This window comes from Girardinichthys multiradiatus, chromosome Y (genome assembly GCF_021462225.1).
Source record: "Girardinichthys multiradiatus isolate DD_20200921_A chromosome Y, DD_fGirMul_XY1, whole genome shotgun sequence".
Lineage (NCBI taxonomy): Eukaryota > Metazoa > Chordata > Actinopteri > Cyprinodontiformes > Goodeidae > Girardinichthys > Girardinichthys multiradiatus.
Window position 1 is genome coordinate 11,564,236 of NC_061818.1, and position 144,179 is coordinate 11,708,414.

The window sequence follows — 144,179 nt, forward strand, 5'->3', positions numbered from 1 at the left end:
CCTGAATGATCGACATTCTCTCTGATTAACTCTGGAGGCAACTTCCACTGGTAAAAAAAAAAAAGAAAACAAAAGGAAATCCTAATTTTGAGGCTCCATCTTTCCCTTCCCTCTCTGTGTAAAATGGTCTTTTTCATCAGAAGGACATGATGGGATCTGCTGTTATGCAGGTGAAGGGCTTTTACTTCTCTGCTTGTGTTTGTTGAAGGTGAAATAATAAATTCAACAAATTGTAAAAATGTTTGTGATTCCAGACTTGCTTCATGGTAAGTTTTATTTTAGTTAAAGAGCCTTGCAATGTTCACAGCCCATGAATTTTGTTATGTTGGAACCACTAACTTCAATGCTTTGAGACATTATACACAAAGAAAGAATAAAGTAACACATAATTGTAAAGTGGAAGGAAAAGTATACATAGTATTAAAAATGTTACGGCAAAACATATGTGCAATAGTATTCACACCCTGAATGTTATCAAGTCTTGCCAGGGATTCCCAGTTGGAATTAGGTCTGGACTTTGACTGTACCATTTTAACACATAAATCCCCATTCCACTGTAGCACTCGCTGCATACTTAGGGTCATTAATCTGCAGCAACGTAAAATCCACCCAGGTCTTAAGTCTTTTGCAACCTCTTACTGTTTTTCCTTTGGGGTTTTAATTCATTTCCCGTTAAATCTGACCAGTTTCCCTGTACCTGCTGAAGAAAAGTATCCCAACAACATGATGCCGCCACCGCCATGTTTCAGCCTGAGAATGTCTTTTTAAGATGATGCAGAGTGTGCCACATGTAGAATTGTGCATGTATGTTAAATTTTAAATTTGGTGATCAGAGTGCCACATGTTTTCTGTGTCTCCTACATGGCTTGTGACAAACTGCCTTGTTAAGGCTTCTTCTCAACATTTGCTTTTTTCTTGACACTCTTCCTTGAAGGTGAGATTTGTACAGTGACGGACAAATAGGTGCATTGTTGACAGAATCCCCCACCTGAGCTGTAGATTTTTGCAGCTACTCCGGAGTTACCATTGGCCAGTTATCATGCTATAGTGTATGTATAGTATATTAAATAAAATCACTACAAAATACATTGAATTTTGTGGTTTTAATGAAACAAAATGGGAAAAAGCTTAAGCTTATACTTTTGCCAAGACGTGTAAATCAGGTTTAAGCCTTCAGCTGACATGGTTAAAGTTATTACAAATAGTTTGTTATGAATAACATCAAATCCTAACAATGATGATGTGACAAGGTTAATTGTTTAAACTTGCGCGTTTGCATGTGTGTGTGCGTGTGTGTGTGTGTACACTGTGGCCCACAGTGTGCATAGCGGCTCACTGACAGCAACTTCTCAGTGACTGGCTCCGTATCCATCCTAATCCAATCCCATGGGATTTCCAGCAGTTGAATTTCCCCCAGCAAGGGGACTGGCAGCTTCAGCAGGATCTGTGCTTCCCAAATCTCCACCAAACCTTGCTTTATCCGCTGAGGGATTACACAGCTCAGCTCCCCGGGCAGCGGTAAGAGCAGAGGTATAGTGTACTTCCAGAAGTAGGAATGGCAGTGGGAGTAGCAGTGAGATGGGAGGGTTGGGAGGTGGTGTTGCTGTTCCATTGTTGCATACAGTATCTTGCAGAAAGTTTCATACAAATTTTTCTCCACATAGACAAACTTCATTTGTTGAGGTTATATGTTATAGACCAAACACAAAGTAATATAACATTCCAGTATAATGTCATTTAAATTTGAAAGAATAAAAATCTCAAAAGTTTGGCTTGCATTTGTATTTGGCCCCCTCTGACACCTCTAAGTAAAATCCAGTGCACCTGACTGCCTTCAGGGCTCATATACACTCACCAGCCACTTTATTAGGTACACCTTGCTAGTGCTGGGCTCGACCCCCTTTTGCCTTCAAAACTGCTTTAATCCTTCATGGTATAAATTCAACAAGGAAACATTCCTCAGAGAGTTTGGTCCATATTGACATGATAGCATCACACAGATGCTGCAGATTTTTTGGCTGCACATCCATGATGCGAATCTCCCGTTCCTTCACATCCCAAAGGTGCTCTATTGGACTGAGATCTGGTGACTGTGGAGGCCATTTGAGTACAATGAACTCATTGTGATGTTCAAGAAACCAGTGTGAGATAGATGATTTGTGCTTTATGACATGCTGCATTATCCTGCTGGAAGTAACTATCAGAAGATGGGTCCACTGTGGTCATACAGTGAGGACATGGTCAGCAACAATACTCAGGTAGGCTGTGGCGTTGACATGATGCTAGATTGGTACTAAGAGGCCCAAAGTTTGCCAAGAAAATATCCCCCACATCATTACACCACCACCACCAGCCTGAACCGTTGATACAAGGCAGGATGTATCCATGCTTTCATGTTGTTGATGCCAAATTCTGACCCTACCATCCGAAATCGAGACTCATCAAACCAGGCAATGTTTTTCCAATCTTCTATTGTCCAATTTTGGTGAGCCTGTGTGGATTGTAGCCTCAGTTTCCTGTTCTTAGCTGACAGGAGTGGAACCCGGTGTGGTCTTCTGCTGCTGTAGCCCATCCGCCTCAAGGTTTGACGTGTTGTGCATTCAGAGATGTTCTTCTGCACACCTTGGTTGTAACGAATGGTTATTTGAGTTACTGTTGCCTTTCTATCAGCTCAAACCAGTCTGGCCATTCTCTTCTGACCTCTGGCATCAACAAGTCATTTGCGCCCACAGAACTGCTGCTCACTGGATATCTTCACTTTTTGGACCATTCTCTGTAAACCCAGAGATGGTACTGCGTGAAAATCCCAGTAGATCAGCAGTTTCTGAAATACTCAGACCAGCCCGTCTGGCACCAACAACCATGCTACGTTCAAAGTAAATCACCTTTCTTCCTGTTGGAAGATTTGTCCTTAAATTATCATTGCTTAGTTTGAAAGGTTCTTTATCCTTATGATTTACCATTAAAAGACATTTTCATTTATTTAGTTTGGTGAACTTTGATAGAAGTGGTTTGAATACTTTTCGTATTTGTCTTTGAAGTACTTTTATGAAGTATTAACAGAATTGTCATCTTGTCTTAGCGTTGCATTTTGGTGGTTGTTATGCAGACTGAGCAGGAACTTGTGTGTGGAGGAGTTTGGGAAGCAGTCTGTTCGCACCCCAGCCAATCTCTGTGTCCTTGAAAGCCAGATGTGGACGTGTGTTCTGTATCAGTATCTGGACAGAACCAGTTTTAATCAGTAGGACTTGTATTTGTGAAACTGTGTGTAGGCACACCCAGGATGTTGTAACATGAATGTTTTTTCTTTCTTTAATAAAAGCCTGTGACACAGGGCAGCTCCTTGAGAGAATGAACTGTCTCTCCCTGGCTGCCAAAGATAACTTTGACTCACTTGTGTCTTCATTCATACTTTCTCTGAGTTTATCAGTGTGTCTAACTCTAACATTTCCCCATTCTGATGCTCGGTTTGAACTACAGCAGATCGTCTTGACCATGTCTACATGCCTAAATACATTGAGTTGCTACCATGTGATTGGATGATTAGAAATTTGTGTTAACGAGCAGTTGGACAGGTGTACCTAATAAAGTGGCTGGTGCGTGTAATTTGCAAATAAATGGAAAATTGAGTGTTATTCAATCTCCAGCTGTTCTGTGAAGACCTCAGAGGTTTGTCAGAGAACATTAGTAAATGAACAGCATCTTGAAGACAGAAGAACACTGCAGACGGGTTGGAGAGAAACTTGAACAATTTAAAGCAGGGTTCGGTTATAACACAATATCCCAAACTTTGAACATCTCAAAGGGCTCTGCTCTATCCATCATCTAAAAATAGAGTATGGCACAGCCTAAACTGACCAGCTGGGCGAGGAGAGAATTAATCAGAGAAACTGAGCTCTGAACTCTTAAGGAGCTGCAAACATCCACAGCTCAGGTGGGAGAATTTGTTTTATGGGCAACTATTAGACATGCACACCACAAATTTTGCCTTTATGAAAGAGTGGTAGGAAGAAAGCCCTTATTGGAAGAAACCAGAGTATGTCCTGCTTACAATGTGCCTCAAGCCACATAGTGAACCTGTGGAAGAGGGTGCTCTGGTCAAATTAGACACACTGAACCTTTTGGCCTCCATGCATACTGCTATTTCTGGAGGAAAACTGAACACACTGTGCCCACAATGAAGAATAATTGTGGTGGCATGCTATAAGGAAGCTTTTCTTTAGCAGGGACAGGGAAGCTGATCAGAGTTAATGGGAAGATGCATGGAGCTAAATACAGGAGAATCCTGGAAGATCCTCCTGTGATGAGCTGCAGAAGACTCATGGCTGGAGTGAAGGTTCACCTTCCAGCCGAACAATGACCCTACACATGCAGCCACAAGCACAATTGTCTCTCAGGGGAACAAGAAGCAAATTTATACCAAACCTTTCAGATTTTTATTCACAACAAAAACATTTATCATTTTCCTTACTCGTTACAGTTATGAACTCCCACTAAAATGCATTGCAGTTAATGGTTCTAATATTTAAATTGTGTGAAAAGTTTTGTAGGGCACTGTAAAGGTCCAGTAAAGCTGATAAGGTTTCCACATTATGGGACTGCACCCCCATACATTTCAGTTTTATTATTTGGCCCAGAGTATCAGGATGTAAGATTTTGCTAGGATGACACAGAAGGCACATTTGCTTTGTAAGGACTGGGTGAAAACACACACACTAATCCACAGCCTAAATCTGACCATCTTTACCTCTGCAGCTTATACAGCTTTAATATTACATAATACTACTGCAAGGTGCCTGTCAGTCACTCAAGGATTTTTTTATTATGCTCACAGTGCAGGCAAGCCATTGGAAGAAGATATTTAATGTGGCTCCTGTTGTTGGTTACAAGTTCTGAGGTCACTTTTCTGTCCCCCTGATTTGAGATGAGATGAGCACAGTGGTGTCTTGGTACCTAAAGTCATGACGGACAGTTGGAAAAACCCAGGCAGGACAGCTGAGTTGTAAATCCTGCTTCTGTCCTGTCGCATGGCTGTTTTTGCTCTTTCCTTCTCTAATTTCTTCTCTCTGTCTTGCCTCTGTCTTACCCCTCTTTTGCAGTCTGCTCAGATCCCCGTGGTATGAGCACATTTCTCATTCCATCTCCTTTTTCTCCCTCGCCCGAGCTCCCTCAAGACTGCTGCTTTATCAAACAGACTCTCCCTATCTTTTCATTTGTCACTCTCCGTACTGTGATACCCACTGTAAATCTGTCTGTCTTATATTTTTTATTTATTCCCTCTCATATGCCGCTCTTCAACATACACACTGAGCTGGCTTTGCATACGTTAGCGCACTGCTCTACAGAAATCTGTGTACTTTTGCCAACATATTCACTTTAGTGCAGAATATGGTATATCTCATCTCCATGTTCCATACTCCCTTCTTTGTTCACCATGCGCCTGCACCCTGAACTCCCTCTAAACCCCCCCCCCTCCCCCCCCCCCCCCAAGCCTCCCTTTCCCTCTCCCTCCATCCCTCTCAGACCCAGGGTGGCTATATTTAGCGGCAGGTTAACTGCTCCTGTCAAAGGTCTGATTTGTATTCTCTGCATGCGAGTCTGACTCGGGCCTCGCAGTGACACAAACAAAAGACCCTAGTTTGAATATGCACTGAACCTACTGGCTTAGCAATCAAAGCCCTCTCTCTGCCCCACTGCCAGAGGCGCCACCTGCTAGGGAAAGGGAGGGTGTGTGTGTAAAGAGTAGGAGGAGGAGGTGGGTTTGGTTGCACCGTGGCAGTGGTGGTCACAGGGACGGAAAGTCAGGCTCCAAATTCACATATTCATACAGGGAGTAGGACCCCCCTGATTCAGTGGGCTGTACCTGTAGCTGTTAAAGTAGTGTTTGTGTTTCTTAGGGTTCAAAACGGATTTAAAAGGAATTCAAATATAAAGTAATACTTACTTACTGCGATTGACTGGCGATCTGTCCAGGGTGTACCCTGCCTCTCGCCCATAGACTGCTGGAGATAGGCACCAGCTCCCCCGCGACCCACTATGGAATAAGCGGTAGAAAATGACTGACTGACTGACTTCTTTTAAAGTGAAAAGATAGATGAAACCTGATTACGAAAATCCAGAGTGAAATTTAGTATTAATCAAACAAGACCTGCTAACTAGTTATTAACTAAAGCAAAAAACAGCCTCAAAAACATAAAATTACTTTCAGTAAAAGAATAATCATCACACTAATTTTCAAAAGGGGAATATTTCTATGACTTGGAAATAAATGGAATTGTTCATATTTTTATTATCTGAATGTATTAAAGCCTCATACTAAAAAAAGATTTATTGACAAAACTTTTCTTTCTCAATACTCAATTTTAAACTGAAAGGAAAAAATTTTGAAAGAGGAAATTTTAAGTGTTTAGGAACACTTCACAAGCACCAGCAGCACTTCAGCAGAGCAAAAAAAAGGTCCTTACTATGGTCCTTTTCATGGACCCAGCTGGGCCTCTGCAACAGTCGGTTTGAAACAGCGCCCACGCTCCATCGTCCTTTATGTCTCACATGCTGCTCCCTTTCATTACACATCTTTCAAAATAAAACCGCTATTTTAAATAATGCTCTAATTATCAACACCAAGAAAATTACAGCACATCTTATGTTTTACTTTGCAGCCTGGTACCAATAAACCCACAGCCCTGAATCAGTTTGGGACCCATTGGTTGGGGACCACTGCCCTAGATAAATTGCAAAGCTTAAGCTGAAGGAGTCTTTACAGTAGAATAAGTGAAAAATTCACACAAAATTGGCAAAACATCCGGTGATAACAAATAGAACTTTTCACTTCAGTTGAAACTGGGCGATCACTCCCCCTCCTGGTTTGGATAGCAATGGTTCTGTCTGACCAGCCGTCAGTGGATGATGGACAATTCATTCTCTTTTTCAGGATATCCAAATTAGGAAAATATAATTTTTCATGTAAAAGGAACTTTAACATATATTAATTGGCAACTGTCAAGGTTGTAGACTTTATGTTCCTAACTGTGCCACCTCAATAGTTAGGAATTTACTTTGACCAGACTGGTAAACTTTTGAGGCTGTTTTGGGGTGATAAAAGACAGTTAAAGTAGGTCAGACTTCAGATCTGAGAAATCCTGGCATTGCCACAAGCAAGCTGAATGTGCCATGTCTGAGCAGAACACAGAATAATAACAGGCCTGTTCCTTCCTCTTTTAACTACTAGAATAAGGGATGGCAGAAACCAGGGCCAGGATAGGAAAATGTAGAAGAAGCCTCAGAACAGGAAGTAAGTTGAGAATAGAAATCTGCCCCAAGCCTTAAGTGACATGGGAGATTAAAGTCAACGGCAAAATACATTAAACCCCACTGTATATGTCAGGACACATGGGGAGCTCATGGAGTCAAGTTTGCAGAGAAGTGCAATGCACTCCTGCTGCTTTCCCTGCACTCCTGCTACTTGGTCTCATCTGGACTGGCAGCAGGCAGTGGGTGAGAGATTCATTTACTCTGACCAGAAGCTTTGAGCATGACATATCCCACATACTAAAGCATGGGCAGAGTCAGTTAAGCTATGCCCTTCCTAATTAGTGTTACCCTTACTGGCAATAATTTCAATTCTCGCATTGGACATTAAAATGGTGATTTAGGAAAACAAATCACTAAAACTGATTCTAATTTTAGGTAGAGTGCGGTTAACCAAGAACACTGCAAAAATATATATTTTTTTGCAGCTTTTACTGTTGTTGGAATAATTTTCATTTTTATTGAAGTGGTATTGCCTCCATCTCCCAGGGCAGTAATTGTTTTCCTGGTAACCAAGTCCGTGAAGGAGGAGCTTCTATTCTCGGTGCTCACATGTAATTTTAACACATTTCAAGCCAATGTGTTGTTAACAGGTGATGATCCTTCCTTGTTTATACAGGGGTTGGACAATGAAAGTGAACCACCTGTCATTTTAGTGTGGGAGGTTTCATGGCTAAATTGGACCAGCCTGGTAGGCAGTCTTCATTGATTGCACATTGCACCAGTAAGAGCAGAGTGTGAAGGTTCAATTAGCAGGGTAAGAGCACAGTTTTGCTCAAAATATTGAAATGCACACAACATTATGGGTGACACACCAGAGTTCAAAAGAGGACAAATTGTTGGTGCACGTCTTGCTGGCGCATCTGTTACCAAGACAGCAAGTCTTTGTGATATATCAAGAGCCACAGTATCCAGGGTAATGTCAGCATACCACCAAGAAGGACGAACTACATCCAACAAGATTAACTGTGGACGCAAGAGGAAGCTGTCTGAAAGGGATGTTCGGGTGCTAACCCGGATTGTATCCAAAAAACATAAAACCACGGCTGCCCAAATCACGGCAGAATTAAATGTGCACCTCAACTCTCCTGTTTCCACCAGAACTGTCCGTCGGGAGCTCCACAGGGTCAATATACACGGCCGGGCTGCTATAGCCAAACCTTTGGTCACTCATGCCAATGCCAAACGTCGGTTTCAATGGTGCAAGGAGCACAAATCTTGGGCTGTGGACAATGTGAAACATGTATTGTTCTCTGATGAGTCCACCTTTAGTGTTTTCCCCACATCCGGGAGAGTTACGGTGTGGAGAAGCCCCAAAGAAGCGTACCACCCAGACTGTTGCATGCCCAGAGTGAAGCATGGGGGTGGATCAGTGATGGTTTGGGCTGCCATATCATGGCATTCCCTTGGCCCAATACTTGTGCTAGTTGGGCGCGTCACTGCCAAGGACTACCGAACCATTCTTGAGGACCATGTGCATCCAATGGTTCAAACATTGTATCCTGAAGGCGGTGCCGTGTATCAGGATGACAAGAGTCTATTTAAAAGTGGCCACTCTTCAAAATGACAAAGAGGATCTCGGTGAGTCAAGAAATGTCAATGGTCAATTATCAAATTTTGGCCATATCTACAGCTTGAACAATAAAAGGTTTAAAAGGTTAAAATGTTTAAAAAGCTGTAATTATAACAAACAAGCTTGGATAGGGTCAATATTTATCTACGTTCACGCACAGTGGGCCAGATGGGAAAGAAACTAAAAACACCTCCGAAGATCACTGTTTAAGAACTGCAGCAGGGAGCTCCAATAAGAAGGCTCCATAAATACCATCAGACACATCATCTTGTGATTTGGAGCTACAGTATGTTGGAGAAAAGACTTTTCTGTCTTCAGTACAAACATAAACACATATAGTTTAGTAAACTCTGCTGATACTTCAACCAGAACTGCGTGCTTTGGTCAGCTGAGACTAAAATTACGTTATTTGGGAACAAACAGTCTTGGGGGGTTTGGCATAAAACAAAAGATGAGTATGTGGAACAGTACCCCTGTATAAAGTATGGTGGAGGATCTGTGATGTTGTGAGCCTGTTTCTTGCTCAAAGGTCCTGGGAATAAGTGTATGATTTAATGAACTCTTTGAAGAACTGGACTAAGATTTTAAATAATAAGCTGGAGGACTGGAGGCCAGTAAGCTAAAAATGGATCGTCATTTGGGTCTTTCAGCAGAATAATGATTTAAAACATATTGTCAAATCACTACTGAAATGAATTACATGACAAAAAATCAACCTTCTTACATGACCATCCCAGTCTCCAGACCTAGATCCTACTGAAAGCTGTGGGCTGAGCTGAAGAGTAGAGTGAAGACCCAGTTATCACCAGAGAAGACTAGGTGCTGTCCTGTTAGCAGAAAGAGGCTCTATAGGAGTGCCACTATTTGTTCCATCAATGAATTTATAAAACAAATATAAGTGTTTTACATTACATATTTTTCCCAGCTGTACTCAAATTGAAAGTTTAAATTGTCCCATACATTTTCAGTGGGAGATTATTTTAGCGCTATAAAAAAATATTTTTTAAGGCTTTCTGAGTGCCAACAAGTGTGGAGGGTTCTGTACATTTTGGTATTAGAACTGGCAATTAAAAGAGATGGGCTAAGTAGGAAACTGAGTTTGATTTATTCTAATCCAGTTTCCTTAGGTAGCTAGCTGAAGTAGCCAACAGCTAAGTAGCACCTAAAATCGAATTGACACATTACCAAGTTGTGTGTTTTTGGGTTTTGGTTAGTCTTCTTTAGACTATCTACATTTTAGAGCATTCACCAACGTCTGCAGGAGCTTTGTGTGTTACTTTTCAGATTGTGGTTTGCATTTTACTTTATTTGTGCCGAACGTTTGACTGAGAAGCGACAGTTTAGCAGGTAAAGCAATAAGTGAAGTGAATACTGTGTCCCCACAGTGCTTGTGATATCACCATGAATTCTCACAATGAAGAAAAAAACTGTTTTTTTCACACACAAAAAACTACCAAAAATCAGAGTGACCTTTTAAATGTTTGACCTTTAGATATGAAACCATAACATGGAAAAATCACTCGTATCCCCTTTTGCTGACTTTTTTCTTAAAACACTTGAATACTTACTATTTACTTATATTACTCACTATATCAAAGTCAAACATTTATTGCCACTTTGTTGGTATTTTTGTCCAAATATGGACAGTCCAGACATTTAAAGTATGCTGAGGCTGGTATCTATCAACATGACCAGAGACTAAAAACCAAAGATGTGACAAGTAAACACTTCTCATAACGTGTCTAAATTGTCCACCCAGTCTGAATGACGCCTAGCTTTCAGACAAGTGGAAATGTGGCCTGAAAAACATGACAGACACAGAAATGTAATGAATACATTTCCCGGTCAGTAGAAACGTATTTGAATCTAATTTCAAACGAGCCGTGGTAACACTTTATATTTTGTTCACTGTAAATACCTTTGAAAATGAATGAATATTACATCAAGTAATTCCTTTTCCTGCAAATAGTGAAAGAGCTTTTAAAAACACAGTATGACATTTTCTTTAGGGTAGATGTAGGAATAAATTATAGTCCAAGTATATTCAAATTACTTTACTGTGACTATTTTAAGATTACATTGTTAGGAAGGAGTTGAGGAAAAAATGAATGAGAAGGTAATCATCACTGTGATTTAACGTTGGGCATAATTTCTTCCTCAACATTTTTTTTTTACATTATGCTACATCACGTCTGGAAACATCTTAGGAAAATGACATTGCCAACGACTTTGAAAGTTTCATGTTGAAAGAAAATACGTGTCTCTCTGGAGCTTTTGCTGCAAAATTGTTACGTAATTTATCAAACATTACAAATATATAAACACAGAGAACATGTTATGTAGTGTTTTGTAGAGTGCAGCTTACCACGATCTTTTCCATAATTCCTTTTACTTCCCATCACAAATTTTAATATCTGATAAATTGTAAGCACAGATGTTCAGAGCAAAGAAGACAAATGGTTTTGAAAAGATTAACTGATGAAAAAAAGCAGTTAACACCAAATTGTCCCTGTCTAAAAATAATGCATATTGCCTACTTGTTAAGTCATTAATTTGTTGTAATTAACTGTGATTTCTTTGCCACATCAAAGCCTGATTACTGCTAGATCTGTGGGATCAAAAAATCATTTAAATAGAACCTGTCTGACAACAGGAAGTAGGCTACAAGTTCTCAAATAGCAACATATCCACCAAGATTACTCCAAGAGAACATCAGTGACTGATCCGGGTTACAAAAGAATGGAACAACATCTCATGTTGACCAAAAATAACATACTCCTGCTGGAATTTCCCAAACATCTTGATAATCCCCAAGACTTTAGGATTTTTGTTTAATGTTCAAAACACACTGGAGATCAAATTATGTATCCTGCAGTGTCAGAGGTCTAGAGAAGTTAGGCAATGTATATTTCCACCCCACTGAAACACAAGCAACTAAAACAATAGTGTGACGGGGAGCGGGGGGTGGGTTAAAGATGAAATCAAAGTTCAGATGTTTGGTATTCAAAATTTGAAAAAGAAAACATCTGCATAAACACCGCATACTAACTATGAAGGACAGTGAAGGATAGATGATTATTGAGGCTCGTTTTGCATCTACCAGAGCTCGGAGGTATATTGGTACATGTTATGAGCATAAATCTTTACCAAGGGTACACTTTCTTTTTAACTTGGCTGGTCAGTCTAAACATGACGTAAATTAGATTATGTCCACATTTTGCAGATATTAGTTTAGGTGTTAATCTCTTAATTTTGTTTGGGCTGCATTCTTGTGCTGTGTCCTGTTATTTTTACTCCACACTGTATATGACAACTTCTGTAAATGTTTTTATAGCCTTAAAACAAATTTGTTAATAATAATAGGTATTTTATTATTGCATTGCCATGACGGGCAATATGATGCCAATGCATTTAGGCAGTTTTTTCAATAACTAATGAGGTTGCTGATGTCAGATTAAATATTTTGTTAGATTGTAACATCATACTTTAAATTGATGACAATCAACACAAGTGAAAAAACCCGAGGAAGCTTATGGTTGTGGACATTTTACCTCCATGTACAACATTTTACAGATGTTTCTGCACAACAGGAGATTCACAAGTTGAACCATGGAATCTTTTTCCCACCCACAATCTTTTCTGTCTGCCTTTATCAGTCCGTCTGCCTGTCTAGAATGGCCAAAATGCACCGCAGAGGCAACAGCCGTAAACATTAACCGCTTTTCCCATTTGCAGCTGTCTTGAGCAGACTGGGAGGTGTTTGCAGCTTTATGGATATTGACTCCTTAGCTCTTTGATCCTGGCTGTCCACCTTCAGACCTGAGCCTCGCGGCTGCCTACAAAGCTGCTGACAGCTTCAGACAAGCAACGCTGACGTAAAAGTGTGGTATGTGTATTGTTCAGGCCTGGTCGGACAATAAGCAGGTCTGTCAGTCAGTCAGTCAGGTGGGCTGAAAGGCCTTTGTTCACAGATGGACCAAGCACACAGCGGCATTTGAAGCATAATTAAACACAATTAGATGATGCTACTTGCATTTCATTCATCCTGGTAAGTTGGAATGAGCAAGTATGACAGCTGCAGTCTCAGAGTGCCACGCTTTGTCATGTCTTGACTGTGCTTACACTTATCAGCCTGGCCGCCTCTCAATAGCTCACTCAAGAAAAATGTCTTCATTGTTTTATGAGCTCGCATTGTGCCCATGTGTTGATGTGTGTGTGTGGAAAAGGTCCTGCGCCCGTCATTGGTCAGATTTACTACAGCAGAAGCAGTGTGGCTTTGGCAGACAGGCAAGGATTATACATGCTGGGAAAAGATGTGAGGTAGCTCAGCCTGGCTCAGTCCCTCCAGTACGGGTGTTATTTGTGAGAACGTGTATGTGTGTGTGAGTGTGTGTTTCAGGTCAGCACCTCGCCCACAGCCCCACTGATGATGTCCATGCTTGATGATGTCATGGTATCGATCAACAGGGCGTCTGCTGTGGGATTTGGTGTCAGTGTCTGTAGAGACAGACGGAGAGCAGGAGAGAGAATGAGGTTAGCGTTAGATTGTGAGCAAAGTGGAAGAAGGAAAGGTTCAGGAATAAAAGATATTTTAAATGTCATTATTTTAAATGTCATTATTAAGTCAAGTAAAATTGAGAAAGAAAAAGCACCTCTTTATCTATTGAAAGTTGGTTTTAGAAAAAAGGCTGAGAGTCTATATAGAATCAGGAGTAAAAAAAAGAAGAAATCACCCCTGGCTGTGGATTTACTATGTTCCTCTGTATACATTACCTCAGTGTGCCTTAACGCTTCTTCTACTTACACTCTTTTCACTTTCTAACATGGAGCTAGCCAAGGTGTATATGACACTCGGTCTCGGACCAACACACGGATCATAAAGGATCCTAAATGAGGAAATCAAGCACTGTCTTTTTCCAACTAGACCACAAATCACTTTTAATGAAATGAGCGAACATGTTGAAGGAGATGATTGGCACAAAGCATTTGAACTGATAATGTCTTTACATGAGCTAAAAGATGTTTGCTAACTGCAGAGCAGAATGCCGTTATTGGCACAGTACATGCTCTGGAATTATGGCAAAACTTAATAAAATTATAGCATTTTACAATTTACAGGTCCTTCTCAAAATATTAGCATATTGTGATAAAGTTCATTATTTTCCATAATGTCATGATGAAAATTTAACATTCATATATTTTAGATTCATTGCACACTAACTGAAATATTTCAGGTCTTTTATTGTCTTAATACGGATGATTTTGGCATACAGCTCATGAAAACCCAAAATTCCTATCTCACAAAATTAGCATATCATTAAAAGGGTCTCTAAACGAGCTATGAACCTAATCATCTGAATCAACGAGTTAACTCTAAATACCTGCAAAAGATTCCTGAGGCCTTTAAAACTCCCAGCCTGGTTCATCACTCAAAACCCCAATCATGGGTAAGACTGCCGACCCTGACTGCTGTCCAGAAGGCCACTATTGACACCCTCAAGCAAGAGGGTAAGACACAGAAAGACATTTCTGAACGAATAGGCTGTTCCCAGAGTGCTGTATCAAGGCACCTCAGTGGGAAGTCTGTGGGAAGGAAAAAGTGTGGCAGAAAACGCTGCACAACGAGAAGAGGTGACCGGACCCTGAGGAAGATTGTGGAGAAGGGCCGATTCCAGACCTTGGGGGACCTGCGGAAGCAGTGGACTGAGTCTGGAGTAGAAACATCCAGAGCCACCGTGCACAGGCGTGTGCAGGAAATGGGCTACAGGTGCCGCATTCCCCAGGTCAAGACACTTTTGAACCAGAAACAGCGGCAGAAGCGCCTGACCTGGGCTACAGAGAAGCAGCACTGGACTGTTGCTCAGTGGTCCAAAGTACTTTTTTCGGATGAAAGCAAATTCTGCATGTCATTCGGAAATCATGGTGCCAGAGTCTGGAGGAAGACTGGAGAGAAGGAAATGCCAAAATGCCAGAAGTCCAGTGTCAAGTACCCACAGTCAGTGATGGTCTGGGGCGCCGTGTCAGCTGCTGGTGTTGGTCCACTGTGTTTTATCAAGGGCAGGGTCAATGCAGCTAGCTATCAGGAGATTTTGGAGCACTTTATGCTTCCGTCTGCTGAAAAGCTTTATGGAGATGAAGATTTCATTTTTCAGCATGACCTGGCACCTGCTCACAGTGCCAAAACCACTGGTAAATGGTTTACTGACCATGGTATCACTGTGCTCAATTGGCCTCCTGACCTGAACCCCATAGAGAATCTGTGGGATATTGTGAAGAGAACGTTGAGAGACTCAAGACCCAACACTCTGGATGAGCTAAAGGCCGCTATCGAAGCATCCTGGGCCTCCATAAGACCTCAGCAGTGCCACAGGCTGATTGCCTCCATGCCACGCCACATTGAAGCAGTCATTTCTGCCAAAGGATTCCCGACCAAGTATTGAGTGCATAATTGTACAGGATTATTGGAAGGTTGACGTTTTTGTATTAAAAACACTTTTCTTTTATTGGTTGGATGAAATATGCAAATTTTGTGAGATAGGAATTTTGGGTTTTCATGAGCTGTATGCCACAATCATCCGTATTAAGACAATAAAAGACCTGAAATATTTCAGTTAGTGTGCAATGAATCTAAAATATATGAATGTTAAATTTTAATCATGACATTATGGAAAATAATGAACTTTATCACAATATGCTAATTACTATAAGCCCCGTATCTTGGCCTTATAGTTATTTTCCTCATTTGATGCAAGTTAGGGTTTGAGGAATCTGTGGCACAGGCTACAGGGCTGCACAAAAAACTCTGCATCATTTTTGTATCATTCATCCTTTATCCTCGGCCTCCTTAAGATCGGGTTGAAGAAGGAAACCCAAGCTCTTCTACCAAAACATCTAAAGTTGCAACTTAACGCTTTTTGAAATGTCTGTGTGATTTCTAAATGAACAGAGACCGCTTGGAGGTTTGAAATCAATCAGCTGCTGGTATGCCTCTGAGGAGCCAAGCTGTGTATAGTCACAGCCAAGTAACCTTTGACTTATGTAAATATTAGATAGCTTTGTGGCTCACGGGTTTGATGTAGCCATAAGAGAGAGCTGGTTGACAACTTTAAGTCAAAACCTGGGATGATGCTTCATTTTATGGGCATCATTATTTGCTATTACCACACAATAGATGGGTTCCAGTGAAGTGAACTGAGACAGAACACGTCACTGGATTTTAGCCAAGGGTAGTTTCTTCAATAGCAGTGGTGCCTGAAAACAGAACAAAACTGATAAAGTGTTGATGTGTTGAGCCTTTTAGGATGTCCAAAACACATATGATGTCTTACACTCTATTTCAACAATTATGAATTCCACTCAAGATTACCTTTAGACATGGCTAGGTTAATGAGTGATTTATGAATATCCAAAAGCAGCCTAGAGAAGGCTGGGTTTATAGCAAATGCAATGGGAATTCTGGCATAAGGATCTCAAGGCATCTTTAGGCCCGACGGGATATACAGTATTCACTGGTCTGGTCATGGGCATATGCAAGGAAAAACAATTAAAAAGTACTCACCTGGGTGATTTACTAATCTATAGACAGATCAGCAAATCAAGATATTTGTCTTCTTGGTCAGCTCTATCTTCACCATAACACACAGGAGCAGCACCTGATTTATTGTAAGTTGAGTCCTGATTTACATTAAATATATATATATATTAAAAAAAAAGATCTTCACAGAGGGCAAAGTGTGCCAGAGTCAAATTCCTTGTTTGTCTGTACAAACTTGGCAGCAAAGCTGTTTCTGATTCTGATTTGATGTCAGGGGCTTTGAGAGAATTATAAACACTCTCAAAAGGCCACACCTAACCGGTAGAGGTTCAAACCACACAAAAGCTCTTGCGAGGTTAAAGAGTTACCTGATTGCAGCTGCTCCTGTTTGACTCAAGCTCAAACACTCTTGATTCTTCAGATTGATTGCATTACTAACCATCTCAGAGAATATTGCTAATGTTAAAGAAACCAGAGATGCACTTTAAAAACTAAAACCCAAGGGAAGAAAAAAGACAACTTTATAGTCTTAAAGAGTGAGGAAAATGCTGCATGGTTTTCAGTATGTTTTACCAATAATAAAAACGTTTGATGTACATTTCTATTCAGACTCTTCCAGTCTGTACTTTTTAGAGCCACTTCTAGTTAAAGCTGCCAGTCTTTGGGTATATGCCTTTGCCAGCTTCAGTATAACTAGAGAAGGACATTTTTTGCTTGTTCTTCTATAGCCCAAACTCAGTAAGATAGAGTGCTTAGGTGTGTTGTCCTGCTGGAAAACGGACCTCCGCCTAAGTCTCAGGTCCTTTTTAGCCTCTAACAGGTTTTCCCTGTATTTAGCTCCAGCAATTTTCCCATCAACCAACTTAACCATCACTGTTGAAGAACCATCTCCCCACAGCATGATGCAGCCTCCGTTTTTACAGTGAGGATGGTGTGTTCATGGTGAAGTGCAGTCTTTTCTTTTCAACAACACTCCATTTTGTTTTTCAGCAAGCAAAATTTTAGTCTCGTCTAACTAGATTACCTTCTACATGTTTGTTGTGTCCTGTCCTGTCTAGTGGCAAACTGCAAATTAAACTTCTTGTGGCTTTCTTTCAACAGTTATTTTCTTCTTGCCTGACTTACATACGGGACAGATTTGTAGTGCACGACTAATACTTGTCCTGTTGACAAATTCTCTCACCTGAGTTGTGGAACTCTGCAGGTACTCCAGAGTAACCATAGAACAGATTTTGTGACTGATGAGCTCCTTGCAATCCCTACCAGTTTAGGTAGACAGCAGTTGTGACCCTCTTTATATTTTCAACTTTATCCCTGACCTGTCATGTTTGTTCCTTGGTGTCCATAATACTGCATGTTCACTAATGTTCTTTAAGCAACCTCTGAGAGCTGGATTTATATTAAAGCTAAAGTATGTACAGGTGGACTCTATTTACAAATGAGGGCACTGCAACTGGTTGCACTGACCAGCATTTTTTGTTAATCCCACTTTCTCTTACTACACATTTAATGGTCACCGTTTAAGCCTCACTTTTGTTTGCATTCTATTTGTTCTTGTATGTTATGCAGGTAGCTTACAATCATCAGTTAGAGATCCTCTTGTTTGGGCTAAAAATGTATGTTGACATGCAGGAACAGCTGTGGATGTGAACAAGGTGAGAATAAAACATTAAACTGGCAGACCTTCAGGAAAACAACATAATAAATAGGAAAAAAAAATAGCAGTCACACAAGAAACTTGGGGATTACAGTTGTTAATATAAGCTTTATGGGCAGGGAAGGAAGCAGCCCTCGGTGACTTACAGTGGAGTGAATCAAGCCGTGTTGCCATCCAGTAAACACGGGGGACGTGTATGGAGGCAGATTACAATCCTCAACCCCAGCTCCAGCCATCGTTTAAACCTACTTCAGCATCTCATGAGGTGTGGTCGAAATGTTGCCAAGCATGTGATCACATTAAGAGGGACAGTATATAGCATCATCATGCTGCTGATAATTACTTTAATGAACGTCCCCTGGGTGAGAGAGACATTTTATAAAGAGTCATGAGATATATGTGGACTCTCTTTTATAGGTTTGCGTCTTCTGGGTGGTGCCTTGGTGTAGTGCGGCATGTCCATCAAGCTGACAGTGTGAGCATGTATTGTTTTAGCCTCCTTTGTTACAGTTAAGCTGCAACCGCTGCAGACTACGCTCTGAGCTGTGCAGAGGAAGAATACGAGAGAAACGATAGTCCCCCCCTCCTCCTCTATCTCTCTCACTATCCACTTCCTGGAACTTGCCAATGCAATTGGATTTAGTGTTTGTGTGTGCCTGGCTTCTCTCAGAGCTCCCTGGCACTTTGCTCCTCTCTTTAAGGCCCTCCTTGGCTCGTCTCTGCATCCTAATAGCGCGATAATGCAGCCAGTGTGGCCCACAGCTACAACACGTACGTAACAGTGCAACAACAATAAAACACCCAGCTTCTGACTACATATTGACTGTCTGCATATTTGTGTGATTCTTGGGTTTTCTTATAGTTTGTGTTTAGATAAGAGACCAGACGAGTTAGAAGGGTGGTAGGGGTGTGTGTCGTGGGAGGGTGGTGGGGGGGACTTTTCATTGTTTACCATTATTGATTGAGCTCCCTTCATCTATCTTTCTTTCTCTGCTGCATCTGTGGTTGTTCATGTCTATTCCTGCTCTTATCCATCCATCCCCTCACTCTAGACCTTCCTTTACACCTCACCCTCTGCACACTTATCGCTGCAACCATTTGCACCCTCTGCATCTGCTCCACGTTCAGCCGGGGGAGCAGGGAGCTGGCCGAGTAATGGCCGGACAAACGGCCTAATAACATTACAGCTGCCATGAGAGCAGGGAGGGGTCAGAAAGGGTGAAGCACGGGGGAATAGGGGAGTGGGAGGCATACGTATGAACTGCAAGCTGTTTGTGGGGGTTTAGAGGAGTAGAGTGGGTGGGTTGTGGGAGAAGCAGGGGGGCGGGGCAGGTGCATCACTAATGGCTTTTTAAAAAGGTTACAGCATGTTGCTCCCTCTTCATAATGGGGCCCTGGCTGTGCTGGAAATGCAATTTCCGGGAAAGATAATGCAAGGAGTGAAAGACTGGTATTGTGTATGTGGAGGGAGATGGGGGGGGATGGGTGTTCTGTGTGTACCTAGTGCTTATGTTCAAGCAAAAGAGAAAAAGAAGAAAGAGAAAGAAATATGGAGTGGGGAAATACACAGAGGAGGAAAAAAAATGGAAAAGAAGGAGGAGTGGAAAACCATGCAGGGTGGCTGACAGAATGAGTGGAGGAGAAAGGTGCAGACGTGGAGAGGCTATCAGCCTGGTGTGTGAGCACATCAATACTTAATGAAGACATTATCTGTGGCCGCTGCAACCGTGTATCTAAACAAACATTATCTGTCAACCTTTCAGCATCCTGCACGCTTGGTTAAAGCCAAGTATAGTAATTAACCTCTGCTCACAGCTGGATATGAGTCTCAACTTTGCCTGATTGAATCCTCCTGAGTTTTCAGAGGGCATCAGTAATGGCAAGTGATGTTCAGGATTGGGGGGTTAGGGTTCTTGTTCGTGTCCAGCGCTGTAGTAATGCTTTCAATTTATTTCACACCTTCTGCACAGAACATAAAATCAATACCTCACAGTTTTGTCTAATTTCATTGTGGGAGCCCATATTTCTGCCTTCATACTTAGCTGACAGCTGGTGTCTGCAAGAGTCTACAATACAAATCCTTTGAACATTTTCTAATGTTACAATCACAGCAGTGTGTGTATCTTATTCTGATTTTATGTGACAAATTATGCACAAAGCTGAGCATGATTGCTATTTAAAAAGGAAAATGATACTTGGTTTTCAATATTGCTTACAAATAAAAATTTAAATAGTGTGTTGTGTATTTGTGATCCCTTTATTTTGATACCCCTAAATAAAATCCAGTGCAACCATTTGCATTCAGAAGTTGCCTAATTAGTAGATAGATAAAGAAATATAAATCCAGCTTTTTGGGAAGGCCTCATAGATTTGCTAGAGAACACAAGGGAACAAACAGCATCATGAAGACTGAGGAACACAGCAGACAGGTCAGGAGAAAGGTTTTAAATCAGCTTCATGATGCTATATCTCAAGCTTTGAACATCTCACAGAGCACTGCTTGACCAATCACATAAAAATGGAAACAGTATGTCACAACTGCAAACCTAAAAAAATATGGCCGTCCACCTGAATCTTTGTATCACCTTTATATCTCAGAACTAAGTTTTATATTATTATTGGCCAAAAATATTAGGGCTTACTTTGAATGGCCTATAGAACCACATGTGGCGAGTCACAAGCCCTCTGACCTAAATTGAAAGACAAGATAAAGCCAAGAAGCCAAGAAACTCTGGAGGAGATGCAGAGATCCACAGCTGAGGTAGGAGAATTTTTTGATAAGACATCAAATCTCTGGTGATGAGGTCACCGAGGAGCTTTTTAATCACCTCGGTGACCTCATCACCAGAGATTGAAGAGCCTGCCCCAAGGTCCCCAGGCTCTGTTTCCTCAGTGGAAGACGTGCCGGTGGGATTGAAGAGGTCTTTGAAGTAGTTTGCCCACTGACACACAAGGTCCCGAGTTGAGGTCAACAGCACACCCTCCCCACTGTAAACAGTGTTGGTGGTGTACTGCTTCCCCCCCTGAGATGCCATATGGCAGACCAGAATCGCCTCAAAGCCGTACAGAAGTCATTTTCCCTGGCCTTTCCGAACACAATTTTTGCCTCAGCAACCACCCGAGCCTGCTTGCTGCTTGGACTGCTGGTACCCATCAGCTGCTTCCGGACTCCCACAGGCCAAAAATACCTGATAGAACTCCTTTTTCAGCCTGACAGCATCCCTCACCACCGGTGTCCACCAGTGGGTTCGAGGATTGCTGCTGCGACAGGCACCAACAACCTTGCGACCACAACTCCGGTAAGCCGCCTCGGCAATGGAGGCGTGGAACATGGCCCACTCAGACTCAATTTCCCCCACCTCTCCCAGAACGTGTTTGAAGCTCTCCTGGAGGTGGGACTTGAAGCTCTGCCTCACGGGAGACTCTGCTAGGCATTCCCAGCAGACCCTCAAGATCCATTTGGGTCTGCCAGGTCTGACCGGCATCCTCCCCCACCATCGGAGCCAGCTCACCACCAGATAGTGGTCAGTGGAAAGCTCTGCTCCCCCCTTTACCCGAGTGTCCAAGACATGAGGCCACAGATCAGATGAAATGACAACAAAGTCGATCATTGAACTGCGGCCTAGGGTGTCCTGGTGCCAAGAGCACATATGGACACCCTTATGCTTGAACATGGTGTTAGTTATGGACAATCCATGATGAGCACAGAAGTCCAATAACAAAACACCACTCGGGTACAGAACGGGAGGGCCATTCCTCCCAACCACACCCCTTCAGGTCTCACTGTCATTGCCAATGTGAGCGTTGAAATCCCTCAGCAGAACAAGGAGTCCCCCTGAGGGGCGCTCTCCAACACCCTCTCCAAGGACTCCCAAAAGGGTGGGTAGTCTGAACTGCTGTTTGGTGCATAAGCACAAACAACAGTCCCCCCACCCGTAGGCGGAGGGAGGCTACCCTCGTGTTCACCAAGGTAAACCTGTTTGCCTTGTGTCACCCTACCAGGGGCATAAAGCCCCTGACACCATAGCTCCAATCTTGAAAACACATTTTATGTGTTCTACATTAAAACCTTCTGAGTTTCACTCTAGGCTTCCTTTGGTTCCACAATACTGGCTTGATTTTTGAAAGCTATTTGTGTGCTGACATCATTTGATTGGTAATTCTCGCATAGTCAAAAATACCTTATAGAGAGCATATCTTTTGCAGGTTTATCATAGAGCTATTTTGTGAAAAAGTCTCCAGAATATCCATTACCTCTGGTGGCAGAATCAGTCTTGGTAAAAACACAACTTTTGAAAAAGAAATTCTTAGTTCAGACAAAAATTCAACTTCTTGGCCTAACACTGAAAATTACTCTGGGCACATTTCCATAGGGAAACATGGTGGTTAAGGCATTGTACTGTGGGGATGCTTTTGTTAAAGGAAAGTTGGTCAGAGTTGATGAGGAGATGGATGGAGCTAAATATGGGATTGTGGAAGAAAGCCTATTAGAGGCCAAAAAAGACTTTAGACTGGAGGACAGCAGGACAACGGGCCTAAACATCCAGCCAAAGCCATAACAGATTTGTTTAGATCAAAGCATATTCATGTGTTAGAATGGGCCAGTTAATGTCTAGACCTAAATCCAGCTGAGAATCTGTGGCCAAACTTGATATCCAGAGATGCTCTCCATCCATTTTGACTCAGTTTGAGATGCTTTGCTAAGAACTAGGGCCAGAAACTTCAGTCTTCAGAAGTGCAAAGTTTTTTTATGCAGCAAATAAATCCACCATTTAGCCAATTTATTTTACTTTAAAATTAGGCACTACATTGTGTCCGTCTGTCACACTGTAATGCATAATGAAATGCATTACAGTGTATTGTTGAAATGTGAAAAGATTTAAGGGGTCTGAATACTTTTGCAAGACACCATATATGCAGAGCCTCAGTGTCTCTTTCATTATGAAAGGAAACACAGAACAGCAATAGATGCAAAGGCAAAGAGCAGAGAAATACAATTTTTCTGCATCTGCTTTGTAGCATACAATGCATTGTATACCAATTCAATACCAGCATCTTTCTCACACACACACACGCACACACACAAATATGCTTCCCTTCCTCTGCCTGTTTCACCATGACTCATCTGGCCTGCCTCTCCGCCTTTATTCCACTTAACCAAGATGATGACGTGCAACTTCCCCAGTGGAGTACCTCAGCTGACTCCATCTCACATTTGACCCATCGAGGGAAAGGTCAAAGGTCATTTGTATGTGTTACCAACCATACAAATGGATGGCAACACAGGGCAGAACTGGACCTGAGATCAGAACGGGAATGCCTCATCGTTTGGGGCCATTGTCTGGGGTTTCTCAGAGACAAATGCAAAATGGAAAGGAAAGACAAGGAGCTGACATAGGAATAAGCACATATATCATGGTAAAGATAATGTAAGATTTAAAGTGAATCGACCACAAAGGAAATCAATATGCTCCTGAAATAATTATTGTAAAAGAGATGCAATTGTAGTCCATTCCTAGTATGGCGCACAGGAGGCACAGCTATTAAATAATGAAAATCATTCCGTAGTTCAATTTTAATGAAGAAAATGACATTTCAGTTCATTTCCCCTTCATCATATGAGTATTAGAAACAACTTGTAGAGGCACACTCAGACCTCTCACTGAAGCAATTTTAAAATGAAAAATGCCTTGCAGTGCTTTAATCCCTCTCTCCATATTCACCTGATTCAGATTCAGAACAACGCAGCTTCATTCCTTTTCCATAAAAAGAAGTCACTGCTGAGGGTGAAGTGCTTTAATGCCTGTTCCTGGAGTTTAGAAGGAACTATCTGACATTATGACCCAACTAACTGAAGACGTACACTGCTTTAACTAGAAGCGGACCAGAGTGCAAATATTTGTACATGGAGATTAAGGGATGTAAAATCTTACAAAAAAAATAACTAAAGGCAGAAATCTCTTCATTTATTGGCCAGATTGTCTTTGTAATTTTAGGTGACAGTAATGGAAAATTTTCAGCTCGTTAAACTTTTTGCAAGCAACGTGTCCTTGGCTGCAGACAAAGCAGATGTCTCATTTCCTGGTAGCTTAGCTCTCAGAAAAACGCAGCTGAATCTGGCTGCAACAAAATGGCAGCATACAATGCCTGGCAAAACTATTTACAACCAATGAATTTTCCCACTTTTTTTCATGACAGAACCACAAACAATGTATAAGGATTTCATGTGACAGACCAAGACAAATTGGTGCATGGTTGTGAAGTGGAAGGAAAATGATGCATGGTTTTCAACATCCATTATCTAGACCCGCTTGTCCCTGCAGGGTCACAGGAAGCTGGTGTCTATCTCCAGCAATCAGAGGACGAGAGGCGGGGTACACCCTGGACTTGTCGCCGGTCCATCACAGTACATCAGAGAGACACACAGGACAAAAAAGCATGCGCACACACGCACACACACACACACACACACACACACACACACACACACACACACTTGTTTTGCTATATGTAGTGAGGACCATCTGTTGACTCCCATTGACTTCCATTGATTTTCAGTAATTTTCAACCCTTTCTATGCCCTAACCCTGACAATAACCCTAAATCTAACCATTACCAGTTCATGCCTAACCCTAACCTTAACCTAAACTCAATTCACATCTTAGTCCTAAACCTAACCGTTAGCAAAATAGGTCGTGAGGACCAGCAAAATGTCCTCACTTTGGTACAAACGGTCCTCAATTTGATGGTGAAATCGGAAAAATGGTTCTCACTGCGATGCCAAAACAGGAACACACAAACACACACATACGCACACACACACACACACACACACACACACACACACACACACACACACACACACACACACACACACACATACACACACACACACACACACACTCTTGTTTTGCTATATGTATTGAGGACCATGTGTTGACTGCCAATGACTTCCATTGATTTTCAACCATTTCTATGCCCTAACCCTGACAACAACCCTAAACCTAACCATTACCAGTGCATGTCTAACCCTAACCTTAACCTAAACTCAATTCACACCTTAGTCCTAAACCTAACCGTTAGCAAAATAGGTCGTGAGGACCAGCAAAATGTCCTCACTTTGGTAGAAATGGTCCTTAATTTAATGGTGATATCGGAAAATTGCTTCTCACTGTCATGCCAAAACAGGAACACACGCACACACACAAACCTAAGAGCAATTTAGAGACTAATTAACTAACAGTCATGTTTGTGGACCTTGGGAGGAAGCTGGAGTACCCGGAGAGAACCCAAACAATTGTGTCACAATTCAGGGGGAAAATGTGCAAACTCCATGCAGAAAGATCCCAGGCCAGGATCTGAGCCTAGGACCTTGTTGTTCCAAGACAACCTGTGCAAGCCCCTGGTTTTCAACATTTTTACAAATAAAAACCTCAAAAGTGTGCCGTTTAAGTTTTTGTCAATCAAAGGTCAGATCCACATTTTGCTGCATTAAAAGCTGCAAGTCTTTTGCAATAAGTCTTGACCAGCTTTGTACATCTAGAGAGTAAATTTTCTCCTTTGTAAAGTAACTCAAGCTCAGTCAGATGTTATGAAGAGCAATAAATCTTGCCACAGATTCTCAACTGGATTTAGGTTTGGACAAAAATTGTCCTGTATTTAGTTTTATCATTCTTCCCATCAACTATGACCAGCTTCCTTAACCCAGCTAAATAAAAGCATCCCCACTGCATGATGCTTCCACTGTGGCGTTTCACAGTGGGGATGTGGTCAAACATTTTCTTGTATTTATTTAGTTATTTTATTTAAGTTTTATCTTACCACATAACATGTTTTAGAATCAGTTCTTATATTATAAAAATCGATCTGCACATCAAATAGTGCTTCAGTATTAATAGCACATTAAGCATGATGTTTCGGGCACACAGCCGAACAGTCGTTCCTCCGACTAACATTTCCTTTAATTCCCTTACATCCAGATGGTTGGCTGGGGCAAGGTTCACCACTTTGTGAACAATTGTGTGAGCAAATAGTCCAACAGTTCAAGAACATGTTTCTCATCATACAATTGCAAGGAATTTAGGGATTTTATCATCTACAGTCCATAATATCATCAAAAGATTCAGAGAATCTGGAGAAATCTCTGCGTGCACGGCCGGGCAATGCTTGTGACCTTCGACCCCTCAGGAGGCTCTGCATTAAAAGCCAACATCATTCTGTAACAGATATTACCACATGGACTCAGGAACCCTTCAGAAAACCATTGTCAGTTAACAAAGTTCATCTCTACATCTACAAGTGCAAGTTAAAACTCTGCCATGCGAAGTGAAGGCACCATTAATGCTAAAAGGTACATACAGGTTTTGGAGCAACATCTGCTGCCATCCAAGCGATTTCTTTGTCAGGAACGTCTCTGCTTATTTCAGCAAGATGATGCCAAGCCACAGCAACTGAAGTTGTTCATCAAGCAAGAATGGGAAAGAGCTACACCTATAAAGCTTCAACAATAAGTGTCCTCAGTTTCCAAATGCTTATTGAATGTTAAAAGGAAAGGTGATGTAACACAATAGTAAATGTTCCTGTCACAGCTTTGTTAGAACATGTTGCAAGTATCAAATTCCACGAGTGAATATTTGCCAAAAAACAAAGTTGATCAGTTTGAAAACTAAATATCTTGTCTTTGTAGTGGATTCAACTGCCTATAGGTTTAACAGCATATGCAAATCATTGAATTGCTTTTTTTATTTATGTTTTACACAACGCCCCAACTTCATTGGTTTGGGGTTATACTGGATTCACTGGATCCTATTAAGGGACATCAGAGTAAAAGTATGCTAATTACAAATTCACATTTGTCCAATTTTTATTTCTAAAATCAGTTGAAAACAATTGTACAGGAAAAATGCTTGGAAGTAAAATCAATTTGGAAAAACCAGGAGAAACAGTCCAAATGTTTTGTTTGTGATGCATGTATCATTTCCTTTCCACTTCACAATTATGCACCACTCTGTTGTCTTGCCTCACAAAATCCCAATAAAATTAATTGAATGTGTTAGTTATAAAGTTCAGTGTGATGGTCAAACGTATCATATTTACCCTTAAACATCTAAGAGCTTTGTGTTTGACAATAAAGCATACGGAAATCCCACATACAGATTCGACTGGAATGCAGAGACGAGGAAGAAGGTAGTATTAAAATCCCCAGGATCTCACAAAGGGGGTAGTGGTGCCCACACTAGTGGGACACAGATTTTGTTTAAAAAAGCAAAGCGTAGAAAGATGTTGCAGGTGGGATTTCAGCCAGAAAACGGTGTCATCTTTTGAACTGCTCTGACTGGAATGTTTGCTTCTTGTTCAAATTCAATCAGAAAGAGTTTTTTTCAGGTACTGCAGGTGCATCACACATGAATGTTGGAGAAGTGAGCTGGCTGCAATTAGAAAGCTGTACTGTAAGCAATTTCATATATCTTTGTCGTTTCATGGACATGAATTCCTAAAATCTGTCAAAAAGGTACTTGCTGTGCAAATCAGGCATGGAGCAGGTTTTTAAGCCACTAATCTGTGGCATTAAGAGGAGGAATCTTCTTCTTATTAATTAGCATACACTGGTGCAGATCTCATCAGCCACTGTCTAATTGTTTCTTTCCCGTCATGTCTCAGCTTGATAACGTATAAAGAGACGCTGGAAAATGCCTCTGCCTACTCCGTCATCATGCATGGAGGTGTACATGATGTGCAACGACATCTTGTGGATTCCTCCTGCAAATGCATTATAAGGCGTCACAGTGAACTGTGTTAATTCATCCTAACAGGAATGCACTGTGGTGACCAGATGGAGATGAGAATTAAAGCTGGTAAAGATGTACAAGTATTGCCAGTATATTAGAATCTAATACATCTTTATATTGTGTCATGTCTGTTAAAGAAGATTAGATGGAAGAAGCATTTTATACCTGATGATGAAAGACTCACTGTTATATACAAAAGGACTGGTTTCTTTATACACACTAAGAATTACAGCTAAGAACTTGAAAGTTGATCCCTTTTAGATTTTCCTTACCCGGATACAGTTCATATCTCACTGTTCAGTTTTATAGGATGATTTATACAGCTAAGAGCTTGAGAGAACAGATAGAAAAGCATATTTTAGACCATAACCCTCAAGAATTCATTGTCAAACTTAAGAATCTGTGCTATTAACAGATATATATATATATATGTATATATAACATATATTTATATTATATTGTAGATATGTTTATACTGTTTAATTTGTATTGTATTGCACCGACTACGCCAAAACAAATTCCTTGTATGTCTAAAAACGTACTTGGCAATAAAGCTTTTCTGATTCTAATTATATATAAATATATATATATATATATATATACATACAGGGGTTGGACAATGAAACTGAAATACCTGGTTTTAGTCCACAATAATTTATAGGTATGGTGTAGGGCCTCCTTTTGCGGCCAATACAGCATCAATTCGTCTTGGGAATGACATATACAAGTCCTGCACAGTGGTCAGAGGGATTTTAAGCCATTCTTCTTGCAGGATAGTGGCCAGGTCACTATGTGATACTGGTGGAGGAAAACGTTTCCTGACTCGCTCCTCCAAAACACCCCAAAGTGGCTCAATAATATTTAGATCTGGTGACTGTGCAGGCCATGGAGATGTTCAACTTCACTTTCATGTTCATCAAACCAATTTTTCACCAGTCTTGCTGTGTGTATTGGTGCATTGTCATCCTGATACACGGCACCCCCTTCAGGACACAATGTTTGAACCATTGGATGCACATGGTCCTCAAGAATGGTTCGGTAGTCCTTGGCAGTGACGCGCCCATCTAGCACAAGTATTGGGCCAAGGGAATGCCATGATATGGCAGCCCAAACCATCACTGATCCACCCCCATGCTTCACTCTGGGCATGCAACAGTCTGGGTGGTACGCTTCTTTGGGGCATCTCCACACCATAACTCTCCTGGATGTGGGGAAAACAGTAAAGGTGGACTCATCAGAGAACAATACATGTTTCACATTGTCCACAGCCCAAGATTTGTGCTCCTTGTACCATTGAAACCGACGTTTGGCATTGGCATGAGTGACCACAGGTTTGGCTATAGCAGCCCGACCGTGTATATTGACCCTGTGGAGCTCCTGACGGACAGTTCTGGTGGAGTTGAGGTGCACATTTAATTCTGCCGTGATTTGGGCAGCCGTGGTTTTATGTTTTTTGGATACAATCCGGGTTAGCACCCGAACATCCCTTTCAGACAGCTTCCTCTTGGGTCCACAGTTAATCCTGTTGGATGTGGTTCATCCTTCTTAGTGGTATGCTGACATTACCCTGGATACCGTGGCTCTTGATACATTACAAAGACTTGCTGTCTTGGTAACAGATGCGCCAGCAAGACGTGCACCAACAATTTGTCCTCTTTTGAACTCTGGTATGTCACCCATAATGTTGTGTGCATTTCAATATTTTGAGCAAAACTGTGCTCTTACCCTGCTAATTGAACCTTCACACTCTGCTCTTACTGGTGCAATGTGCAATCAATGAAGATTGGCTACCAGGCTGGTCCAATTTAGCCATGAAACCTCCCACACTAAAATGACTGGTGTTTCAGTTTCATTGTCCAACCCATGTACAGGTCCTTCTCAAAAAATTAGCATATTGTGATAAAGTTCATTATTTTCCATAATGTCATGATGAAAATTTAACATTCATATATTTTAGATTCATTGCACACTAACTGAAATATTTCAGGTCTTTTATTGTCTTAATACGGATGATTTTGGCACACAGCTCATGAAAACCCAAAATTCCTATCTCACAAAATTAGCATATTATTAAAAGGGTCTCTAAACGAGCTATGAACCTAATCATCTGAATCAACGAGTTAACTCTAAACACCTGCAAAAGATTCCTGAGGCCTTTAAAACTCCCAGCCTGGTTTATCACTCAAAACCCCAATCATGGGTAAGACTGCCGACCTGACTGCTGTCCAGAAGGCCACTATTGACACCCTCAAGCAAGAGGGTAAGACACAGAAAGAAATTTCTGAACGAATAGGCTGTTCCCAGAGTGCTGTATCAAGGCACCTCAGTGGGAAGTCTGTGGGAAGGAAAAAGTGTGGCAGAAAACGCTGCACAACGAGAAGAGGTGACCGGACCCTGAGGAAGATTGTGGAGAAGGGCCGATTCCAGACCTTGGGGGACCTGCGGAAGCAGTGGACTGAGTCTGGAGTAGAAACATCCAGAGCCACCGTGCACAGGCGTGTGCAGGAAATGGGCTACAGGTGCTGCATTCCCCAGACCTGGGCTACAGAGAAGCAGCACTGGACTGTTGCTCAGTGGTCCAAAGTACTTTTTTCGAATGAAAGCAAATTCTGCATGTCATTCGGAAATCAATGTGCCAGAGTCTGGAGGAAGACTGGGGAGAAGGAAATGCCAAAATGCCAGAAGTCCAGTGTCAAGTACCCAGAGTCAGTGATGGTCTGGGGTGCCGTGTCAGCTGCTGGTGTTGGTCCATTGTGTTTTATCAAGGGCAGGGTCAATGCAGCTAGCTATCAGGAGATTTTGGAGCACTTCATGCTTCCATCTGCTGAAAAGCTTTATGGAGATGAAGATTTCGTTTTTCAGCACGACCTGGCACCTGCTCACAGTGCCAAAACCACTGGTAAATGGTTTACTGACCATGGTATCACTGTGCTCAATTGGCCTGCCAACTCTCCTGACCTGAACCCCATAGAGAATCTGTGGGATATTGTGAAGAGAACGTTGAGAGACTCAAGACCCAACACTCTGGATGAGCTAAAGGCCGCTATCGAAGCATCCTGGGCCTCCATAAGACCTCAGCAGTGCCACAGGCTGATTGCCTCCATGCCACGCCACATTGAAGCAGTCATTTCTGCCAAAGGATTCTCGACCAAGTATTGAGTGCATAACTGTACATGATTATTTGAAGGTTGACGTTTTTTGTATTAAAAACACTTTTCTTTTATTGGTCGGATGAAATATGCTAATTTTGTGAGATAGGAATTTTGGGTTTTCATGAGCTGTATGCCAAAATCATCCGTATTAAGACAATAAAAGACCTGGAATATTTCAGTTAGTGTGCAATGAATCTAAAATATATGAATGTTAAATTTTCATCATTACATTATAGAAAATAATTAACTTTATCACAATATGCTAATTTTTTGAGAAGGACCTGTATATATATATATATGTAGTCAGTCAGTCATTCATTTTCTACCGCTTATTCCATAGTGGGTCGCGGGGGAGCTGGTGCCTATCTCCAGCAGTCTATGGGCGAGAGGCAGGGTATATATATATATATATATCTGGTGCACTTACTTTGACCCAATTATCCAAATGACTGCTAATCCATCTAAATGACTGAAGAGTCAGTTCCATTCAGAGTTTTAAGTAAAGCAGAAGGCATGTTCCTTTCATGGTATTACAGTGCTGTGAAAGACTCACAGCACTGTGAGTTTCTCCACTTTTGCTTTTATTTCACACTTAAATGTTTCCGATCATCAAAAAAATTTTAATATCACACGAATACAAACTGAGTAAATGCAAAACACAGTCTTCAAACCATGATTCCAGTTATGAAGGGAAAAACCCTATCCTAATCCTCCTGTGTGAAGTAACCTGTGAAAGTAATTTCTCCCTAAACCTGATAACTGGTTGCCTTACCATCAGCAGCTGTCATCAAGCATTGGGAATAACTACCAATGGTTCCATTCTTATTTGGAGATTTGTTTTAATTAAGCTAAATTGGAATGTTTTTTTAGCATGACGCCTCTGTTTGAGTTAATACCACAGCATCTCATTGCATCACAATGTATCATGGGACATTCTCCCACAGAATGAACTGTTAGAGACCAGACTGTATGGTTCCATCAGCTACGGCAAGTCATGCTGAAACACTATGACTGCTGCATTAAAATAACTTTTTAGCTTTCAAAAAGTTCCACTTTTTCCCTTCAGTGCAGAATATTTTCTATAACGTCTTGATTAGTAATGGGAAAAGTGAGATGGGTCTTTAGATCTTTTTTACACTGCAAACATTTTCACCTTGGAACCCTCCCATGGTGCCATTGTTGCCCAGTCTTTTTCTTCCTGTTAAATCATGAACTCTGACCTTAACTGACACAAGTGAGGCCTGCAGTGCTTTAGATCTTTTGTGACCTTCTTGTGAGCTGTTGATGTGGAGTAATTTTTGATGTTGGAGCAATTTCTGTAGACCAGCCCCTTATGACAAAGTTTACTACTGTTTCCTCCATCTATGGATAATGGGTCTCACTGTGGATTGCTGGAGTCCCAAAGCATTACAAATTATTGGCGTTCTAACCTTTCCAAAGTTATAGATATAAAAAGCTTAATTTTTCATCTGATCTTGAATTTCTTTACAATGGATCATCATGTGCTGCTTTTTCAGATCATTTAGCCTACTTCATGTTGTTTAAAAAGCTTTTTTTTTCTAAGTGTTTGAAGAAATTAAAAAAAAACATCCTTCAAGCAGATAGAAGTATTATACTAGCTGTTGATGAAGTTTCTGCTAACAGCATATCCCTGTTTCATTGACTACTCAACCAATAGTCATGAATCTCTCTCTGAAGGTTTTTAAACCACTGATCAAAAACATTTAAATGTGACAATAAAGGAAAACGAGAAGAAATCCGTAACAGAGCAAATACGTTTTCAGCAACATTGGTGTCTCTCCTCATTATAAGGCAGTGAATGCAGATATAATGATCCACACCATACCGAAGACCTGTGTGGAGAGACAGACAGCCAAGTCCATGAATCACAAAACAAACTCTGCACACTGGCTCAGGAGGTGTTTCTTATTGCAATATCCATTTATTGTTCTCTTCACACAAATCATTACAAAACAGAGGGTTCGCAGCAACAGGATCAAAGGAAACATGGTCGTCCCTCAGAGCTGCAGATCTTAAGTAGACGGGCGCTTTTTGTTCACATATCAGTCATCCTCTGCATGTTTGTTCTTTGATTTCTAACAAGTTTGGCAAAGAATTTACAGGGAAGCAAAGCTGCGCAGCTCACAGCTGAATAAAAGAAAAATCTGCATCTTCACGCGGGGCGTTTGACTTCTGGGGTTCATTTGTTTGAACCTCTTTAGTGGTGCTGACGCAGTGCTCACACAGTGAACACTAATAGGGACTGAGTGCATCTGAAGATCTACTGAGATGCTGCACATAAGAGCAGCTTACATGTGGAACTAGAACGTCAGAACATAACCATCTAAAAGGCTATTACACGTCTCCGTGAAGATTATTTTAAGGCATTTCTGCTTCAGCGGGGCATGGCACAGGATAAATTAGAAAACAAATATTATGGAGCAAAATGTGGTACATCTGACCAAACTTCACACCTGGACTTAAAGGATTATTTTTTCATTTCAGCTCAGACAGACAGGTCAATATGAGAAGAGTGACAGAGTCTGGAAAGTTTGTCTTATCCATTGAAATACTTGCATCAAAAACTGAAAAGGGAGAAAACTGAATTAGAAATTGTTTGTGTCTTATGAACTCAAGCTTCAACGAGCATTCTGAATACCATCATCTGGCAAACGTTTCCAAAAATAATGCACATTTAGTTTCTGACAGAGCAAATCCTAAAGCTGCAGCTTAATGAAGAACAGTTTTACATGTGTGAAGTTGGCCCTTCATGGTTCACAGCTTGACACCTATGGAAAAGTTGAAGGGATGAAATATGAACATGTGTTAAATTAGTTTTCATCAAGGAGAACTTAAAGTCCAGTTAAAGTAAACAGTTGATAGGAACCTAAAAAAAACAAAGTTTCCTTCATTGGATAAAACTAAGAACACCCCATGATTCACTCGCTTGTGAAACCACCTTAGGCAGGAAAAACTCGATCTATGTGTTTTTGGACTTCATCAGTCTTCACATTTGACCAGAATATATTTTGTCATACAGAGGACTTTGTGGTCCATTCAATCACTGCAATGTTCCCAGGTCCTGCAGCTGCAAAACAAGCCCAAGTAATCACCCTTTAATTAATGTGCTTGACAGTTAGTTGTGCTCATATGCTGTGTTTGGTTTTCACCACAGATAGTCAGTCTTGACTATATCTTCATGCTTTTCACTACTAACCCGGGAGTCACACAGATTCTTTTGCAGGTCCTGATGCTGCTTGTGCATCAAGAGACACCTCAGGTGCTGGTCTTCTACTATACATCGTTTGAACTTCTAAATGTCACATAAATGACTTGTTACATAAGATGGACATAGAAATAGGCTGGTGACCAAAATCAGGTAAATTTCTGCTTGATCGGTCTTGACCCTTGGTTCAAAAACCCCAGAATCTGATCTATTTTCAATCAATGAAACAAATAAAAGTGTTACTAGGTCATGCTAACAACAACTCTCTTCAGTGCAGACCTTGTTACTGAGGTATGAAGCCTTAAATTTACCTATCTTTAGTACCACTGAGGTGTTCAAATGTAAGGCCAGAAAAAGTTCAAGAAACTGTATTCTTTATGACACGTCCACATGTCAGTGGCAAGCAAGAGCAAAGGAAACAGGAAGGCCATACAAGGTACAGGAAAGTTTCTCTGTTTTCTTCCTCAAGGGTCATATAGCAGGCTGAATTTGGACACATAGGCCGCTGTTTGGAAATGTCATAGTTCATGCATGGGTCTACATTTTGTAGGGGAATACACAAATGGCAGCTACATCCACTGTCAGAAGTTTTTAATTTTCTTAAATGTTTTCCACTTGTGAAAAAAGGCGTACTTAGGTTGTCCCAGGACTGTATAACAGTATGATCACACAGAAACTGACAGGAGACTCTTCCATTGGTTGGCTACAGCTAGATACAGAGATTTTAAGTATTTCTCAACTTGTTTGGTGTTGATTCAAGAAATTCGGCAACATTAGACTCCATGTCCTGCATCAACATAAAAGTTATACGATTTTGCCAAGTTTCAATATTAAGTGAAATTTGTAAAAAATTTGTACAAAATGTCTATTTACAGTATCATACAAAGATACAGGGTTGTGACATGGAGATAAAGGAACAAAAGAATTGTAACACCTAAGGTTGCTGCATTTAGTTGTACATTTGTGTGCTTTAAAATACAGTGGCTTGCAAAAGTATTCATACCCCTTGAACCTTTGCCTATTTTTTATCAATGTTATCAAAGTTACAACCTCAAACCTCAATGTATGTTATTGGGATTTTATGTCATACACAAAAACTAAGTAGAGCATAATCGAGAAGTGAAAGGAAAATTACACTTGGTTTTTAACATTTGTCAAATAAAAATCTTAAATTTGCGGCCGTAAGGTCTGCGGAGCCAGTCGCTGCGGCAATCCCCGAATCCGGTGGTGGACACCGGCAGTAAGGGACGCTGTCAAGCTGAAGAAGGAGTCCTATCGGCTGTGGTTGGCTTGTGGGACTCCTGACGCGTCTGAAGGGTACAGTGAGGCCAAGCGTGCCGCGGCCCGGGCTGTGGCAGAGGCAAAAACCCGGGCCTCGGAGGAGTTCGGTGAGGCCATGGAGAAGGTCTACCTGTTGGCCTCAAAGCAATTTTGGCAAACCGTCCGGCGCCTCAGGAGAGGGAAGCAGTGCGTCACCAACACTGTCAACAGTGGGGATGGGAGGCTGCAGACCTTGACTGGGGATATTATCGTGCAGTGGAAGGAGTACTTTGAGGATCTCCTCATTCCTGCCATCACGCATTCCCTGGTGGAAACAGAGGCTGGGGACTCGGGGCTGGACTCTTTCATCACCCAGGCTGAAGTCACAGAGGTGGTTAAAAAGCTCCACGGTGGCAAGGCTTCGGGGGTGGATGAGATCCACCCTGAGTACCTCAAGTCTCTGGATGTTGTGGGGCTGTCATGGTTGACACACCTCTTCAACATTGCGTGGCGGTTGGGGACAGTGCCTCTGGACTGGCAGACTGGGGTGGTGGTCCCCCTACATAAGAAGGGTGACTGGAGGGTGTGTTCCAACTACAGGGGGATCACACTCCTCAGCCTCCCTGGTAAGGCCTACGCCAGGGTATTGGAGAGGAGTCCGGCCGATAGTCGAACCTCAGCTTCAGGAGGAGCAGTGTGGTTTTCGTCCCGGCCGTGGAACACTGGACCAGCTCTATACCGTCTACAGGGTACTCGAGGATTCATGGAAGTTTGCCCACATGTGTTTTGTGGACCTGGAGAAGGCATTCGACTGTGTCCCTGTGGGGGGTGCTCGAGGAGTATGGAATCAGGGGCCCTTTATCAGGGGCCATGCGGTCTCTGTACAAGCGGAGCAGGAGTTTGGTCTGCATTGGCGGCACTAAGTCGGACTTGTTCCCGGTGCATGTTGGACTCTGGCAGGGCTGCTCTTTGTCACCGGTCCTGTTCATAACTTTTATGGACAGGATTTCTAGGCGCAGCCAAAGGCCGGAGGAGGTCTGGTTTGGGGACCAGTGGATTTCGTCTCTTCTTTTTGCAGATGATGCGGTCCTGTTGGCCACATCTAGCCAAGATCTACAGCATCCGCTGGGGCGGTTCGCAGCTGAGTGTGAAGCGGCTGGGATGAAGATCAGCTCCTCCAAGTCCAAGGCTATGGTTCTTGACCGGAAAAGGGTGGCTTGTCCTCTTCATTTTGGAGGGGAGTTCCTGCCTTAAGTGGAGGAGTTGAAGTATCTCGGGGTCTTGTTCACGAGTGAGGGAAGAATGGAGCAGGAGACTGACAGACGGATCAGTGCGGCTGCCGCAGTAATGGGGGCGCTATGCCGGTCCGTTGTGGTGAAGAGAGAGCTGAGCCAAAAAGCGAAGCTCTCGATTTACCGGTCGGTCTACGTTCCTACCCTCACCTATGGCCATGAACTTTGGGTCATGACCGAAAGAACGAGATCCCGGATACAAGCGGCTGAAATGAGCTTCCTCTGTAGGGTGGCCGGGCACTCCCTTTGAGATAGGCTTGGAGTGGAGCCACTGCTCTACTCAGAGCCCCTCCCGGTGCCTGAGCCTACTCAACTGGCTCGGGCATCTATATCGGATGCCTCCTGGATGTCTTCTTCGGGAGGTGTTCCAGGCACGTCTCACTGGGAGGAGGCCCAGGGGACGGCCCAGGAGATGCTGGAGGGACTATGTCTCTCGGCTGGCCTGGGAACTCCTTGGGCTCCCCCAGGAGGAGCTGGAGTTGGAGGGACGTCTAGGCGTCTCTGCTGAGTCTGCTGCCCCCGTGACCGATTCCTGCATAAAAGTGGAAGACGACGAGTACGAGTACAAAATCTTAAAAGTGGGGATTGCATTTGTATTCAGCACCCCTATGTCAATACTTTCAATAAATCATATTTCACTGCAGTTGATGCCACAGGTCTTCTGCAGTATGGTCTACCAGCTTTAAAATATCACCATGCCATTTTTACACTTGAATATGCTTTGATCTAAATTATTCCCAAATATCAAGTCCTTTGCAAAAACAATGACCACAACATGATGCTACCATCACCTGGATTCACAGACGGAATGATGTGTTAATGTGTGATTGAGGGATATGCATGGTAAGTTTTGGATATGGGCCAGAAAGATACATTTTGGTCTCATCTGCCCAGAGCACCTTCTTCTACATGTATGCAGTTTTCCCCACATGGCCTATGGCTTTCTTCAATAATTCATTTCTTCTAGCTAATCTTCCAAAAAGAGATAATGTGCAGTATAACAGCTCTCACGTTGACAAATTCTCCCAACTGAGCTATAGACCTCTGCCACTCCTCCAGAACTACCATGGGCTTCTTGGCTGTTTCTCAGATTAATGCTCTCCTTGCCTGGCCTATTGGATGGCTATGTCTTAGTAGGTTTGCAGTTGTAGCCACACTCTTTCCAGTGTTGAATTAATGACCTTAAAAGATCTGTTAAGTAAAGCAAGTGGGCTGAATTTACGGTATTCACTGTTATTTTGGCATTAAATTGGTCATACCGAATTGTATTTATCAGTGTCAGATTGAGGGGGCTACAAATGCAGTTTTCCCATTTTATTTGTAGAAAGTGATGATGATTTTCCTTCCACTTATGGAGTTACACACTACTGTGTGTTGGCCTATCATAAACAATCCTAATTAAATATAATTAAGTTTCAGGTTGTAATGCGATAAAAGTAAAAAGGTTTAAGTAGTATGACAGTGTACATCGATGTACATTTGATTCCTACAAACAAGTGTTGTCTGTCTTCGTGTGTGTGTTTATGCATGGGCCATCCAGCAGGGGGAAACATTTTACAGCACAATGATGGCACGGTATCTCGGAGGGGAGCTAAATGGAGATGAAGTGTGGGTGAAGGGGCTAACGCTGGAGTGAAGAGATTGTGTAAATCAAATCCAGCAAAACTGTCTCACCATATGTAGCGCTTATTGCATCTATGCTTTATATACAAATCAGTGAGGATGAATTCTTTAAATCAGAATAGTTACATGACAAGGGCAGTTGGTAGAAAAGAGGTAACTCCTTTTCCTGGGACAACAATGTTTCAAATCCAGTAGAACAACAACCAAAACATGGAATCTCATACAGTTGGTATGCATGAACAATAATAAAAAAAAATAAAAAATAAAAAACTTGCTCCTGAATGTGAAACAATTTATTTGGCTGCAGTCAAGACCTTGCCTTTATTTCTAACATATTTGCATTTGGCAAAACTGCATCCATCTCAGAGTGAAAAAACCCTAGTGAAAGTGTCAGCATCTTTCTCCTGTCTGCTTTTGTCTGTTGCTTCTGCTGAGACATTAAATGTTTGCTTTGCTCAGAGTGGACCTCATGCAGTGCAGAGTGGGCTACCCAAACGTCAGCAGTGTGTTGGATAGGATAAGCAGGAAGAAGAAAGAAAGAGCATGTGTATGAGTGCGTTTGTGTGCATGGCTCGGTTAAAAGGTGTTTTTAATGGGTGCATCTCAGTTTGACACATTTCTTGCAGCGAGTGTCTTTGGTCCAAAGTGGCAAACTCCTGGTGGCACTCCTCCGAGAACATCTTGGGAGTTCACAGCCACTTCTGGTTGTCAGATCCTGTCTCTTTTTCACATGTGTAAACTTATTGGTAGAAAAAAACATGGAAAATCTCTGGAGTCACAGTTTGTTGTTTTCCCATGGCAGGAAAAATTAATTGTGACTGATTTAATACAAAATAACATAAAAATTAATTTCTGATGAGAACTAGGTGACTCTCAGTTGATTGCTCACTGTATTGTAAGAAAATAAAGTCTAAAACGTTTGCCTATCGGTTCCCCGGCAGTTAAGGAGGTCTACAGGGTGATGTCTACAGAACCTAGACCTGCGTGGAATAGGAGCGGTGCAGCGTTGAGTTCCGACCCGCCCCATGGGCCGCACAATGTGGTGAGTGCTGCTCCGGCTGGTCTAGACTTGGCTGGAAATGGAGCGAGACGGTGTGAGGACATCGGGAGTGCCGGGAAACCGATAGGGCTGATGGTCATGTGATCTCTGTAAACGGAGATTCCCGCAGAGTCTGCAGGGGTAGAGAGAGGAGTGAGAAGGAGAGAGAGGTAGGGGTGTGGGGGGGCAGGAAGAAGAAGGTGAAGGGGAGAGAAGGCGGTCGGAGAGAAGAATAATCCAGTGCAATGTGCCGAATGAAGTGATTTTTTTGGGCAATGGAGGGAGAGAGGATGTACAAACAGAAATAAGGGATATTGAGGGATCTCAGTGAGGAAAGGGTTCAGGTTTGGTTAGAATGGCTGGATGTAGGCGTTGAAGGGTGAGGAGCCAGAGAGTGCAGGATGCTGGAAGGGAGTGATAGATTAAAAAGGAGAAAGACAAAGTGGGAGACAGAGGAAAAGAAACAGTCAGGTGAGGGTTAGTGATGAAGACAGACCACAGAGGACGAAAGACATTTACGCAACCACTCCGACAGCACCCATGTCAGAATCCCTTTAAGACATGCAGCACTTTTTAGGAGAGGATAAAACTTTAGCAATCAGGTCTACTGCTGTTACTCCCTTTTAGGATTGACAGGGCAACCTCTTTCATTTACATACAAATATACCCAAAGTTTTTTAGACAAACCTCTGACTTATGCTGAAGAGTACCTGGGAAAGGACAGAGTTTACGATATGTTGCAACACCTGCCTTATTTTACAGAAAGCATACAAAAATTACAAAAAACTCTGTCTCTTAAACGTTTTTACAGTTTAGCACAGTGTAACCACCAACTTTTAATTACTTTTAATTGGAATTTTATGTGTAAGGAAAATAAAACATGGTTTCAAAAGTTTCACAAAATAAAATCTGAAAAGTTTTTTATGCCTTTTGGTTCTTTGTGTTTTCTTTCAGGGTACGTCTTTACCAGCTTTGCACATTTAGAGACTCAACTCAACGTTTTGCCCCTTGTTCTTTACAAAGTAACTTCAGCTCAGTCAGATTTTTTGAAGAGCATATGTGAACAACAATTTACAGGGCTTGCCGCACACTAAGGAACGTTTGGTCTAGACTTGGATTGAGACATTCTAACAGATAATCTACGTTAATCTAAACCATTCTTTTCTAGCTTTGGCCATGTGTTAAGTATTGTTGTTAGAAGGTAAACCTTCTACATCTCATCCCCACAGCATAATGCTGCCACGGCCATGTTAGACACTGAGAATAGTTCTCAAGCTATGCTACTGGTCTGGCGTGTTCCTTTGTCTTCATGATACTGATAGTTGACTAATATTCTCTAACCTTACTTCTCATGAAGGATATCTCTGTTACGCCTTTTCAGCTTGCAGCTTAAGTGTGCAAAGATTTAAGGGATTCACTTGGGTGTTTTAGCTGGGTCCAGGGGCTGCATGCATGCTCATTTTGTAAGAGGTCAGGAAGAAGGAAGACAACAGTTTTAATTAAGAGACAAGGGATATTTATCTCACCCATCTGGTGGGCACAGTTGTGCTTTAGACCCACCCTTACCTGAGGGCCACTTAACTTTTCGAGTGGACTTTCCACACAAGGCAGTGTCACCATGGGCATGCCCAGCATCGATTCAGGACGTCGGGGGCGCAGTGGAGGTGGGCCTGGCTGAAACTGTTGGAAGTTGTTAATGACACAGGTCACCTGGAGAGAGAGAGGGGAAAAAAAAAACAGGAAATAACTCAAAAATACAACTGAGCTGCAGCCTTGAAGTCAAGCATCTTTGATCAGTTATATTAAAAGGCTCATTTGAAATATGAAATCCATTCACAATAGGCCCCTGATGAAAACATTTTTTAGCATACGAAATCACGGGTGTTGTGTTTATATGATAAAGAGTGAGTTTGTGATTTAAGACTGAATGATTTCAGTGTTAGGTTTTCAGAGCAGTTCCTAAAGGCTTTTATAAACCGAAATGTTTGACCAGCAAGCGTCAAGGGTAAATTACCAAAACGACACCTAGAGTACATTGGCCTGTACAAACGAAACGGCAGGTTGGTGGCTTATTTGAAAATAAATTTATGACAAAGCCCACCTTAAAAGGTACCTTCAGCAAAAGATGATCATTGCGCTGGAAAATATAGTTCTTCTAGAGTTACCATTGCACTCTTGGCTGCTCTCCTTGGTCAGTTTAAGTTAAGTAAAAAATTACTTACTATATTGTTGTGTTGGTCTATCACAGAAAATTCCAACAAAATTAAAACCAATGTTGAAAACATTTTAAGAAACATGTTTGTGAATATACAATGAGAAATTCTGAGAAAGTGGCATGAATAACTGTATACTTTTATTCTCACCAAGAACACAGAGATGGCTCCACCAGTGAAGAATCCGGCCAGCACATCGGCCCAGTGGTTGCGGTACTCTGCGACCCTTACCACTCCCACCAGCATGGCCAGGCACAGCAGAGTGAGGCTGATGGTGGGTTTGGTGAGCCGTGTTCCCTTCGTTTTAAACACCAACGTCACATACATCTGCAGAGACCCATTGAAAAGGGAAAGCACAGGAAGGCAAAACAAACAGGAGGGACATACAGGCATAAACATGATTTTATAACAGCACATGGCAGGTAACAAACATTGCATCTTCCAGTATCTAATCTTTAATCTATTAACAGATTTTAAGGAAATGTTGCTTTTTCATAATAAAGGCATACCTTATAAACTGAGTAGGGGGAAAAAATAACTAAGAGGTGTTACTGAGCAGCATGCTCCGACCTACCACAGTGTACACAGCAGAATACATGCTGAGCGCTGCATCCTTCGATGGGAAGGATTTACGCGCAGACATGACAATCAGCGGGTTGCCAGTGCAGGCGCGGAGCTCTGTGATATACTGCATGGTTGACTGGCAGCCTAACGCTGTGTAGTTTGGTCGGCAGGCAGATAGGAAATGAGGCGTCTGGTTTCCTGTCACCACCTGGCCGGCATTGGCAAAAATGGCAGTGGTGAACAAGCCAAAGGCATACACACCTGGGTACAAGGTACAAGAGAAGCACAAGAAACAGTAGGGAACATTAGTGGAAGAGGTGACAAGATGTTAAAGATTTTATTTTCGCATATGGGGGAAGAAATAACATTTTAAATGTTTGAGATTAGCATCAGATCTTGTACACATGCTTTAAGATAAAACAGGATACTTTTTTTACCCTTCTCCTCAAAATAGCACTAACACTTTATTATCAGCCAAGGTGTGAAATTGTCAGAGGAGTCTTCACCTCAGCTGATTCAGCTTAAAATGCAAACTTGCAAGCTGCTTAATATTCATGGAAGTCTCCCTGCAGGAATCCTGAAAGCTCTACCCTCAAGATCACAGCCCATTTACTTGTCCAATTAACAGCTTCATGTACGAGTACTGGATGACAAACTGAAGAGTTGCAGCCTTATCTTTGATGATGCCCTGACCTGTTTCTTGAAGATTTTAATTGATCCTCAAGCCTCGCAGAAACACAAAATACCTTTCACAAGAAGATAAGGTTGCTGTAACACTGCTTCTTATCTTGCCATGTACGCTGGCGGGTTGAAAAATGCCTGTTATGTGGGTCTAAATATGAGGAAATTAAGAGGGTTTTGTGGAACATCGACTAATATCTTTGAAGTAGGTATGTGGCTTTAATAAACTCCTGTTCTGAATAAAATGTATTTGTGGATCAAGGGCTGTGTCAGTACGAGTTATGTTACTTTTGCTGTAACATCACTGTCTTGTTGATTTTTTTTTCAGCTCAGATGAGTATCAGAGAAATAAATTTAGAAAGTAGGGCAGATTGTCAGTTTCACTTCCTGTTTCAAGAATCCAGCATACCGAGGTGAATGAATCTCCACCAGTGCAAGCAGCAGAACAAAGTGAGATTAAGGAATATTATTTAGTCATCAATGCAATATTTGAGTCACGGTCATGACGTTTCTGAAAGCAGTGGCGGAAATGTATGACATATACATGTTGTGCACGCTGTGGTGAACTAGTTTTGACATGTCAAAACACTCTGTTATCAAATTACTTAAAGTATCAAATGTGCTGTGAAATCATGCAGGAACATAATTTTCCTATGGTATTGCATCTTCCTACACAACTGAAATGAAAGGCAGATGTGCAATAGTGTTACAGAGGTATGAAGCCATGTAGGTTGAATGAGTTATGTTAATAATGTTTACAAACAAATCTGTCTCTTAATTATTTATCATATTCAAACACAAATCTGAATGAAGGATACATTATTTCCTCCCCATGAATGGATTTCTATTCAGTCATATTCAGTAAATTAAAATATGTGTTTTGATCAGGTCCTATTGTCAGATTTAAAGTACGTTTTGAAAATAACCTTTAGGCAGGTAATAAACATGCTTTTTTTAAGCCCACATTACTGTAATAAAATGTTTTGTTTTAAATTAAATTATAACAATAATATTTAAAAATAAATGTTGTGCTTTCTTTTGCTGGAAGCGTAAAATCATAACAAAAACGAAAGGCTTGAATACATTAGTCTGTGTGTAATAAATGTAACTGAGTTACTAAAATAAATTTACTTTTCAATATTATTCTAATTTATTGAATATGACTGTAGATATAAAAAAGAAGCAGCATTTCTGTACATTTCTCAGGAGTAATATTTATTTGGGATCCACACTAGAATAAATTATTAAAATAGAACGATTATAAGAGAAATGACCAGAATGTAACAAGTATGCTCAAGAATTAATTATTAATTCTTTATAATTATTTATTAAATTAAGATCTCTTTACTCATGATTTTATAAAGCAAAAAGAAACACATAAATCTAGCCAAAGAACGAATATAAAACTGATAGTACAGGCTTGGTCCCTATGTTATTTCAGAAAGGATACAAAATTGAAGATTAATTCAAAGCCTTTGAACCACATTGTATCAGTAGCTTTAAACTCTAGAATCGCCAAGAACAGAACTAGAAAGAGCACCTTACTGGGTCAGACACGACAGCTTACATTCTCAGAAGCAAATAGACTTTCTCTTCACGTTGTTCCAACACCTTCAGTCTCTTGGGTGGAGGGATAGTTGGCTTTCTGTACTAACCAGTGGTTCTGACCTCTCAGAGGTTACTCAGCAACTGGCAGTTGTTGGTTTTGGCCCAGGTTTATGATTATCTTGGTTGTTCCCCTCTTTCAGATTTCAGAACTGGGTAACACACTTAAAAACAGTTACTAAATAATGCTAAGCACAAGTCCAAGGAATGGGGGGAAAAAAAACAATAATAAATCTTGCAGGAGTTTTGCACAAAATAAGACCAATGTAGCAAATAAATTTATTCAGACGTGGTAATTAATTATGTCAGATCAGGTGTGGATTTTTAATGGGTGTATTGGTCCGGTCTTTGACCAATTCAGAATCTGCCTCTGCTTTTTAGATGCCGTAGATTCCAGGAGAGGAGGCGTCAGGAGGCCTGATGAGCCAATCAGAAGTAGACTTGGGGTAAAGTAAGAGCTATGCCACATTAGACAGCAAGATAATTGGATTACCATTATTTTTGCAAACAAACTTCATTTAGACTGGAGAGAGGCCAAAAGTATCCACAGTCTTTGCTGTAGCTGTAATACCCACAAATTGTTATAACTGGGGCTGTTTTCACATTAAAAGATGAAATATTAAAACCTTCAATTAAATAAAAGGACAGGATCACATTCAATGTTTTAAACATTAAGTGATATTTAGAGTTATAGCTAATAAACATTTTTAAAAAAGGTTTTAAAATTTGTTGAAAGTTAGAAAAATAGGATAAATCCCTTTAAGGACTGCAGCATTTACTAACAGACATTTAGACAAACCTGTTTTCAAGAAGCACTGGTGATCGTAAAACCTTTCATGTATTGGAAATTGCAGGATACAACCTGCAAGGAATAACATGTTCATTTGGCTCGAGCTATATTCCAGCAAGGGTATTTCAAAGGGACTTGGAGAAAAGCAGTTCTTGCAGCTAAAATGTTATATATGATGCATTTGTGTGGAACACAGAGGCCAAATGCAGCATCCTCACCTAAGAAGCGTACAATGCGCCTGAGCAAAGGACTGAAGTAGCAGCAGTCTGCAGTGACTATGGTCTTCTCCTGGGTTCCCTCTGCCTTGGTAAAGAATGCACAAAGCTCCCCAACAAGGATCTGTGCACACAAGAAAAACAGAGAAATGTGTAATACCATTATATTTTTTCTTGGTCTATCTGGTGCCATTGTTTGCGCTGTATTGGAGTTCGTTTGCGTGTACTGCCTCAACAAAGAAGGTGTTTCAAAACAGGTCCAAACCACGATAGTGCCACCATGTTTTTCTTTATTTGGAATGAAACAACAATGTTGGGTAATATGGGCATTGAGTGTAACATCGCAAATATTAATATTTTACTTTAAACAAAAATGGTCAGGCAATTTATTTCACTTTGTATGAACCTGAACTGTGTTGCCTCTATAGACTGCTGATTTCTTAATGGGATGAAACTGTGAGGCTCATAAGCATGGGGGGAAACAACCCTCAAATATCTGAGCTTATACCATAACCTAGCTCTTAATAATGAATAGCTAATACAGCTATGCCTCACCTGTAAAATCATTCTGACAACATGCATGTCCTGCTGTGACTGTAGTGGCACCCACTTTATCACTGATTGTGTTCAATCAGCCTCGCTCTATCTGCACACTCAACATAATTCTCCATTTATGCCTGACTCTGGCAGCGAGAGTGCCACTACATGTGCTTGTGGAGTGAGAGCAAAAGGACGTGAAAGAAGTACAAGGGTGGTTAGAGTGAAATTAGGAGAACGATCATGTTTCCAGTCAAGTCCTGTGCTTCTTGGCCTATTCATCAGGTCCCAGCCAAGTCAAAAGTGTTAGCAGCCTGCAGGGACCTGGCCAAAGCAGCAGTGCTGTGAAGTGCATGCCCAGCCAAGTGGTTTTTCCCATTAAAACAACACCATCCCATTGGGTGTTCCATGGCAACACTCTAAACACTAACATGAGCATGAATTCAAAGCTGAGGGAGGCTTAAATCAGTGGCAGCATATCAGATATGCAAGGGGCGTCATCATACTGAGAGCATTTCTGAAGCAATTAAAAGAATAGGTGCCGTTTCCATGGGGGTTGCTGCTTTGCAGTAGTTCTGAGACTGAAAACCCCACACAAAATATCAAATTACACTAAATTACCGTAACAGATGGACAAGTGACACTAAACACTTAACCTGGATACAGTGGTGAAGCAGAGAGAAATACATTTGTAAACACTGTTTTGATAGCACTGTTGAAATATGAACCACAAAAGGTACAGAATATGAATTTATGTTCAATTGCATTGAAAGCCTTGTAAAACTCTAAAGAATGATAAAACTTTCATTACAGCATAGATCTGAGTAATTGATCAAATCAAGTATTAAACTGATCTTGTTGGAGATATGTCTGTTTCTCATGAAGCCAGATTGAGTCTCGTCAATATGTAATCCAAAACAGTTTTTATTCTATAGCAAATATTAGTGCAAATATTTTAGAATTATTATTTAATAAGCAGATTGGATGCCAGATGTCAATAAGAAGGAAATCTTTCTTTGGTTTTGGTATTAGAGTTATGAGGCCTTTCGTTAGAATAGGAGGAAGGGTGCAAGCTGAATGCTTTATGGAAAGCAGAGGTAAAGCCATCCTCACCTGAAGACTTATTAGAATTGAAGTGTTCAAGAGCAAATATAACTTCCTGTAGTTTTAGTGGTTTGTCACAAGATTGTTTTGAGTCAGTGTGAATTAACTTAATTGTCAATAATGGACAGGTAGAATATTTACTATGTTTTAATTCATATAGTTTGGTATAAAATCTGAATAATATTCTTCTATTTCTATTTTTCTTGGATCATCATGTCTCCATCAGTATTTAGTATTAGTTTTATTTTATTTTTAGCATGAAGTTCTTCAAGTCACAAAAAACCAGTATTCTGTTCCCCTTCTTCCAACCATCTTCTCCTACTTCTCACCTCTCAGCTTTCAGTCTGTAAATGTCATCCAGTTGATTTTGTAGACTGATTAAGTGTTGATGTTCACTTTCAGTTAAGTTTCCTGGTATTTTTTGTTATTAAGGTTATTTCTGAAATTAAATTTTCTTCGTCAGCTTTAGGGAACAAACCTCCGTATACCTTCAGGAATTTTGATAACTGAAATTGTAGGAGATTCCAATTGATAAAAAATTGTTTTTCTACTGAGGTTTATGCCAAAATCATTCAATTAACGAATGGACAGTTTTGGACACAGCATCATGTTTTAGAATAGAGCTGTTCAGTTTACATTATGAACCCCATTGGTGAGATTTGTATTGAGATTGCTTTGTGGTCTGTCAAAGAAGCAGTGAGGATATTGACCTTGATAACGTTATCAAAACAATTGGAAACCAACCAAAAGTCTGTGTGTGATAAGCTGCTACGTGCTATTGGTTGCCAGTGTAGGAAACCCGAGAGATCTGGAGACTGCTAACTGCAGTAATTATTAACAGAAAGTCACTATAGGAACAAGGAAGAAGCACATGCCTGCGGCCAGTTAAAAGACAATGGAAGCAATGTTAACGTCTCAGTCAAAGAACAGCGGTGAATGCTAATGCTGCCTAAAATCTGTAAGACAGACCTTTCACTTGTTCAACTTCAAAAACACTAACATTTTTAAAGAAAACAAAAACAACAAGCTATGAGAGTTGGCATATGTTGGTAAAATAAACAGCCTGTTGTAGGTTTGTTACTAAGGCAGACTGACTGACTAACTTAGGTAGATCATCTTGTTAGACTTTAAATAATCTTACTTTACAAAGAGCAAAAAATCCAAACAATTCTGTACAATAAGCATGTTTAATTTAGAGCTACTAATACATTTTGCTGATATGTTGTCTGGGTTAGGGCTGCTTAAGTTTACACCATCCAATCTCCCTCTGCAAACCTAACGGGTGAATCTGAAAATAATCCATTCTTCTTCCGACCTGTGAACACACCACACTAAGCACCAGGTCCAGGTCATGCTAACAACAGGACTCTTCAGTGTGGACGGTTAGGTCCACTCAAAATTAGCCATAGAGGGATCAGTGAAGTGTTTAAAATGAGTTAGAGCACAGAGATGTGAGTAGCTTTTTAAAAAGGAAACTGGATTTGCTGAATGTCAAAATACTTCTTACACTGCAAGAGAGCGAGACTTTCTGCGCATAACAGGAAGGCTGATATTTCAGAACCTTAGTGGCCTTTTGAAAATTGCAGAGTGTAAGTAAGGCACGACATTTTGCAGAATAATTAACAGAGACTGCTGATTTTGTATTGCTAACCTTGCTAACCATGTTAACTGCGCGTTTTAAAACCTCAAGGCTCTTAAATCATTTTGTCTTTATAGTAAAATGAAATTAAAACCTAGTTTTACAGAAATTCCACACTCACTCACACAGTCATGTCTATCATTGTGAGGGTGTTACATTGACTTTATTTCTATGTCCTAGCCCTGACCCTTAACCATAAACCTAACCTCAGTTTACATGCACCCCCTCAATGATAAATCTCAACCTATTTCCAATGTCATCCACGTGCTTAGCTCTCAGTATGTCTTTATTGCTCGTGCTAGTTGAGCATTTTAAAAATACAGATAACTGTTTATAAAAACGAACAAAGCAGACTTTTGATTCAACAAATATTTTTGTCCTAAAGATTTTTTAATCACACTTAATTAACATTGTGGGTCTAATATGTATTTGATCAAGTTTTGGAAGTTTTGAAAACCTGAATTATCAAGTGTTCCATCTATAGTTTTCCCATATTTTGGATGAAGCTAAATTACACCTTGGTAAAGCTTTATAATGAAAGGCAGCATATCATTAAATGATGTTGATTTAAGTACTTTTAAGTAAGCCATGAGAGCTTTTTGTATGGCATGTTTGTTAGAAGGAAAAGCAGATGCTTACAGAACTGTAGAAGGATTAATTATTCATGTTTCTGTTGCATCCAAATGAATCATGTAGCGTCTCGTTTGAGGAAACAGCTTGAAATTATCTCTCAGCCTTGTTAGATTCTCTCTATCAACCTTCTAGTGCCCTGTTACTTACGAGTTTATAACTAACAAGTAGTCAGGACTATATTGTCAGGACTATTGAACCCTATTATAGCTACAGCGATTGGGGGGCTTGGCTCTGTGTGTTACTGCATATTAGCTCAGACAGATAATTTTTATGAATCTGTATATAATATATAGCTATAACAGAAGATTTTCAGTCAATACCCTAATTGTGTCAGTAAAGCTGTTTTAAAACAATGGTGGCTTAGTTACCATGTAAAATATCTACCCTACTGGAATGTGTTTCTTCAGTTTGGGCAACCGAGTGTCATAATTATCAGGTAATTTGTCAATAAAGTTGTGAAGGTCAAATTAATCCCTGTGACAGTGTTGCAAAGCAAAGACACAATGACTTTTGCCAGTGTTCCCTTCCAACAGTAATGAAATAAACAATCAAAATACATCAGGGAAAGAGACACAGGACAGTGTTATTAAATTTTAATAATTAAATATCTATGACTAAATCAAAGATGTACAAATCAGAGATATGTTGACCATTTCTGATCTGTGGTTTTAGTAATGCTTTGTCTTGTCAATAAAAACTTTAGCCGTTTTGATTTCCTTACCTTAGACTAATCTTCCTTGGCAGCTTTGGAATAATATGGATTTTGGCTTTTATGACCACATCAGCAATATTTACCACATCCATCTTTGATGTCCTTTTTTCAGCACAATTTCACTTATATGATCTGATACTAATTTGTTTACTTTAAGCTGCCTTATTAACATATCGGGGCCACAAAATATCTGAAACCCTGCTGATCCAAATGGGTAAAATGGACTATTAATTACAATAAAAACCACAAACATGCTTAATAAACAGTTCTGAAACTTGAAATTGCAAACATACGTTATAAATATGTAAAAAGGTAAAATAAAAACATAGTGAAACATGGCTAACATGATTTCCAGCAGCTGACTTGAAGATGTTTCTCACCCACACTGGGTTCATATCAGAACTTTCTGGCATACAAAGACATGCTTGTAGAGAACATGAAAAGTCCATGCAAAAGGAGCCCTGTGTGGGATTCAAACCTATAGCTGCATTTGATTTCTGAGTCCATATATTTAGTTCTCCATGTACAATAACATAAAAACAAATCATTTTCCACAATTCTGGATGAGGGAAAAATGTTACATTTCTGTGTGTTCAATTTCAGTAACTACAAAATAGTTAAAACAAGTTTGACTGCTCAAGTTACATATGCAAGGTGTTTCCTCTACAGAGAGACCAAGCCTTGCATCTCATTTCCTTCAGGCTATGCATTTTACAGGCGTTTTGTGTGTTTTGGAGGGGATGTTCAGAGGTTTTAAAAGACCTGCCGGTGGGGCACATGCAGCCATTTTGGGAGCGAGGCTGTTTGTCCTCGACTATTTCTAAATATTTCTGTATAAAAGAAAAAAAACAGGGTACCGTTATGATGTAAGCACTGCTTTCAGCTTCAAGGTTTTACGGATGAACAACAACAACACATGACATCTTACCCTGAGTCATTATTTATTGAACTAAAGCTAAGAGGTAATGCAGAAGCAGACTAAACTGAGCCAAAGCCTTAATGCTGATTACAAAGAGTCATCAACTTGATCACATTTTGCAGAAAGCGTGCTTAAACACAACAACACCAGCAACAGATGTTGACACTTTAACCAGTGATCCTGATCATTTCTCCCAGGAGTTTCATCTAATTCATTCTAGCAGTTTTTGTGTAATCCTGCAAACAAGACAAAAAAACAAAAACAAAAACGGTTGAGATAGGAGCTCCTACTGAAAATCGTTGCTATATTTAACAGAAGAACATTTTGATGACATATTTATAATATTCAATCTAATGAAACTAATCCGCACTGTTGTCTTTAGACCCATTTTTATGAAGTGCTGCTCTGCAAGCTTTAGGGCCTAATGCTTCTGACAAGTTTGGGGAACTTATTCATGTGTAAAGTATACAGAGACGCCTCGCTGTCACTAAAATTCCATTATCTTTCATGATCTACAGCAACCTCGATGTCTGCAATGCAGAATGCAAGTAAAAATAATGCACTGGTCTGAGTACATCATTTGGACCTTTCACCAAGATTTGTACTGTGTGGATCGAGTGCTAACAGACTGTTAGCTAAACAGAGTGAATACTGACAGGAGAAAAGCAGTACAATAGAGGAGGTTCTGTTGGGTAGGGATGGAAGTACAAAGCAAAATTATTGAAAAAACAGAATTATCTCATTTGAGGATAAAAGAGCACTGGGTACAGAAGTGTAAACAACATTACATTCATTACATAATGTGTTCACACATATTAGGCACAAGAAATCCAGACTTGACTGGACATCACTTAAACAAGAAGTGATGCTTTTGTTCCATTGAAAGAGGCCAAACAGCACACCTGAACAGCTGATGGGCATTTGAAAATCAACCCAAACCAAACATATTTGCAATTTCTCCCTGTTCTCTGTTTCGCCTCACTGAAACACAACTTCCTCATTATTGTGCAGCAGAATCACTGATCTCTCTTTTTCCAATTATAGTTTCCTTCCTTACGCTCCACATGTTTGTTCAGCACTGCAAAGCAAACCAGGTTGGATATCCCCTTCTCTTTCTCTTGCTACAGGTCCTTCTCATAATATTAGCATATTGTGATAAAGTTAATTATTTTCCATAATGTCATGATGAAAATTTAACATTCATATATTTTAGATTCATTGCACACTAACTGAAATATTTCAGGTCTTTTATTGTCTTAATACAGATGATTTTGGCATACAGCTCATGAAAACCCAAAATTCCTATCTCACAAAATTAGCATATTTCATCCAACCAATAAAAGAAAAGTGTTTTTAATACAAAAAACATCAACCTTCAAATAATCATGTAATCATGACTGCTTCAATGCGGCGTGGCATGGAGGCAATCAGCCTGTGGCACTGCTGAGGTCTTATGGAGGTCCAGGATGCTTCGATAGCGGCCTTTAGCTCATCCAGAGTGTTGGGTCTTGAGTCTCTCAACGTTCTCTTCACAATATCCCACAGATTCTCTATGGGGTTCAGGTCAGGAGAGTTGGCAGGCCAATTGAGCATAGTGATACCATGGTCAGTAAACCATTTACCAGTGGTTTTGGCACTGTGAGCAGGTGCCAGGTCGTGCTGAAAAATGAACTCTTCCTCTCCATAAAGCTTTTCAGCAGATGGAAGCATGAAGTGCTCCAAAATCTCCTGATAGCTAGCTGCATTGACCCTGCCCTTGATAAAACACAGTGGACCAACACCAGCAGCTGACACGGCACCCCAGACCATCACTGACTGTGGGTACTTGACACTGGACTTCTGGCATTTTGGCATTTCCTTCTCCCCAGTCTTCCTCCAGACTCTGGCACCTTGATTTCCGAATGACATGCAGAATTTGCTTTTATCCGAAAAAAGTACTTTGGACCACTGAGCAACAGTCCAGTGCTGCTTCTCTGTAACCCAGGTCAGGCGCTTCTGCCGCTGTTTCTGGTTCAAAAGGGGCTTGACCTGGGGAATGCGGCACCTGTAGCCCATTTCCTGCACACGCCTGTGCACGGTGGCTCTGGATGTTTCTACTCCACACTCAGTCCACTGCTTCCGCAGGTCCCCCAAGGTCTGGAATCGGCCCTTCTCCACAATCTTCCTCAGGGTCCGGTCACCTCTTCTCGTTGTGCAGCGTTTTCTGCCACACTTTTTCCTTCCCACAGACTTCCCACTGAGGTGCCTTGATACAGCACTCTGGGAACAGCCTATTCGTTCAGAAATTTATTTCTGTGTCTTACCCTCTTGCTTGAGGGTGTCAATAGTGGCCTTCTGGACAGCAGTCAGGTCGGCAGTCTTACCAATGATTGGGGTTTTGAGTGATGAACCAGGCTGGGAGTTTTAAAGGCCTCAGGAATCTTTTGCAGGTGTTTAGAGTTAACTCGTTGATTCAGATGATTAGGTTCATAGCTCGTTTAGAGACCCTTTTAATGATATGCTAATTTTGTGAGATAGGAATTTTGGGTTTTCATGAGCTGTATGCCAAAATCATCCGTATTAAGACAATAAAAGACCTGAAATATTTCAGTTAGTGTGCAATGAATCTAAAATATATGAATGTTAAATTTTCATCATGGCATTATGGAAAATAATTAACTTTATCACAATATGCTAATATTTTGAGAAGGACCTGTATATTTGACCGGTTAAATTGCATGGACTTTTCAGACTGGTTCCATGGCTGCTTTTAATTAGTCTGTTTTCCTCAAATTCTGTCCTAGTATGTGTCATGATGAGTTTGGAGGTAGGATCCAAATGCAGTGTAGAGTGGTAATGAAGAAATTAACTTACAAATGACCAGGTACAGGCAGATGAAAAACAACATGTTGCAGGTGCATGACAATCCAAGCAACAGACATGGAAGAACTCAGGACTGGACCAGGGCAAAGACACAGGGTAGGAAACAAGGTGTTAACGGAGTATTAACGGAAGGAACCAGCGGAGAACAATGCAAACCAGAGCGCCTATAAACTGAGGGAAGTTGAGTGAGAACAACAGAGCAGAGAGACAGGCAATCAGGAGGAATCTGGAACAGGTGTGGGTCAGGGCTGCAGGGAGACAGAGGGAATGTGACCAATCAACAAGATAAGCAAAGAACAGAAGGTAAACAAGGGACCAGACAGAATGACAAAACTAAAGGGAAATTAAAACAAACACAACCCTAACAGACAGATCCTGACAGTATGCAGTTAGTCATAGTTTTTCAGTGATACTTTAGCCTAAAACTTGGAGTAACTGAGTTCTCACAAGTCTGGTTCTCATGGTTTGAAAACCAGAATAAACAAATACAACATAAAATTCAATTCAATTCAATTCAAAAATACTTTATTAATCCCAAAGGGAAATAAAATGTACAAAAGGGTCTAATTGCCTTTATTTACAACAGAAAGGCATCAAGTGTTCTCATTATAGTTACAGCCAATACATAGAAAAAAGCCAAAAATATAAAAAAACACCTGATAAATTTTGTAGTAGTTTTCACGTGTCTGTTGAACAGAATATAATACCTTTTTGCCATTCAGCCCTTTAACTCATCAAGCTGATATTAGCTGGTTAAGTAGTGTGACTAGCCTGCATTTGGCTGCTTGCCATCTGTAGTTTTAAAACAGCATTGCCTAAATATGATTGTCTATTCTTGTCATAACTGCAATTATTTTCAAGTTATCTGTCCTGTAGATGAGGTAAAAGTGAAGTAGCTCAACTGCCTGACCTACAGAGTGAAGCAGCAAGTGGGGCTGGGGCAGGACTTACTCTATATCTCCATCACTTTCTCTGATATGTTGTTAAAAAGGTATGATGGAAAATATTAAAGGTCTTGAAACTGCAACCTTGGTATACTGTGGCATGGGTAACAGTATTAGTGTCGCTTTGCAAAAAATATAATGTTCACAAGGTAGGTTCTATGTCTTTGCCCCCAAAGTTGTTGCTTCTATTGTTTGCAGCTTCGACCCACCCATGGGAGACGTTGTGGGTCATGCAGAAAAACCAAATATTCTGCAGTGCCCGAGTTAAACCAGAGTTCGTGCCCTGGAATCTCTTTTCATCGGTGGAAACACGCGTCACTGGTTCGAAATAAAACGGGCTCCAAACCGTGCAGGTGTAAAAGGATATTTGTCTCCTTCATTTTGGCTGTCCTCCTAGCTTGATAATTGACTACAAAGAACTTGAAATGGTGAAATGCTTCAAATTATACAGACCAACCTTACTGCAGACTCTAATGTCTTTAGTCTCTACACTGGAGAAGAAGAGAATAAAGGAGATGCTGGCTAAGGTGACAGAGAAAGTGACAGCAGGAACATAATCCAATGCTGTTTTTATTATCTTTATGAGCAGTTTTATGGAAGCTGTAACTATGTCGCAGGTTCAGAAATATCACAGGCAGTGAAAACTTATCAATTTTATGGGTATTACCTGGAAAGAAAGAACAGATAGGGCCTCCTTAATGTGCAGGAAAAACCATCATGAATTTGTTAATTCTATAAATGTAATTTAGCTGAAAAACAGCTAATCCTTAGCCATCCTTCTTTAATATAGCTAATTTTGCAATCTATTAATGTGCCCTCTTTTCTCATTTCATGCTCCCATGAAGTTATCCTCCTTTTTCTTCCCTGATTGAAAATCAATGACAGAGAAGGCTCACCCTGCAAACGTTTCCCCCAATCACATGATTCCATGGCTGCTGGTGGCAGAGAGCCATTTGTTTTAACCCTCTTCTACCATAAAGCTTACCTTACCATCCGTCTGATTCATCTGAGGCAGCAACAGCCAAATCTAAAATAGTTGTTCTGTTTAAAAAAAAAACAAAAGGTAGCCATGGGAAATAATAAGGTAAATGAAGAGAACAAAGATTAACTCCATGTTAGAAAAAAATGCAATTCTATGTTATGATATTGTGCTATAATTTTTCTTATTAATGGTCATTTGTGGTACACAAATAATTTATTGAGGGGATTATATTGAATGGACTGAATTCATACAGTGCTTTTTTAATCATACCGACCACTCAAAACACTTTACGCTAGACCCATATTCACCAAATCACAGATGCAAATGTGCATACAGTCATACAGTGATTTGCAGGTCAGTGGGGAACTTGTGGCTTCTGATATGTGACAGGAGAAAGCTGGAATCAACTCACAAATTTCGGACTGCAAGACGACTACTCTTCCCACGGAGCAAGAGTTGCCCTAATTTGATTAGAAACTCAATTTTATTATTTTACATAAGAGAAAAGGCTGAGTTGGAGACGAGAGCAGCTAATAAAAATGTCCTAATTACTATTCATCCTTTTAAATCAGTCACATAACTCTCTTCGGGTAAAGGCAAGGAGTAAAATCAAATGAACTGTTTTTAATGTTCTGACATCTACATGGTTAGCACTCTAGCATCTACAAGTGCAAGTTAAAACTCTGCCATGCAAAGTGAAAGCCATACATCAACAACACCACCGGCTTCTCTGGGCCTGTGGTGAGATGGACTGATGCAAAGTGCAAACGTGTGTTGTGGTCTGAAGAGTTCCCATTTCAAATTGTTTTTGGAAATCATGGCCGTCATGTCCTCTGGGCCAAAGGGGAAAAGGACTATCCAGATTGTTTTCAGTTCGACATTAAAAAGCCAGCATCTGTGATGGCATGGGGAACTTGTACATCTGTGAAGGCACCATTAATGCTAAAAGGTACATACATGTTTTGGAGCAACATCTGCTGCCATCCAAGCAACGGCTTTTTCAGGGACGTCTCTGCTTATTTTGGCAAGACGATGCCAAGCCACATTCTGCACGTGTTACAACAGTGTTGCTTCGTAGTAAAAGAGTGCTGGTCCTAGACTGGCCTGTCTGCAGTCCTGACCTGTCTCCCATTAAAAATGTGTGGAGCATTATGAAGCACTAAATATGACAACAGAGACCCTGGACTGCTGAGAAAATGAAGTTTATCAAGCAAGAATGGGAAAGAGCTCCACCTACAAAGCTTCAACAATAAGTGTCCTCAGTTCCCAAACACTTAAGTGTTGCTAAAAGGAAAAGTGACGTAACACAGTGGTAAATGTTCATGTCCCAGCTTTGTTGGAACATATTGCAAGAATCAAATTTAAAGTGAGTATTTGCAAATACACTAAAGGTTTATTAGTTTGAACATTAAATATCTTGTCTTTGTAGTGGATTCAACTGCATATAGGTTGAACAGGATTTACAAATCATTATATTTTCCTTTTGGGCTGCATGGTGATGCAGTTGGTAGCACTATTAACCTCCATGGTTTGACTCCCTGCCTGTGGTTTTTCTGCATGGAGTTGGTATGTTCTTTCTGTGCATGCGAAGGTTCTCTCTGGGTACTCTGGCTTCCTCCCACAGTCCAAAAACATTAGTTTTAGGTTAATTGGTCTCTCAAAGTTGCCTTTAGGTGTGAATGGATGTGTGCATGATTGCTTGTCCTTTGTGTCTCTGTGTTGCCCTGTGATGGACTGGCAACCTGACTAGGGTGTACTTCACCTCTCGCCCTTAGATTGCTGGAGATAGGTACCAGCTCCCCAGCGACCCAGTATGGAAGAAGCAGGTATAGAAGATGGATGGTTTACACAACATCACAACTTCACTGGAATTGGGGTTGTAAAAATCAGTAAAACATGTTTCAATCTGCTCCTGTTGCAGATAGTAAGCTAGTCACTGAGCATGACTTTTAGTAAAACCACTGGTTTTCTGATTTGCAACCACTACAATGAACGTGATATCATTAAAACTTTCAATGTAAATGGAATATACCACAGCACTAGCACATGGATTTATCAGTCCCTTCCAATGTCTAAATGCTCAAAATGCTTTAGGCAGAATTTCCATTTTGCTATTGTAGTAGAAACCGAACATTAACAGGAAACATCCAGAACTTGCAAGATTAATTTTAAACATTTAACATTTTTTACAAAAGACCCAAAATCCTAATCTCAAAGACATCATGAAAGGAAAATACAGGTCCTTCTCAAAATATTAGCATATTGTGATAAAGTTCATTATTTTCCATAATGTCATGATGAAAATTTAACATTCATATATTTTAGATTCATTGCACACTAACTGAAATATTTCAGGTCTTTTATTGTCTTAATACGGATGATTTTGGCATACAGCTCATGAAAACCCAAAATTCCTATCTCACAAAATTAGCATATCATTAACAGGGTCTCTAAACGAGCTATGAACCTAATCATCTGAAATAACGAGTTAACTCTAAACACCTGCAAAAGATTCCTGAGGCCTTTAAAACTCCCAGCCTGGTTCATCACTCAAAACCCCAATCATGGGTAAGACTGCCGACCTGACTGCTGTCCAGAAGGCCACTATTGACACCCTCAAGCAAGAGGGTAAGACACAGAAATAAATTTCTGAACGAATAGACTGTTCCCAGAGTGCTGTATCAAGGCACCTCAGTGGGAAGTCTGTGGGAAGGTAAAAGTGTGGCAGAAAACGCTGCACAACGAGAAGAGGTGACCGGACCCTGAGGAAGATTGTGGAGAAGGGCCGATTCCAGACCTTGGGGGACCTGCGGAAGCAGTGGACTGAGTCTGGAGTAGAAACATCCAGAGCCACCGTGCACAGGCGTGTGCAGGAAATGGGCTACAGGTGCCACATTCCTCAGACCTGGGCTACAGAGAAGCAGCACTGGACTGTTGCTCAGTGGTCCAAAGTACTTTTTTCGGATAAAAGCAAATTCTGCATGTCATTCGGAAATCAAGGTGCCAGAGTCTGGAGGAAGACTGGGGAGAAGGAAATGCCAAAATGCCAGAAGTCCAGTGTCAAGTACCCACAGTCAGTGATGGTCTGGGGTGCCGTGTCAGCTGCTGGTGTCGGTCCACTGTGTTTTATCAAGGGCAGGGTCAATCCAACTAGCTATCAGGAGATTTTGGAGCACTTCATGCTTCCATCTGCTGAAAAGCTTTATGGAGATGAAGATTTCATTTTTCATCACGACCTGGCACCTGCTCACAGTGCCAAAACCACTGGTAAATGGTTTACTGACCATGGTATCACTGTGCTCAATTGGCCTGCCAACTCTCCTGACCTGAACCCCATAGAGAATCTGTGGGATATTGTGAAGAGAACGTTGAGAGACTCAAGACCCAACACTCTGGATGAGCTAAAGGCCGCTATCGAAGCATCCTGGGCCTCCATAAGACCTCAGCAGTGCCACAGGCTGATTGCCTCCATGCCACGCCGCATTGAAGCAGTCATTTCTGCAAAAGGATTCCCGACTAAGTATTGAGTGCATAACTGTACATGATTATTTGAAGGTTGACGTTTTTTGTATTAAAAACACTTTTCTTTTATTGGTCGGATGAAATATGCTAATTTTGTGAGATAGGAATTTTGGGTTTTCATGAGCTGTATGCCAAAATCATCCGTATTAAGACAATAAAAGACCTGAAATATTTCAGTTAGTGTGCAATGAATCTAAAATATATGAATGTTAAATTTTCATCATGACATTATGGAAAATAATGAACTTTATCACAATATGCTAATATTTTGAGAAGGACCTGTACATAGGTTATTGTGCAGCCCCTTGATTCTGTTTCTCCCTGATGGAGACACAGAGTGCACTACCTGGACACTTTCAACCAAGCAGCACAAATGGATGAGTTTTTTTTCTCTCTGTCTTTCTTTTCTTTAATAAAAAAACAGGAGAAAACACTGATTCTTGTTGATGTGTGGCTTAAAATGTCTTGACAGTAGGGTGGTACCTGTCATAAAAAAAATTAAGGAACCACTGAACAAAAGTATAAATCTTTGCCAACTGAGCTTAAAATATATTGGGGAATTATTAGTATTATTGAGCTGCCACAGACATTTACTGTCTCTGTTTATATGTATACATAACGAAGAATGTGCCCAACAAACCTGAATAGAAAGGCAAGAGCAAACTCCTCATGGATTTCAGCAGTAGCATGGTGTCAGGGTCCGTGTCATGAAGCTTTAAAATGTGACCGATGGTTTTAATTAAATGTTTGTAGCCCAAATTGACCAAATGATCTGTGTTAGACCCAGAGAACACTGCAAACACTTGTGCGGGAACATTTTTATTTATGTATAAATAATTCCTGAAACAGCAATAATACGATGCTCCTTTAATATCCGCCTTCTTCTTTCTTAAACTTAGTGCTAAATTCTGAAGATTATAAAATTGTCCGACAGAATGGTGCATTTGCAGTAGTGCCGTTGCTTGGCAACAAATAAACCCCGAACCTCTTACCTAAACTCATACGAAAGGTCAAACCTCTGTGTTATTATTAGTTTTTGTTTTTTTTGTGCTGCCACTTTAGCCCCAAACCCAAGGCATAGGTTAGCTGCTGCCGCTAATAAAAGAAATAAAGCTCATCTGGAACCAGCAGCAAATAGCAAAGCATATTGCTCCATTGAAGGGGGTTACGCCTCTGATGTACTATGCTGCTGTTACACACCACAGTCCCTGTCAGCATAGGTTAGAGCAGACAAACTACAGCATCCAGTGAGATCTGATCCCCATTCAACATCCCAAGTAATTTAGCCTGTGTTAAAGCAGATTTAAGGGTCTGTTCATCTTGGATTATGGGGCTATGATCTTAAATTGGAGCTCATTAGCGGTGCTAAACACTCAAAGCAATGGTGCAGCATTTTAAAACAAGGAGTTGCCAAAGAAAGAGCACAGAGAGGATCAAAACCTTGTGGGAAAGTAAAAAGTCATAGCTACAGCTGTTAGGTTTTTATTTACTTTCATAAAATAAAAGGTAAGTTTAAATTTTCTTTGGCTGGTTTTGTGTTTTGCTTTGTCTTTTCCATCCTTTTTCTCTATTTTCTCTATAACTGGTGCCATGGATCCTTGACAGGTTGTCAGTCCATCACAATCATGCACACTGAGACATAACGGCTATTTAGCGAAACCAATTACCCTCAAGTATGTTTTTGAACTGTGGGGAAAACTGGAGCACCTGGAGAGAACTATCACATGCTTGGGGAGATCATGCAAACTCCACTCATATAGGCCTCAGCTGGGATTCAAACCAGAGACCTTTTTGATGCAAGAAGACAGTGCTAACAGCTGTGCCACCCCTATTTAGTTACTTTATATTTAACGGTTTGATGATACAGTTATGTACTGGTCCTTCTCAAAATATTAGCATATTGTGATAAAGTTCATTATTTTCCATAATGTCATGATGAAAATTTAACATTCATATATTTTAGATTCATTGCACACTAACTGAAATATTTCAGGTCTTTTATTGTCTTAATACGGATGATTTTGGCATACAGCTCATGAAAACCCAAAATTCCTATCTCACAAAATTAGCATATCATTAAAAGGGTCTCTAAACGAGCTATGAACCTCATCATCTGAATCAACGAGTTAACTCTAAACACCTGCAAAAGATTCCTGAGGCCTTTAAAACTCCCAGCCTGGTTCATCACTCAAAACCCCAATCATGGGTAAGACTGCCGACCTGACTGCTGTCCAGAAGGCCACTATTAACACCCTCAAGCAAGAGGGTAAGACACAGAAAGAAATTTCTGAACGAATAGGCTGTTCCCAGAGTGCTGTATCAAGGCACCTCAGTGGGAAGTCTGTGGGAAGGAAAAAGTGTGGCAGAAAACGCTGCACAACGAGAAGAGGTGACCGGACCCTGAGGAAGATTGTGGAGAAGGGCCGATTCCAGACCTTGGGGGACCTGCGGAAGCAGTGGACTGAGTGTGGAGTAGAAACATCCAGAGCCACCGTGCACAGGCGTGTGCAGGAAATGGGCTACAGGTGCCACATTCCCCAGACCTGGGCTACAGAGAAGCAGTACCCACAGTCAGTGATGGTCTGGGGTGCCGTGTCAGCTGCTGGTGTTGGTCCACTGTGTTTTATCAAGGGCAGGGTCAATGCAGCTAGCTATCAGGAGATTTTGGAGCACTTCATGCTTCCATCTGCTGAAAAGCTTTATGGAGATGAAGATTTCATTTTTCAGCACGACCTGGCACCTGCTCACAGTGCCAAAACCACTGGTAAATGGTTTACTGACCATGGTATCACTGTGCTCAATTGGCCTGCCAACTCTCCTGACCTGAACCCCATAGAGAATCTGTGGGATATTGTGAAGAGAACGTTGAGAGACTCAAGACCCAACACTCTGGATGAGCTAAAGGCCGCTATCGAAGCATCCTGGGCCTCCATAAGACCTCAGCAGTGTCACAGGCTGATTGCCTCCATGCCACGCCGCATTGAAGCAGTCATTTCTGCAAAAGGATTCCCGACCAAGTATTGAGTGCATAACTGTACATGATTATTTGAAGGTTGACGTTTTTTGTATTAAAAACACTTTTCTTTTATTGGTCGGATGAAATATGCTAATTTTGTGAGATAGGAATTTTGGGTTTTCATGAGCTGTATGCCAAAATCATCCGTATTAAGACAATAAAAGACCTGAAATATTTCAGTTAGTGTGCAATGAATCTAAAATATATGAATGTTAAATTTTCATCATGACATTATGGAAAATAATGAACTTTATCACAATATGCTAATATTTTGAGAAGGACCTGTATATTATTCCCCTATCAGGTTCTGTCAATGAGCCTATTTCACAGCAGAAAGTTTGACCTAAAAGAAAAGAAAACACACAACTTCAGCATTCAGACACACATTATAGCTGCCAACCAACATTCATAGATGCAGAAATGGAATGCCGACCTCGTTAACCCACCTGTCTTTTTCCCACTGAATTGACTTGTTACTTTCCAACTCCCCCCACCTGCCATTCGCTGGTAATAATCACAGCTGTCTCTTATCCAGCAATCCTACTACCCACTACTTTAGATTTTTGGCAGATCCAAAAACGGCAAAAACTGAGAATTTGTTAAAATTTGTTCCGTACTGCAGATTTTTTTTTAAATTCTGTTGTGGTGTGCCAATGGGGACTGGATATCCAGACATTATTAAAATTGATTATTTAAAGGCCCACCGTTGGTTTCTGTGCTAAAAACCACAATAGTCGTGAAAATGTTTTTATTTATTTTTTTAAATGCACACTTGTCTTTTCCTTCCTAGGAGAGTACATGTGTGAAACCTTGCAGACATTGCTCAGCCCAGAGATTGTTTCAACAATTAGTGTGGTTTGAAATTCCTCCCTCTCCCTGAATTTTAAATGCTCTTAAACGCTTAAAAAAATAGAATTGTTTTTTTTCCTATTGGGTGTCTAATGAAACATGGAACACAGTTGTGATGTGTGATCACAACGTGCTTCTTCAGAGAGACAGACGGAGAGACAACCATTAGGTTGGGTTGAACAGCTTTTGCGAAGACATCCTTTGTTTTGCTGAACAGAGAAATAGGATGGTGCAGCCAGGGAGCCAGTCCAGTTCATAGTGAGGTGACACAACAAGACCTGTGCCAAAATAAGACATGTCCTTTCAGGTTACTGAAGCCATTTTCTGTTGTCAGAACCTGATGGGCCCCCAAGGTCTTTGTCCATTTTCCTTTAATAGACTTTTCTCCCAGATTTGGGTCAAGTCAAATGACTCCAAATTATTTCCAAACCGTTTTAATGAAATTTCAGAGTTTCGTTTTTTTTATTTAAATTTGACCTTTACCAGTTTAAATATTACTTTAAATGTTCATTTTCTAAAATATCTTTGTTTTTGTTTCTAGCTCATGTTTGAAGTTTGGTGGAAAGAGTCGGTTGCTGTGATTTCTATTAAAGAAAGCAAGAGTGGCCATCTGCAAAGTAGGCACTCTGCGTTATTATTTCTAATTTTCTCCTGAACTGAAACAGGATCAGACTGCTGCCTAAAAAAGTTTAATATTTGTAGCAAAAACAACATTTTCAAGTTTGGCACTTTTTGCAATCCAATACTTGTAGTAAGGTAGCGAGAGATAACTGGGGATATTTATTTATCCTTCACTTTTCTGCTCGACTGTCACTACAACTGGTTAGACATAATCATTAAATATACATTGCTAAGGCTGGAAATAAAAAATACATGACTGTGTTGTACAATGATCAAAGCAGTAGGCAGCACAAAAAGTTTTCATCTCACAGTTTCTAGGCTTTACTGTAAAACAGCTTTGTTCTGGAACATGTTCTGGAATAAGACTAGGCCAGTACAGATATTTTTTCCATATACCCCTAGGGTGACAAACTAATACACTATTTTTGTGTCAATGTTTGCTACACCAGGTCTTTTTTAGTAGAACACTGAATTTTAGCTAAATTGTTAATTGCTGTGGATTAATTTGATCTTTTTTTATTTTCTATTTCAAGACAATTCATAAGATTTTCTTTAACCACATAAAAAAGTGTAACATAAAACAGTGAGAAAAACCTACACAAGGCATGGGATGAAAAAAAAGAATAGCTTGCCAAAGCTTAAAGATTTTACAGTTTTACAAAAGTTACTGGGATGTTATAACAAAGATTATCAGAATTTAAACAAAATTTTAACTAATAAATTTCGATTTAAAGTTTTTCAGTTCAAAGAAATTTTGGTTGACAACTGACTTGAACGTCTAACTAACAATCATGTAAACTTACTTATTGTGGCTCTGAACCACACAATCAGCTCTTGATGCCAGTTGTTTTTCTAATAATTCAGATTTTGTCAGCTGCTCCCCTAGCGAGCTGTTTAGCAGTATTCTGCACAGCCAGTTTTTAAAAATCATTCTATAAAAATCAGCCTATTTTTATGTGCAAAGCCAGCAAAACTGTATTGTTGATCTAATGAATCTGAATTCTCTCTTATACAGGTCCTTCTCAAAATATTAGCATATTGTGATAAAGTTCATTATTTTCCATAATGTCATGATGAAAATTTAACATTCATATATTTTAGATTCATTGCACACTAACTGAAATATTTCAGGTCTTTTATTGTCTTAATACGGATGATTGTGGCATACAGCTCATGAAAACCCCAAATTCCTATCTCACAAAATTAGCATATTTCATCCGACCAATAAAAGAAACGTGTTTTTAATACAAAAAACGTCAACCTTCAAATAATCATGTACAGTTATGCACTCAATACGTGGTCGGGAATCCTTTTGCAGAAATGACTGCTTCAATGCGGCGTGGCATGGAGGCAATCAGCCTGTGGCACTGCTGAGGTCTTATGGAGGCCCAGGATGCTTCGGTAGCGGCCTTTAGCTCATCCAGAGTGTTGGATCTTGAGTCTCTCAACGTTCTCTTCACAATATCCCACAGATTCTCTATGGGGTTCAGGTCAGGAGAGTTGGCAGGCCAATTGAGCACAGTGATACCATGGTCAGTAAACCATTTACCAGTGGTTTTGGCACTGTGAGCAGGTGCCAGGTCGTGCTGAAAAATGAAATCTTCATCTCCAAAAAGCTTTTCAGCAGATGGAAGCATGAAGTGCTCCAAAATCTCCTGATAGCTAGCTGCATTGACATTGCCCTTGATAAAACACAGTGGACCAATACCAGCAGCTGACACGGCACCCCAGACCATCACTGACTGTGGGTACTTGACACTGGACTTCTGGCATTTTGGCATTTCCTTCTCCCCAGTCTTCCTCCAGACTCTGGCACCTTGATTTCTGAATGACATGCAGAATTTGCTTTCATCCAAAAAAAGTACTTTGGACCACTGAGCAACAGTCCAGTGCTGCTTCTCTGTAGCCCAGGTCTGGGGAATGCGGCACCTGTATCACATTTCCTGCACACGCCTGTGCACGGTGGCTCTGGATGTTTCTACTCCAGACTCAGTCCACTGCTTCCGCAGGTCCCCCAAGGTCTGGAATCGGCCCTTCTCCAAAATCTTCCTCAGGGTCCGGTCACCTCTTCTCGTTGTGCAGCGTTTTCTGCCACACTTTTTCCTTCCCACAGACTTCCCACTGAGGTGACTTGATACAGCACTCTAGGAACAGCCTATTCGTTCAGAAATTTCTTTCAGTGTCTTACCCTCTTGCTTGAGGGTGTCAATAGTGGCCTTCTGGACAGCAGTCAGGTCGGCAGTCTTACCCATGATTGGGGTTTTGAGTGATGAACCAGGCTGGGAGTTTTAAAGGCCTCAGGAATCTTTTGCAGGTGTTTAGAGTTAACTCGTTGATTCAGATGATTAGGTTCATAGCTCGTTTAGAGACCCTTTTAATGATATGCTAATTTTGTGAGATAGGAATTTTGGGTTTTCATGAGCTGTATGCCACAATCATCCGTATTAAGACAATAAAACACCTGAAATATTTCAGTTAGTGTGCAATGAATCTAAAATATATGAATGTTAAATTTTCATCATTACATTATGGAAAATAATTAACTTTATCACAATATGCTAATATTTTGAGAAGGACCTGTAATCTAGCTGTTTTTCAGGCTTTAATAACATTCAAGGGAAAAGAGAGGCTGCATTGGCAGCGGAGGGTGACTGACTCTCTGTGTCATGTGAACTGCTCTTGATGTAGGAGAAACAGCTGCACAGAGAACAGCTGAAGTGCTAGTCATTACATTTTAAGATGTTAAAAGCAAAGCGTTTGGTTTATGAAGCAGTAGATCAACATTTTTGTATGTGTTTTTCCACACATAATTAGCTGGAGTTGCTCTGAAATGTTATGAGCTAGTTTGCGTTAGCTTCCCAATTCAATAAACTGCTCCAGAAGAAAATCCAGTCAGTAGGAGCAAAACTTTTTATTGAGATGATAGCTGTCAAGTTAGATATGTATGGAAACCAATGATTAAGCTATGTTGACACCGTGTCTAAATGCTATAGTGGCATTCATAACTGAGCTAATCCATTATGGCTAACCTGCAGAAGTTTCAGTTTGGACTAAATATTTTAGCTGTAAAAACAGATAAAAGAGACTTCTTGAACAACATTATTAAATGTAGCATGTAATCTTCCACAATTTTAAAGCTACCAACTAGCATATATTTTTCATGAACTATAATGAAGTACTAGGCTGGGGCTCTGTACCTTCGCTTGTTCTAAAATGACCTGTGTCTTATCAGAGATATGAAATCCTGAATGGGACATTCCGAGTCTTGTCACTACCTTCCCTTTTTCACCCAGAGCCAGCCTGGGTCTTCTTTTTTATCCACACTTATAAAACCTCTTATACACCAAACAGTAGCTTTTCCTCAGAAGAAAACTCTAATGTACGTTGCTTACAGGCATCATCAGTGTTTGACTTGTGATCCAGGTATTGTTTCCTTTGCAATAAGTCCATGCAGCTGTTATGTGTAATCCTTTTATCTGTCTGCTCTGCATTGAGGCTGCTTCCATCTGAGGTGCTTTGTGCTGTTTGCAGCACACGGGGTATGTAAGAGGTTCAGATCGGGGTCCCTGCTTAAAGCGAGGTGATTTGCAATTCAGGATTGCTGCCTACTATCTCACAAAGGGCTTAAATGCTGAACGCACATGAACCACACACATACAAGACATATGGAAAGAACAAATACAGTCAGCGTATTGCAAAAGTACATTGCTCAAAAAAATAAAGGGAACACTCAAATAACACATCCTAGATCTGAATGAATGAAATATTCTCATTGAATACTTTGTTCTGTACAAAGTTGAATGTGGTGACAACAAAATCACACAAAAATCATCAATGGAAATCAAATTTATTAACCAATGGAGGCCTGGATTTGGAGTCACACACAAAATTAAAGTGGAAAAACACACTACAGGCTGATCCAACTTTGATGTAATGTCCTTAAAACAAGTCAAAATGAGGCTCAGTATTGTGTGTGACCTCCACGTGCCTGTATGACCTTCCTACAACGCCTGGGTATGCTCCTGATGAGACGGTGGATAGTCTCCTGAGAGGTCTCCTCCCAGACCTGGACTAAAGCGTCCACCAACTCCTGGACAGTCTGTGGTGCAACGTGACGTTGGTGGATGGAGCGAGACATGATGTCCCAGATGTGCTCAATCAGATTCAGGTCTGGGGAACGAGCGGGCCAGTCCATAGCTTCAATGTCTTTATCTTGCAGGAACTGCTGACACACTGCAGCCACATGAGGTCTAGCATTGTCCTGCATTAGGAGGAACCCAGGGCCAACCGCACCAGAATATGGTCTCACAAGGGGTCTGAGGATCTCATCTCGGTACCTAATGGCAGTTAGGCTACCTCTGGCGAGCATATGGAGGGCCACCTCCAAAGAAATGCCACCCCACACCATTACTGACCCACTGCCAAACCGGTCATGTTGAAGGATGTTGCAGGCAGCAGATCGCTCTCCAAGGTGTCTCTAGTTTGTCACATGTGCTCAGTGTGAACCTGCCTTCATCTGTGAAGAGCACAGGATGCCAGTGGTGAATTTGCCAATCCTGGTGTTCTCTGGTAAATGCCAAGCGTCCTGCACGGTGTTGGGCTGTGAGCACAACCCCCATTTGTGGATGTCGGGCCCTCATACCATCCTCATGGAGTCGGTTTCTAACAGTTTGTGCAAACACATGCACATTTTTAGCCTGCTGGAGGTCATTTTGCAGGGCTCTGGCAGTGCTCCAGCTGCACCACCTGAGCCACTTGTGTGGGTTGTAGAGTCCGTCTCATGCTACCACGAGTGTGAAAGCACCACCAACAAAAGTGACCAAAACATCAACCAGAAAGCATAGGTACTGAGAAGTGGTCTGCGGTCCCCACCTGCAGAACCACTCCTTTACTGAGTGTGTCTTGCTAATCGCCAAAGATTTCCCCCTGTTGTCTATTCCATTTGCACAACAGCATGTGAAATTGATTGTCAATCAGTGTTGCTTCCTAAGTGGACAGTTTGATTTCACAGAAGTTTGATTTACTTGGAGCTACAGGGGTTGGACAATGAAACTGAAACACCTGGTTTTAGACCGCAATAATTTATTGGTATGGTGTAGGGCCTCCTTTTGCGACCAATACAGCGTCAATTCGTCTTGGAAATGGCATATACAAGTCCTGCACAGTGGTCAGAGGGATTTTAAGCCATTCTTCTTGCAGGATAGTGGCCAGGTCACTACGTGATACTGGTGGAGGAAAACGTTTCCTGACTCGCTCCTCCAAAACACCCTAAAGTGGCTCAATAATATTTAGATCTGGTGACTGTGCAGGCCATGGGAGATGTTCAACTTCACTTTCATGTTCATCAAACCAATCTTTCACCAGTCTTGCTGTGTGTATTGGTGCATTGTCATCCTGATACACGGCACCGCCTTCAGGATACAATGTTTGAACCATTGGATGCACATGGTCCTCAAGAATGGTTCAGTAGTCCTTGGCAGTGACGCGCCCATCTAGCACAAGTATTGGGCCAAGGGAATGCCATGATATGGCAGCCCAAACCATCACTGATCCACCTCCATGCTTCACTCTGGGCATGCAACAGTCTGGGTGGTACGCTTCTTTGGGGCTTCTCCACACAGTAACTCTCCTGGATGTGGGGAAAACAGTAAAGATGGACTCATCAGAGAACAATACATGTTTCACATTGTCCACAGCCCAAGATTTGCGCTCCTTGCACCATTGAAACCAACGTTTGGCATTGGCATGAATGACCAAAGGTTTGGCTATAGCAGCCCGGCCGTGTATATTGACCCTGTGGAGCTTCCGACGGACAGTTCTGGTGGAAACAGGAGAGTTGAGGTGCACATTTAATTCTGCCATGATTTGGGCAGCCGTGGTTTTATGTTTTTCGGATACAATCCGGGTTAGAACCCGAACATCCCTTTCAGACAGCTTCCTCTTGCGTCCACAGTTAATCCTGTTGGATGTGGTTCGTCCTTCTTGGTGGTATGCTGACATTACCCTGGATACCGTGGCTCTTGATACATCACAAAGACTTGCTGTCTTGGTCACAGATTCGCCAGCAAGACGTGCACCAACAATTTGTCCTCTTTTGAACTCTGGTATGTCACCCATAATGTTGTGTGCATTTCAATATTTTGAGCAAAACTGTGCTCTTACCCTGCTAATTGAACCTTCACACTCTGCTCTTACTGGTGCAATGTGCAATCAATAAAGACTGGCTACCAGGCTGGTCCAATTTAGCCATGAAACCCCCCACACTAAAATGACAGGTGTTTCAGTTTTATTGTCCAACACCTGTATATTGTGTTGTTTGAGTGTTCCCTTTATTTATTTTTTTGAGCTGTGTATTTACACCCCATTAACTCTTCCATGTTGTTTTCCACTTTACAACCACAAACGTTAATGGGTTTCACTGGGTGATTTACCAAGAGGAAGTAGAAGGAAAACCATACATGGTTATGTAAAATGTAGATATAAAAAGATGAAAAGTGTGTCATGCATTTTTTATTTAGCACACTTTATTCTGGTAACCTAAAATACAATCCACTGTGTCTAATTGCCTGCAGAAGACACCTTATTACACCCGCCAAGGAGGGTATATGTTTCTCAGCGTTGGTTTGTCAATCTGTCTGTCTGTTTATTTGCAAAATCTCTTGAAAGGTGTGAACAGATTTGGATGAAATTTTCAGGCAAGGAACAGATGATCAGATATTGGTTGTGATGCGGAGCACCATTTGGATCCAGGATTTTTTTGATGGATTCTTTATCATTGCCAGATTATGGTGTGACATCTTGGAATTCCCACTTGATTCCTCACCCTGTCAGCAGCTCACATGCAGTGGCCATAAGTCATCCAGAGTATAGCCCAATAAAGAAAAAGACTCACATGACCATGTTGTGTTGGCAGAAGGGTGCACTCTATGAGTGCTGTAATTTAATCTCGCTGTAAATCCCTCTGTTCTTTGAAGGCCTCAGAGGTTACAGAGAGAAAGCAAAAGACAGGTAAAAGACTTGGCCCTCCACCTAATTTTACAGGTCAGTCAAGGAGAGCATTAATCAGAGAAGTATTCAAGAGTTTCTATAGTAACTTAGAAAGAGCTGCAAGTAGCCAGCTCAAGTGGGCAACTATAGTTGTGCACTCCCCACATTTGGCCTTAATAACAAAGTGCAGGAGAAGCTATGGTTAGAAAAATGCCATAAGACATTCTGTTTAAAGTTTGCCACAAACAGTGGCAGCATCGAGCTGCCACCAGCAGGAGGTAAAGAGAAGGTAAAAAGAAGTATTGAGGGGAGTATGGTTAGAGCTTAACAAAGGACAATCCTGGAAGAAAACCTGGTAAAGGCTAAAAAAACTCGAGACTGAAGTAGAAACTCACCTTACAGGAGGACAACAACCCTAAACGTACAGCAAGAACTCCAAACAAATTGTTTATATCAACACATATTCATGTGTTAGAATGGCACAGTCAACCAGCAGCCAGACATTCTCCAAGGACTTGCAGCTGTAACTCCAGCAAAGGATTGTTCTACCCAGTGTTGACTCAGGAGGGCTGAAAACAGATTAACGTCATCCTTAATAGATTTGAAAAAATATTTTCCTTCACTTTATAATTATGTGCTACTTTGTCTTGGTTTGTCACATAAAATGCCAATCAAATACATTGAAGTTTGTGGTGAAACATCAGAAAGTTAACAAGGTGTGAATATGTTTGGAAGGCACTTTAGATAGCAACTATGTTCTATACTCCTTTTTCATAATTTGGCTGCTTTGTTGTTTTTGCATCTTTTTCCGTTCAAAACTCAGGTTTTTCTTATCAGGCAGCATCTGCTCGCTGTCACTATCATTCAGTCTTCCCTCACACTTCTGCATTCGTTCTCTCACGTGCTTTCTCTAACGTTAGTTCCTTTCTGTCTTCCTCTAATGACCTATCTGCCTCTTCTTGTTACATGTCTGTTTGGTCAGCACTGACTGTTGTTTTAGTTCCTTCTCTCCACACACACATTCATCCACACACATTTCCCTCTCAAAGATGGAGAGGGTGATCTCTCAGCACCCTGCCGATATGCTCTCAGTGTCTACAGAGCAAAAAATAATTTGTTGCATGACTCACAACACAGAACAAAAATACTGAAAGCAAATTTATCATATTACCGCAACTTTAACTCGCTTTCTTTTTAAATAATTATTTTTTAGTGTAGTTTGATCTCACTTTTGCATCCACATGTCTAAGTCAATAGATCCAGCTCTTACCGTGAGGGTAGGGATGGCTGTGACGAGTGAATAGATGAGCATTGGGGGGATTTTGCTGGTGTCGTCTGGACCAGCGTAGGGCTTAGAGAAGCTCTTATCATAGCAGAAGAATCCCTGGATGTGCACAGGGAAGGTGTCCGTGTACTCAAAGTAGTAAGCCAGCAGCACCGTCCCAGCCATGATCACCAACTGGAAATAGAACATTATCCCGGAGTTAGGAAGTGAGAGAAGAGGCGAAGCAGAACAGGTAGAAGAGGAGGCTCGGGAGAGGAAGCGGGGAGAACCAAGTCCCTGCTCCCCTCAGCTACGAGGAGAAGATGCATAGAAATGACGGACCCAGAGGGAGGTAGTGTGAGAGGTTCTGTGCTTGGATCCAAGACAGAAAGGGTGAAAAAGGAGGCTGCTTTTTCTATTCATGGAATAAAAAAAGCTGAACAAAAAGATCACATTCAAAGAGGGGGTTCAGCAGTACAAAAAGCACTGCAAACAGCATAGGCAAAACAAGACAGCGATGGAGTGCGATGGAGTGAGATGGACAGAGAAGAAGGGAGGTGAGAGAGAGAGGAAGGGGGAGCAGCCTTTATGCTTCTGGCACTCATGAAACCTGCTACAGTTAAGCTGTGGGTGTATTCGTTGAAACAGTGTGTGTATTTGTATGTGCAGAACACATAAATATGTGTGGCAAGAGCATGTGCACCGGGTAGTGAAGTATGTTTCTGCAGACACGGGCTTCATCAGCTGATGTCTCTGCTAAAGTGTTCCTAAAATACTTCTACCAGCACGACTGTGTTTCTGGATAGTACATGCATCGCTTTGCACGTTTACTTTAAAAACATGTTAAACTACACAATGCCCAAAATTTGGCACCGAAAAAGCCCCAGATTTCTATACAAATACAACTCACACAAATTAAAAGAACATTGCATTTGCTAACTAACTTTTCCACTGTTGTTGTGAGGAAATGCAGTGCATGGCAAAAGTAGTATACCACCTCTTTCACTTTTTCACCTTTTGTCAGATTACAACCACAAACGTCATTGTTTTCCAACATTTGCAAAACAAATCCAAAAGGTCCCCTTTGCTCTGACCCACAAACCCAAAATAAAATCTAGTTTAACAATATGTATAACTAACATTTGCCATGTAGAGGATACAGCAAACATGGAAAAAGGTACTCTAGATAAGACCAAAATATTACTTTCTGGCCTACATGGGAAGGCCTATGTGGTAGAAAAAGTTATGTTGCATAAAATGTCAATGTCTAGATATGCAAACCTGGTAATTGCAGTGAAGGGTGGTTCAGCAGAGTGTTCACTCAAAGGGGATGAATAGAATTGCACTTTTTAGAGTTTAACTGTAACAGATGTTAATAACTTGTATTATTTTCCTTACAATTTACAAGAACTGCTTTGTGTGGGTCTGTCCCCAAAATTATGTTTGTGGTTGCAACATAAAAAAAATGTGAAAAGAAGCTCAGGAGGATTATACAGCACTGTGGGTCCAGAAGTAATGGGAATGTTAAATGTTAGTTTTAATGTTTGCTTTGACCAAAAAACAACATATGTTAAGGCTTCAAAACACTTGCTTATTATCATCTTGTGCAGGGACCTTTGAGAAAACCAGGGGTTTTCAACTCCAGTCAACAAAGACCAATGTCCTGCAAGTTTTAGATGTGTTTCTGATCCAGCACATCAGATTTAATTGGCTCAATTAGCTCACCAGCATGAACTCAAGCTCTGCAGGAACATGCAAGTTACCCATTTATAGGTGCTGGTCATAAAATTAGAATATCATGAAAAAATTTATTTATTTCAGTAATTCTATTCAAAAAGTGAAATTTCTATATTATGCTCATTCTTTACACACAGACTGATATATTTCAATTGTTTATTTCTTTTAATTTTGATTATTATAATTTTAAACCCCAAATCTCAGAAAATTAGAATATTACTTAAGACAATACAAAAACAGATTTTTAGAAATGTCGGCCAACTGAAAAGTATGAATATATACAGCACTCAATACTTAGTTGGGGCTCCTTTTGCCGGGATTAATGCAGCAATGTGGCTTGGCATGGAGTCGATCAGTCTGTGACACTGCTCAGGTGGTATGAGAGCCTAGGTTGCTCTGTGGGCGGTCTTCAGCTCTTCTGAATTGTTGGGTCTGGCATATTGCATCTTTCTCTTCACAATACCCCATAGATTTTCTGTGGGGTTGAGGTCAGATTAGCCAATTAACCTGGTCCTTAAACCAGGTACTGGTAGCTGTGGCACTGTGCGCAGATGCCAAGTCCTATTTGGAAATGAAATCTGCGTCTCCATAAAGTTGGTCAGCGGCAGGAAGCATGAAGTGCTCTAAAACTTCCTGGTAGATGGCTGCGTTGACCTTGGACCTCAGAAAACACAGTGGACCAACACGAGCAGATGACATGGCATCCCAAACATCACTTACTGATGACCAGCATCTGTATTTGATTCAGGTCTGCTGATCCAGGAAAACATGTAACATGTAAAACTTCAGGATAGCAGCCCTTGAAAAGTAATCTTGGACACCACTGGCCTGAACTGGACCAAATTTCTAATTTCATTCACTTTCACTAGCTGATTGGTCCTGTTTGGGGTTGAGGTGGGGCTGGAGCCTACACCAGACATTATTAGGGAAGAAGTGGGGCACATCTCAAAATTCCAAACTGCATAGGAAGACTGAAAATTATTATACTACTATATACAGTATATATAAAGATATAGCTTTAGCTCATTCAGTGACATCGTTAATGCTAAAGTCAAACTTACTAGCGAGCAGAGCATCTTAATCCTAAGGCAGTCCTTGCCAATTAATGGCAGATCTTAGCTGTGGTTGTCAGGGAAACGGTTCACAGGCCACCTTGTTGGACTAAATGTCATTTAATCACAAACCAATTTGTTTGTTTGTTCCCTAATAATTACAATTTAAACATGTTTCTGATTAAGTACATTTCAAAAATTGTTTGGAATTTAACAAATGTATTAAAGTACTCAGCTGTTAAACTTAAAACTTTTTTCTGTTATATAACGCTGAGGTGTCGTAGGCCCAACATGCAGATCAGACTGTGAAGCCTCAGGGTGAGTAGAAGTGTTTTAATAATAATAGAACAGGAAACTTAAAGGTGGCTACAGGACATTGAACACAGGTGGGTGAACAGACACTGAGCAGGTAGTAACACGCTAGGCATGACAAACAGTAGGATACTGGGGTAAACAATAAAATTCAGAGAGTTTAAAGATGGAGTCAGGATGGAGAAATAACCAATAAACAAGAAGAGCTAATCAGATAAAATGTGGAGCAGCTGGAGGCAGGGAGAATGCAGAGCAACTGAAGGGGGAAGGCTAATTAACTCAGATGAGCAGGAACACAGAAACTCTGGAAGGAATCTAACAGAACTCTAAATGTACAGGAATACAAGAAATAAGTAAACAATGGGATGAACGAAAATAACAGCAACTAAAGAACATAAACACACAAGGAATTCAAACATCTAACACAGGAGAATCATGACATTTTCTACTGAGACATACTGATTAAAGTCTACAAAAATAACATTTGGTAAAAAAATAAATGTTTTCCAAATGTCCCATATTTTTATCGGAAAAATTGTGAGTTAATGCCTTGAAGTCAATACCCATCTATAAATAAAGTAGTCATGTATTGCAAGCACAGGTTCTAATTCTCTTGTTTAATATAAATACACTTGGCCATCGGACTTGATTTTTAAAAGCCTATTTTCATGAAAACCAATAACCGACAAAAGTCTGTTATTATTGTTGTTTATGAAAGTGAAACACAGAGTACATCTAAATCATACTGAGGGAAAACATCTACAATCGTTCACATTCCCAGCTTGGTCAAATGAAGCAGTCATCAAAAACTTGTGATTTGCATTTTGATTAGAATTTAACTAAAGATGTTCATTTTGTCAAGAAAAACAACAGCAATCTTCTTCTTGAGTTGTCATTTCAAATACAGATGCACGATGTATCTGCATTGACGTCGGTATCGGGCGATGTTAGTCATTTTTTAACACATTGGTATTGTCCCGATAAGTATATCTGTCCCGATATTAATAACCCATATTTATTACTATCTTGTTGCCGTTTGTGTTTATGTCTCTGGAGGGTGGTGGTGGTGATGTCAGAGGTGTGGTCTTTTTTTGCGGTGTTGAAAGGGTAGTGAAATATATGTGTTATATAATATCGGTTAATATTGGTTATCGGCCATAACAGTGATATTAATATTGGATATCGATATCGGCCTAAATTTTGATATCGGTGGATCCCTCATTTTAAATCATAAGGATATTTTCAGTGAAGCTTGAGTCTTTTTTTATTTTGGCTCTGATTTAACCTTCCCTGAGCTGAGTTATTGAAAGCATTATCACTTTCTTTTCTATCACAAAATCTGATATTGAAACAGTAAATAAAACATCTGCACCTCTGGTTTTCTTATGATCATATGAAAACATGTTTTTTACCATTAATCTAATAAACATATGACATAATGTGACTTTTCCCATTAGAAAGATGGGTGTATTTTTATATATTTATTTTATTTATTTTTTGATATGTGATCTTAGTTAGTGGTGGGTGCTTTAAATAGCTTTATCTGTGCAAAACTGATATCTGTAGTGTACAGATATCAGTTTTGCACAGATAAATGTGGCTGGAACAAACATTTCCTGCATGTTTGGACAAATATTTACTAGTGTAGATGCATCCACACATGTACAGATGCTCATGGGGACTGGTGTGTTTAATATTAACTTCTTTTCCCTATTGTTTTATTATTTTATTTGCATCAATCCCTCCCTCATCCTTGTCTCCCTTGAGACATATGTGCTTTGCAATCTGTGGTTGTCATGGTGAGGAAATGACTGAGAAGCTTCTGTGTTTAGCATCTCTGAATAAATCCAATGAAGTCTACCTCTAGAGTACTATGTAGGGTTAGCGTTAATCTCACTGTATACTTTATAGGTAGCAATTTATAACAGCAGTTTCCACCTATTATTCTGTTAATGCACACATTTCTGTGCCTTTTTGTGGCTTTTTGGTGGGCTTGTTTTTTGGGAGAGATGAGGTGTCTTTGTTGTGTGACTCATTAAGCGTTCTTTTATTTTATGTGACAGAGCGGCGCCCCTCCCCTGCATTCACCCAGCATATTGCGATGGCCTCTGACTCACTGTTGTGATTTGCTTAAACAAGAAAACACCCCTAATCCTCACAGCGACACATCAAACTCTGTCCAAGCATTGGGCGTAGTTACACTGGCCTCCCACTGCTGTGACAAGGACAAAGATTCAAGAACATGTTTCTGGAAGAGCTTTTACCGCAAGCTCCTATAAAGTTTACAGTTGTTCCCTCTCAACCAAATGATCTGCAACTTTGAGCAATGGAACTATACCTTGTTCTCCAGAGTCATCTTCTGAATTGTGTTTATCTTTTGAACCTATTGTTGTATATACACCAAAACAATAAAAAGTAGACTGTCTTGAGCTTTTTCACATTTTTTAAAATGGTACAATCACAAACTTCAAAGAATTTGGCTAAGACTTGATGTGATAGAACAAAAAGTAGCAAATAACTAAAGTAGAAGAGCAATTATACTTTTTTTTAAATAACATTGTTTACAAAAATCAAATCTGAAAAGTATGGTATGCATTTGCATCCATACCCTATTACTTTGAGATCATTGATTAAATGGAATCCAGTGTCACCAGTTGCTTTCAGATATCACTTAATTAGTAAATAGATTGTAATTTATTCCCAGTATAAATCAAGCTGTGAAGGCCTCAGAGGTTTATCAGAGAACATAGGTGACAAAAACAGCACTATGGAGACCAAAGAACACAGCAGAAAGCTCAATGAGAAAGATGGAGAAGTTTAAAGCAGGACCAGGTGATAAAACAATATCCCAAGCTTTGAGCATCTAACAGAGCTCTGTTTAGAGCATGAATCAAAACAATCAGTCAAGAGGTCCATGGTAACTATGGGTGAGCTGCAGAGATCCACTACTCAAGTGAGAGAATGTGTCAAAATGGCAACTATTAGTAAAATCCTCCACAAATATGGCCTTTATGGAACAATGGCAAAATCACTGTTGAAAGAAAGGCATTGTTAAACGACAGCAAGAAAAAGTCCTGCTTTTAGGTTGCCACAAGGCATGTAGGGGACACAACAAACATTCAGAGGTAGATAAAAACTAAATTGGACATTTTGGCTTGCATGCCATGTGTTTTGGAAAACTATCGCCTGACATCACCCTGAACTCACCATCCCTATTGTGACACACAGTGGTGGTAGCATCATGCTTTTCTTCAACACGGACAATGAAGCTTGTCAAATTGACGGTATGATGGATTGAGGTAAATACAGTCCTGCAAATATGATTTCTTGTACCTTAGAAAGAGAATTGACTCAGGCATCACAACAGAAATTTATAACACATAAGGATTTTTTGTGACAGATTATGAAGACCATGCATTATTTTCCTTTCACTTAAAAATTTATTTCACTTAACGTTTTGTCAGTCCATGACATAAAATCCCCAAAAATAACTTGATGTTTTTGGTGGTACAATGCTAAAATGTGAAAAAGTTTGAATACTTTTGCAAAGCTCTCTGTATTTTGTTTTAGAGCTTCAGAGATCTGGACAAGGGTGAGTTAGAAATAGCTTGCACAATATGAATACATTTTTTTCAGATACTCCAGCGGGGATTGTTTACATCACCCAGTACTTGTTACCAAAGATGCTGGTGACAGGAACTTGTTCACAACCCTGCCATCACTCTATCCTGCCCACCAATAAGCCCACCTCCATGCTGTCCTCCTCTTTGCACCAAGCATTTACTGTCCAACTTTTCTCACTTGACTGCATTAAAAAAGAGCAGCCACTTTGAGAATAAAAAGAGACAAGTTTCATCGTTCACAAAGAAGACCCCTCCGAATGTCACGGAGATCCTCCTCATATCTTAATTCCCGTCAGGGGATTAAGATGTCAGTGCACATTTTTGTTATGTAGTGACATGACATGTAGTGGATTGTAAAAAAGTCCTTCATAGAAGCAATGTTTCAGAGATTCATGTAGCGAAGCTTGAAAGGGGCTCATCATTGATTTAAAGGGCCTGATCTTTTCTATATTTGGTTCATTATTTGATGCTAATTAAATTGACAGATTTGTAATAAAACTATGCTTATTCTCTTAATAAAATGTTTTTTTCTTTCTGCTGTATTAAACAACAAATCATGTAATAGAATTCCACTCAAAAACTAATACTGTGCAAAGTAAACGATAAATAGTTGTTTTCCACACAGCAAAGGCTCATAGTTCATTGAATATACATTATTTAATGCTGTAAATTCTTACAATGCTTATCTCATAATAATAACTGCTCCCATACTTTACTAGACAAAGTTGCATGGGTGTAGCAACTGGATAAAAGCAAGACGAACTTCATGATGTCGAGAAGAATTATGACATTTTAACATCAGTCGATATGGAGAGCTTAAGGCTTTCTCTGTTCATCATTATATGGACACAAACAAAAAACTGAGAAATAAACTGTCAGAAGTAAAAAAATGGCAAACCCAAACCCTGCCTGTAACAATAACACACAACTACAAAATACAAGACCTGGGGTTTTCTGCTATCTGACCAAGTACTTTCCCTTTCATGTATTTGTTCCAACTTTCTCTCTATTTCCACTTTAAATCACTGCTGGTTTAGAAATAACTGAAATCTCTGTTTTGCAAAAGACTCTAAATATGGCACAACCACAAATGAGACCTTCAACTGATCATGTTGCATTTAAAGTTACACCCGCAATAACCATCTTGCAGCAATTTGTGTCTAAACTAAGCTGGATATTTTTCATTAGAATCAAAGCATTTATCTTCCTAAGCTAATAAAAATCATATTTGCGGGGACTGTGACAGAAAACATACTCTGACATTTTGTTTTCATCATTCTGGGGTCTTGATAATAACAGATCAACTAATGCTTATAAGATCAGAAACATGATTAATTTTATTAATGTCATAACTTACAGTTACTCAGGTGTCATGTTTCTGATTTAATAGCCACCCAAATTACCAACAATAGCTAGTACTTGTCACATTCTGAGGCTTTAGTGGACCAATGCGCAGACAAGAGCTTGGCAGCAGCATGATGAGAGTAAGGCTTCTTTTTAATCAAAGGTCTCCAAAACGTAACATAAATCACAGCAGGTACAAACATGAGTCAAGCCCAAAACTTACATGTGTACTCACTTCTGTAACGTAGCAAACCTCAACATAAACAGGGGTAGTGAACGAGAGGAACCAGTGAAGAACAAATAAACTAGACCAACTTATATACCGAGGGTAACAAAGGGCAGATAATCAAAAGAACTAGGCACAGGTGTGACAAGGAGGCAGGGAGGCTGAAGGAACAGGTGAAACTAATACAGAGACTAAAGCATGGGAGAAGTGACTAAAAAACAATACCTAAGCAAAGCTATAAACAAAGAGAAATAACCAAATGAAGCATAAGAATCAGGAATAACCATGAACTAAAAGAAACTGAGAAACTGGAGGGAACAGAAGAAACGCAACAAACTAAGATCTAAGAAACTAGCAACCTAAGAATTAACAAAAGAACCCATAAAGAAACCCCTGATCACAAAAGTAAACAAACCTAAACCAACACTGACTGAAATAACTGGAAAGGAAGCAGAGAACGTGAGGACTAGCATACATACAAACCAAAATGTAAACAATAACTAAAACTAACCTATCAGGAGGGACTGGAAGAAGAGACACTAAAGCTAGAGAACTATAATAATAATAATCATAATAAAGAGAAAACCATTCAAAGTGATAAATAAGAAAACAACAACAACTAAAGGAACAATGAGCGAGGGGAGAGAGAACTGCAAACAGTAGGAGGCAGGAGAGAGAACAAAACTAACACCAAAATAACTGAACGAATAAAACACAAAACCAACAAAAAGTCCAAAATGTCGAACCCCGACAGTACTAAGGGTATTGAGAAAAATGTGGACTGCAAAGATCTTACCATACATCAATTTTAAGGTTTTTCATCACAACACCCTCTTCCTGCTGAGTGCTTTAAATCTATTTGAAATATTTAAACATAAAACCTACATCCAAAACTTAAACTGAAAATATCAGCATGCAACTGTGGTCATCTGCTCCATTCCCTGGGTGCTGTTAGTACCACATTGCTTAAAAGAGTGGTTTTGTGTTTTATGGTCTGCAGCAAAGGACAGAAGAGCTCAGGGGTCCTCCATCAGAAACTCTCTTTCCATTAAGTAGCCCGCTATCAACACATGCTACACTGAACCTGGCCTGCATGGTAATACTGCTGCAAGAGGAAACCTCGCTGCTGGAACATAGAGGGTTGGAAAAAGCAGAAAAAGCTAGAGTTAAGGTTGAAAGGTGAGTCAAACAAAACATAGAAAATATGTAACTTTGAAATGTTTAGATGTAGGATCCTTGAACTGGAATTTATATTCTGCTGTTACACAATTAAGGCTAGGTTAGATGTTCTACTTGACATGAGAAAAGGGCCTCAACAAAGCACAATAAATTATTAAACTGGCTTGTTGAGAGTCATTTGCTACATGCTGCAGATAAAAACACAGTATATATTGGTGAGAACATGATCTTCTAATGTTTGGTGCGGGTTTGAGTCCGTTTCTCTTACTAGGTTTAAAGCCACAAACATCCCACCAGCCAGAACTTTACCAGAAGCAGTACAACCACCAACACCACCCACGCAGAAAACTCCTACTCACATGTCTTTCCTTTTTGTTTTTTGCTTTTATTAAAAAAAAGAAATAAAAAAAAGATGAACATAAAAACCCACATGTGTTGAGACAAATCCTGTGATGGATCATTTTGTTGCTGTTTGTTTTATCTTTACTTTTGCTTTTGAAACACAAGGGAGGCTTCCTGGTAGACATGAAAATAAAATAATAAATGCACATTGCATTAGGTAAAGATTCACATTCACGCAATTAAGTCGGCCAAAACAACTATGAGAAGTATACTAATTAAACTTGTAACCAGCCTTTTTGACACAGTTCTCAATGTTACAATCACAAACTTTAATTATGTTTATGTATTTATTGGTGAAACATAGTGGTGGGAGTGTCATGCTGTGGGGTCGCTTTCTTCAGCAGGAACAGGGAATCTACTGAGCTGGTGTCTACTGTGTAAGAGATCATGTCTTTTTGATAACCTGATCTGTGACAAGCTTTAGACGTTAGACAGATGGACACACATTGGACTGTACATACGTTATGCAGAGAAGCTCATTGGTTCACTTAATGACTGAAAGGTATGCCGTATACTTCAGGTCGTTGTCCATCTGCACTGTCAAGCGACGTCCAATGAGTTCGGAGGCATTTGGCTGAATATGAGCAGATAATATTGCCTGGAACACTTCAGAATTCATCCTGCTGCTTTTGTCAACAGTCACATCATCATTAAATACGAGGGAACCAGCTCCATTGGTACCCATACATGCCCATGCCATTACGTATTTTCACCACGCTTTATTGACGAGGTAGTATGTTTCCACTCATGAACAGATTTTTTCTTTGCCCATACTCTTCTCCTCCCATCACTTTGGTACAAGTTGATCCTTATCTCATAAATCCATAGGATGTTGTTCCACAACTGTAAAGGTGTCAGGTTTGGCAAGACGGAGGACCCCAGAATGCCGACGGCTAGACATCTTAACCGTAAGTAAAACGGTTTAATTCATGTTTTTCTTTACGCTAAAGATAGTTCTTAATGACTTTGGCTATATGTTTGGGTTCGCTCACTTAGCATTTGGTAAACTGATAAAAAATAGACATAAGCATTCTTGTTTAGAGCCTCTTTTCACACCTGCCTAAAACTTTTGCACAGTACTGTATATATACACATTTATAGTATATTCCAGCTTTTCGCAGTAATTCAGTATATTTCTTTCTGAAAAGTGGTTTAGTCTCCCTGACAAAGAGAATGTACCTCTTAGATCCTTTTAGAAAGATTTGAGAATGATAAAAAAATAGATTATATTTAATGAGTCTGATATGTTTTTTTTAATAGCTAATCAGGTAGTCAATGAATACAGTTCCTCATCTACCCTTTCTGAGGCCTTTTCCAGTGGAAACAGAATGCACCTGAACTCAGTTTTGACTGTCATTGCAAAGGCTATGAATATTAACGGACATGCAATTTTTATTATTGTTATGGATTTACTCCAGGTTGGTCTACGCTGTAATTAACAAATGTAGAAAAAGGTGACAAAAAATACCTGTGGAAAGGAGAATGGAAACGTTTCTACTAAATTTCTTATGAGAAGACACTGACAGCAAAGAATGTGCGAAAAAGGACAAAGTAATCATCGTTTTTTGTTATTTCTTTCTCTATTACCTGCCTCATGTGGGGCTTTTACAATCATCAAATAAAGAGCAAAAAAACAGATGGCATGACATTTTCAGCACTTGGGATTCAGTTCTGCATGCTTTAACTGAGGTCAGGCACACATCTGCAGAGCTCATGTGCCCATAGGGAGAACCCTGTGTATGTAAATTACAGAGATTAGACTGCAGCACAGCAGCCATTACTGGTTCACTACCTGCCCCAAAGCTCCAAACCTGCCAGTTCATACAGTGTGCAATCCATGTTTTATTCTTCCCTCCTTATTAATAAATAATGTCACAGAGGTAGGAAAGGCTGTCAGAACACAGAGCAGCAGTTAAGACATGATGGAGGTTTTACTGTATTTGCTAGTGTTGAGGTATGTGGACATTTTGTTGCTGCTCAATCGGATGCATTTTAAAGAATAGAATACGTTTGTTTTCTTTTGATTATAATAAAATTAAATCTCCCACAAAAAAGTTAACCTTACACTTGCACTCTTTTTACCCTTAGATTTGAAATGAACATGCAGCTACTTCAGTGCAACATTGCAACACCACCATGTAGAGATTTATTTGAAGTATTTGAACCCTCTGAACTCTTTCACATTTACAATCACAAACTTGAGTTTATTTTAAAATGATTTTATGTAATAGACCAATGCCAGGAACCAAATGATTTTGCAGTTAAAGGATATATGATTTAGACATGTTTATCATGTGTCACATTTGAAAATGAAGTATGACCAATTGCCCTGAGAAATCACCTAATTCGTAAATGTGTGTAATTTAATCTCAGTATGACTCCAGCTGTTCTGTGAAGGCCACAGAGGTTCATCAGCATCATGAAGGACAAATAACACAGCAGATGTGTCAGGGAAAAAGTTGTGGGGAGGTTTAAAGCTTTAAACATCCCACAGAGCTCTGTTCAATCCATCATGCAAGAAAATGAAAGAGTATGGCACCACTGCAAACCTACCAACACATGGCCGTCCACCTAAACCGACAGGCTGGATAAGAAGAACATTATTCAGAGAACCAGCCAAGAGGCCCATGGTATCTCTGGATGAGCTGCAGAGATCCACAGCTATGCTAGAAGAATCTTTTTCTGTGTAGCTATTAGTTGTGAATGCCATAAATATGGTCTTTAGGAAAGGGTGTAAAGACATTGTTTAAAGAAAGATGTGAAAAGACAGAGTTGTTAGGATGATAGATGGAGGTAAGTACAAGGAGATTTTGGAAAAAAGGCTGCAGACGTCCATGGAGGACGTTGGTCGTCCAGTGGGACATACAGCCAGGAGTACAGTGGAGTGGTCTAGATCAAAGCTTATTCATGTATCACAGTGGCCCAGTCAAAGTCGAGACTTTGCCAAATTGTCAATAATATATGTCTCTCAGTGTACAAAGCTGGTTGAGGCATATTCCAAAAGCATTGCAGCTGTAATTGCATTGAGAAGTGGCTCTACAATATGTTGGTTCATGGGGCTAAAAACAGAAACACATCACATCTTTCTAATTTTTATCGGTAAAAAATTGTGGAAGCCACTTATTTTCTATACCTGCTTCTTCTGTATAGCTGGGTACACCCTGGACAGGTCGCCAGTCCGCTGCAGGGCAACACAGAGACACGCAGGAAAAACAACCATTCACACCTAAGGACCATTTAAAGAGACCAATTAACCTAACAGTCATGTTTCTGGACTGTAGAAGTAAGCCAGAGTACCCAGGAAGGGCCCACGCTTGCACAGGGAGAACATGCAAACTTCATGCAGAAAGACCCCAGTCGGGAGTCAAACTGTGGACCTTTCTGCAAGGCAACAATGCTAGCAACCGTGCCACCGTGCAGCTCCCACTTATTTTCTTCTCACTTCAGGTCATGCAAATCATGTAGGAACACTGTTGCAAGGTACTGTACATAATGTATGTGCATACACACACATACTGTGCATTCAATTTGCACAGGTTTAAAGCAAAGCTATGAGTTTGACTCGCAGCACAGTGATGTTTCAGCCATGTTACAACAGCGCCACTCAGTGGAGATTTACAATATTTCTTCTGCAATAAATTAGGCAAAACAAGCTCCAGGGAAATACATCTTAGCTGTATAAATGCCTATTGTCTATGAAATGAGTGGGAAAGGAAAAGAAAGCAACATCATACTGATGACTACTACTAACATTAAAAATGTTAAAGGTCTCTTTTGACATTAATGTCAAAGAAACACAGCCTCTCATTTCTGCTTTTTAAGGACAGGCACTCTAGGAAATGTTAGCTGTTCAATGGGGAAGGAAATGTTGGCACCCACGCTAATCCAACAGAGAGCAATGACTGATCTGCAACAAGAAAAAATGTATGTCTATATGGAGTTCTTCAAAAAAATCCAAAGAAAATCTACATTTAAGTGTGACTAGGCAGTGCCCCCACACCTAGATAAAACCTGGTGTTTATTAATATAAATCATGTAATCTTTATAAATAATGAATAATGTCAACAGTTTTTCTTTATAACCCTGTACTCTTGCATGCAAATGTTTTTAATTTGTGTTTATGTATTTTTTTTATGGCCAGATTATTAAGCATGGGGGCACATATTGTATATAGCTTTTACAATTAAAACTATGAGTCAGTTAGATTTATGTTGAGGGGGAAATACAGAGCTTGTTTTATTTTCAACTGTGACCGGAAGCATGATTTTAGGGTTTTATTCTGTTTCCCTTCTTTGCACTGCCATGTTCTATACTTGCTTTATTTCAGTTCGTTCAGGTTTATTGGATTCATTCTGTTTAGTTTTTGTTACTTGCCTGGATTCTGTTAGAATATGACATTTTTGGACTTAGTTTGTGGCTTTGTGTTAACTTTTGTTTAGTTGTTTCCATTTTGGGTTTGGCATCATGTTTATTAGTTCTTTTCCTCCCTCTACCACCTCCTAGTGTGTTTTCTTCCTCATGCTCTTAATTCCTTTTGTGGTTGCTTTCTTATTACTTTGTGTGGTATTATTATTATTATTATTATTATTCATCCTTGGATTCTCATTTAGTATCTCCGTGCTTATTTATGGTTAGGTAATTGTTCTCATTCCAGCTTTAGTTCTTATTTACATTTGGTTTGTTTACTTTGTAAATCAGGTCTCCTTATGGGCTCTTTGTTTGTTCTTAGGTTGTTGTTGGTGTTCCTATGTTTCCCTCTAGTTTCTCTGTTTACTTTAGTTCTTAGTTATTCTAGTTTCCTCATTACTCCTCTGATTAATTATCTTGCTTAATCTGTGTTTTCTGTTTCTTGTTTATTAGTCTTTTCACTCTTCCTCAGCCTTTGTATTTGTTTCACCTATTCCCCGTTCCTTTGATTACCCGCCTTTGTTTTCCCACAGTATATTAGTTGGTTTGGTGTCTTTGTTTGTGGCTGGTTCTGTGTTCGTTATTACCCCGTTCCCTACCATGACTATGCTTTGTTTTTGCTTCGCTTGGAAACCATGCTACATTTTTCCTACGTTTAGCCTTGAATAACCTGAAGAGTTCATGTAAGTTTGGACTGTACCTATGCTTCGTACCTGCGGTCTGTTTTGCTACGTTTTTGCTCTCACCTTACAACCTCTAAATAAACGAGGATAAATTCAGATGCGCCTCCCAAGCTCTTGTCTGCACTTTGGTCCGCCCCAAAACCCCATCATGACAGATTCCTGTGTTGTGTTAGTTTATATTGCCTTATAGACCAGGTTCCTCCCGGTTTATGTTTAGTTAATCTTTGGTTTACTTAGATGTTTTCTGTTACCTCCCTGCTCTCCATTAGTCACCTTCCCTCATTTACCTTCTCCACCAGCTGCTCCTGATTCTCTCCCTGATTATGCCTCTAGTTCATTGCTCCATTCTCCTCCCTTCCTTCCTTATTTAGACACCGTGGTTTTCTGTGCACATCACTGGTTTGTATTGTTTAGTTCCTTGTCTTTCATGTCCATGTCGCCAGTGTCTCCCTGTTCTACGTTTGCCTACCTGCCTCTGTTCCTTGCTGTAAGTTATGTTATCATTAAATATACAACTCACCTTTTGGCTCCCACACTCCTGTTTGTATGTTGGTCCTACAAAGACCCTCACCCATCATGACATTGACTCTAAAAACTTAAAGGAAACGCAGTTGGACATCTTTTTACCATTCTGGGATGACTGAGACCATCTCTCAAAAGCCTGATAAATGCTAGATTATGACAGTAGGGATGGGCATACAGAAGCCCCAACTCTTGCTTTCGCTCCCTGCAGGTGCTGGACCCAGGTGGATCACCCAGGCCCTTTCTCCAGAGTTGGCAGGGCACCCTCCGAAGTCATTCTGTGGAGGGGGTGACTGCTGAGTCTCTGCTTCAGGTGAAATGGTTCAAGCATCTTGTTGTATTACTCACAAATCATGGAACAATAACTGAAAAAATGGACTGAGGGATTCTTAATGCGGCTCTATCATGGGAAAGACCTAAGCCCAAATGTCCAATCTTTCAATTGACTGGTCAATTTATATCCTAACCCTCGGCTATATTCATGAGAGATAGATTAAGAAATGAGCGTTCTCAGCCAAGCTCAGACTCAGCCTTACAATTGTACAATTCAACTAAAAATGAATTGTTTTGCAGAAAAACTAAAAGACTCTAAATCCCCAGTGCTGAGTAGACTGAAAAAATCCAGAGCATCATGTATACGTCATGGCACCGTGTCACGCTGCCACAAGTTATTTGAGACAATATGGAACAGTGACAAAGCAAAAACTTGTAATTTCTCCAAACTTTATAAGAAGACGAGTTTGAAACGAGTTGGTCAGAGGAGGCTACCAAGAGACTGACAGCAACATTGAAAGAGTTGCAGACGTTTCCTACAAGTCCTGGTTCCTGTAGCTGCTGCAGTTCCCATATACAGGTCCTTCTCAAAAAATTAGCATATTGTGATAAAGTTCATTATTTTCTATAATGTAATGATGAAAATTTAATATTCATATATTTTAGATTCATTGCACACTAACTGAAATATTTCAGGTCATTTATTATCTTAATACGGATGATTTTGGCATACAGCTCATGAAAACCCAAAATTCCTATCTCACAAAATTAGCATATTTCATTCGACCAATAAAATAAAAGTGTTTTTAATACAAAAAACGTCAACCTTCAAATAATCATGTACAGTTATGCACTCAATACTTGGTCGGGAATCCTTTAGCAGAAATGACTGCTTCAATGCGGCGTGGCATGGAGGCAATCAGCCTGTGGCACTGCTGAGGTCTTATGGAGGCCCAGGATGCTTCGATAGCGGCCATTAGCTCATCCAGAGTGTTGGGTCTTGAGTCTCTCAACGTTCTCTTCACAATATCCCACAGATTCTCTATGGGGTTCAGGTCAGGAGAGTTGGCAGGCCAATTGAGCACAGTGATACCATGGTCAGTAAACCATTTACCAGTGGTTTTGGCACTGTGAGCAGGTGCCAGGTCGTGCTGAAAAATGAAATCTTCATCTCCATAAAGCTTTTCAGCAGATGGAAGCATGAAGTGCTCCAAAATCTCCTGATAGCTAGCTGCATTGACCCTGCCCTTGATAAAACACAGTGGACCAACACCAGCAGCTGACACGGCACCCCAGACCATCACTCACTGTGGGTACTTGACACTGGACTTCTGGCATTTTGGCATTTCCTTCTCCCCAGTCTTCCTCCAGACTCTGGCACCTTGATTTCCGAATGACATGCAGAATTTGCTTTCATCCGAAAAAAGTACTTTGGACCACTGAGCAACAGTCCAGTGCTGCTTCTCTGTAGCCCAGGTCTGGGGAATGCGGCACCTGTAGCCCATTTCCTGCACACGCCTGTGCACGGTGGTTCTGGATGTTTCTACTCCAGACTCAGTCCACTGCTTCCGCAGGTCCCCAAGGTCTGGAATCGGCCCTTCTCCACAATCTTCCTCAGGGTCCGGTCACCTCTTCTCGTTGTGCAGCGTTTTCTGCCACACTTTTTCCTTCCCACAGACTTCCCACTGAGCTGCCTTGATACAGCACTCTGGGAACAGCCTATTCGTTCAGAAATTTCTTTCTGTGTCTTACCCTCTTGCTTGAGGGTGTCAATAGTGGCCTTCTGGACAGCAGTCAGGTCGGCAGTCTTACCCATGATTGGGGTTTTGAGTGATGAACCAGGCTGGGAGTTTTAAAGGTCTCAGGAATCTTTTGCAGGTGTTTAGAGTTAACTCGTTGATTCAGATGATTAGGTTCATAGCTCGTTTAGAGACCCTTTTAATTATATGCTAATTTTGTGAGATAGGAATTTTGGGTTTTCATGAGCTGTATGCCAAAATCATCCGTATTAAGACAATAAAAGACCTGAAATATTTCAGTTAGTGTGCAATGAATCTAAAATATATGAATGTTAAATTTTCATCATGACATTATGGAAAATAATGAACTTTATCACAATATGCTAATATTTTGAGAAGGACCTGTATCTGGAGACGAGCTCAACCCCATCTCTCTAAACCTCAAATATTATATATCACTATAAGAACATCTCAGGTGGCAGCATCATTTGCTTGGGTTACGTTTCTTTCAGATGGAAGGGCAATTCAATGAGGATATAAACAGCTCTAAATACCAGTCAGTTTTGGCCTGAAACCTTCAGGTGTCTGCTAAAGAGGAAGATTCATTTTATTTTTACTTTGCAGAGTGAGTCCAAGCATACATCAAATCCAACTTTACAATGACTTAACTGCAAAAACTATAATTTTGGAATGGTCTAGCAAAGTCCAGAACTTAACCTGCTAGAAAATCTTTAGGTTTACTCTACCATAAAAAGGACTGAATGCTGCAGCTGAATCAAAAGCTACTTAAAGAAAATCTTAGTTTTACTGTGTGCACTATTATGCAACCAGGCAATTGCACATTTGTTCGGGTTCCAGTTGAATTGTGCCGGAAAAAAATTTTTTTTTAAATTATTTATCTTGGTCTCACCTTTTACATCAGAAAAGCCTGACAATTAAACAGGATGTGTATACATATGAGAACTCCTCTATGTATGTTAAATTATACAAACATAACTTTTTTTAATTGAAACAAATACTCATAGTAAGATGACTGTGGATTCCTGTTTAAAATACATGAATATAATTTGATGCAGAATGTTGGTGAGACTGTAAATAACTGGAATATATGCTAAAATCCCAGATTAAATGCTGGGAGGGCCCCACTAAAAAAATTGTAAGGACACAGCAAAATGAAGATGACAGAGCAGACCACTAGAACAAGATGGCTGTGTAGGTTGAACTGACGGAAAAGGTTGTGACTTGTGATTAGGGCAGAGAGGATGAAAGGAGTCAGAAGAAAGAGAGAGTCTGGCTGATTGGTTTCCATGGTAACTGCTGATGAGGAGTGCAGGGCTGAATAAAAGAGCCAGTATCTTTCTTTCTCATTATGGATCCCTGTCACCTCGCACTCACTGAGAGTGTGGAGGGACGTGTTTAATCAGCAGAGTCACACCTTTACTCGCTGCAGGCCAGTAACAACTCAGCTCCACTCCTGCTCCACTCATGCATTCAGCGCTAGTCTGTTTCAGATCGAATACATTTTAATATCAGACAAAGATAACCCAAGTAAACACCAAGAGCAATTTTCAATTGATCATTTCATTTAATAAGAGAAAAAGCTATCCAAACCAACCTGGCTCTGTACGAAAATATAATTGTCTCCCTTGTTAAATCATGACTGAACTGTGAGTAACTACGTTTTTAGTTCAGTTTCAGTAGCCACATCCAGGCCTGATCAATTCCAGATCTGCTGAACTAAGAAACTACTTAAACAGATCTCGTCTGACCACTTGAAGTAGGGTAGACGACCTCGTTGACATCTATTTGGCTGGAAAGGGTTAAAAGGCCATACTAAAGGGTTTAGGGATCTATTAATCCACAGTGAGAGCTATTAAGCACAAATGGAGAAAACATGGAACAGTAATGAATCTTCCCAGGAGTCACAGGTCTACTGAAATTACTCTAAGAGCACATTGACAACTCATTCAGGAGGCCATGAAAGACAGAAAAACATCTAAAGCACTGCAGATCTTGTCTGCTTAGTTAAGGTTTATGATTTCAAAATAAGAAAGATTCTTGGCTACTAATGACATTCATGGGAGAGTTCAAAGGCAAAAACCAACATTGATCAAAAAGAACACAAAAGATGTTTAAATTAGCCACAAAAAAAACATGTAGATGATCAACAAAACGTTTAGGATAGTATTCTGTAAAATTAGAAGACAAAGTTGTTTGACAGGTTTGTGTCAAAGTGTGTAAAACTGTCACAGCATTGCAGACAAACATCACAGTCAAACATGGTGCTAATAATGTGATGGTCTAGGGCTCCTTTGCTGCTTCAGGATCTGAACAACTTTCCATAATTGACTGAACCATGAATTCAGCTTTGCTACCAGAAATCCACTCACAGACCATTGACCCCGTGATTCGGTCGCATAGATATTAGAGGAAGAAATTCCTAAAGTTGAACAAGCCATCAGTTACAGTTTAATTTTCAAGCACCGGGTTGCAAGGTGAGGGGTAGGTGAAAGAGACATTTGCGTAGCAGTTGCACTGATACTGCTTTATTTGTGCACATATCTGGTATACATGACAGGCACAAGCTGTGGTGCGAGCTGTGCCTGCAGTGTGATCTGGTGTGCTCATGCAGCAACATTTCTCAGCTTTTTCAAAGGAAGATCAGTGGCAGCCTGCTTTCTGCTGTGATCAAACTGTTTATGATATTTGCTTTTTTCCGACGGCATCATGTCTTCCTATGCCAATAAAAAGAAAAGAAGACACACAATACTGTGACAGGAATACAATAACATGTAGAGAAAAAGGCCATCCCTCTCTACCCATCCCTGTAGTAGTCCCTATCCAAACCCCCACATCCTGAAAGAAAATACTCAATAACTTATAAAGCTTACTTTGTCACCTACCTAATTAAACATCTGTTGCCCTCTTTTCTGGATCTGACCAAACACACTTTAACAACTATAGCAGCTGTAGGGGAAGATAAGTGCAAGATTTACTTTCAACAATTTGTCTTGTGAATTGTTCCAGATGCAGGGGTTAGAAAATAATCTCTGTAAGAAAATACTAAGTAAAAAAATATATTCCTTCTGATGAAATCTGACATAGATAAGCGGCAGTAAATCTCTTGGCTGTGATCTTAACAACAGCTCAAGTAATGAGGCAGCCCACCAAAACCCGGGATATACTTTGACTTGACGCAATGAAAACACGTGGGAATAGTGCAAGCATAAAAACATACATATTAAGGATTACACAATAACCCAGCTATTGTTTTGATCCAATCAAACAAGTAAGAGATAAAAATTGAATGGAAAAGCAATATTTTAAAAAAGGATTTACCTTAAAAAATAATTATACTTTATCAGAAATGTATCACTGTCCCCCTAATAATAAATTGCTTATGCTTCACTACTAAACTAATTAGGCAAATAAATACTGTTTAGATAGTAAATGCAATTAATGGTATTAATCTGTTATTTTCCTTAAAGGAAACATTTTTTGTTACAGTTCCACATCATAGACTTCAGCAGCTGCTGTTCTTTCGTTGGCCCTTGTTGGTCAATAGTTAATGTTTTTTAAACCTACTGCAAGCAGACAGAAAAACTGTCTCGCAAACACATGTACTGTACACACATCTATGTAGAGTAAAAAGACTGAGACCTGAGCGCTGATGAGTGGGAGGCATTTGGCAAAGTGGTCTAAGAAAAGAGCTGCTGGAGTGCATCGTAACCAGTATTTCCAAAGGCAGGTGCTAATATGAGGAACTGGGTGGTGCAACTAAAATAGGCGACTGTGGTGACTGTGGTAAGAGTTCGTCCTGTAATTGGTGGGTTGCCAGTTTAAACCGCAACTCTGTCTCAGTCGTTGTGTCTTTGGTCAAGACACTTCACCCGCCTTGCCTTTTTTTTTTTTTTCATCCATTATTCTTTTCTAAATAGCTCGAGTTCCCTTAGACTGGATGTAAGAGTGTTTGTCAAAATTTGGTTTTAATATTTGCCCTAGATTTTCATCTGGATTTAGGTCTGTACTTTGACTAGGCCATTCTAACACATGAATATGCTTTGATCTAAACCACTCTATTGTATGTAGCTGTGGCTCTGTGTGTAACTAGTCTCGTGTTTTTTAGCCTCTTATACAGGTTCCCAGTACATCACAGGGCTATCACAAGAAATCCTAATAAAATCCATTGACTCATGCTGACAAATTCACAAATACCAATTCATATGTGTCCGTTATGACATCTAGGAGGCATCTTGTTATCAGTGCACACCTCAGTCTTCCAATTACACATGGGATTAAATAAAAAAATATGTTTTCAGGTTGACAACTATTCTCTAATTTTTCAGATCTGAATCAAACAACCAGCTTATTTAAAAAAAAGAAATACGACATATTAATTAAAGGAGGTAGCGAAAAGGTCTTTAGCCTTCCAACATTGCGAAACCATTTTATTTCAGACTGGGTTTGTACTTTCTGGTTTTTGACTGATTTACAGAGTTTGGTTAAGTTTTTTACACATATTCGATATACCCCATATTGCCAAAAGTATTCGCTCGACTGCGCTGACTCGTATATGAACTTAAGTGACATTCCACTCTTTACTCAGAAGGTTCAATATGACCTATTTTCACCTCAGTTCTAGTTTGAAGAATGCTCAGGGATTTCTCAACGCTATGCAGGCCAGTCAAGCTCATCCACACCAAACTCTTTTATCCATGTTTTTATGGGACTGGCATTGTACACTGGTGTGCAATCATGTTGGAAAAGGAAGGGGCCATCTCCAAACTGTTCCCACAAAGTTGGGAGCATGGAATTGTCCAAAATGTCTTGGCATGCTGAAGGATTCAGAGTTCCTTTCACTGGAACTAAGGGGCCATCCCCACAACATAATCTTTCCACCAAACTTTACATTTGGCACAATATAGTCAGACAAGTACCGTTCTCCTGGAAACCACCAAATCCAGACTCGTCCATCAGATTGCCATATGGAGAAAAGCTATTCGTCACTCCAGAGAACGCGCCCCCATTGCTTTAGAATCCACTGCTTTACACCACTATGTTGGATGCAGTTGTTTCGCCGTGGAAACCCATTACATGAAACTTTCTACACAATGTTTTGTGATAATCTAAAGGTCACATGAAGTTTGGAGGTCTGTAGTGATTGACTCTGCAGAAAGTCAATTACCTCTGCGCACTATACACCTCAGCATCCGCTGCCTCTGCTCAATCAGTTTACGCGGCTTACCACTTTGTGGCTGAATTGCTGTTGCTCCCAACCACTTTCACTTTCTAATATAACCACTGACAGTTGACTGTGGAATATTTAGTAGTGAGGAAATTTCACGACTGGACTTGGTGCACAGGTGGCATCCTATCACAGTACCATGCTGGAATTCACTGAGCTCCTGAGAGCGACCCATTCTTTCACTAATGTTTGTAGAAGCAGTCTGCATGTGCTTGGTTTTATACACCTGTGGCCATGGAAGTGATTGGAACTCCTAATTTAAATTATCTAGAAATAACATGTAATCTTGGCTGTGACCTTTCTGTGTGACATTTATTCCAAATAAACGTGTGGGTTTTCTCCAGATACTCCAGTTTCCTAAAAGCATGCTGTTTCAATAGACCTTTACTTGCCGTTTTGTATGAATGTGCGCATCAGTGGTTGTGCAGTGAATACGGACGGACGGACGGACAAATGGATGGATGAGTGGGTTCATTCAAGCAATAGCATCTCAGAGACAAAGCAAGAGCAAATACAAGTAAATATCTTAAGATATGTTACTAAAGCATCCAAACAGCTTTTCCCAAATCTTACAGAGCAACTTTCAATTAGAGATGCACTGAGAAATTATGACCAGAATCAGACCTTTTCAGCTTGATCATGCCTTACTAGTGATCTGTGTTAGGAAATCAAGACAGACAGAGATATAAGAAGTTCTTTAAAATAGAAATGTTCTTTCTCCTTGTTAAGAGACTTGGCTGGATAGAAACAGAGTTTAATACCCACAGAGGTTGTTTGTGTGTGCAGGTGGTTGTGTTTGTGCTGTTATTCACTCTCCCTACAGGGTGTGATTGGCAGGTGTAGCTCTGCAGGGTTTACACGTTGAGTCCAATCAAGAGGGCTTCTTAAGGAGCAGGAACCAGGAGGGAGGCGTCAGATTGTTAACTCTGCCATCATGGTAACATGACCGTTGTCTGCAGTTCTCCTGTGTTTCATGAGCCTGCTTTTACCCAAGTCTCGGTTCATGCCTTTTACAGATTCCTCTAGATTATTGGATTCCTCTAGTGACCATGTCCTGGATTCCACGCGCCTGTTCTTCAGGTACTGCACAGTCGAGTTACTTGGAACTCCTTCCTGCTGATCCAGTTGTGAGTCTCACCTCCTCTCCTGTCACCAAACTATTGCCCACCTGCCTGTCTACCCTCCAATACCGCTCGCTCTGAAGCACTGCCACTCAGAGGCTCACACAAAGAGAGATTCAGTACTAAGAACCTCTGTGCCTCTCCTCCTGCCTAACTCAGCATCTGTGGGAGAACTTACCACCTCCAGCAAGCCGTCGTCCACTGCCTACAGTGAGCTAACCTCACTCATGTCCTGCGCAATCTATTACCTTCATCTGAACAAACAATAACGTCTCACCTCTCTTCTTCCGTGCCTACCCAGAACCCTCCGACAGATCTAGTCAGTGTTCTGTTTTAACCCTGTTGCGCCTCAATAAACCTGTTAAACCGCTGTTCTGCCTCTGTGATTGCTGCCCATACTCAGTCGTTTAATTAACATTATGACACAGAGACTACAGGGCTAGCCGGCTACGCTGTTTACCGGCAGTTTAGTAAACTAGCTGTGGACCACAGAACTGCCTGGAATATCTTGGTAAAGGGGATCAGAGAAACCAAGGGCTCGTACAGGCAACAAGGAGAGGAACACTTTTAAAACAATGACTTCTGCAGCATGTGGATAGAAATACAAGCACCAAACCCTGGTTTGGCTACTAGAAACTATAAATAATTACAATTATTGATTAACAATTTTTTTAACATTTATAAATAAAGTTATAATATGACATTTTTTGTCAGACTACAGGCCTGTTGGTACTCAGGCTCAGTGGCCGTTAGTATTAGCTTATTATATAACAGACACCAACTAGGCAAAACACAATGAAAGAAACAATATTTAAATTGTTTAATGCTACACTAATTTTCTCTGCCCAGACTCTAACATGAACCGTTCAAGTCGGAAGGAGGACAGGATGTGCAAAGGGTGATAAGTTGCATGGCAGTGGATGAGGAAAGACGCCCTGGAAGTAACTCTTTAAAGCATCTGGGAAGGTAAAATTGCATTCCATTTGCCTTGGAAGTTGGAGTTTACATCATCTCTGAGTTATAGTGTTCCAGACTCCTGCTTGTTTTTGTTCGTATTGCTAGCAACTGTAACAGCAGCCTTACAACAATAACAGTGACAATAAACAATGTTCAATGCGGTATTTCGTGCATGTAAACAGTTTTGAAACAGCTCATCATTGGAAAGTACTATATGCTGTGCTAAAAACAGTGAAAGTCAGAAAGTTTTTCTACTATTGATGCAAGTAGCAGCCATCTTGAATGCGGAAGTCGGGTATGGTCATGTTGCCCCGAGTTTCCGACTCGTAATTCCGTCTTTTGGGGGGGTTCCACTTGAAATGGAATGCACCATAAGCTTCTCCTCGAACCATGCAGAGCTGTGGTTTCGATGGTGTGACTCCTCCTTCCTAGGGCTGTCTTAAACGTATGTTAATGCTGTGCAGTATGGGGTTCAGAGTTTTACCAGTGTCTTTGTTAGTATAGTTCAGATGTTGTTCTCCATCCTCGGCTAGGCCTAATGCAGTGCACAACTAAAACGCCCTGAAGAGGAGCCGTCAGGTGGATCCATTGTAAGATAGATCAACAGTAGCTAAGCAGCTGGACCAGATGAGGTGAAAGGCCATCTGCTAAGGCCTGCACTGACCAACTTGCCAGGGGTTTTCAAAAACATCTTGAATCTCTCCCTACAGCATGCCACAGTTCCACAGCTCCCACCTGCCTCAAATCCACCACCATAGTTCCTGTGCCATAAAATTCTGCTATCACTACTCTCAATGACCACTGCCCATTTGGCTTCATCCCATCATCATAAGTGCTTTGAGAGGATGGTGTTAGCACACATTAAGAACAGCATTCCCACAGACCTGGAAAGACAGTTTAGATACCGGGCAAACAGATCTACAGAGAATGCAATCTCCACTGCACTTCACGCAGCCCTGACCCACTTGGAGCAAACCAACACCTGTCAGAATGCTCTTTGTGGACTTCAGTAGCACCATCAACACAGTTATACCTCACAAACTAGTTCAGAAACTAAAAAAAATATGGTTCTAATTACCAACAGCACTTAGAACATCGGGATCGGGGAACTTGACTTCTGACCCCATAATCATGAACACTGGCACACCACAGATGTCACTTGTGTTTCTAATATACACTGCTCAAAAAAATAAAAGGAACACTCAAATAGCACATACCAGGTCTGAATGAATGAAATATTCTCATTGAATACTTTGTTCGGTACAAAGTTGAATGTGCTGACAACAAAATCACACAAAAATCATCAATGGAAATCAAATGTATTAACCAATGGAGGCCTGGATTTGGAGTCACACACAAAATTAAAGTGGAAAAACACTCTACAGGCTGATCCAACTTTGATGTAATGTCCTTAAAACAAGTCAAAATGAGGCTCAGTATTGTGTGGCCTCCACGTGTCTGTATGACCTCCCTACAACGCCTGGGCATGCTCCTGATGAGACGGAGGATGGTCTCCTGAGGGTGTTATGATTTGGGGTTTGGTTTTTGGTTGCGGGTTTTTCCTCATATGTTTCTCACAGTTAAGGTTTTGAATCATGCTTCTGTTTATTATTTTCCTGGTCATGCTTTAGTTTTTGTCTTCTAGTTCATGTTTTGTCAAGTTAAGTTTTTGGATCTGATTATGCTTTAGTTTCATGTTTTTCTAGTTATGTTTCTATTAGTTTGTATCCTTGAATTTATGTTTTGCTCTGTTAATTAACTTTATTTGGTTCACCTGCACTAAGCAAATCAGTCTCCTCTTTTCACCTTGTTCTTGCTCCATATATACACCTCTGTTCTGTTCATTCCTCGCAGAAACATTTCGGATCATGTCACTTTGCTTGGTGCCAGTTCTTGTTGTTCATGCCAAGCCTTTTCATGACTGTTTTTGCCTTCACAGTCTGTAGTTAGTTTGTTTCATTAAATCATATTACTCACCACCGATGCTTCCTGTCCGTCTGCAATCTGGGGTCCTCCGCCATACTAAGCCTGACAGAGGGATCTCCTCCCGGACCTGGACTAAAGCATCCGCCAACTCCTGGACAGTCTGTGGTGCAACGTGAAGTTGGTGGATGGAGCGAGACATGATGTCCCAGATGTTCTCAATCAGATTCAGGTCTGGAGAATGGGCGGGTCAGTCCATAGCTTCAATGTCTTCATCTTGCAGGAACTGCTGACACACTGCAGCCACATGAGGTCTAGCATTGTCCTGCATTAGGAGGAACCCAGGGCCAACCGCACCAACATATGGTCTCACAAGGGGTCTGAGGATCTCATCTCGGTACCTAATGGCAGTCAGGCTACCTCTGGCGAGCACATGGAGGGCCACCTCCAAGGAAATGCCACCCCACACCATTACTGACCCACTGCCAAACCGGTCATGCTGAAGGATGTTGCAGGCAGCAGATCGCTCTCCACGGTGTCTCCAGACTCTGTCACATGTGCTCAGTGTGAACCTGCTTTCATCTGTGAAGAGCACAGGATGCCAGTGGTGAATTTACCAATCCTGGTGTTCTCTGGTAAATTCCAAGCGTACTGCACGTTGTTGGGCTGTGAACACAACCCACCATTTGTGGACGTCGGGCCCTCATACCATCCTCATGGAGTCAGTTTCTAACCGTTTGTGCAGACACATGCACATTTGTGGCCTGCTGGAGGTCATTTTGCAGAGCTCTGGCAGTGCTCCTCCTGTTCCTCCTTGCACAAAGGCTGAGGTAGCGGTCCTGCTGCTGGGTTGTTGCACTCCTACGGCCTCCTCCACGTCTCCTGGTGTACTGGCCTGTCTCCTGGTAGCGCCTTCAGGTTCTGGACTCTACGCTGACAGACACAGCAAACCTTCTTGCCAGAGATAGTATTGATGTGGCATCCTGGATGAGCTGCACTACCTGAGCCACTTGTGTGGGTTGTAGAGTCCGTCTCATGCTACCACGAGTGTGAAAGCACCACCAACATTCAAAAGTGACCAAAACATCAGCCAGAAAGCATAGGTACTGAGAAGTGGTCTGTGGTCCCCACCTGCAGAACCACTCCTTTATTGAGTGTCTTGCTAATCGCCAAAGATTTCCCCCTGTTGTCTATTTCATTTGAACAACAGCTGTGAAATTGATTGTCAATCAGTGTTGCTTCCTAAGTGGACAGTTTGATTTCACAGAAGTTTGATTTACTTGGAGTTATATTGTGTTGTTTAAGTTTTTTTTTTGCTTACTTTTTTGAGCAGTGTATATGTATCAGAAATAGAGAAAGGCTAGTAAAACATATTTTAAAATGCCTAATTCCAGATCTTGAAAAAAAACTTCATCCGATTTTCCAAACTGCTGACTGGAAAATTGGCTACAAATCTTTGATTGTTGCATGTATGCTCTGAATGGATGATGCATCTCAGCTACACAGATGATGGTTAGCTTATTAAGACCAGTAGAACGTCTGTTCTGCCCTATTCGATTAAAGCTCAGCCTCTTCCACCTCAGTTCTAGTTTAGAGAGTGCTCAGGGACTTCCTCTGCCCTTTGAATCATCTGTCTAGCTGCTCTCACAAACAACAAAGAGCACAATTTAGAGGAGGGATGCAATAGCATATGAGTCTGTGCACTCTCGATCTACCACAGACACAGACTTTTGGGGTTGACCATATAACAAGAATCTAAATCCCAATGCACAAAATGCAACAACTGACTGAATGAATCATTCGGTTTGCATATAAGATGAATAGCTCTCAACATTGTGTGTAACAACCGCAACCCATTTACACATCCTGAGATGTCACTGGTGTTGGAACACTGTAGGTTGTGTGATGCACTAGTAAGATAATCAGCAGTGACACGAGCGTTTGCCAAGCTGTCCTGAACTCCTTTCATGATTCTGAAATATTCACCACACAGGAGATTCTACAAAATTTTAAAACGGGAGAGTGCTGGAGGGTCAAACAGAGTGTAAAATCATAGATTTTCACTTAGGAAAAGGCTGCTGTAGGGACATCACCACAGAAACAAGTGATGGAGTATACAAATTATCACTTTGATATCTCATACTCTGCATTTGGTCAAGATTTCATCCATTCTGATATGTGACATGCATCATGCTGCTTACCTCCACAAAAAGAAAGCAAGGAACTATAGAGCTGCTGCTCTTCACACCAGGCTTTTCCTCCTGCGCCATCCCTTTCTGTTCCTTCGACCCAGTCCAGCTTTCACTTTCCTTAATCTAAGAGAAAAGGAGAGTAATTCAGGTGAATGCACCGGCCAATCATAGGTGTCTGTCCACAGTAAAATCAGGTGAAAGGTGAAAACAGGACACAGAGCTTATCTCAGTCATCATAAACCTGTTTCTTCTAGAACCTAATTGAAGCACCAAATTTGTCACTCATTTCTACTCACTCTGTAGAGTTCTCTTTTTATTCTGTTATTTGTCATTTGATATTTTTCTGTATTTTACTTAAACAGAGCAACTATAACAGGAAAATATTAGTTGGAATCCATACGATCAACAAATGAATGATAAGACATGTATTTATGTAATGTTAGATGTAACTCTATACTGGCTATAGTTGTTGGTGTTTAAGAGTGAAATAAGTGTGTCAAACTCTCCTTTTACATTTACATTTACGTAAGTGAGAAACAAAACTAATGTAGACCATATAATATTTATAGAACATAGATGGTTAATTTTTCCATATACAACTATAAAAACAAATAACAGTAGTCCAACATAATTAAACAGATTAATGGCTGTTTTTGGTAGAAATTTTGTTTCTACATGGGAAATAATTCACCAGTGGATGAAAGCGGAGTAATAGAAAACCAACAGATCCAGCAGTTACGACATGCATGCTGCTAATTCTCTTCAAGCAAATCATTATAATGAAATGGGTGTGTTTGTAAAATAGTAGCAGTGTGAAGTTTATTCAGTGAAGTTGTTCATTCTGTGAAAAGAACAGTTGGCCCTAATCGAAGGACTAAGTGTTAAAATGCATTCCTCTCTGAATATCTATGTAAAATGTTCCAGACATTGTTCAGAAGAATAGCATACTTTGATTATAAGTTGAGAAAGGAAAACATTCAAAGAAGTTCAGAAGGTGGTAAACTTAAATGATCTCAAATGCTTTAAAATAAAAACAAAACCCAGAAAGACATGGAAGAAAACTAAGAACTATTAAAACATTGGATCAAAAATAACCAAAATGTCAAACAGCTGCGGGAGGATAAAAAAAAACTCGACAGTTACCTGTAAGTATTTTAAAAAATGTATAAACGTCCATGTGAAACAAAGGTTTTTGCAAGGAGATCCTTCAAGTTCCCATTGATTTAAAAATATGGACTACATAAAGAACAATTTGCCAAAGAACATATCATTTAGGGTTGCACGGTGGCGCAGTTGGTAGCACTGTTGCCTTGCACCAAGAAGGTCCTGGGTTTGATTCCCAGATGGGGGTCTTTCTGCATGGAGTTTGCATGTTCTCCCCGTGCATGCGTGGGTTCTCACCGGGTACTCCGGCTTCCTCCCACAGTCCAAAGACATGCCTGTTACGTTAATTGCTCTCTCTAAATTGCCCTTAGGTGTGTGAATGAGTGTGTGCATGGTTGTTTGTGTGTTGCCCTGCGATGGAATGGCGACCTGTCCAGGGTGTACCTCGCCTCTCGCCCATAGACTGTTGGAGATAGGCACCAGCTCCCCCGTGACCCACTATGGATTAAGCGGTAGAAAATGACTGACTGACATATCGATTTGTCTAAAGAGAGGCCACAGTACACTGAGAAACATGGTGACTATGGGGATGTTTTTCTATTTCTCTTGGCCTATTGATCACAAAACAAGAATCATGGGTCAATTTACATTCATCAAAATATTTGAAGAGGTCACTCTGCTTTTTTGTTGAAGAAGGGCCTTTTAAATGGGTGTTTCAGTACAGTGACCACAAACACACCAGTAAGCAAACAACATCTTGTTTCCAGACCCATAAGATTAACCTTAGTGTACAGATGCTATTCTCCAGACTATAAAAGGTTGGTTCTGCCTCTTCTTATTGGATTATACAGGTCCTTCTCAAAATATTAGCATATTGTGATAAAGTTCATTATTTTCCATAATGTCATGATGAAAATTTAACATTCATATATTTTAGATTCATTGCACACTAACTGAAATATTTCAGGTCTTTTATTGTCTTAATACGGATGATTTTGGCATACAGCTCATGAAAACCCAAAATTCCTATCTCACAAAATTAGCATATCATTAAAAGGGTCTCTAAACGAGCTATGAACCTAATCATCTGAATCAAAAAGTTAACTCTAAACACCTGCAAAAGATTCCTGAGGCCTTTAAAACTCCCAGCCTGGTTCATCACTCAAAACCCCAATCATGGGTAAGACTGCAGACCTGATTGTTGTCCAGAAGGCCACTATTGACACCCTCAAGCAAGAGGGTAAGACACAGAAAGAAATTTCTGAATGAATAGGCTGTTCCCAGAGTGCTGTATCAAGGCACCTCAGTGGGAAGTCTGTGGGAAGGAAAAAGTGTGGCAGAAAACGCTGCACAACGAGAAGAGGTGACCGGACCCTGAGGAAGATTGTGGAGAAGGGCCGATTCCAGACCTTGGGGGACCTGCGGAAGCAGTGGACTGAGTCTGGAGTAGAAACATCCAGAGCCATCGTGCACAGGCGTGTGCAGGAAATGGGCTACAGGTGCCGCATTCCCCAGGTCAAGCCACTTTTGAAACAGAAACAGCAGCAGAAGCGCCTGACCTGGGCTACAGAGAAGCAGCACTGGACTGTTGCTCAGTGGTCCAAAGTACTTTTTTCGGAGGAAAGCAAATTCTGCATGTCATTCGGAAATCAAGGTGCCAGAGTCTGGAGGAAGACTGGGGAGAAGGAAATGCCAAAATGCCAGAAGTCCAGTGTCAAGTACCCACAGTCAGTGATGGTCTGGGGTGCTGTGTCAGCTGCTGGTGTTGGTCCACTGTGTTTTATCAAGGGCAGGGTCAATGCAGCTAGCTATCAGGAGATTTTGGAGCACTTCATGCTTCCATCTGCTGAAAAGCTTTATGGAGATGAAGATTTCATTTTTCAGCACGACCTGGCACCTGCTCACAGTGCCAAAACCAATGGTAAATGGTTTACTGACCATGGTATCACTGTGTTCAATTGGCCTGCCAACTCTCCTGACCTGAACCCCATAGAGAATCTGTGGGATATTGTGAAGAGAACGTTGAGAGACTCAAGACCCAACACTCTGGATGAGCTAAAGGCTGCTATCGAAGCATCCTGGGCCTCCATAAGACCTCAGCAGTGCCACAGGCTGATTGCCTCCATGCCACGCCGCATTGAAGCAGTCATTTCTGCAAAAGGATTCCCGACCAAGTATTGAGTGCATAACTGTACATGATTATTTGAAGGTTGACGTTGTTTGTATTAAAAACACTTTTCTTTTATTGGTCGGATGAAATATGCTAATTTTGTGAGATAGGAATTTTGGGTTTTCATGAGCTGTATGCCAAAATCATCCGTATTAAGACAATAAAAGACCTGAAATATTTCAGTTAGTGTGCAATGAATCTAAAATATATGAATGTTAAAATTTCATCATGACATTATGGAAAATAATGAACTTTATCACAATATGCTAATATTTTGAGAAGGACCTGTATACTGTTGGCATTGTAAAGAAAAATAATGGCACTGATATTTTCTTGAACAGCCTAATATTCCATTTTCCTCAGTTTCTGTAGATTGATAACAGTTCTTTAAATATTTTGATTTAAAATATGTTTTATTGTTCCCATTGCATTTTCCTGCATGGAAATAAATCTATTGAAATCCTCAGTTGTTCCCCTGTAGCTTCTCAAGTCTCTCAGGTTGCATGCTTGGGCTACAGTTGCACTTCTTACCAACTTCTTTATTTTTACCCAAACTGGAGGAAACCATACATCAGACAGCAGCAAATGTAGCTCACCGAAGCCCACTCACTCTGTCTCAATCCACAGCGCCCCCAAGTAGAAACCAACAATCATAAGTGGCTGCACAGATAACAAAATTTAACAAAATCTAACAAAAAAATACTATCCAAAAAATAACTGCTACAAAAATTTTAAGGAACAAAAATATCACAGGGAGGTTATAGTTACACAATTTTGAGCTTCATTGAGTTTTTAAACACAGTGTTATTATTTTAAACACAGCTGTTAAGGGCATGGGTTTTGATAAAGCATTTAACTTGGATATTTGGCTAAAAAGCTGATGGGGCTATCCTCAGTCTACACCTAAACATAAAAGTTTTTTTTTCACGATACTGTTGCAGCGAAAATTAGTTTTAAGTTATGCAAAGCAAAACAAACAAAACAAAAAAAACACAGAAACTACACATTTGATGATAAACTGGAAGAAAAATCATCTCCCAGGTCAAGACGTGACTCTTAGATACCAATCAACACACTTTTACTTTAGACCTCAACATGGCTATTTTCCAATCGTTTTAACACCAACTGCACACCATGCTTTATAAACCAAGATTTAAGTTAATGAGACTGAATAAAAAAAATAGAAAACTGTACAAAGGCCTCAAACATGTCTAGCAAAGGAAAAAAAAGGTTTGTTCTAGGCCATTGCACATTACTATACATCATATTTTTATCCTTTATTTTATATGTCACCGATGAAACAGTCATCACAAAGTGAAGTAACAGTTAAATAAGTCCACCCAGTTTTTCACAGTTGATGTCTTTGGTCTTGGTTAATATAATGCCAAATCAAGGGGTGTTTGCTGAAAGACTCTTTATGAGGACTCGGTGCTGTTATTGAACCAAAACGTGATTTGTCTAATTTGGATGGAATAAATGTCAAAATCAAAGATTTATAATGGTCCATTTTTTTAAATTACATACCCCCTGTATTTTAAGAGGTTATTATTATTATTATCATTATTATTATTACAATTTTGAAATAAACATACAGTCTTATGATGTATTGGCAGATATATTCAGTTGCTCTTATGCTGAAATGTGAATACAGGTTTCCTAGTGTGAACAGCTTTAATGGGTTTATATGAGTACTCATAAAATACTAAACACATTTTTGCCAAATATCCCAGTGCTTTGTGTTTGATTCACTTTAGGTCCCACATGCAAACACATTAAAGACCAGCACACGCTGCCAACAACACGCACTGTGTGATCGTGGCTGTCATACTCCCAAAATTTTGTTTGCCAGTATTTGTAAGACTAACCACTACAAGCATTATGTATAATGTGATAGAGAGTTTTTCTCCTAAAATCCTTCTCCGCCAGAGGGAAAAAATTGAGCCTGAGGGATAAATAAAACATAAATCCAGGCTCTTAGCAGCTTTTATAACATCACAATGTGCCAACCAAGAGAACTTTAATGGTTAACTGGTTGAAGGCATGTCCTCATGTTGGCACATCCGTGTATGTGATACTTGTCCCCCTTCAAAGAAAGAGAAAAGAAGGGAGTAGTTGTCACTGTGAAAAAGCAGTAACTTCCACTGAAGGACACTGACAGAGACAGAGGAGATGGTGAAACGGAGGGGAAAAAGGCTGCTCTCTCGTCACCCCATGAGAACAATTGAGATGTTACTTCCTGTTTCATTGGCTCGGTGTGAGGCAGCACAGAGGAATTCTCCCACACTTCGGCCCATCAAAGAGCTTGTGTTGGCAGGTTTCCCAATGGTGTAATTATGTTTTGAGGAAAAGGCTCAAGTGGCCTGAGATGAAGCGAATAAGAGTCTAGTGATTAATATCTAAGAAACACAACACTAAGCCTTTAGGTGAGGATAGGACTATTAAAGTCTACGTTATGCTCCTCTCAGGTATATGCAGACTGCTGATAGATTTTGCAAGTTTGCAGGTTGATTAGTATGAAAAAATCTGTTCACTGCTTTTAATGCAAAGCATGGGGACAGCGCTGGAGGCTGAGACAGATCCTCCATTCTCATGTTGCATCCTGACGATGTTATTTGAAGAATTAGCTCAGAAGATTATGATTCGGGTCAGGGGTCAGTATCTGCCTCAAGGAGGAGTTCAAGTGTGTCAGCCTTTTGTTCACAGGCGATGGTAGGATGGAGCTGGAGATGCAGTGATGCAAGCACTGCTCCGGTCCATTGTGGCGCATAAAGTGCTGAGCAAAAAAACGAAGGTGACATGTCCATCTACAATCCCAGCCTTAGTTATGGTCATGAGAGAGATCATGGCCAAGAAGAATGAGATCTCGGGTACAAGCAACTGAAACGTGCTTCCATCGTAGGGTGGGCTGGGCACATCCGTAGAGACAGGATACAGAGTTCATTTGGGGGGAACTCAGAGTTGCTGCTCCTACTCGAAATGAGTCAGTCGAGATGGTTAGGCCATTTGATCTGGATGCTTTTTGGATACCTTCCTGGAGGCTTTGTCGGCACAACCCTACTGGTAGAAGACCCCAGGCCTGACTGAACCTGCAGGAGGGACTATATATATCCCTTGTGAGCTGGGAGCGCCTTGGGTTCCCCCGAATAAACTGCAGTGTGTCACTGTGTAGAAGGATGACTGTGTTTCCCTCATAGACCAGGTACCCAAACAACCCAATGACTAAATGGATGACTAGAATACAGGTCCTTCTCAAAATATTAGCATATTGTGATAAAGTTCATTATTTTCCATAATGTAATGATGAAAATTTAACATTCAACATCCCTCCAAAACAAATTTGTCCCACTACAGAATGAAAACCAGGAAAATGATCCATCTTCTGAGAACAATAAACGGTATAAGAACAATCTTCATTCTAAACAGTCTTCTCCTAAGCTGCCAGAGAAACAGCGCCCCACCGGACCAAGAACCCTAATAGTGGGCAACGCAGCTGTGAATGGGATCAAAAACCTCTGCAACAAGAAAAACACAGAAGTTATGATTGGTACCAGTAATGTGGTGTCCGATATCTCAGAGAATATTCTGGCGATCACAGAAGAGCATCGAAAACATTTTCATACACTTTGGAGCCATGGATGACGTAGCTAAGCAAAAAAATCTAAATTATTGAAGGAGGATTTAATTCGTCTGCTCCCCACCGAATTCCAGAGGAGAAGTGGACCCCCCTATTAAATTCCCCTCCCCCCAAACCCCGACCCAGACTGAGCGCCCCTGTTAAACCCCCATCACCCATGACCCCAACCCAGACCGCACAGAACTCTACCGTCTCTCCACTGAGCCCAATTCTTGCTTTTCTGGATTTCACCGACAACGTGAAAGAGGTTTTTAAGATGGGGACCCAAATGGCTCTGACATCTTCTCCATTCAACACCCCCGTGGCTGAGGCCCTGCTACCGAACCAACATCTTTCAAAAGCTGCAGAGCCTCACTACCTCCTAATCTATCTATCTCCTAATCAGGACCTTCAAATCACTTCTTTGTGATACAGCCTGGGTCCCAGTGGTAACTCTATCAGAAATGAGCATGTCCAGGAAAAACTTGGACCCCTGATAGGAGATAGTTGTAAAATCTCTGTGCTTATACGTGACAGAAAGAACAAAGCTAAAAGGATAAGAGACAGTAATAAACAATCAACAAAAGCCATAAACTGTCAGGTACAACCAGACACAGAGTTAATATCAGCAACTAAGTCATATAAACTGGCTTTATTGAACATCAGATCTTCGTCAGGAAAATCATTTTTAATCAATGACTTCATTACTGACCACGATCTTGATGTCGTTTGTAACAAACATGGTTACATGAATTTAATGAAGCTCCTATTCTGAAAGAGGCGACACCTCCGAACTACAATTTTCTTTGTGAGAGGAGACAGCAAAGAAAAGGTGGAGGGGTTGCCACTTTGTTTAAAGATTTATTAGAGTGTAAAAAAGTATTTCTGGGCAAATTTGACTCTTTTGAATATTTGGCTCTCCAAGTAAAGAGCCAGGTCCGAACAATGTTCTTGAATATTTACAGGCCTCCTAAGTCCAAAACAAACTTTATCAGTGATTTTAATGAGTTTTTATCTGTGATATGTGTTGATTATGACTGTTTAATTATTGTGGGAGACTTCAGCATTCACATGGACAATCGTGAAGACAGAAGTACTATAGATCTATGTGACACTCTTAGAAATTTTGGTTTGACTCAACATGTTAAACAGCAAACGCACAAACGCACAAACAGGGACATACAGGTCCTTCTCAAAATATTAGCATATCATTAAAAGGGTCTCTAAACGAGCTATGAACCTAATCATCTGAATCAACGAGTTAACTCTAAACACCTGCAAAAGATTCCTGAGGCCTTTAAAACTCACAGCCTGGTTCATCACTCAAAACCCCAATCATGGGTAAGACTGCAGACCTGATTGTTGTCCAGAAGGCCACTATTGACACCCTCAAGCAAGAGGGTAAGACACAGAAAGAAATTTCTGAATGAATAGGCTGTTCCCAGAGTGCTGTATCAAGACACCTCAGTGGGAAGTCTGTGGGAAGGAAAAAGTGTGGCAGAAAACGCTGCACAACGAGAAGAGGTGACCGGACCCTGAGGAAGATTGTGGAGAAGGGCTGATTCCAGACCTTGGGGGACCTGCGGAAGCAGTGGACTGAGTCTGGAGTAGAAACATCCAGAGCCATCGTGCACAGGCGTGTGCAGGAAATGGGCTACAGGTGCCGCATTCCCCAGGTCAAGCCACTTTTGAAACAGAAACAGCAGCAGAAGCGCCTGACCTGGGCTACAGAGAAGCAGCACTGGACTGTTGCTCAGTGGTCCAAAGTACTTTTTTTCGGAGGAAAGCAAATTCTGCATGTCATTCGGAAATCAAGGTGCCAGAGTCTGGAGGAAGACTGGGGAGAAGGAAATGCCAAAATGCCAGAAGTCCAGTGTCAAGTACCCACAGTCAGTGATGGTCTGGGGTGCTGTGTCAGCTGCTGGTGTTGGTCCACTGTGTTTTATCAAGGGCAGGGTCAATGCAGCTAGCTATCAGGAGATTTTGGAGCACTTCATGCTTCCATCTGCTGAAAAGCTTTATGGAGATGAAGATTTCATTTTTCAGCACGACCTGGCACCTGCTCACAGTGCCAAAACCACTGGTAAATGGTTTACTGACCATGGTATCACTGTGCTCAATTGGCCTGCCAACTCTCCTGACCTGAACCCCATAGAGAATCTGTGGGATATTGTGAAGAGAACGTTGAGAGACTCAAGACCCAACACTCTGGATGAGCTAAAGGCCACTATCAAAGCATCCTGGGCCTCCATAAGACCTCAGCAGTGCCACAGGCTGATTGCCTCCATGCCACGCCGCATTGAAGCAGTCATTTCTGCAAAAGGATTCCCGACCAAGTATTGAGTGCATAACTGTACATGATTATTTGGAGGTTGACGTTGTTTGTATTAAAAACACTTTTCTTTTATTGGTCGGATGAAATATGCTAATTTTGTGAGATAGGAATTTTGGGTTTTCATGAGCTGTATGCCAAAATCATCCGTATTAAGACAATAAAAGACCTGAAATATTTCAGTTAGTGTGCAATGAATCTAAAATATATGAATGTTAAAATTTCATCATGACATTATGGAAAATAATGAACTTTATCACAATATGCTAATATTTTGAGAAGGACCTGTATTTTGGACTTGATCATCACTAAGGGTCTAAACATTTCCAAGGTGTCTGTAACTGATGTTGCTCTATCTGTCCACTTTTCTGTTATTTTTGAAAGCATCATCTGCAATGACTCAGTTTGCCAAAGAGACATGATAAGAAAACGCATCTTTAAGGACGGTGCTGCTGAAACCTTTAACCAGATTTACTCTTCTACCTCCACTTTGCCCTGTAACACTGTAGATGAGCTGGTAGATAACTTTCATTCTAAAATCTCAGACATCATTGATTCAATTGCTCCAATTAAAGTGAAGGTCATTTCTCGGGAGAAAAGGTCTCCGTGGAGAAGTGCTCCACCAGTCAGAAGTGGAAAAAAGGAGTGTCTAAAAGCTGAACGCTGGTGGCGAAAGACTGGACTCCAGGTTCACTTTAACATCTATAAAGAGAGACTCTACAGATATAACCTACAACTGAAAAATGCAAGGGAATCTTTCTTTTCTGAGATCATCATTAAAAACATTAACAATGCTCGTGCATTATTTGCCACGGTCGACAGGTTAACAAACCCTCCTGTAACTGTAGCATCTGAACTCCACTCTACCAGGGCCTGCAATGAATTTGCTAAATTCTTTACTGAAAAAACCCAAAAGATCAGAGGGGCAGTCAGCACATCAACTCCAGGACCAATGTTGTCTCCAACTAGAACTGATTTTGACAATATTTCCCAATTTCACCAAATAAACAACAAAAACCTTTGTGCCTCAACTAAGCAACTAAGCTCTTCTTCCTGCTGTCTTGATCTTTTACCCACAGCTTTCCTTAGGAAGGCTTTGCCTGTCATAACATCTGATTTAACTCAAATAATAAATACGTCCCTTTTTTCAGGTGTTTTCCCCCAGGCTTTGAAAACAGCAATTATCAAACCTCTATTGAAAAAGAGCAACTTGGACAAGCTGCTGCTACACAACTACAGGCCTATGTCAAACCTCCCCTTCATTAGTAAGATTATTGAAAAAGCTGTGTTTCAACAGTTAAACAACTTCCTAACAACGACCAACCGCTTCGATGTCTTCCAGTCAGGCTTGCTGCTCACCACAGTACAGACTGCTCTTGTCAAGGTGTTCAATGACATCCGTATAAATGCAGGCTGTGGAAGAACCACAGTGCTGGTATTATTGGACCTTAGTGCAAAATTTGACACTGTTGATCATTTCATTTTATTAGAGCGCCTGGAAAACTGGGTCGGCCTTTCTGGAACAGCACTCGATTGGTTTAAATCCTACTTAAAGGACAGGGACTTTTTTGTGTCAGTAGGTAACTTTACATCAGAGACCACAAAAATCACATGTGGCGTTCCCCAAGGGTCCATCTTAGGGCCCCTCCTGTTCAATATCTACATGCTCCCTCTAACTCAGATTATAATAAATAACATAAGTTATCATAACTACGCAGACGACACACAGCTATATAGGTTACGATGTCACCGGGTGACCATGAACCCATTCAAGCGCTGGGTAAATGCTTAGAAGAAATCAAAGCATGGATGTGCCAAAACTTTCTTCGGCTGAATCAAAACAAAACTGAAGTAATAATCTTTAGACCAGAGGAAGGGCATTTAAAAGTTAGTACACAACTTCATTAATACAGCCAGAAACCACCAGTCAGGCTCGAAACCTGGGTGTAGTGATGGACTCAGACCTGAATCTTCAGAGGCAAGATGGTAACAAGGTCAGCCTTCTATCACCTAAAAAACATCTCCAGGATTAAAGGACTAATGTCTCAGCAGGACCTTGAAAAACTAATTCATGCGTTCATCTTTAGTACAATTAATTACTGCAATGGTGTCTTCACAGGTCTGCCTAAAAAGTCGGAGCACATCACGCCGGTTCTAATGTCCCTACACTGGCTCCCTGTAGCTCAGAGAATAGACTTTAAAATATTTCTGTTAGTCTATAAATCACCCAATGGCTTAGCACCAAAATTCATTACAGACTTGTTGTCAGTGTATCAACCACCCAGACCTCTCAGGTGTTCTGGCTACTCTGCATACACAGAACAAGAACCAAACATGGAACCTTTTAGTTCTTGTGCTCCACTAATCTGGAATGAACTCTCAGAAAACTGTAAAAGCGCTGAAACCCTAAGTTGCTTTAAATCAAGATTAAAAATGTATTTGTTTAGAGTGGCCTTTTTTTATTTAATTACTGCAATGTACTTTTCCTATTATGTTTCTTTTTTTTTTTTTCATGTAAAGCACTTTGAATTGTCTTGCTACTGAATTGTCTGACTATATAAATGAACTTGCCTTGCCAGAGACCACATAAACTGTCTTCAAAGCATCAAAGTTCTGGGGTCCTTTTTACGCCTTCTGATTTTCAGTTCTTTCCATATATTTTCAGTTAGATACAAGTCAGGTGATGGAGTCTTTCAGGCAGTTTTTCTCTTAAACCAATTAAGAGTTTCCTTGGCTGGGTGTTTGGGAATGTTGTCTTGCTTAGAAATCCACACTTGTATCATATATGGATTCCTATCGAGAGCTCCGGTGCATTTCTCCATCCGTCAATTATATTGTAAGATAACCCACATCATGATTTGGCATGGTGTTTTTGGGGTGATGCGAGGAACCATTCTTTCTCCAGACATGGTGTGAGAAATGACATCCAAACAAAATCAGAATGGAATTCATCTGACTAAACTATATTGTCCCAGTATTTCACTGACTGGTCCAAATCTTCTGCAGTACATTACAAGCTTGCTTTTGCTCTTTAGCAGTGTGCAGTATTAGTAAAAGTTGTTGCATTCAAGTCCTTTACGTATTGATTTTATGGAAAAAACCTGGTACCTGGAACCTGTTACCTGCTCCTTGGCTCTTAGATAATTATTTTGACTCCCCTGTCAGACATTTTACGAGGGGCACCCGACCACGGATGGCTTAGGGTGAAACGATGTTTTCTCCATTTTTTGATTTTTGCTTCAGAGGTGCCTACTGTAACATTCTGTAGTTTAGAAATCTAGTTGAACTGTTCCCATTAGTTTGTATTGCAACAATAAAACTAGGCATTTGATTTTTTACCCATAGCTTCATTTTGTGACTAATTTGCTTGGATTTAGTTCTATGTATGGATTGACAAGGCTGTTGCCGACACCAAGAGTGAATTTTAAGTCACAAAAAATATTTAAAGTGATTAAATCGTGTTCAACATTGATTTACTGTATCTGCCTCTGGTAAGACATAAATTGTTCATAACCTCTTTGGCTCTACTCCAGTCTGAACTATCACTTTAAATTGCATCTCTTAAAGGGGTCATATCATGCTTTTAAATCCTTCCTTTCACACCCCACCCCCCTCAAGGTCAAGGAGCGCTGCACTTTAACCCATGGCCATTTTTGTAGTTCGATAACAAGACAAAAACAACAACTACAATGCAAAACTAATAATGTAATAATATTTAAAACACGCAGTACGGTTCTGTCCTCAAGGAACTAAAAGGCACTATGCTACTGCCATCAAAACAATGGCCAGGACATATCAACACAATAAATTAATGCTTAAAATAAAGTTTGTCATTTTAGCATTACTTACAGCTTACGGCTTTGCTGCGTCCATCGCATCCACAGACAGAAGGAACTGACCCTTTAATCAGATTCTGGGGGACGGTGTGATGATTTGTGTGGGTTACTACACGCAACAACCGGACCAAACCTATCCTTTTGTAGCGTAGGCAAACTTGAGCTTGGACTACAAAATCACAGCAAAATATGGATATGGCAGACATGTGAAATTGATCAGCCGGAAGTCCATGACCTTCTTTAGCTGTTCTGCAACAAATACTATGACGTAACAGTTGGAAAAACATTTTCTGCACTCCTACAGACTCAAAGGACACAACAAAATCCATTTAAGGCTAAAAAAGTGTATTTTGCATTATATGTCCCCTTTGAAGTCCTACAGGATACATCCAAGAAAACTTCTCATGTTAAAACCTTGTTTGAAAAATAACAGCAGCAGGCACAACTAACAGGAGAACATTCATTGCACTGCAGCACTTATATTCCAACATGCATCTGTATAACAGTGAATTAATCCAGTTATTGGTCTGTGTCCATGTAAATGAGGGTGTAGGGAAGAAACCTTCTAGCTGGATCTGATTTGATTTAGCAGAGACCATGTGAAAATGAGCCTCTTTTTATTATCCATCTATCACTCAGAGAAAATCAAGTTTAGCTGTCAGAGGAGACAGATCAAATGGACTCCAACCACAAACACTCCACAAACCACAGTTTCACAATAAAAGCATGAAAGAATTCAAATCAAAATGGTGGTGGGAAAGGAGAAAGGAGCAACAGCAGGTGAAGCTGGCTGTCTCACGCAGATACACACAAACCCAAACATCAGGGTTTGCAGCACATCTGTTCTGCAGCTCAGAGGACACCAGTCAAAGGGTAGAGACCTGGGCAGCCATCTGTCCTCCACCCTGCTCCAGGACTTGCAAAACACAGAACTGTGCATGTCTGCAGGGAAAAAAACAACTACATGGGCAACACAGTCTGGGCTATGCTCAGATTTGTCCTTGCAGAGCAATGGCCTTGCATATCCTATGCCCTTTTCTGCTTAAATATGCATTTGTGCAGCAATAGCATCTAAAAAGATGCAGCAGTGTGAAAATTCTAAGTGTTACTCAGCCATTCTATGTTTCTATGGCATCACAACCAATCTCATCCTTTCAAATGCCTTTGCACGAGGGATGTTTTTAATGTTTATTTTCTAATTTTGTACACTGTGGTTATTTTTGCTGTGCAACAGTTAGTGACTGTGTGGAAGCCATTTATTACTATTTAAAGAACAGATATTTTAGAAATCATAAGAGGGTGAATCCAGAACTATAATGTGGGCTATTTGTACTATTCCTTTTTATAAGATTTTTAACTCTTGCTGCAAAATTCCAATTAGATTTAAGTATGGACTAGGCTATTCTAACATATGAATATCCCATTCCACCATAGCTCTGGCTGTGTGTCTGGGGTTACTGTTATGCTAAAAGATAAACCTAGATTCCAGATTTCTCCCAGAATTCCTGAGCAGTGGTGGTTCTTGCATGATTTTACCCTGGGAAAGCTTCTCCTCCTACCACACCCTGGCCAATAAAATTTTAAGAAATCATCCGGATTCTGCCGTGTGATAAAATTCAGAGCGGTTCTGCACAAAGCTTGTAACTTAACATCCCTATTGTAAGCAGAAAGCTCTCATCTTTGACTGGACATACATAAAAAGCAAGGCATCCCCAAAGCATCCTGCTATCACCACCATGTATCATGGTGGGGATGGTGAGCTTGGCATGTTGTGTGATGTGTAGGCCAAAAACATTAAGTTGGGTCATATGTGACCAGAGTTTCTTCTTCATCCACATGTTTGCTGTATCTCCTGAATAGCTTATGGCAAACTCCAAATAGGTTTAATTCTGATTTTCTTTTAACAGCAGTAAAACAAATTGCCATGCACTATGGTTACTGTAGTCCCATACTTGTCAGTCTGTTGTGACCATACCATTGGACAGTTGTACACTTTGAAGCTAGGAACATGTGCAACACACCTATTCTGATTGTGGAATGAAGTCACAAACAACCAGGACAAACACAGCACTCCTCAGGCTATGTGACTCCTATGAAAAGAACATAGCAGGGATTATAAACCATAATAGGATTATCCACAATTGTTTCTGTTTGGGGAATACTACAGAATACTCTCAGAAGGAAACCCCAAGATACACCAAGAAACACATTTGGGGACACTCTTGGAAAAAAAAGACAAGTAATCTATTCTTACTGTGTGAACGTGAGTCTTATGTTGGAAAAAAATTAACAAATAAAACAGCAGTTTTGTCACAGAAACCCAGGCACCCAGATTCCTTAACCCATCACAGCAATGGTGAGAGGAATGGAAAACCTCCCATCTGTCATTTAACACATAATTCCTTGCATCCTTACCTTGGATACCTTGCAGCCAAGCTGACGTTTGCTGTGGATTCCTATGTCCTGGCCATGACAGAACAAATGATGCTAAAGTGGCGTGAAATTGTCTGCCCAGTTGTCTGTCCCTCGTTACTTCCTTCTCTTCTTCTTCCAAGCCCCCCACCACCCTGCAACCCTCTTCTCCCTGCTGCCTCCTGGTCCACAGTGAAGCGTGAGAGAACAGTCAGACACAGCAGCAGCAGCGTCGTTTCTGTCTCAGGATCATCCACACAGGCGTGCACACACTCAGAATCCTTTTAATTGGCTTGTTCCAACAACCAGGGATTACTAATAAATCAAGGGGCTGAAATCACCTCCTGTGCTCCATTGATCCAGTGAGAGGACGCTGAGCAGAGGCAGAGTGCAAGAACGTGTGTGAGGGAAGAAAAAGCATGTAAGGGAGACAGTGATTGAGAGCAGAAAGAGAGAGAGGGAAACAGAGGGAGGGAGGGCGAGCATTATGTGTGTCAGCTCATTTGTATTCAATGTTTGTTTTTCCTCTTCATTCCTGCCTTTCACCATCCCTTTATCCGTCTTCTCCCTTTATCTACAGTTCATCTCTTTGTCCATTTCCTTCCTTAGCTTTTCTTGGCCACGGACCTGACACATGGAGGAGAGAAAAGAGTGATGCAAGAATTCTGCAGACTAAGGGCACAGGGGATGAGAGCTAAGGAAGTGAGTTAATGACACATGGCTACTGATACAGCAATGCAGGAGCACATGTAACATCACTGAGCAGACAAAGACAACGGTTGACACAAGCAGACTGGCACTACACGTGTTGTTTTACTACAAATATGCCTAAGAAGGTAAAACAAATGTCCCTTTTCCACTGGTTCCACTAAGCTTGGTTCCACTCCACTTGGCATGCTTTGCTTACATTTCCATTATTGTTTTTTCTTAATCGGTACCTACATTTATGGTCCCTGCTCGTGAGCAGGTACAACCGGGGCTGAGTAGGGACTACATGTGACGTGAACAGACTGCTGCTCGCTGATTGGCCATGGGACCAGGAGAAACGAGAAGGTTTTCGATGAGGTAGGGCAGGGAAATTAATAAAACTCAAGAGCGACTACAATAATACTAAGGACCACAATGGCCGTAGCGGGTCATACTGAAATATAAGTTTACTATTAACAAATTATTAACCATCCCTGAAAGCTGAAAGAAAAGAGAAAGGACACCATGTCAGCTTTCTGAATTATACACAGGCTCGGTGTTGTATTTAATAACATCTGCTGATTTGCCAGCTGTTGAGTCACACAAAGATTTCCCCCAAAACACACAAAACAATACCACCATGAAACAGCGTGTTTGGTTCAGAAATTTATAGACAGTCCTTAAGCGAACCACCAACTGCAACAGGAGGAAGCAGGCAGAGAGCAGCTGCAAGTAGTCAGACTGCCTGCATCGGGTCAAACAAGAGGAAGACCCTGCTAAATCCACGGAGTACGAATATCCAACCCAAGACTAGCTTAACCGTGGTCAAAAGTCCACAGTTTGGTATTTTAAAGTCACTGTCCTCATTATTGCCATAGCTGAGACAAAAAACTTCATCATAAAGCCTAAAATTTTAACTTCTTCAGGCAAAATTTGCAGCTTAACCAGTGCAGACAGCAGTGTCTCTACCTTCAGCTTCTGCTGCCACACCCCCCTCACATCAGAACCCCTGAGCCTTAGGTTCTGGCTGGACTGTCATCCAGATAATTATCCCAGTGGATCATTTTAATCATGAAAAAAATACATCTATAAGACATTCTTGCATGTACAATAATAAACAATATTTATAGTTTGTTTATGTTTTTATTTATTTATTTTTTAACATTTCACTCAGATTACTTTAATGTAGTAATGTCACACAGTAACATTAATAGCAGCACAGCACACTGCTGGATGGCTGGAGGCGGGGCTTAAAGCCGTAGCTCCAGCCGTTAGTGGATCAGTGGAAACGCAACAGGTACCGTACCGAGTAGAGAGAGTCCGAGTGGAGTGGAGCTGCACATCCTAAAAATAGCCAGTGGAAAAGGGTCGTAAGCCAGTTGGATGGAGTCTCACGCACCACATCCCACACCTCACAGACATTACAGTGCCCAACATGCTGAAGTTCACATAGAGAGCTGGAAGCACAGTTGAAAAAGAGAGGAGCAAGGAAAATGTGAATGTATTGCAAATATCGTCATCACATTTTCTTTTATCATGCAGCTGTAATTACAACCACAAACTTTGGTGTGTTGAATTGGATTTTATGTCACTGACCCAAACAAAGCAGAGCTGGGGTTCCCAACCAGGGAGATCCAGACCAGTACTAGGCTTGGGGCCACTGGTACATGAAGCAATCAATTAATAATGAAGCATGTGAACGGTTTAATTTTGAAAAACCTGAACGTTTCCCTGTACTTCGCCTGTATGCTTGAAAACTATTAAGATATGACAAGGAGCAGGAAAATAGGCATGTAAGCTGACACTGAGAAGGTGGCATGTGGTCTGACTAAATGGTCCATTGTTTTTTTAGTGGTTGCATGGGGAAATGTGTGATAGATGCAAATCCAATAGCATCCCCACCCCCCAACCCCTCCAACCACCCGGGCCTGTTGTCCTGGTTGACTCTGCAGAGTCATGTGGGACAGCGAATGTGGTCTGTGGAGACCAAAATGTTGGGGAACTGAAAAATCTAATTCAGCGCACAGAAACATGGTTGTAAAGAGGAGATCAAACAAGGGCAAGGATTAAACGCTGTGCATCTACAATAGAAGCTTTCCAGGGGCAGGAATATCATTCCAAGATTTGGGATCTTTGGTTTCCAGGTCCAAATTAGATACAGAGTGATAAGACTTGCTTATGAAAAACAATACATCCTCTTACCCAGTGAAACTGCAGAGGCCACTTTGTGCTATTATAAACCACGCCAGAGGGTTGACGTGATGCCATAGTGAGAGCTGAGGCATTGAAGAGAGGTCCAGTGTTCTCTTTACTTTGGACCAGAATGATCTAAAATGACCTCCTCACAGTTGAATTCCAATGTAAACCAGCTGAGCTGCAGTCTGCTTCTATGTCTGTCCAGGTTGTACAGTGAGGATGCACATGTACAAAGCAAAGCTGAAAACACAGTATAAAAGACCAAACAACTACAATTATGTTTCTTATACTTTTACAATAAGACAAATTTAAATATTTAAAAATGTATAAATATATAACGATGTGATACAAGCTTTCTTCTGAGCGCTGCACATTACTGCAGTTTTGTTTTGGGAGAAAAATTTGCAAATGGAAATTATTTTTTATTTATGCTGTATCAGGTTAAGCCAGTCTGCTGCTGGCATTGATCCTGTTTGGATCAAGCAGACCTCCCTGGAACCTGACTTCACAGCTGTGGATCATCGGGACTAATCAGTAGGGGCTTTCTTAAGCCACTGCAACCCTGCAGTAGGAGTTGTTAACTCACCTGAGTAGTAATCAGACCTACAGACTGTTACGGCTTACGAGATATAGGACCCCAGAATGCAGACGAGCAGGCAGCGTGATGGTAAGTGCAAAAAGGTTTAATAACAAAAACCCACTCACAGCAGGAGGCAGGAACAAAACAACAAAAGGGCAAGCGAGACAGGAATGACATGATCAAAAAAAAAAAAAAAAAAAGACTCGGTTTGAGAAATGTTTCCCCGACGACTAACTGAACAGGTGTGTATATATGGAGTGAAAACCAGGTGGAGCAAGGAGACAGATTAACTTTGAGCAGGTGAACCGAATAAACGTAATTGACAGACTGAACAAAACGTGGCTGGAGCCAAAACAGAGACTCTAATATGCAAACAAAGCCAAACTTGACAAAACATGAACAAGACTAAAACATGACCAGAAAAATAAACAGAAGCATGATTCAAAATCTAAGAATAATAATAAACAAAAGAACGAGTCAAAACCTTAACTGTGAAAAACATAAGAAAAAAAACAGAAACCAAAAACCAAACAACCCCAAATCATTACACAGACCAGTTCTTTGTACTCACTGACCCTGACTTGCGTTGTACTTATCTTTCTCTCTTCTCCTTAGAGTTGAAAGGAACTCTGGGAACCCGGACCTGTTCCCTTGCTGTCCATGTTCCAAGCTCGAGTTCACCTGTGGATGAAAGCACCTCACCCGTCCTAAGTCTCCTTCAGTTTCCTGGAACCTGGTAATGTATGAAATGTACTCACCTCTCCTCCTTGGATCCTCGACCTGCAAAGACTCCTCTTTGCAGGTCGAGGATCTAAGGAGGAGAGGCCTGTCCACCCTCCAACCTCACACCAACTATCTGGAAGGACTCCCAGAGAAACCCAAGCGACCTCATGACAACCTCACCTGTCAATCTCTGTTCAGTGGCGTCCCTCAAAATCTCCCAGCTGCTCCACTTCATTCTCTCAAATAAGAGCTATCATCTAACATTCCAAGTTGGACACCATAATCTGATACAAACTCACCAATCTCTCTTTTGTAGTTCCCCACACTGCCAAACCCGGGGCCCCCTTACGACTCCTGCCTGTTTCTGTTTTTCAATAAACTTGTTTAATTCTGATTCTGCCTCTATAATTGTTGCTCGCACTAGAGTCACCTGGTTCTTCATCATGACAAGCCTCGTCTCCTCAAAATATACTTTGTTGCTGTGGCCAAATTGTTCAGTTTTTATCTTTGATTTTTTCCAGGAGACTTGGCGTGTCCACATGGGAAGCACTAATTTTAAAAGAGCTTGAATGAGTTGATTTTGGATCAGTTGTATCCACACCTATGAGTGTATGTTGTCACTGGCACTTTAGAGCACATCAGACTTCCATACTTTTGTCTGTGAATGCATTTCAGTGATTGAAAAAGGGGTAATGGTTTGTGTTGGGGGTGGGGATCTGTTGGTTAGAGAAGGCATGTTTGCATCTACATTTACTGCATTATTGATCATTTTAAATGTTCTATTTTTTTTAAGGGAATGTTAGTGATTTTATTTTCTGTTGACTCAGGGCTGTTGACTATTTACAATTTATGTTGTAAATAGAAAATCTTTAGAAAATTCCTCGATCAGAAACAACATATTTGATCCGTAATGTGGACCTCAGCAGATCAGAGAAACCCAGGGGTGGTAAAAGAAGGCCCATCCTGTTGCCTTGAATACCCTATATCTTAAGAAGGTTAGCACATCAAATAAATAGTAAAACAAGAAACAGGAGGTCTTATCCACTAACTTTCTAATTAAGAAAAACCCTGTTCCATACAAAGCAAAGATTCGATAAAACCACACAGCTTTCCCCAAATAATCTGTCACTGAAATTCATTGCTATTCTGTCACTTCCTCCAAATTACCACCTACCTGGACTCTCCTGCCCCTCCTCCAGTGCTGAGTTGGCTGTCCTGCCCTGTGTGGGTCTCGACGGGATTGTCATAGTGGTGGATGAGATATGGCCTGAGCAGTAGTGAAAACGAGCCATTATGGTTTACATCATACTGGATGCTTGTCCCATGGGTCTACTCTCCTCTTGGCCATATACCCTGCCTCATCGTGATGTCCATCCCCCTCCTATAGTGTGTGCATGCACCAGAGGAAATCCCTCTAAACTCCATCCCTGATGGATGAAAATAAACAAAATGGGGTGTGAGGTGAAGTCAATAGCATTTTGTCAGTTAAACTGTAGAGTGCCTGCTTTGTTTAAATAATTTATTTAATTAGTTCAAGGTCAGTTGCATATCACTTGTTCAACCATGTAGAAAGACTGGCCATTCTGATGAGTCTACAGGATAAAGCCCAAAAGGCACAAGAATACAGTCTGAACTATTTTAAAACAGTACATGACAACCAAATAAGTACATACATCTACCAACACTATTATGTCATGTATAAGAATTTATTAGCTTTTTTAAAATTGTATTTCTTTATAGAATTTTTTCACAATTACGACCATCAGTTCTCTTATAAGTTGAACCAGTCACTTTAGCTACTTTTAGCTAAAAGCTATTTATTTCCGGCATCAAATCTTTTTAACTCTTAAAGACTCAGGAGTCAGGCTTTAAGGGAAAGACAGATGAGCTGAGGAAACAGATCGGATAAATCAAGCCAAGATCTATGCTCACTATTCAGGAGGCAACCGATCCGCCAGGGGGGAGAGACGGGTACAAGTCTGGGGCGTGAGCCTGCGCAGAACCGGCTGGAGCGCCCCGATGTCCCAGGTAAGCAAGGTGGGTGGACAGGTTGCGCTTTCAGACTGCAGCTCCAGCACCTCTTAGGGGTGAGAGAAAGTTAGTAGCAGGCAAGTTGAAAAACAGACTGTACATAATAAAATTGGCATAGGTAAATATTTTAATTTTAATCCAAGTAAGTTTAATTACACTGTCTATTCATAGGAAAATATATCTTATTACAATTAAGATAAGGTTGTTGTAGAGATGTACAGAGAACAGTCTGATGACTGGACCTAACTGTTGACCAACTGGTCAGAAAACAGTTTTTTGTTTTTATCGGTAAATGCACCATACGTAAATGTTATCATGTCACACTGACAACACCACTTTTCAGTGTGGAACTTATACTGAAGTATGGGGAGTCCCAGTTATTCATTTTCAGTATGATTGAAGTGTTTGAATGAAGAGGAAGCACAGAGATGTAAGAAGCTGCGTTTTCTACAACACAGAGTTGTGTCTATAGTTAATTTAAGCTAAAGTATAGCAAATTAAAGCAAGACTTAGTGCAGATAACCGGAAGGTCGAACAGAGTACCGCAACATTGTTCTGTTTTATCCTAACACTATGATGATGACATACATTTTACCACAGATCTCACATTATATCAGTCTTTGCTTTGCCTGTTAGTACAAAACAATGAATTAGCAGCATTTGGAAAATAAAACTTTTAAAAACTTTTTTGAAGTTTAACAAAACTGTTTAAAAAAGGTTTTCTATGCTTATCAGAAAAAAACAAAAACTTTACAAGCTTTTAAACACTGGTAATCTGTTACCTTGTCTGTCTGGCAGTCATCTCCTGGTTTGAGTTAAAGTGAGTCTATAGATCAGCAGGCGGCTTTTTCAGCTGTGCGTTTCTTGTGCGACTCACTTTTACAGTGTCGCTCCACATTGTGCTCCCCTCCGTGTGAAATTGAGAAATCACTTTAGCAAACGTCATAAAAATCCCTCAGAGATCACCTTTCACTGGCCTCACCCACTTATGAGCTGTTTCTCAATCTTTGTTTTAGCTGCTTATCTTTTCCATGACATACTTTCCTTATATTCTGTATACTGATGTAAGCTATGCAAGAAAATCTTTTCCTTGTTCTGTTTTATTCTACTAGCATTGTGGCGTGCCGGTTAGTCATGACATGGGATGCTGCTGCGTATTTTGCGTACTGACAGCTGATGCGGCTCTTTGATGAAGGTGATAAAATGAGCGTGAGGACGGCAAACATAATAATAGGTGAACCTCGCCTGGGAAAGGGAAACTATCACATCTTCTTGGAGCCAGGCCTGGCAATTTGGCTGTTGGGAAGTGAAATGTTTTTAAAAGCAGTTATTCGAAATTACAAATTTTGGTTAATATTGCTTACTGGTTGGATTGAACTGGATAAGATGATAGCTTTTATTCCTCCTCTATTGAACAGTGTAAAGTGTCAGCAGAAGGAAGATCTTTATTGAGAGCCTTACATATTTACTTTCTGTATGGCTGAACAGCTCCCTGCATACAGAGAGAAAATGCCATATCTGACAAATTATTAACATAAACACATCAGGCCAAGGTTCCACAAACACCAAGAGACGGATGCAGCTGGTGATCTTCTCTTTTACTGAGATTGAAAAATAAATCCCATCTCATGTATATGAATTTCTAGAGCTGTGGTTGGCTGTGCTTGCCCCCACCCATTTACTCAGGATCCAGTGGAGTGGTCCCTTGTTTATTAACAATAAACCCCCGAGGTACAAAGGGAAATGATGCATGTTATTGCAATCACACTAGATGGGGTCCTAAAGCAAAGGAGCATGGAGGAAAAACCACAATCTCTCTATGATTAGATGTAAATGGAGGCGAAACCAATCAAGGGGGACTGGCAGTAGAGAGGACTGGATAGTATGAATTTAGCATCAGGATCTTATCTATCTATCTATCTATCTATCTATCTATCTATCTATCTATCTATCTATCTATCTATCTATCTATCTATCTATCTATCTATCTATCTATCTATCTATCTATCTATCTATCTATCTATCTATCTATCTATCTATCTATCTATCTATCTATCTATCTATCTATCTATCTATCTATCTATCTATCTATCTATCTATCTATCTATCTATCTATCTATCTATCTATCTATCTATCTATCTATCTATCTATCTATCTATCTATCCTCCATCCATCCATCCATCCAGGGGTTGGACAATGAAACTGAAACACCTGTCATTTTAGTGTGGGAGGTTGAAGACTGGCTACCAGGCTGGTCCAATTTAGCCATGAAACCTGGCTAAATTGGACCAGCCTGGTAGCCAGTCTTCATTGATTGCACATTGCACCAGTAAGAGCAGAGTGTGAAGGTTCAATTAGCAGGGTAAGAGCACAGTTTTGCTCAAAATATTGAAATGCACACAACATTATGGGTGACATATCAGAGTTCAAAAGAGGACAAATTGTTGGTGCACGTCTTGCTGGCGCATCTGTGACCAAGACAGCAAGTCTTTGTGATGTATCAAGAGCCACGGTATCCAGGGTAATGTCAGCATACCACCAAGAAGGACGAACCACATCCAACAGGATTAACTGTGGACGTAAGAGGAAGCTGTCTGAAAGGGATGTTCGGGTGCTAACCCGGATTGTATCCAAAAAACATAAAACCACGGCTGACCAAATCACGGCAGAATTAAATGTGCACCTCAACTCTCCTGTTTCCACCAGAACTGTCCGTCGGGAGCTCCACAGGGTCAATATACATGGCCGGGCTCCTATAGCCAAACCTTTGGTCACTCATGCCAATGCCAAACGTTGGTTTCAATGGTGCAAGGAGCACAAATCTTGGGCTGTGGACAATGTGAAACATGTATTGTTCCCTGATGAGTCCACCTTTACTGTTTTCCCCACATCTGGGAGAGTTACGGTGTGGAGAAGCCCCAAAAAAGCGTACCACCCAGACTGTTGCATGCCCAGAGTGAAGCATGGGGGTGGATCAGTGATGGTTTGGGCTGCCATATCATGGCATTCCCTTGGTCCAATACTTGTGCTAGATGGGCGCGTCACTGCCAAGGACTACTGAACCATTCTTGAGGACCATGTGCATCCAATGGTTCAAACATTGTATCCTGAAGGCGGTGCCGTGTATCAGGATGACAATGCACCAATACACACAGCAAGACTGGTGAAAGAGTGGTTTGATGAACATGAAAGTGAAGTTGAACATCTCCCATGGCCTTATTGAGCCACTTTGGGGTGTTTTGGAGGAGCAAGTCAGGAAACGTTTTCCTCCACCAGTATCACGTAGTGACCTGTCCACTATCCTGCAAGAAGAATGGCTTAAAATCCCTCTGACCACTGAGCAGGACTTGTATATGTCATTCCCAAGACGAATTGACGCTGTATTGGCTGCAAAAGGAGGCCCTACACCATTCTAATAAATTATTGGGGTCTAAAACCAGGTGTTTCAGTTTCATTGTCCAACCCCTGTATATACATATATACATATATATAAATAACCTGCCTGTCGCTGCCAGAATAGAAGTTGTCATTGAAATACCAATTCATGTCATGTCAAAATATATTATGATGTCTACAGTAGGATTAATATCAAGTGAATACTGAGACATTGCATAGAGAACTTGCAAGGACATTTTTAGAAAAAAACAACTCAACAGAATAATAAACGCTTCTCTTTGCATGAAAACAGTTTTATATGTAGTTCAAGCCACACAGCAAACAGGAACAGTACCTGATGTTTCCCCACTAGTGAATACCTTCAAACAATCCCTGCCTCAGAACACAGCAGCTCACAGAGATAAAATGTCAAAGACATATGCCCTCATTATGAGGAATCGTTCAGCCAGTGAACAGATGGCAAGAGAAGGCCATTAAGCAGCTACATTTAAAGACAGTTGTAAATTACCATCAGTTATTGGCATATCTGATAACATTTAGACCATTGCTCCAACAAACTCATTTCTAACCCACATTTCCACTACTGTTCTCTAATATCTGTGGCCCTTAAAAGTTTTTGGGGCTCTCACTGTACTACAAATAAGATTAAGCTTTCAACAGGAACTCTTTCAAAGATTTAATATTCTAGTTTACGTAAAGTTAACATGACACTATACGTTTGGAAACCCACATTACAGGTGAATATGTGTAAAGTACTATTTGGGAAGTCCTTGTAATGTAATGGGCGATAATGAGGTTGTTTATGCAGTACTTCTACACTAAAACAGGTTAAATGTGCATGCTACAGGACAGAAAACTATTAAACTAAGGTAAGGCCTCACACACAGCGTTTTAGCTTTTCATAGGTCAAAGAGAATCCTGGTGAAAGTTTGGACAGATTATGGGACGACAAATAATCTCTGATGTGATGGTAAAGTCTAAAAAGTGTACTTAAACGCTTAGGCAAAAAACAATTCAAGATCTCTAATGCTCAGATTTATCATCCAGTACAACAAGGCAGCAAACTTGACCAGATAAAACAAGATAAGACAAAAATGTGTCCAAAAAACAGGGAAATAACATTTCAATGGACATAAAGGAATAGAATTACCCAAGAAGCAAGAACAAGAACTTGTATTGCAGAAACATTTTCTTGAAAGCGGGTAAGGCTTTAAAAGGCTCATGAAATTCTAGAATAGATAAGAATTTCTATGAACATATAAATAGTGACAAAATTAACGTAACACAAGCAAAACTACAAAAGGCACTCATACGTGGTATAGAAATGCTGAGTGATTAGAGCTGAGAGGCAGCAATAACAGTTTCTGTGTTAGACAAATCCAGATCAGTACCCAGAGCCGCTGAGGCTCTGTACAAGACACCCACAGGGTGAAGCAGAACGCCTCATCTGGTAGGATAGTAGGACACATAGCAGTGGAGGCGGAGCACCAGGAGAGGAAAGGTGGGAAGATGTGAGTGGTAAGGGGAATAAAAGTTTCACATGGACCACATCTTAAAAGACATTTCTTCCTCAGAATCAATACTCTGCACTTGCAGTTCATTTTGTTCAATACTGAAAAGGCAGAAATCTAAGAACCAAACTACACTTCCTTGCAGCTAAAGATTGATGTAGTCTTCACACATTTTAATAAGATAAAAAAAAATCTTCTGCCTTAGTTACCTCCTTAGCTTTTAGATTTTTTTAAATCTGTGTCAAAGATCAGGGACAATTGCAGGTTAAAAAACAACCTAAAGTGTCTATTTATATTTTATTACTAAGGTATTACGGGTTCTAAATGAATTTTTGTATGTTTTAAGAGGATAACTGAAGATCTGTATATTTATTTGTGCAGTCCCTTGCAAAATATCCATACCCAATAAACCTTCGTAGGATATTTTCACAGTACAACCATAAACTTAAATGGCTGCAAAATCATACATGGTTTCCAAACATTTTAACAAATAAAAACTTAAAAAGTTGAGCATGCATTTGTATTCAGTGAACCCTGAGACAATACTTTCGAAAATCCCCTCCATCTGCAAATTTAGCTACATATCATTTGTTGTATGTGTTATCTAGCTTTGCATTCTTTGGAAAATTGATCAAGCTCAGTCATGTTAGATGGAGCGCCATTCTAACACAACAGTGTGCTTTGATCATTTAATTGTAGCCTTGGCTGTATGTTTAGGATAGTTGTTGGGCTAGAAGAAAAAAGAAAAGCATCCCCACACCATTATGCTGCCACCAACATATCTCACTGTAGGGATGGGGTGTTCACAGTGGGGTGATGTGCAGGGTTCACTTTCTGCCATACATAAGGTTTTGTACTCACCCTTAACAATCAATTTTGATCTCATCAGACCAGACAACCTTCCTTCTTCAATGTGTTCCACATATGTTCTCTTGGTTTATAGCAAACTGCAAACAGGACCTCTTATGGCTTTCATTATCCCATGGGTCCATAACGGCCAAATTTGTGGAGTGGATAATTAATAGGCCTCTTGGATGCTTCTCTGATTAATGGCTCTCCTTGACTAGCCTGTCAGTTTACGTGGACGACCATAAAAAGATTTGCAGTGGTGCCATACTGTTTCTATTTTTAGATAATGGACTGAACAGTGCTCCATGGGATGTAAAATTACTTTACAACCTAACCCTACTTTAAACTTCTCCACACTTTATCTCTAACTGTCTGCTGTGTTAATTGGTATACATGATGCCGCTTGTTGACAAATGTTCTCTAATAAACCTATGTTTTTTTACCATTTCTTTGCTGTTTATTACTGTATGTTCTTAAGGTCTTGCTTTCTTAAGTTAATTTACTCATACTTTTTATTGTTAGGTGTTTCCTTATTAGTTCATTCTTTTGTTTTTTGTTCAATTTGGGATTTCCTGTTGGATTTTTGTTAGATACTTCCATGGGTTTTCTTTTGTTTCTGTTCAGCTCTACTCTGGTTAATTAATCTCCCTCCTTCAGCTGCTCTGCCTTCACTGTACCTCAGTTGCTCCTTTTTTATTATTATCTGTATTATAGATTATTATCTAGATGTCTTTATTTAGATTAGTCTTCTGGGTCAATGGTCATCTTCCCCTTTTCTCATTGCTAAATACAACGCAGGAGCTTCTTATTGCAAACTTAACAAATACCGCTTGCATTTGAACTGCAGCCTGGAGTATTCACTGTTTCTCTCAGCCTCACAGAAACAATATGCACAATTTGAAGGTGTGCATGCCTCTCCAAAGCTGGGAACCCTGTTCCGTGATACTGATCTCAACATAAAAGCCACCTGAGTATTGCAAGTTTTCTATTTTTTGTTTGTTTGGGTTTATTTGAGAGCTTGAAATGAAAAGTAGACCAATGCAGAATTGTTGTATGGTTGGTGTTTAGAAACAAAATGTATTTATACAGAATAGATGTTAAAAATGGCGACTTGACAAATATCACTCACAAAACTCTCCACATTGGTGATTGATTTATGAAAGACGTTTTTTGATGGACGCTTTGAATGAGGCCTATTTAACGTTCAGCATGGGGGTGTGGGATTCTGTCTGTAATGCCACGTATTAACCACGTTTTACACATTGTTTCTGATGTGTCGTCTTTCTTTTGTCTTACTTCAGCTGTGACAGAGACATTTTAGAGTCACCAGGTTACAGAGGATTACCTTTTCTGTTAGATTTCTAGGCGCAAAATAGTTTAAGTGAAACATTATATTCACATATATGTTATAAATTGGTCCATACTTAAAACAAGGGGAACTGTTTCCTAACTTCAACATAATAGTTTAGATCATAATCATTACTAAGCAGTTCTAATAGCTAAACCTAACTAAACACTGAATACATCTGAAAGACAAGAGTAGTTAAAAAAAAACAAATCTTTGTATCACTTCGCTCTTAAATGTTTTTCACCCATTATGGAGTCCATCAAATATACATAAGGAAGCACACATACAGAGTGTTATGAAGAAGTTAAAAGAAATATGTTCAAGTATGCAGTTCCCTTTTTTTTGTTTTGTGGCACTAGCGGTCTTTATTTTTTGTTATTTCAAAACAGGCAGACAGGAAGTGGGGCGAGAAGAGTGAGAAGACATGCAGCACAGGTCGGGACACAAATCAGGGACAGCTGTGCCAAGAACTAAAGCCTCCGTATATGGGTCGCACGCTCTTCCACCATGCCACGCGTCATACCGAGCTCACATTTTTTGAAAGCTTTAAATTGAACGATGCTGTATTCTGTGGAGAGCTAAAAGATAATGCAGCTCATTTTGATGTAATTTAACAGCACTTTGTTTGGGCGTGAAAGAAAAATTTATATTGTGTATATTGTGTTTTTGTAGGGGCACACTTTGGATATTCTAATGAGATAGGGCCAAATCATTTCCCCTTAAGGTATGCGCCAAATGTCTGATTAATGTTAATCTTAAACTTGACTATGCGACCTTTGGCTTTGCTTAATACTTAAATGAAGATATTAACTAAAGGTACCAACCCTTAAAACCAGTACACACCAAGGGTTTTTAGGTTGCTGTTTGTTTTTCTGTTATGAATGGGAGGTAGAGCAGAGAAGCTTCAGCTTTGAACTCTTCTCTCTGACCATCCTGCAGGAAGGTAGCTGAAAGAACATCAGAGCTGTGTTTAATTTCCATGATGGAAGATTTTGTCAGCTGATGTGTTTTAGCAGAATCGAGATTAAGAAGGAACATCAGGGTGGGTTGACTCCTTTATGACAAAAAGTAAATATAGATGACATGGGTTAATTTTGATTTTATGGTTGTAGAGGTATCATAAAATGTGAAATGAGTGAGTGTTGTGCAGGACAACTTTAACTCTGAGTATGTGGCAGTTATTTGCTGTTATTGTGAGTTTTTGACCATGCTGTAATAGTTTAATGGGCAGAAAGTTACAATTGTGGCCCAAATGGAGCATTTCCTGTCCAAATTTCAGTTTTCTTTTCCATCACAAAATAAGAATAAGACACTTTACAGTAAGGGCAAATGTACAATATAAGAAAATTGTGCATTTATTAAAAAAAGCATACTCAAATTAGTTTTTTTAATCATTAAATTACCTCCAAAGACGGGTTTTCCAGGTGTGTGTGTGTGTCCCCCCCCCCTCACACACACACACACCCTTCCCCCGTCACGCTGGATAGTGGATGGCATTAACTAGAAGTTGTGAAACTGGAGAAAAAAACTCTAAATTGTTTAAAGAAGCAGACTTCATCTGGCGCTGACACTCTGATGAATCACTCCACTTTTGGAGATGTAGGCTGATGACCTGAAAAACTGACTTACTAATATAGAGGCACGGAGTGCGCAACGAGCTGTAAGTTCTTGACCATGACTCTGCTGAACGACACGTCGAAGTCACAAATCCTCCGAGCTCATTCAGTTGTTTGTTCTGTTTCCGGATAAACCAACAGTCAATTTGAGGAATGTGGGTGACAATCTTGGAAGCTTGTTATCTCATGTTTGCTGCAATCTCATCCACACTGGCAATGCCATGCATTTCTAGCTTCTTCTGCATAATTTATAAGGTCCTTTGTCTCACAGAGCATTTACTCTCTGATCAGGTGACCCCTTTATGAGGGGGAAGTCTGAGTGTTGGACATGGTTACCATGAGACTCATATTTCGACATCACTCAGATGTTAAATGAGTGATCAGAGCCAACACAGAGATAAAATTAATGTTGTAATGGACTGTAATACTACTCTGACTCTTAATTATCTTCTACAATAACATTTTTATTTATAATACAAAGAAATAATCAATTTACAAGAGATTCATCCAGTGGCGTGGTGCAGAGTCGTTTCAGTCATTTAAGGACTTCAATGACTCTGGTGTTGTAGTGTTCTGCATCAGCATCTCTACTTTTTAAAAAGAAAAAAAATGTCCATGGACCAAAATCCTCACGTCTAAGGTGCTGACGGGGCACAAGAATAAGATTTGTTTTGAATTTAAAACTCAAAAATATTTGTAAATCTTTTTTTCTTAAATGTGCATACATAAAAAGGGTTTTGCATGTTTGCCTTAATAATGAAAAGGCAAACTTTAAAAAAAATAATTAGGGGGTTTGACCGATTTTTTATTTCTTGGCCTGAAAAATGATCAGCAACAAGAACAGGAGTTGGGTCATACTGTCTTTGAAAGCTTTTACCTATATTTAGCCAAGTTTAAGAAATCAAGTAAATGCAGATTTGGGTGCAACCAGGTCTGCTATTGCATACAAGTTGATGGATATTTGTGGTCCTATTGATTAGGAAATTAAAAGAAAACCAAAAGCATGATTACTAAAATATGAATACTTTGCATTACCTAATATTACTAACATGTACCTAATATTTTCCATTTTATGAAGATTTGAATTGAATTTGTCAGTAAAAAAAAAAGTGTTTACCTGCATCAACCACCTCTCCTGGAGGGCCGAGTATGTTCCTGAATTTTGTTTGGGGGCCCCTACTTTCTTCTTCAATAGAACATTCTTGTTTTAAACGCTGAAAATGTGTTGCTTTTTCACTGCATTGCAGTCTTGAAAAGCCTGAACGGACGTCCGTTTTTAGGGACGTCGGTTCAGCTAATATAGCTCAAATTGAGTCCTGCTTTCTAACTTTAATGGATTAAAAATGAGAAAGAATGTCAATGTGGCTCTATTTTTATAAAAGACTGACATGATTTGGAAGTGAGTTACAAAAGCAGCATGGCAAGCAAAAAGGTCAGATCACAACAATGTCACAACAGATTCATGTAAAAGGAAAGTCTCAGCGTGTGACCTTCAGTGAAACCAAATCATTCTTCATGCCCCGAATAAACCGAACATTCATGTTCCCAGTCTCCCTTCTTATCCCACACTCTCAGGGGAAGGATTGCTGATCATAATGGGCATGAAGTTGATATGAAGGAGAGAGAATAAATAGAGAATTCAATTGGTATTTAAGTCGTTGGGCCGAGGGATGGTTCATAGTTCCTCATCTGGGTCATGTCTCTATAATTATGCATGCTAAATGTTCTTGCTCTGAGCAGGTTGCACAGCCAGCATGCCACGTCCTTCATGCCAATATGTGGTTGAGTCAGTGTGTGTGCACATTTTGTGGGATCATATGCTTCCTCTGGGTAATTGTGGATGTTTGCATGTGATCATAATGTGTAGGCTAAAGCAGCTCTTTGAGCTCCTTTGGCAGGAGATCCCTCAGCAGCAAGCAAAGAAGATCCTCAAATCAAGCTGAGATAAATTTGTCCATTTTTGTTCGATCCGAAACATATGTATAGTGCTGTACATAAACATTACGTTATCTCAATAAAACAATCCTGACCTTTTGTCAGGGGGGTCATAAAAATGTCTATGGGTCTGATGATGAACTGAGGTTTATGTGCGCACTGATATTCACATGCATTTACAGAAAATATTGGAAAACACCTGCATGCAGATGTGTCCACAAAACCCAAAATATGCTGATGTATGGAATGGTGGTCTACACCAGAAACCGAAGGACAGCAGAACTCAGCACAAAACAGAAGAATCTGCCTTTTATCTTTCTTCTGACTAAAAGTACTTTTGGCATTTCGGAAGCAGCATGCATGGATGCAGCGACATTCCATCTGGTCAACACAGCCAGTGGCAGGAATGTCAGCCAGACAGAGATGCAGATGGGTTTCCTTATCCACAGAAGAGGGGGACAGACATTTCTCCTATTGCCATCCATATGGGAGTTACTCTAGATCTATGATTTGTTGTTTTAAAATTGCTAAAACGTATAGTTGTCTTGTTTTTCAATAGTGCAGCTGAATTCTTGGGTAATACTGAGTTTCCTCAGCATTCAGTTTCTGCAACATTGTGTATTGATTTACAAGTTTAGGATCAATTTAAACTAAATGTACAGTCATTCATTTTGTGATAAATTCTGCCAGTGCCACCCTTACAAATGATATGTAAGGTTTATACATTTTAATGATAATAGTCATTCACAGGTTATTAGAACTACTTGACGGCCTGAAGCAGTCCGAGTGTCATTAACATTTTCTGTTTAGAGTCTGCTAATATGTTGCCAAATTTGACACTGCATGTGATATCTGCTAAGACCATAGGTCACAGTTCTGTTTGTAGCTCTCTTTGAGGACAAATGTTCCTCAAGCCAATGGGTTGTGTAAATTTTCACAGTGCACCATGAAAAGTAATTAATTCTTCTCTACAGGACAGCTACTGGGTTGACAAACTAACCTCGGTCATGTTGGGTCTTGTTGAAGAACCTCTTTAAAGAGGCATTCTGCGCTTATTGGGATATTTTCAAAACCCGCTGAGATTTGATCCGCGATTTTATATTAATTTGGCACTCCCCGAGGTACTCCTATGGCATCAATGTAAGTGGGGGAGCCTTGACTTAGGTCAAAGGTTCCTGCGCTCCTTTTCATGACGTGCCTTCTTCTTCTACGTGTTAACGCCCTGGTCTTATCATGAGTGGTCGTGGCAGATGTTATATTAGGTCCTATCAGGACCAGTGGTGCCTGTAGCCTAACCATGGCACACAATCCTACAGTCTCTTGTGGGATATTAGTGAGCAGTCCATGGTCTCCGCAATAATAGTAGAGTCCTGACCTTGCCCAACGTCCAATGCCCGCGCCTGAAGCGGTCCTATTACACCAATCTGAGGGGATCTGTCCCACATTGATTTTAGGGTTCTGAGCAGTGAAATTAAAACAAGTATAAGTACCATTCCCTTTCTGAGGGGTAAATGGTCCTGTTTTGGTGTTATTGGGAATGGGAGGAAAAATGCTGGCTAGTGTGGCGCAGTTAGCTGGTGTGGCCTCCTTAGTTAGTTGTATCATACAATTGTAACCCCACGTGTCCTCTGGATACAGAGGGGCGGGATCTGTGGTAAGATGTGGTCGGGCCGAGGCACAGGCCACACACTCAGCTCTACTTTGTTCTTTTGCTGTTTGTGTTATCCACTGAAGCCAAAGGTTGTCTTCGGTATATCCTGTGGCCATTTGAATTACCTCTATAGGTTTCAATTTGGAGTAATCAAGTTCCATCACCTGGGGTTTATATTTTGGCCTGACTGTCCTGGTGCACAGACGGTGTTCGAAAATTTATTTTTATTGGTCCCCATGTGTCTGTTCCTGACTGCCATACTGCAAGAGTTAAATACTCTACAGAGGGTCGAGTGCAGTTAACGTTCATGGAGAGCATAAGGGGGTTACATCCGTTGGTAATGGCTCCACCTGGCGTGCTGCGCTGGATGCTGATAATTGTCAAATTACCGGGTACTGCCTTTTTATCAGGAGTCCATCCCGAGCCCGTCCAACTCGTCACCCCGCTCCAAGAGCCACATGGTAGGGGTATGGGCCAGGAGTCCCCCCATTGTTTACAGTGCTTAGACCATCTTTCGTCCATGCATAAATAAATGGCATAACCTTCCCACCCGGTTCCGCCATTCCCGCAATTCACTACCAGACAGAGGTCAAAAGAAAAGGTGGTGGTGGCCCCACAAATATAATTGAGCTCTATCCACTCGTATTTAGCCAGGCACCGGTCCGCTTTTCCCTTATTGGTTGCACGTTTGAACATTTGCTCAGTTTGGCGGCTGTCAGAGCATGTCTGGAACGGAAGTTCACAATACAAACCTAGAATCAATGTGACAATGAAAAATGCTAAAACACCTATACCTCCCGTGACCCAACCCTTTAGGGGCCTGGGTCCTAACTTTTGATTTCCCATTCTTTTCAAAGGTACCTGTAAAGGAAGATAAGGATTAACAATATGGTGAAACACAAAATACCTCTTTTTTTTTTTTTTTTTTTTTAAAGTTCAGAGTGTTCAGTTCAGTTCTTCGGTGGGAGAACAGCTACGACCACCAGTGAAAGAGAGGAAAGCTCAATCACACCCGCCTCTTCTGTGTGATGTCCTGGTCTTCACTCATAGGTGCAGACTGACCTGGAGCTAAGTGGTCTCGGTGATCTGACGGTGCACCTAAGGTGTAGACTAACCTTTAGGTGTAAATGAACGCTTTCTCACCCTAGGGGATTATTCTGCCCCTTGAATTGGGTGAGAAAGATCTTCTGGTGTGCTGGTGTTGTCCCTCAGGTTCTGCTGGACCTCTGGCAGCGATCTCTGTGGTGCCTCTGCTGCTGCACGCTGGCTCCAATGATACCACGTGTCTCCTTTGCCCTTGACCCTCACCGCATGTGAGGTTCTCTCTGTGACCTGGAATGGACCCGTCCACCTGGGCTCTGACCACTTCCTTTTGATGACTTTCAGAAGGATCCACTCCGCGTCTGAGGTGGTGGCTCAAGCCTCGGATGGTTGGGCGGCCACCTGTTTTGAGAATGCTGCAACCAAGCTGTGGAGAGATCTATAGTAATCATGGTGAGACATAGATTGTTCACATTCAGTCAAAAAAGGTAACCTGGTTTTTGGGCCTGGAAAAGGTCTTCCAGTCTGCAGTTCATGGGGCGTCAACCCATGTCTCTGGCTCACTGAGCTTCTTACTGACATCAAAGCTAAAGGCAATGCTGTGACCCAATTCATTTTGGTCTGTGCACAGATATTAGCCAATTTGGTTTTGATTGTCTGGTTCATCCTTTCCACTTTCCCTTGAGATTGGGGGTGGTACACTGTTCCAAAGGAATGTCTCAGTCCCAGGAACATTTCAACCTCTCTAAGTTCTTCATTTTTGAAGTGTGTGCCGTTATCTGACATGATTTTCACAGGAAAACCGTGCCTGGGGATGTAGTGATTAATCAGACACTTCACCACTGTTTTGCTGTCTTCCTTTTTTGCTGGCCAGGCCTCTGGCCAACCGGTGAACGCATCCACACACACCAAAAGATATCTGAACCCATTCACTCTTTCAGTCATGTCTATGTAGTGTATGATGATTTCCTTACCTGCTACCGGGTCCACAGGGAACTTACCTGGTGCAGGCTTCAAAGTGGGTCTCACATTGAATTGTTGGCAGGTGCTACACGAGCTACCGTCTGTTTCAGGTATGGATGCCACCAGTGCTCAAGACTCTTCATCATTTGTGCAGTTCCTGCATGTCCCGGTCCATGTGCTTCTTCCAGCGCTGTTGTGGTCAACCCTGGGGGTAGGATGGGACGTCCGTCTGGACTTCTCCATAGTTCATCCTGGTCTTTTCTTCCCCCTCTTGCCTTCCAGACTGATTTCTCTTCCGGTGAGGCCCCTTTTTGCAGTCTACTCACCTCCTCCAGAGTCGGTTCTGGTGTCCATTCAACTTCAGAGTTCATCAAGATGTGTATGGGCAGATATGCTTTAGTTTTGGCTGCTTGGTCTGCAGCTTGATTTCTTTGAGCAACCCTAGTGTAGCTGTTATCATGTCCTTTGCATTTTATGACCGCTACTTCTTGGGGAAGTAGTAGGGCCTCAGCTAATCTTCTCATTTCTGGCTCATGTTTAATGGGTTTCTGTCCTGCTGTTCTAAACCCTGTTCTCATCCACTGCTTCAGTTCCACGTGTGCTGCTCCCGTGACATAAGCTGAGTCCGTGTAGATGTTCACTTTTTGTCCTTCCCCTAGTTCTAGGGCTGCTATTACTGCTAGCACCTCTGCTCTCTATGCTGATTGGGTGTCTGTCAGCCCTTCTGCCTTAAGAGTCACAAAGTTCGTTCCTGTGTCTTCCACCACCGCATAGGCTGCTTTCAGACCCTCTGTGTCATGTCTAAAACAACAGCCATCTGTGTACAGGTTTCTTGCTTCTGTCAGTGGTTCTCCTTGTAGGTCTGGTCTGATTTTCTCACTTACCTCAACTTTTTCGGCGCATACATGGGGCTCTCCTTCTGTCATTCTGTCTGCCATGTTGATCCCTTCATGGCTGTAGATGATATTTGGCGCCTCCAGCACCTTACTCAATCTCTGTTGTCTCAATGGTGAGAGTGTGAAAGTTTTGGAATTGACAAATGCCACTACCCCATGTGATGTTAGAATATGTAGTGGATGTCCCATCACCACATGGGCTGTTTTTTGAATTATTTTTGCCAACCCTGCTGCATGTCTGGTACATTCATGGTGTCTTTGTTCCATGTTGTCAAGCATCACGCTAATATACATTAGCACTGTTCTTACTCCCCCTTTTTTCTGGAACAGCACTCCGTTCGCAGTGTGTGCTGTTACAGAAACATCCAGGTGAAAGGGTCTGGATCTGGATCACGTATACACTTTTTATGGCTTTACCATATTTAGACAGTCATTGTTCCAGCACCTGCACTCGTAACTACTGATATAAGCAGGGAGTAAGTCAGTCTCTATTTTTCACACACTCCTTCAGCTCTCAGTATGTTTCTGCTTCATCACACTCAAGGCCAAGTTTGTGCAATAACAATTCAGCACGCCACAATGTCACACAGGTTATACATTTTATTTCCCACACTGGTTATGAACATAATAATAATGATGCACACGCATAATATATCTCCACAGTCTCCAGATGGCATCCATGAGCTTAAAACTATCCTCAATGTTGGTTTACGGATAGCTGGTAAAGGTGATTTCATTTTATAAACTATAGCACCTTGATCTGCAGTGAATGAAGTGCCTTTGGAGAAGGCGAAAGTTTTTGCCCTTGTGCCAACTTCCCACCATGGCATCACACAGTCTTGTGTCCCACAGGACCTACAGTCAGTTGACCATGACTTCGTCTATCATAATACATGTCATGGCCAATTACAACTGCCCAGTCTATTCGAAGTAATGTAATTTCTCAAGACCTCTTTTGACTTGTATACTGCCTGAGCCATTTTCTTATGCCACGATTACCCCCTCAGTCAAACGTGTAGAATAAAATAGAATGTATAACAACGGATTATTAAATGAAAATCACTTTATTTAATCTTCTTAACTTCAACATTTAGTTCTTAGGCATTTTATTCTTTTCAGCTCAAATTATATATAAAAATAACTCTATTGCCATGAAAGTGAAAAAGTAATCTAAAAAAATTACAAAATCAACATAAATATTAAACCTGCCTTTGTTATAATAAAAACTGGAGCTTTTTTAAATTAAAATGGCTATTAATTCTTGATTTGGCAATCTTGACTTGGGAATTTTGATCAGAATTACTAACTTTGTTAATAATTGCCTTTGGTACTTATTGATAGTTACTCATAGCCAAACCTACTGTTGCGCAACATTTGAAATGGACTTAAAAAAGCTCAACAAGCTAATAAAGAAGGCTGGCTCTGTTCTGGGGACTCATCTAGAACCTCTGGAGATCATTGTGGAAAGATAGATTCTTCATAAAATGAAGAACATTATGGAGAACCCTGAGCATCCTCTTCATGAGACTGTCCTACAACAACAGAGTGTCTTCAGTCAGAGACTTGTTCAGATCTGCTGTAAGACGGAGCGCTACAGGAGATCCTTCCTGCCCACAGCCTTCAGCATCTACAACAGGTCCTTGAATAAACCTGCATAATATGAGTTACCACAACATCTAATTTTCCTTTGGGATTAATAAAGTGTTTTTGAATTTGAATTGAATTGAATGCAGATGACCTGAAGGCCGCTATCAAATCAACCTGGGATTCTATTACACCTGAGCAGAACCATGGGCTGATCACCTCTATGCCCCACTGCATTTATCCAGTAATTCATCCTAAAGGAGGTCCAACCATGTATTTAGTACATAGAAATTAAAATTATTTTCAGAGGTCTGGCATTTATATTTAAAATAATATATATTTTTTATAAATCCTATATAATATTATCTGTAAGCCATTGAAATTACAAGAAATAAAGGCTTGAAATATTTCACTCTGTGTAATGAATCTGTAAAATAAATGAGTTTCATCAGATCAGGTGACAGGAAAACCTCGTTACAGCTGTCGTAGTTGATATCTGGTGTGTCTGTATTGGTGTCTGATCATGGTTAAAACCACAATCAGATTGTGTACATGGAACATTAAGGGAAGTCACTCGCTAATCAAAAGGAAAAACGTGCTCTGGGCTCTTAAAAAAGAAGCGATAGACATAGCATTGTTGCACCTTAATGACGCAGACAATTCGAAACTGCAAATAAAGGAAGTAGCAGTTAAATTCACAGAGCAAAAGCTGTTCAAACATAGAGAGAACTACATAACTACATACAGGTCCTTCTCAAAATATTAGCATATTGTGATAAAGTTCATCATTTTCCATAATGTCATGATGAAAATTTAACATTCATATATTTTAGATTCATTGCACACTAACTGAAATATTTCAGGCCTTTTATTGTCTTAATACGGATGATTTTGGCATACAGCTCATGAAAACCCAAAATTCCTATCTCACAAAATTAGCATATCATTAAAAGGGTCTCTAAACGAGCTATGAACCTAATCATCTGAATCAACAAGTTAACTCTAAACACCTGCAAAAGATTCCTGAGGCCTTTAAAACTCCCAGCCTGGTTCATCACTCAAAACCCCAATCATGGGTAAGACTGCCGACCTGACTGCTGTCCAGAAGGCCACTATTGACACCCTCAAGCAAGAGGGTAAGACACAGAAAGAAATTTCTGAACGAATAGGCTGTTCCCAGAGTGCTGTATCAAGGCACCTCAGTGGGAAGTCTGTGGGAAGGAAAAAGTGTGGCAGAAAACGCTGCACAACGAGAAGAGGTGACCGGACCCTGAGGAAGATTGTGGAGAAGGGCTGATTCCAGACCTTGGGGGACCTGCGGAAGCAGTGGACTGAGTCTGGAGTAGAAACATCCAGAGCCACCGTGCACAGGCGTGTGCAGGAAATGGGCTACAGGTGCCGCATTCCCCAGGTCAAGCCACTTTTGAACCAGAAACAGCGGCAGAAGCGCCTGACCTGGGCTACAGAGAAGCAGCACTGGACTGTTGCTCAGTGGTCCAAAGTACTTTTTTCGGATGAAAGCAAATTCTGCATGTCATTCGGAAATCAAGGTGCCAGAGTCTGGAGGAAGACTGGGGAGAAGGAAATGCCAAAATGCCAGAAGTCCAGTGTCAAGTACCCACAGTCAGTGATGGTCTGGGGTGCTGTGTCAGCTGCTGGTGTTGGTCCACTGTGTTTTATCAAGGGCAGGGTCAATGCAGCTAGCTATCAGGAGATTTTGGAGCACTTCATGCTTCCATCTGCTGAAAAGCTTTATGGAGATGAAGATTTCATTTTTCAGCACGACCTGGCACCTGCTCACAGTGCCAAAACCACTGGTAAATGGTTTACTGACCATGGTATCACTGTGCTCAATTGGCCTGCCAACTCTCCTGACCTGAACCCCATAGAGAATCTGTGGGATATTGTGAAGAGAACGTTGAGAGACTCAAGACCCAACACTCTGGATGAGCTAAAGGCCGCTATCGAAGCATCCTGGGCCTCCATAAGACCTCAGCAGTGCCACAGGCTGATTGCCTCCATGCCACGCCGCATTGAAGCAGTCATTTCTGCAAAAGGATTCCCGACCAAGTATTGAGTGCATAACTGTACATGATTATTTGAAGGTTGACGTTTTTTGTATTAAAAACACTTTTCTTTTATTGGTCGGATGAAATATGCTAATTTTGTGAGATAGGAATTTTGGGTTTTCATGAGCTGTATGCCAAAATCATCCGTATTAAGACAATAAAAGGCCTGAAATATTTCAGTTAGTGTGCAATGAATCTAAAATATATGAATGTTAAATTTTCATCATGACATTATGGAAAATAATTAACTTTATCACAATATGCTAATATTTTGAGAAGGACCTGTAAATTCCATTTCCTTCAGCTGATTTCCTACTGTTTGGTCACAAACATTCACTTTTTAGTGTCCATTTATTTTTATTTTCTTTTTTTTTTTGTGAGTTTTTCTATCCTTACTCTATGTTGATGTTTCCCTTTTATCACCTTTTTTGGATTCACTTTAAGCGCTCTTGAGCCATGTTTCCCATTAGCCTTAAAAGATCCACAAGCTTCTCTCTTAACTACAAACATGTTTGCAGAATTAGACTTGTGCTGGTATTGTTTAAGAAATGCAAAGAACAAGGTAATTCCTTTTTTCCCACACTTTAACTGAAACAAAGATATGTCATTAGGTACTTCGATGTGTGCAAAGGTGGGAAGTTTAGCTGAGACAAAATTGTAGTTTGTCATATTATGTGATTCTTTTTTTCACATCTTTGAAAAGTTCTGCTTCGATATATTTGTCAGTGACTGTAGCTCCAGGAAACCCCACCGTTTACCTGTCTGGGTTTTGGTTTCTGGAAATTATCGAGCCTTTACATGTTGTGGGAGGTCTGTAATTTATCAGCACAAAACAGTTTTTCAGATAAACTGACTCTATCCTAATCTGAACCCCACCCATCTCACAGTGTGGCTATGTTTATATTGGACATTTAAACATTAGGGCCTTGCACATACAGTAAATGTATGTTTTAAGCACAACTGGTGCAGCCCACTATGGTGCATGTCATTAAATTAGATTATATTAAAAAGTTAATTTATTTCAGTATTTTAATTCAAGAAGGGAAACATGTTCTATAGATCACACACAGATTGATATAGTTCAAGAACTTATTTTGGTTGATTTTGATGATAATGGCTTACAGTTAATGGAAACGCATGATTTGTTTTCTCAGAAAATAAAATATTACGCAAGACCAAAAAAAAAAGTTATAAATAAATAAAAGTTATTTAAGACAGGAATGTTGACCTACTGTAAAGTTTGTCCAAGTACTATACAGTATATGCATTCAGTACTTGGTCGGGGCTCTTTTTGCATAAATTATTGTATCAATGAGGCTTGGAGGCCATCAGGTTCCTTTTAATAGTGGCCTTCAGCTCATCTGCATTGTTGAGTCTCATCTTCCACTTCATAGATCCGGCCAGTCGGCTGGGCAATCATTCTTTGTAATCAAAGCAGGTTGGCAGTGTGGGAACGTGTCAAGTCCAGCTTGTTAGCATGAATTGCTCTAAAATTTCGTGGTAGGTTGCTGAGCTGATGTTGGACCTGATAAACACAGCAAAGTGTAGAAAATTCACCCTGGACCTTAACCACCTTGGAATCAGGGTACGCTATTTCCAAATGGGGGGCTAAATAAGCACTGAGCAACAATCATGTCCTCTTTGTCTCCTTAGCCCAAGGTAATGTCTCTGGTCCAGGAGCGGCTTAACACAACTTTAATGACAGTTTTAGCACATATCCTAGATACGAATGTGTTGTGGCTCTTAAAGCACTAACTTCAGCCGCAGTCCTCACCTTGTGAATCTTCTTCAAACTCTTGAATGAACTTTTCTTTGCTACCCATAGTCTAAAAACGGTGACTGTGATCCCTACGGTTTGTTCACCTGTTTCTACTACATTTTTCCTTCCATTAAATTTCCATTCAATACAAACCTGTTAACAAGCTGCTTAGCAATCACTTTCTGGGTTTCACCCTCGTTGTGTATAGGGGTGGGTACCGAAATCGGTATTTTTATAGGTTCCGACCGAATTCGGTCGGTACTACCGATTCACGTAAAATTAAACGGTACCAAAACACATCATTGTGACACTAAGGGAGTGGAAGAGGGCCGATTTTCAATGCTGGACACGAACACAGCATTGAATGCACAAGAGCGTATTGACGTCAGTAGCCGCTGGTACCATCAACAAAGCAAGCATGGCTGATAGAAAGCGCTCAAAAGTATGGCTCCACTTTACAAAATGCGGCGCTCACTGCAATATTGGTGATGCAATGTGCAAACCAGCGGCGGGAATACTTTTAATTTCAGGAAGCACCTGCAGCGTTTCCCTACCCCTATTCAAGAGAGGCGCCCCGCCAACCAGACCGCCCGCCCCCCAAGAGGATCACAGCATGTAGTAATAGTATGTTTTAACAGTTAATGTCATTCGTTTTAATAGATCACGTGTCCTGCATCGTCGCTACTCTATTTTCTATGGCCAAACTTGACAAAAGCTAGACGAAAACACACTCCTCATACTTTGTCACCAACGCTGACACATTGAGTTACGTGCGCTCGTACGCAGGTGAACACAAGCCCCTGACAGCGGACAGAAAAACATGCCGCT

At 40.7% G+C, this 144,179-nt stretch overlaps 1 protein-coding gene across 3 annotated transcripts; it reads right to left on the minus strand.

Moving 5' to 3' along the window:
* Positions 1 to 38,691: 38,691 nt before the first annotated feature.
* LOC124864083 (phospholipid phosphatase-related protein type 5-like) lies at positions 38,692 to 116,916 on the minus strand. 3 transcript variants are annotated; one of them, XM_047358706.1, is made up of 8 exons: positions 116,519 to 116,916; positions 101,058 to 101,171; positions 72,118 to 72,306; positions 45,524 to 45,644; positions 42,240 to 42,490; positions 41,816 to 41,992; positions 41,035 to 41,162; positions 38,692 to 39,585 (listed from the first exon to the last, which is right to left on the minus strand). In XM_047358706.1, exons 2-8 carry the CDS (start codon positions 101,124 to 101,126, stop codon positions 39,477 to 39,479), a joined length of 1,044 nt encoding a protein of 347 aa, XP_047214662.1. In that variant the 5' UTR covers positions 101,127 to 101,171; positions 116,519 to 116,916; the 3' UTR covers positions 38,692 to 39,476. The 3 variants fall into 3 exon arrangements, with proteins under 3 accessions (XP_047214662.1, XP_047214664.1, XP_047214663.1); XM_047358708.1 differs by having other exon boundaries at positions 41,019 to 41,162; XM_047358707.1 differs by having other exon boundaries at positions 38,692 to 39,856; positions 41,019 to 41,162.
* Positions 116,917 to 144,179: the final 27,263 nt, after the last annotated feature.

Bases quoted from the DNA above. Each gene is read 5' to 3' on its own strand.
- LOC124864083 (XM_047358706.1), bottom strand. From the start codon at position 101,126: ATGGCGCAGGAGGAAAAGCCTGGTGTGAAGAGCAGCAGCTCTATAGTT. The intron at 72,307-101,057 runs GTAAGCAGCATG...TTCTATTTCCAG, and splicing joins CTTGCTTTCTTTTTGTGGAG to TTGGTGATCATGGCTGGGAC. The intron at 39,586-41,034 runs GTTAAGTGGCCC...CTACCCCTGCAG, and splicing joins GTGGAAAGTCCACTCGAAAA to ACTCTGCGGGAATCTCCGTT.